The following is a 110,832-nucleotide window of genomic DNA, read 5'->3' as shown; positions in this document are numbered from 1 at the left end:
CCCAGCACTCTTCACTGATGCAAGACAGTGTTTGGTCTGCACATCAGGAGCATCCCACACCTCCTCTAGGGTCTGAATTTCAAGGGTGGTCTGGTCACCTCCCCACCTATTCCCTTCCCACCTCAGCGGTCATTCTGGCACCCACAGGCAGCTTATACACAGTTCTGCTCCAGGGCCGCCCAGAGAATTCCGGGGGCCCGGGGTCTTTGGCGGCGGGGGGCTCTTCCGTTCCGGGACCCGCCGCCGAAGTGGCCCGAAGACCCGCGGCGGGAGTCCCACGCCGCCGAATTACCGAAGCGGGACCCGCCGCCGAAGCGCAGCCCGGTCTTCGGTGGTAATTCGGTGGCGGGGGGGGTCCCCTCCGCGGGCCTTCGGGGCACTTCGGCGGCGGGTCCCAGGAAGGGCAGGCCCCGCCGCTGAAGACCGGGCTGCGCTTCAGCGGCGGGTCCCGCTTGCCGCCCCGCCCCCTTACCCGAGCGCGTCTCCGGCGGGGCCTGAGCTCCGTCCCGCTCAGAGCTGCGTGGTGAGGGGGCTGGGCTGGGAACTCAGCCTGGAGCTCGCAGCCCCGCCCCCTCCCTACGCCGCTCTGAGCGGGGCGGGGCTCAGGCCCCGGCCCCGTTGGAGCTCCCAGCCCCGCCCCCTCACCACGCGGCTCTGAGCGGGGCGGGGCTCAGGGGCTCGGCCGGAGACTCGGCGCTTGATGCGCTGAGGCTCCAGGAGCGGGGCGGAGGCGGGAGCTTCCGCTCTTCTCTTGGGGGCCCCTGCGGAGCCCGGGGCAAATTGCCCCCTTTGCCCCCCCCTCTGGGCGGCCCTGTTCTGCTCTAACACCAGAACTGGCACCATGGAGGTACACAGGTGCACAGGTACACAGGTACACATCTCCACCAAAATGCACAGTGCCACCAGATTCCCCTGCCAAACAGAATTCTGAGGAGGCAGAAGAAATCTTAGATCAGGAGGCAGCTCCTGCTACCTGTAACTCCTCGCCAGAGAAGAATGTTATGCCCCCTCTACCCACTGCTGGGGAAGATCTCAGGAACTTCCAGGATCTCTTCAAACAAATTGCTGACATGCTCCAGATCACCTGGGAGGAAGTCTCTCTCTTGGACAAACCCCACATGTCCACCTGCTCCGAGATTGTCCTTCCGATTAACTCAGCACTCACGGAACCTGCCAAGAACATATGGCTGACCCGAGCTACCATTCCGCCCACATCTAAAGCGGCGGACAAAAAATGCTACATCCCTCCAAAAGGGATGGAATTTCTATTCACACACCCTCAGCCAAATTCACTGGTAGTTGATGCAGTTAACAAAAAGGGCAAACAACACGTATCCAGAACCAGCTCTTCTGATAAGGAATGGAAAAGACTAGACTTACTTGGCCGCAAGGCCTGCTCATCAGCAACACTTCACTGCTGCATCGCCAGTTATGAAGCCCCCATGGCGAAGTACGACTACATAAACTATTCCAAATTTTCTGACGTTTTCGACTGAATACCAGAGGACAAAAGAGAACAGTTTACATCGCTCATCTCTGAGGGTCACCTCTTGGCTAGGACAGCCCTCCAGACATCTTTGGACTCTGCTGACACAGCGGCAAGGACCATCACTACCGCCATAGTAATGCGCCAGGCCTCCTGGCTTCACCTCTCAGGATTCCCCAAGGAAGTCCAAGCCACGGTAGAGGACCTTCCATTTGAGAGTCTAAAATTAAATTAATTATAGTAATATTGGTACCCATAATATTATAAATGATCACCCATATTCCACAGAATCATAGAACTGGAAGGGACCTTGAGAGGTCATTCAGTCCAGTGCCCTGCACTCATGGCAGGACTAAGTATTATCTAGACCATCCCTGACAGGTGTTTGTCCAACCTGCTCTTAAAGTCGCCAATGATGGAGATTCCACAACCTCCCAAGGGAATTTATTCCAGAATTTAACCACTCTGACAGTTAGGAATTTTTTTCCTAATGTCCAACCTAAACTGCCCTTGCTGTAATTTAAGCCCATTGCTTCTTGTTCTATCCTCAGAGGTTAAGAAGAACAATTTTTCTCTCTCCTCCTTGTAACAACCTTTTATGTATTTGAGAACTGTTCTCATGTCCCCTCTCAGTTTTCTCTTCTCCAGACTAAACAAACCCAATTTTTTCAACCTTCCTTCATAGGTCATGTTTTCTAGACCTTTAATCATTTTTGTTGCTTTTCTCTGGACTTTCTCCTATTTGTCCACATCTTTCCTGAAATGTGGCTCCCAGAACTGAACACAATTTTCCAGCTGAGGCCTAATCAGCATGGAGTAGAGTGAAGAATTACTTCTCCTGTCTTGCTTACAATAATCCTCCTAATACATCCCAGAACGATGTTTGCTTTTTTTGCAACAGAGTTACACTGTTGGCTCAAATTTAGCTTGTGATCCCCTCATAGCCGTCCTTAGGTATATGTAGCTGCGTAGGGCACCTGAAAATTTGGGGCACCACTGGGTCTCAGTGTCCGCCCCTCCTCTTCCTATCCCTGTTCTTACTCTTCCTGCAGGCTCCCAGGGCTAGCTGCTGCAGCCAGGTGACTCTCACTCTGGAGGGGATTTAGTAACTTAAAAGTGAAAAAGTCTCCAGCCTGCCAGACATATTAGCACAACACTGAAACCCTTAAAGAGCCATTCAAGTGGTAATGAAGCCATTGAACAGGCATTTGCCAACCCCTAGGTTAGGTATATGCTATCAGGTTCTGAATTTACTGACAAAACCAGTTGTGTATTACTGTAATATTTACTCAGAACATGTCAGTCTACAGGACTGTAGTTTAAAATTTGCTTTAAAAATATTTCCTTAGCAGATTGCTGAAGATTATAAAATCACATCTCTAAAAAATCCTTGCATAGGTTTTTTGATCCACAATCTGAGTATTCATCTTTACCTTTAAATGCTTGGATCTACAGACATAGAGTTTAAATAAATCCTTCAAAAGACCACTCTTATCTACAATACACATTTTAATTTTAATTACTATAATACAAAAAACTTGCTTCCAAAGTCTTCCTGTCCTTTCTGTCCATCCCTTTCTTCCTTCACCTCCTCCCCCACTGAAGAGAGGCTAGCCCTTAAAGGGATAACACCCCTTTCCTTCCAGATAGCTGGACAAATGAGTTTTACTTTCTTTACTTCTTACGATTTGATGAACTAGTTTTAAGGGAACCCTCCAGCAAAATCAGTACCTTAGTAAGATATAAAATCCTTTGTTATGCCTAAAATCTTTGGAAACATATTTTTTAAAGTTGATGAAATTTCACAAATATGTCTGTTGTTATGGAGATCACACAAAGTAAATTAGTGTTCCCTTTTTCTAAAAGCAATGAACATTGTTATGAACACACTAAACCTCTGTGACTGATTCATTTAAAATAATGTCTTTGTTTCAGTAAGTTAAATATGTAGTAATCTGGAAGGGTTACTTTATGAAGGCTTAAGAGTACATTTAAAATATAAAATCAGCTTAGAAATACTGATTAAGAAAATGTAAAACAAAGAAGAGCTGCATCATGTATTCCATAATATTTAATGTTGTATTCAGCAGGACAGCTGATGCCCTTACTATAAAGTTTTTGCAAATAAATCTCTGACAAACTTCAGGTATATCAAAATACCTGTGACTGACATTTTTTATTCCTAAATTTAGTGCTTTTAATTAGGTACCTTCTGCATGTCTTCACCTTCTGGCATGCAGTGGAAAACATGCTCCATTTTCTTTTGAAGCCCCCCCTACTCTTCTGCAATTTCTTTCTAATGTCATTTGCTTCATTTGGGTTCAGGGATTTGGCTGGAAGGAGGTGAGCAGGGATGGGGAGGGGAGGGAAGAGAGGAGGAAGAGAGTGGGGAGGGGTGGTGCCTGGCCAGAGTGGGGGCGGGGCCTGGGGCAGAGCAGGGGTGGAGTACGGGCGGGGCCACAGGCAGAAGAGGTGGGCTGGGGAGCTGGCCACCCCAAGCAGCAGCTTCATCCAACGCCCAAGACAGCAGGTAGGCTCCCACATACTCTGCACATACTGCAGTGTCCTTAGGTAGGGGCCATATTTACAGAGCTGAATGCGCTGGTGCCATGCTGTGGCAGGTTCGGTCACAGAGACCCCCTTGGGATTGTCATCTGAATTGCTGAGATTACCTCTGAGACCATTTTCCCTGCCAGCTTGGGACTGCAGAACCCTGCCTTGTTGAGTCAGACATGTTAACCAGCTGCAACACAGACTCAGGGTCTGAACCACACCCCCAAAGCTGCAGGCTTTAACTGAAAACCACTCAGCAGGTCCCCTATTTCCAGCATCCAGTTCCCAATGGGATCCAAATCCCAAATAAATCCGTTTTACTCTGTATAAAGCTTATACAGGGTAAACTCATAAATTGTCCGCCCTCTATAACACTGATAGAGAGGTATGCACAGCTGTTCGCTCCCCCAGGTATTAATCACTTACTGTGAGTTTAGCAATAAACAAAAGTGATTTTATTAAGTATAAAAAGTAGGATTGAAGTGGTTCCAAGTCATAACAGACAGAACAAAGTAAATTACCAAGCAAATTAAAACAAAACACGTAAATCTAAGCCTAGTACAATAAGAAACTGTTTACAGGTAAAATCTCACCCTCAGAGATGTTCCAATAAGCTTCTTTCACAAGACTAGACTCCTTCCTAGTCTGGGGCCAGTCCTTTCCCCTGGTTAGTTCCAGCAGGCATCTTAGGTGAAAAGCTGACTGAGACCCCCCCTTGTTCTGCTCCACCTCCCTTAGCTTTGGCACAAGGCGGGAATCCTTTATCTCTCTGGGTCCCCACCCCTTCTTCTAAATGAGAAAGTACCAGATTTAAGATGGATTCCAGTATCACATGTCCTGTGTAGACTAGCCCTGACTAAAGTCAATATATACCACATCTACTGCTTCTCTCCACATCCACAAGGCTTGTTACCCTGTCAAAGAAACCTATTAGGCTGGCTTGGCACGATTTGTTCTTGACAAATTCATGCTGACTGTTATTTATCACCTATTATCTTGTAGGTGTTTGTAAATTGGTTGCTTAATTATGTGCTCTATTATCTTTCCCGGGACAGAAGTTAAGATGACTGGTCTGTAATTCCCCAGGGTGTCCTTACTTCCCTTTATTTACTATATAGCATCACAGGGCTTACTGGCGAGTCTCCCTTTGCTGTGTTATAGGAGAGTTACACACTGACCATCGTCACCCACGTGGGACTGACCCTCTCCCTGCTGTGCCTCCTGCTCGCCATCCTCACCTTCCTCCTGTGCCGCTCCATCTGGAACGTCAGCACCTCCCTCCACCTGCAGCTCTGCCTCTGCCTCTTCCTGGCCCACCTGCTCTTCCTCACCGCGGTGACCCGCACTGGCATTCGGGTCTGTTATCCACTTTTATTCTTGGTTGAAAATTGAGCCGTGTCCAGATCCTCTGTCAGCATTTCTACAGCTCCCCTCACCCCAGCACCTTTTTATACCCTCGGCTGGATGGTAACATTTATTCCATGCTCTTTAGTCCTGCAGAAATAACTATTTACTCCCCTCCAAAAGAAATCTATATGGGCGAAACCAGTCCTTCCCTTTTCCTTGTGGGCTCCTCCCTTTATCATTCAGACAAAGGAACCCCAATTTCCAGGGTCACAGTCCCCTGCCTGTCCTCTCTGCCCCCACACTGATGGGCAGATGCAAGACACCTATACCATGAAGCAGATATAGAGAAGAGAACCTACACCCTCCAGGTCTTTCCCTATTATGAGGACTGGGAACTTTTTTATATCCCTGCTTCCTTTCCTATGATTCCTCACAGTATCCAACTCTTTTCTGAGTGGAGATCAGGACCGGGCTGAATTCTGAATGATTGAAAGGGCCAGCCAACTTGCCCTTAGACAAGCCCCCCATAGACTGAAGAATGTATTGTCTCTGGGAAAGCGTCATAACTAGAGAGATGTGTTAATAAAAAGTCCTATGTAATCCTCACAAAAGTCGCCCCACCTCCAAATTCAGTAATTCCCTTCCCGGAAGCAGTGTCCCAGAGCTCTGTCTCATCCTGTCCTCAGGTGGTCTGTGCTGTTACTGCTGGCTTCCTACACTACCTCTTCCTGGCCTGCTTCAGCTGGATGTTCCTGGAGGGGCTGCACCTCTTCCTCACTGTCAGGAACCTGAAGGTCGTGAATTACACCAGCGCCAGCCAGTTCAAGAAGAGATTCATGTACCTGTTCGGCTACGGATTCCCAGCCCTGGTGGTGGCTATTTCTGCAGCCATGAATCCTGAAGGCTATGGAACTTCCAAACAGTATGTGCAGCGCCCATCCCGAAGGGGAGCTGGGATGTGGCTTCCATGTGCTTGTCCGGCTCACCCCAGGTCTGACTTGAACCTAGATTTCCCGGCTTGCCCTGTCTGGGAGCTGAATGTCCACCTGGAATCTTTCCCATCCCCAATGACACTAAGCTGCCCCGAGCGCTGCAGTTGAGTTGCCCCCATCAGACATCTACACTCCTCACCCCACTGATGATGTGGAAGAACAAGCCAGAAAGATCCCAGCTTGACTCCCAGCTCCCAGGCTGGGTTTGTGGGGCTGGTGGGTAGGAAACAAATGCACCTTTGTACTGTGTGCAAATCCCTGAGGATCCCCTCTCTAAAGTGAGCGACTCCACTAAAACAGGGCGTGGCGTGTTCTAGACACCCCAGGTGAGATCCTCAGCTGGTGTAAATCAGGGCAGCTCCACTTCCTTCAGTGCAGCTAGGCCAATGTCCCTCCGCTGCATGTCTGGCCCTCCATCAATACTGCGCCCACCCACCAGAAAGGGTCATGTGAGGATGTGGAAGAGGAAGTGGTGGCTGGAAGCAGGAGATGCTGAGGTACATGGGAAGGGCTGTTTGCTGCCCACAAGAGAGTCAGCCATGTCACAGGCAGGCTGAGATCCATCTCATCTTGAGAGCGAGCTGCCCTGTGACACCCCCTCTCTGCCCCTGGGGCTGAAAAAGGGCAGTAATCCCATTAAAGTCACCTTCTTCTTCCTCCCTGCCTGTAGCTGCTGGCTCACCCTGGAGAGAGGCTTTCGTTGGAGCTTCCTGGGACCAGTCTGTGTCATAATCCTGGTGGGTACCTTACAGAACCACAGCGCCCCATTCTCCTCGCACCTCTGGAACCCTGTGGACTCCAGTGGAGCCAAGAGAAGAATATCTCCCAGAGAATTTAAGATGAAATACTCCTATAAAATCCCATTTCATCCACCCTTCTTTGGCTAGTGCAGGATTTCCCCCTCACACAACAGCCTACATTCTATGGAGTCAGTCAGGGTGAATGGGTCAGGCACTGGGTTGTGAGTCAGGAGACCTGACTCTGCCATTGGCCTGCTGTGTTAACTTGGGAAGTAGCTGTGACGGAGCGATTCTGGCGGGACCCAACTGAGAGTGCCAAATCAGGACCAATTGCTTAAACAGGGCAGTTACAGCCCTAGGCTGGGGTTTTTCCACCTCTAAGGCAAACCAAACCAGCCAGACAAAAGGGACTTTGGTCTCACCCCACTGGCTAACCACAAGTCACACAAGCAATTTCCTTAGACACTCCAGTCTCCCAGTATCACCACCAGTGCACTCGTCCTGGGGATAAATGGTTATGAAAACCAACACCCCAATAAAAGAAAAAGGTTCCCTCGATCCCAAAGGACCAAGCCCCAGACCCAGGTCAATATACACATCAGATCTTACCCACAAATCACGCTGTTGCCAATCCTTTAGAATCTAAAATCTAAAGGTTTATTTACAAAGGGAAAAAGGTAGAGAAGAGAGGTAGAATTGGTTAAATGGAATCAATTACATACAGTAATGGCAAAGTTCTTAGTTCAGGCTTGCAGCAGTGATGGCATAAACTGCAGGTTCAAATTGAGTCTCTGGAAAACATCCCCCACTGGGATGGGTCCTTCAGTCCTTTGTGCAGAGCTTCAGTTTGTAGCAAAGTCCCTCCAGAGGTCAGAAGCAGGATTGAAGACAAGATGGAGATGAGGCCTTAGCCTTATATAGACTTTTCCAGGTGTAAGAATCCCTTTGTCTTCACTGTGGAAATTTACAGCAAAAATATGGAGTCTGGAGTCACATGGGCCAGTCCCTGCATACTTTGCTGAGTCACAAGGCGTGTCTGCCTTCTCTCCATGGGTCAATTGTGTAGCTGATGGCTCTTTAATGGGCCATCAACCCAGCTATGCAGGGCTGACATCAGCTTGTCTGGGACACTTCCCAGAGGCAGAGCATAAAACAAAGTATAGACATTACAGAGCCAATACTTATAACTTCAACTACAAAATTATACACAGACATACAGACAGCATAATCATAACCAGCAACCCAGAACCTGGTCTTAGACACCTTATATGACCCCCTTTACTTAGGATTTGGTGCCACTACAGGACCTTGGTTGCAACCCATGTTCTATATGGTCCCCATTTATATCAATAACGTCACACCCCCAACGCAAAATTGATGCAGGAAGGGATGACAAAACATCGCTGACTGCATCCCAATAGCCCCCTTTCCTTGGGTCTGTCTCACTACAGCTAGTGTTGGGCTAGAGGCCGTACCAGCGTATAACCGAAATGGTTTATCAAAGTCATGTTCAATAACATGAATGGATCTCTTTGCAAACTTAAGGTATAACTTGGTTAGCTTTTGCAGCATGGTTCCTGTATGTTTCATGTGATCTTGCCAAGAGCTAAAGAAAATAGCTACTTTATCCATACCAGTTCTGGCCAATATTTTGAACCCAAATAACATTAAACCAATGTAGATATAGAGGTTGTTCATAGTACAGGAATCTTGGCATTTAGCCATGAAAGCAATATGGTAGTGTGCCTCAGTTTCCCCTTTCATACAGCACATCAGGTTTGGAATGTATTTTCCCTGTGAAAAGTTCCAACACTGTTTACATGCATTAACTGTGAAACATCAGTATAGCAAGGCCCTTTAACATAAAGTGTGTTTTCATGTATTCCTTTCAACATGTTTAAGGGATTTTCCAAAAGATTAGGCACATTGTACATTGTTACAGTTCTTGGCCATAGCAACACATTAGTTACAAAAATTAGCATTAGCAATAACAACAAATTCATTGCAAGTGTCCATTTACAATCATGTTTGTCATGCCACCCTTGGCTCAATACCATTGGAATTTGGGCATTTTAGGGTTAACCTGTGGGGTCCCTTTGCAAAATTCAGTCTTCTCTTTCCTTCTTGTTCTTCCGGACTAAACCTGATTTCTCTTGCTTAACAGAGATCACGGGCTGATGGTGGCCCTCTGTGCTAACAGCTATTAGCAAGTCTTTCTTCTCCTGCCAGCCAAGTAATTCGCATCAACACAGACACTCGCTTTTAACTTCTTAGCTGCTATGGGATTCCATGGCTGGACTTTGTCTTACAGAGATACCACACAAATCCAAAGAAGAGTCTGAGGTGAGAGCTGGCTTGCTCTCTCTGCCTCCTCAAGCATTTAGCCATACAACTGTTCTGCCCTGAAACACCAGTAACTGAATCTGTCCTCAGATCCTGAAGCACAGACTGCTCACTTACAGATTCAGCATGGAGACATTCCTGTCCCAACAGCATTGTCTCCCACCAAGCTGGCCACACACAGCCAGGTGGTTATAGGGCTGCTCAACTTCCTTAACAGCTTTTACTCCATCTGAGATCTTTTCTAAAGCTGCCCACACTGAATCTTTCAAAGGGAAAGTCAGTGGATCCATTCACAACAGAAAATTTCTGGCTGTTAGGAACTGAAACTTCCTTGATTAAATCACTTTCACACCTTTCAGTTGCAGTAAACTGCTTCCACAGGTTACCATGAGGATTCCTTTCCCTAGGAGCTTCTCTAAGCAGCAATTCACCCCTCTCAGAAATTCTGCCCTTCCCTGCTTCACCTAGGGCTTGCTCTAAGTGAACACTTTCCTGAGCCCCCACAGACTCTTTCTGGGTCTCACTTATATCCAGAATCACCTCTGGCCCATCAGGCAGATTCATACACAATCCCCTTTCAAGCAAACTTACATACTTTCTAGATAACCGGTTAGAAGCATTCTCCTTCCCTTGGCCATGCACAAGTTCAGGAATCTTTTCCTTCTTGCTACAAGTTGTCAAACTGTCAGTAGGTAACACAATTAAATCACCTTTTTGCTCCCCTTGTGCCCTGGCTAGGGTATCACCCTGATTAGACAGAGTTGCTACACCCTTTTCCAACCACACATTAGCAACTGGCAAACTACAAGCACCAGAATTGTCTGGTCTCTGGGACTTTGCTAGGACACTAACTGGATGCAACCTAGTTATAGCGCCATTCTCCCCAGCAGACACAAACTTAGGACCATTCCCTTCCTGGGCTTTAGCTGTATTTACAACCAACTCTGAGACAACTGAATCACCCTCTACCATCACAGGCTGAAAGGCACCTTCTGTCTGCTCCACAGACACAGAAGAGCTGGAGACACATAATCATTCAGCAGACACACAGCTTGGGATCTCATTTCCCTTGTCCCAGCACACAGGGCTGTTCACAGACAACTGCTTGGAGACTGGGGTAGCTCCTCTCCATAGGCAAGTCAATACCCTGACAGACACAGGCACATTCCCTTCACTGTCACATTTCTCCACACAGGAAACAGGTAAGGGATAGGGACACTCATCTTCCACTATCCTTGTCTTCCCAAACTGCTGACTAGACAAAGCCACCAGCTCACAAGGCTGCCTAGGCTTCTCCAAACTTTCCCTACCAGGCACATTGCCACTCCCAATGAAGAAGCTGCTGCTTTTTTTACTACACTGAGCTACTTTCAGCAAATCACAGTTACCCATTTCAGGTTCACTTTTACAAGCTGCACTAGCCACCAATCCATCACCCATCACAAATCTACCCTCTCCTTCCTCAGTTAGGGCTTCCACCTGACCTTTTCTTTAATTTGCTCCTGAGAAACATTTTCTCACCAATGAGATCTTTCTGCTCTTGATCTAACTCCATTCACAGACACACTGCTTTCTGGCACAGACAAACCTTTGGAGCAACCCTCCTCAGGCAAACCATTGCCCACAATAGACATAGGTGTAAGATCTTTCCTGTCCTGTGACTGGCTACCTGAACTGAACAAAGCTTTAACATTTTCCCCAATTAAAAGATCTTTAGGCAATAACTTCCTTACCCCAGCGATAAGTTCATGCTTAGCCCCATTCCATTCGAGGTGGATTCTGGCTAAAGGCACACGGACAGTAAACTCATAGAGGATCACAACATTCACACTCTGATTTGGTAAATAATCTTCCTCTTTGACTAGATCTGCTTTAACAAGAGTGATGTTAGATGCCATAATTTGCCCTAAACAGCCTTTACCATTGATTTTTACACTCTCTATGAATTTTCCATTACCACTCCCATACATAGCACTGGCACAAATTATGGAGCCACCTTCTACTGAACACACAGTAACAGCAGCTACATAAAAGGTGGCAGTGTTGGGGTACATTTGCAGTGATGAGCTGCTAAAATCTTAACAACAGGTTCTGTATAAAAAGTTCTGATTTAAGGGATGTGCCAGAGCATGCATTTTTTGTACCAATAGGGTTACCATACGGCCGTATTTTCCCAGGAGGAATTTTTAAATTTTAAAAATTCCGCCCAGACAGCGATTTAAGAACCGAAAAGCCTGACATGTCCAGGAAAATACAGATGTATGTTAACCCTATCTAAAGTTCTTTTTTAAAAAGATGGGCCTGAACTAGAAATGAGCTCCTTTTCACGTGTGGGTCCCCAGATATCCCTATTTTATAGGGACAGTCTCAATTTTGGGGTCTTTTTCTTATATAGCCTCCTATTACCCCTCACCCTCTGTCCCGATTTTTTCACACTTGCTGTCTGGTCACCTTAGGGTGTGCACATGTGTGGGTCCCAGCTGCTCCCTGCCCCCCCTCATTGAAGCAGGTGTGCAGGGTTACTGCCCTGAGAACTGCAGGGCACCAGTGGACATGGGGCTGGCTGCAGACAGGGGCGTAGGGCAGGGCTAGCTGGAGGCAGGGGGTGTGACACGGGCTGGCTGCAGGCGGCTGCGGGCAGAGGGTGGCTGTGGGCAGAGGGTGGCTGCGGGCGGCTGTGGCAGGGGGCAGGGAAGGCGGGGGGGAGCGGGGGAGGGGCACCGATACTCACACGGGGGCGGGGCTGGGAGCAGCCCGAGCAGCAGGACGCAGCCGGGGACTCACCAAGCAGCAGCAGGAGCCCCAGGGCCGGAGCTCCGAGGAGCAGCAGCAACAGGGCCAGGAGGCAGCTCACATGGCTCCCGCAGCGCAGCGCCCCCCGGTGGCCGGGAGGAGGAATTACAGCCTTCCCAGCCAGAGCCCATCAACGCTTCCCTCACAGGGAAGCCAGTTAACAACGGTTCTAAAACCGCTTCTAAATTTAACAACCGGGTCCTGCCAACCGGCTCAAGCTCACCCCTGTACATTTGGTTACACCCAGACACCTGCTCAGAGTTATACAACATACCAACATTGTTATAAACTGGACTTTCAAGAGGATACAGTTTCTGCTGTTCTTCCCTTGCGTTTTTGACTTGGAGCTGGAGTCTAGCCGTCTCCTGTTGCATCTGTGGAGTTTTCTCCTCAGCAGCCAGCAGCTCCAGACGCCCCCTACGAGCTTTCTCTTCTCTCTTAGCAGCTACTTTCTTTCTTTTATCAGCCTCTTTCTCCAGCTGGGCCAAGGCTTGCCCCTCTTCCATTTGAATTTTTGCCAGTTTTTGCTCATGTTCAGACTGCAGGCTGTCTCCCAAGGCTTGAAGTTTCATTGCTTTTGCTGATGCTTTCTGTCTCATGGTCACTGATCTTTAACCAACCAAACTCTCAGTACCAAAATTTGAATTTGGATAGCGTGGGGTTCTGACCCAAAGCTTAATTAACCTGGTTCTGTGGATCCAAGCATGACTATGCCACTGTAAGAATGCAGTTCTGGCAGGACCCAACTGATAGAGCCAATTCAGGACCAATTGCTCAAACAGGGCAGTCACAGCCCAAGGCTGGGGTTTTTTCACCTCTAAGGCAAACCAAACCAGCCAGACAAAAAGGACTTCGGTTTCACCCCACTGGCTAACCACAAGTCACACAAGCAATTTCCTTAGACACTCCAGTCTCCCAGTATCCCCATCAGTGCCACTCGTCCTGGGGATGAATGGTTATGAAAACCAACACCCCAATAAAAGAAAAAGGTTCTCTCGATCCCAAAGAATCAAGCCCCAGACCCAGGTCAATATACACATCAGCTCTTACCCACAAATCACGCTGTTGCCAGTCCTTTAGAATCTAAAATCTAAAGGTTTATTCATAAAGGGAAAAAGGTAGAGATGAGAGCTAGAATTGGTTAAATTGAATCAATTACATACAGGAATGGCAAAGTTCTTAGTTCAGGCTTGTAGCAGTGATGGAATAAACTGCAGGTTCAAATCAAGTCTCTGGAGTACATCCCCAGCTGGGATGGGTCATCAGTCCCTTGTGTAGAGCTTCAGCTTGTAGCAAAGTCCCTCCAGAGGTAAGAAGCAGGATTGAAGACAAGATGGAGATGAGGCATTAGCCTTATATAGGCTTTTCCAGGTGTAAGAACCTCTTGGTTCTTACTGTGGAAAATTACAGCAAAATGGAGTCTGGAGTCACATGGGCAAGACCCTGCATACTTTGCTGAGTTACAAGGATTATCTGCCTTCTCTCCATGGGTCAATTGTGTAGCTGATGGTCCTTAATGGGCCATCAAGCAGGCTAGGCAAATCTAACACCAACTTGGGATTAAAACCAATAGCAAACGGTTTTTTAGCCATATAAATAGGAAGAAAACCAAGAAAGAAAAAGTGGGGCCGCTTAAAACTTTAAACGGAGTGGAGATTAGGGATAATCTTGGAATGGCACAATATCTGAACGAATATTTTGCCTCGGCCTTTAATGAGGCTAATGAAGGGCTAAGGAATAGTGATAGAGGGACCGATGGGAATGAAGATATGGGGGTAGACATTACGGTATCTGAGGTAGAAGCCAAACTTGAACAACTTAACGGAAGTAAATCGGGGGGCCCGGATAATCTTCATCCTAGAATATTAAGGGAATTGGCGAGTGATATTGCTAGCCCGTTAGCGATCATTTTTAATAAGTCTCTAAATTCGGGGGTTGTACCGTTTGACTGGAGATTAGCTAAGGTAGTTCCTATATTCAAGAAGGGGAAAAAAAGTGACCCGGGTAACTACAGGCCTGTTAGTTTAACATCTGTAGTATGCAAAGTCATGGAAAAAATCTTAAAAGAGAGAGTGGTTCCGGAGCATGAGGCCGATGGCAACTGGGATAGATTACAGCATGGATTTACGAAAGGTAGATCGTGCCAAACCAACCTGATCTCCTTCTTTGAGAAAGTAACAGATTTTTTTAGACAAGGGAAATGCGGTGGATCTAATATATCTGGATTTCAGTAAGGCGTTTGATACGGTACCGCATGAAGAATTACTGGTTAAATTGGAAAAGATGGGGATCGAAATGAAAATCCAGAGGTGGATAAGGAGCTGGTTAAAGGGGAGACTTCAGAGGGTAGTATTGAAGGGGGAACTGTCAGGTTGGAGGGGGGTTACCAGTGGAGTTCCTCAAGGTTCGGTTTTGGGTCCGATTTTATTTAATCTATTTATTGCTGACCTGGGAACCAAGAGTAGGAGTGGGCTGATAAAGTTTGCGGATGACACCAAGTTGGGAGGTATTGCCAATTCAGAAAAGGATCGGGATATCCTCCAGGGAGATTTGGATGACCTTGTAAACTGGAGTATTAGTAACAGGATGAAATTCAATAGTGAGAAGTGTAAGGTTATGCATTTAGGGATGACTAACAAGAATTTTAGTTATAAGCTGGGGACGCACCAGTTGGAAGTAACGGAGGAGGAGAAGGACCTAGGAGTCCTGGTTGATCGTAGGATGACTATGAGTAGGCAATGTGATGTGGCTTAAAAAGCTAATGCGGTCTTGGGATGCATTAGGCGAGGTATTTCTAGTAGGGATAAGGAGGTGCTAGTCCCGTTATATAAGGCGCTGGTGAGACCTCATTTGGAGTATTGTGTGCAGTTTTGGTCTCCCATGTTTAAGAAGGATGAATTCAAACTGGAACAGGTACAAAGAAGGGCCACTAGAATGATCCGAGGAATGGAAGGCCTGTCGTATGAAAGGAGACTTGAGGAGCGGTTTGTTTTCCTTAACCAAAAGAAGGATAAGAGGAGATATGATTGCACTCTTTAAATATATCAGAGGGATAAATACCAGGAAGGAGAGGAATTATTTCAGCTCAGTGCTAATGTGGACACGAGGACAAACGGATATAAATTGTCAGTCAGGAAATTCAGGCTTGAAATTAGACGGTTTCTAACCATCAGGGGAGTGCAATACTGGAACAGCCTACCGAGGGAAACAGTGGGGCGAAGGACCTCCATGACTTTAAGATTAAGCTAGATAAGTTTATGGAGGAGATGGTATGATAGGATAACGGGCTTAGTCAATAGGTCAATTAAGTGCCACACTGGTAAATAGTACAATGGGTCAATGATATGATATAACCTTTTTCCAGAGGGTATGGCTGGAGAGTCTTGCCCGCATGCTCGGGGTTCAGCTGACCGCCATATTTGGGGTCGGGAAGGAATTTTCCTCCAGGGAAGATTGGCAGTGGCCCTGGAGGTTTTTCGCCTTCCTCCGAAGCATGGGGCAGGGGTCGCTTGCTAAAGGAGTGGGTGGATCGGCTTATGTGGCCTGCATCTAGCAGGAGGTTAGACTAGATGATCATAATGGTCCCTTCTGATCTTGAATTCTATGATTCTATGATTGTCTGGGGTGTCACCCAGAAGCAGAGCACAAATACAAAATACAGACAGTATAGAGCCAATACTTATAACTTCAACTACAAAATGATACATCCATATAGGGCTTGGCTACACTGGAGAGTTGCAGCGTGGGTGGTGGGTTTACAGTGCTGCAACTTACTCACCGTCCACACTTGCAAGGCACATACATCACTGCATCTCCCTGGCTGCAGTGCTGGCTGTACTCCTGCTCTGCCTCGGGTATAACTCATGCAGCGCTGCTCCGCCAGTGTGGCCACCAAAAGCGCTGTTATTGGCCTCCAGAGGTATTCGGAGGTATCCCAGAATGCCTGTTCAGCCACTCTGTTCATCAGTTCGAACTCTACTGCCCTGGCCTCAGGTGACCCTCCCTTTAAATGCCCCGGGAATTTTAAAAATCCCCTTCCTGTTTGCTCACCCAGATGTGGAGTGCACTCAGTGAATCTTTCCAGGCGACCATGCCTCCACGGGCCAAACGAGCCACAGCATGGAGCAATGGCAAGTTGCTGGACCTCATCAGTGTTTGGGGGGAGGAAGCTGTGCAGTCCCAGCTGCGCTCCAGCCGTAGGAATTACGATACCTTTGGCCAGGTATCAAAGGCCATGCTGGAAAGGGGCCATGACGCGGTGCAGTGCGGGGTTAAAGTGAAGGAGCTGCGCAGTGCCTATTGCAAAGCCTGTGAGGGAAACTGCCACTCCGGCGCTGCCCCCATGACCTGCCGTTTTTACAAGGAGCTGGACGCGATACTTGGGGGTGACCCCACCTCCACTCCGAGGACCACCATGGACACTTCAGTCTTCACGGCTGAGGATGTTAGGAAGATTCCAAAACCTGAGCTGGCTTTTGTAGGTGACAAATCTGAGGAACTGTCACAGATTGAAGTGTCACTAGAGGAGGTTTGGGAATTAATTGATAAACTCAACATTAACAAGGCACCAGGACCAGATGGCATTCACCCAAGAGTTCTGAAAGAACTCAAATGTGAAGTTGCGGAACTATTAACTAAGGTTTGTAACCTGTCCTTTAAATCGACTTTGGTACCCAATGACTGGAAGTTAGCTAATGTAACGCCAATATTTAAAAAGGGCTCTAGAGGTGATCTCGGCAATTACAGACCAGTAAGTCTAACGTCGGTACCGGGCAAATTAGTTGAAACAATAGTTAAGAATAAAATTGTCAGACACATAGAAACATGGTTTCTGTAAAGGGAAATCGTGTCTTACTAATCTATTAGAGTTCTTTGAAGGGGTCAACAAACATGTGGACAAGGGGGATCCGGTGGACATAGTGTACTTAGATTTCCAGAAAGCCTTTGACAAGGTCCCTCACCAAAGGCTCTTACGTAAATTAAGCTGTCATGGGATAAAAGGGAAGGTCCTTTCATGGACTGAGAACTGGTTAAAAGACAGGAAACAAAGGGTAGGAATTAATGGTAAATTCTCAGAATGGAGAGGGGTAACTAGTGGTGTTCCCCAAGGGTCAGTCCTAGGACCAATCCTATTCAATTTATTCATAAATGATCTGGAGAAAGGGGTAAACAGTGAGGTGGCAAAGTTTGCAGATGATACTAAACTACTCAAGATAGTTAAGACCAAAGCAGATTGTGAAGAACTTCAAAAAGATCTCACAAAACTAAGTGATTGGGCAACAAAATGGCAAACGAAATTTAATGTGGATAAATGTAAAGTAATGCACATTGGAAAAAATAACCCCAACTATACATACAATATGATGGGGGCTAATTTAGTTACAACGAGTCAGGAAAAAGATCTTGGAGTCATCGTGGATAGTTCTTTGAAGATGTCCACACAGTGTGCAGAGGTGGTCAAAAAAGCAAACAGAATGTTAGGAATCATTAAAAAGGGGATAGAGAATAAGACTGAGAATATATTATTGCCCTTATATAAATCCATGGTACGCCCACATCTCGAATACTGTGTACAGATGTGGTCTCCTCACCTCAAAAAAGATATTCTAGCACTAGAAAAGGTTCAGAAAAGGGCAACTAAAATGATTTGGGGTTTGGAGAGGGTCCCATACGAGGAAAGATTAAAGAGGCTAGGACTCTTCAGCTTGGAAAAGAGAAGACTAAGGGGGGATATGATAGAGGTATATAAAATCATGAGTGACGTTAAGAAAGTGGATAAGGAAAAGTTATTAACTTATTCCCATAATACAAGAACTAGGGGTCACCAAATGAAATTAATAGGCAGCAGGTTTAAAACAAATAAAAGGAATTTCTTCTTCACGCAGCACACAGTCAACTTATGGAACTCCTTACCTGAGGAGGTTGTGAAGGCTAGGACTATAACAATGTTTAAAAGGGAACTGGATAAATTCATGGTGGCTAAGTCCATAAATGGCTATTAGCCAGGATGGGTAAGAATGGTGTCCCTAGCCTCTGTTTGTCAGAGGATGGAGATGGATGGCAGGAGAGAGATCACTTGATCATTGCCTGTTAAGTTCACTCCCTCTGGGGCACCTGGCATTGGCCACTGTTGGTAGACAGATACTGGGCTAGATGGACCTTTGGTCTGACCCAGTATGGCCGTTCTTATGTTCTTATGTCTGATTGAATGTTTCACCCTTCCCTTCACAAATATTATGGAGGGTACAGCATGCGGATATAACCGCAGGGACGCTGCTTTCCCCCAAGTCTAGCTTCCCATACAGAGATCACCAGCGCCCTTTTAAACGGCCAAAAGCATACTCCACAGTCATTCAACACCAGCTCAGCCTGTAGTTGAACCGGTCCTTGCTCCTCTCAAGCTTCCCTGTATACAGTTTCATGAGCCAAGGCATTAACGGGTAAGTGGGGTCTCCAAGGATCACAATGGGCATTTCAACGTCCCCTACTGTGAGCTTCCAGTCTGGGGAAAAAAGTCCCGGCCTGGATCTTCCTGAATAGGCCACTGTTCCGAAAGATGCGTGCATCATGCACCTTTCCAGGCCAACCTGTGTAAATGTCAATGAAACGCCCACGGTGATCCACAAGCGCCTGGAGAACCAGAGAGATATACCCCTTCCGATTAACGTACTTGGATGCTAGGTGGGGTGGTGCCAGAATAGGAATATGCGTCCCATCTATCACTCCTCCACAGTTAGGGAAACCCATTTGTGCAAAACCATCCACAATGTCCTGCATGTTCCCCAGAGTCACGGTTCTTCTTAGCAGGATGCGATTAACGGCCCTGCAAACTTGCATCAACACGATTCCAACGGTAGACTTTCCCACTCCAAACTGGTTCCCGACCGATTGGTAGCTGTCTGGAGTTGCCAGCTTCCAGATTGCAATAGCCACCTGCTTCTCCACTGGCAGGGCAGCTCTCAATCTCGTGTCCTTGCGCCGCAGGGTGGGGGTGAGCTCAGCACACAGTCCCATAAAAGTGGCTTTTCTCATCCGAAAGTTCTGCAGCCACAGCTCATCATCCCAGAGTTCCATGACGATGTGATCCCACCACTCAGTGCTTGTTTCCCGAGCCCAAAAGCAGCGTTCCACGGTGCTGAGCATTTCCGAAAATGCCACAATCAATTTAGTGTCATATGCGTCAGGCAACTCGATATCATCGTCGTCGAACTCCTCACTGTCACTTTGGAGCTGAAGGAATAGCTCAACTGCCAAATGTGATGTGCTGGCCAGACTCATCAGCATATGCCTCAGCAGCTCGGGCTCCATTTCCCACAGGAATCGTGCTGCACAGAAACCATTGGGAGAGTCACAATGGCGCCAAACGTGGACGGAAAAACAGTGACTGCTGGGATGTGAAGCGATGCATCATGGGGCGTTGGGACAGGAAGCGGAATGACCCGCACCCTTCCGTCCCCTTCCCACAACCCACGGCGCCAAAATGGGACGAGGTGCTCTGTGGGATAGCTGCCCATAATGCACCACTCCCAACAGCGCTGCAAATGCGGCCACACTGCAGCACTGGTAGCTGTCAGTGTGGCCACACTCCGGCGCTTTCCCTACACAGCTGTACAAAGACAGCTGTAACTCCCAGCGCTGCACATCTGCAAGTGTAGCCAATCCCATAGACAGCATAATCATAACCAGCAGCCCATAAACAGGTCTTAGACACCTTATATGACCCCCTTTACATAAGATTTGGTGCCACTACAGGACCTTGGTTGCAAACCCTGTTCTACATGGTCCCAGTTTATATCAATAATGTCACAGGATCACATTCAGAAATTAAGCGTTTCACTGCTTGGAACACTTCGGGAAATTTATGAAGATTCCAAGTTGCTGGCTCTTCCTGTTCATCATCTTCATCTTCTGTGGATGATTTTATCAGTTCCTCTAACTCTTTGTTAGTCAATGTTTCTCTATGGCCCTGAATTAATTCCTCAATTTCTTCCTCGAGGATGTCGATGAAGCCATCACCACCCACTTGCCTGGCCACCTGAAAAATGAGTTTCACTTCTTTGTCAATGGTCGGGAAACCCTTAAAATCATTCACACAGTCTTCCCATAGGTATCGCAAAGCTTTTGATACAGTCTCCCACAGTATTCTTGCCAGCAAGTTAAAGAAGTATGGGCTGGATGAATGGACGGTAAGGTGGATATAAAACTGGCTAGATGGTCGGGCTCAACGGGTAGTGATCAATGGTTCCATGTCTAGTTGGCAGCCAGTTTCAAGCGGCGTGCCCCAAGGGTCGGTGCTGGGGCCGGTTTTGTTCAATATTTTCATTAATGATCTGGAGGATGGTGTGGACTGCACCCTCAGCAAGTTTGCAGATGACACTAAACTGGGAGGAGTGGTTGATATGCTGGAGGGTAGGGATAGGATACAGAGGGACCTAGACAAATTAGAGGATTGGGCCAAAAGAAATATGATGAGGTTCAACAAGGACAAGTGCAGAGTCCTGCACTTAGGACGGCAGAATCCCATGCACTGCTATAGACTAGGGACCGAATGGCTGGGCAGCAGTTCTGCAGAAAAGGACCTAGGGGTTACGGTGGATGAAAAGCTGAATATGAGTCAACAGCGTGCCCTTGTTGCCAAGAAGGCTAATGGCATTTTGAGTTGTATAAATAGGGGCATTTCCAGCAGATCGAGGGATGTGATCATTCCTCTCTATTCAGCACTGGTGAGGCCTCATTTAGAGTACTGTGTCCAGTTTTGGGCCCCACACTACAAGAAGGATGTGGATAAATTGGAGGGAGTCCAGTGGAGGGCAACAAAAATGATTAGGGGGCTGGAGCACATGACTTATGAGGAGAGGCTGAGGGAACTGGGATTGTTTAGCCTGCAGAAGAGAAGAGTGAGGGGGGATTTGATAGCTGCTTTCAACTACCTGAAAGGGAGTTCCAAAGAGGATGGATCTAGACTGTTCTCAGTGGTAGAAGATGACAGAGTACGGAGTAATGGTCTCAAGTTGCAGAAGGGGAGGTTTAGGTTGGACATTAGGAAAACCTTTTTCACTAGTAGAGTGGTGAGGAACTGGAATGCGTTACCTAGGGAGGTGGTGGAATCTCCTTCCTTAGAGGTCTTTAAGGTCAGGCTTGACAAAGCCCTGGCTGGGATGATTTAGTTGGGTTTGGTCGTGCTTTGAGCAGGGGGTTGGACTAGATGACCTCCTGAGGTCCCTTCCAACCCTGAGATTCTATGATTCTATGATTCTATGATCACCAACATGCATTGATGCGACTGTTTCAGGCTTGATTGCATCCACTGCCTGCTTAATATAAGTGATGCAATCAGCAATGTTGAAGGACTTCCAATATTCTGTCACATTAACATTGGAATCAGTATCCATAGCGGTAAGAATCCATGAGAATGTAAGCCTCGTATACATGGCCTTGAAACAGCTAATGAGACCTTGGTTGAGAGGTTGGAGGATGGAGGTGGTATTGGTGGGGGGAGAAAGACGACTTCAACGTTGTTTTGCGCAAACCGGAGTGCCGCAGGGTAGCCAGGAGCATTGTCTATGATCAGCAACACTTTTTAAAGTTAAGTCCTTTCTCTTCAAGATGCTGCCTGACCTCCAGAATGAAACACTTGTGGAACCAATCCAGAAATAATGCTGCCATCACCCAAGCCTCTTTATTTAATTGCCAGAACAGAGGTAGGAGATTTTTGTTCTTGCCTTTTAGGGCACGGGGATTTGCAGCCCTGTAGTGCAAGCCCGGCTTTATTGAATGCCCAGCTGCATTGCCACAAAGCACCACTCACTGGCTCTTAGCTAAAGTTGTAGAGCAGACTCTTTTCACTCTCTCTAAGTGGTCTCGGTGCCATTAGATGGGACAGAACACCACACCCAGAAGGTGGGTGGGTTACATGTGCACAAGGGGACAGAGGTTAGGTGATGAGGGCAAAGTGGGTTAAGCTAAACAGAAACAGGGTAGCTTCATTCCACAATGAGCATCTCCATCCTGAGCTTTTCTGGGGCCTGGTCCCAGCCTGCAGAATGAGCTCTCCCAAACCACCTCACTGCTTGGCACAGGTCACTAACCTTCCTTTCTCTGGGATTAACTACCCTGAGATTTAAAGCAGCCAATAAATCTCTGCCAAGGATAGGAGTGCCTTTATGGACAATGGAGAACTCTGCAGTTACACAGCAATCACCAAAAGTAACTATTGCTGGCAGGGAACCATGTACTGTAATATGGTTTTTCAAATAGCACACCATTGCAGGAACTAGAAGCTAAGGCAAAAGTGGACAGACTGAAGCTCCAACTCATGAGAGTAAAGGAACAACAGAAACTGTATCATCCTGGACAGCCAACTCCTCTCAACAGCAAAGATGGGGATAAAATCTATCCAGTTTGTAACAACGTTGGTATTTTGTTTGACTCTAAGCAGTTCTCTGTGTGTATCCAAATTTACCCCAACATTTCCGCCTTTTATGTAAATGCTTTTACTGTGAGCTCAGGTGAAGGTAACCCTATAACTTGTGCAGAGACTGTAAAAGTCAATGGTAAAATCTGTTTAGGGTAAATTACAGCTTCTAACATCACTCTTGTTAAAGCAGATCTTGTCAAAGAGGAAGATTACTTACAAAATAAGAGTGTGAATATTGTGATCCTCTATGTGTTTACTGTACGTGTGCCTTTAGCCAGAATCACTCTTGAATGGAATGGTGTTAAACATGAACTTATAGCTGATGTAAGGAAGCTATTGCCTAAGGATCTTTTGATTGGGGATGATATTAAAACATTGTTCAGTCAAGTTGATGACATAAACCAGTCAAAGGAAAGACATAATCCTGAACCTGTGTCTACTAGGGGCAAGGATTTGCCTGTGGAGAGTTTCTCCAAATGTTTGTCTGAGGAAGATGGCTGCTTGTCTGTGCAAAAAAGCAGTGCGTATGTGGAAAAAATTTCTGAGTGTCTCTGATATCTCAGAAGTAAATCTGGCATTAGATAAGGCTCAGGAAGATGTTTCTCTGGAGCAAATTCAAATTGGTGGTCAGGTTAAAGCCCTAACTGAGGAAGGAAGGGGACAGTCTTGGTGAGTGATAAATTGTTGGCTAGTAAAGCTTGGGGAAGTAAGTCTGACCCAGGTAAAAGTTATGTGCTTAAAGTAACTCAATGTAACAAGACACTATTTGTGGAAAACAGCAATTTATCTGTTGAGGGAGGGAAAGGCAAAGAGAGTTTAGATGAGCCTAGGCTGCCTTCTGAGCTGATGGCTTTGTCTAATCAGCAGTTTGGGAAAGCAAGGTTAGTGGAACATGAATATCCCTACACCTTACCTGTTACCAGAGTGGAAAACTGTGATAGTGAAGGAAATGTGCCTGTGTCTGTTAAGGGTAATGACTTGCCTATGAAAGGAGCTACCCCGATCTCCAAGCAATTGTCCGTGAACAGCCATGTGTGCTGGGAGAAGGGAAATGATATCCCAAGCTGTGTGTCTGGTAAAGGGGAATGTTTCTCCAGCACTTTTCAGACAGAAGAAGCCTGTCAGCCTATGATGGTTACAAATGTATCAGTTGACCCAGATTCTGGATACAACTAAAGCCCAAGAAGGAAGTGGTCCTGAATTTGTGTCTGCTAGGGATGATGACATTGTAACTACGTTGCATACAGTTAATGTCATAAATAACTCCCAGAGACCAAGCGATTCTGGTGCTTCTATTTTGCCTGTTGCTAGTGTGTTGCTGGATAAAGATATGACAATCTTGTCTGATCAGGGCACAAGGAAAGCATGAAGGTAATTTAACTATGTTACCTACTGACAGTGTGAAAACTTGTAACAAGGAAAAGAATGCTTCTAATCTTGTGACTATGAAGTCTAGCAGTTTACCTGAAAGGGGGGTTTGTGAAAATCCTCCTGATGGGACAGAGGTGATTCTGGATTTAAATGAAACCCAGAAAGAGTCTGTTGTTGCTCAGGAAAATGTTCCTTTAGAGCAAACCTGAGATGAAAAGGGTAAGGGCAGAATTTCTGTGAAAAATGAGTTGTTGCTTAGAAAGATTCCTGAAGAGAAAAATCTGCAGGGTAGTTTTTGCAAGTAGTTTGCTGCAACTGATGGGTGTGGAAGGGATTTGATTGAGTTAATTTAGGGTTTATCACTGTGTAGAGACAGCAACAGTTTGTTTGGGAGACTTGTTCCAGTTCCTAACTGCCAGAGTCTTTCTGAGGGTATGTCTACACTACAGGAGTAGTTCAATTCAACTTAAGTCGAATTTGTGGAATCGACCTTACGAAGTCGAATTTGTGTATCCACACTAAGGACACTAATTCGACTTTGTGAGTCCACACTAACGGGGCAAGCGTCAACTTTGGAAGCAGTGCACTGTGGGCAGCTATCCCACAGTTCCCGCAGTCCCCGCTGCCCATTGGAATGCTGGGTAGAGCCCCCAATGCCTGCTGGGGGAAAAATGTGTCGAGGGTGGTTTTGGGTAACTGTCATCATTGAACCATCAATCACGCCCTCCCTCCCTGAAAGCGCCTGCGGGCAATCTGTTCGTGCACTTTTCTGGTCAGTGACAGCGCGGACGCCACAGCACTGCGAGCATGGAGCCCGCTGCAGTTATGGCCGTTTTCACTTCCTCGCACCTTACCGCCCACCTCTTCCACAGTCAGCTGCTGAGAAATCAGGCTACTTTTTTATGGTGCTGCAAGCACTGGTGGACCATAGGGGACGTTTTACCAACATCAACGTCGGGTGGCCGGGCAAGGTTCATGACGCGCATGTTTTCAGGAACTCTGCTCTGTTTAGATGCCTGCAGGAAGGTAGTTTCTTCCCGGACCACAAAATAACTGTTGGGGATGTCATTCATCATCATTCATGCCCGTCACCCCAACCAGGGTATGGGCCGCCAACAACAGATCTCCATAGTCTTCTATCCTGGGCCATTCGCTCTAGCTGGTTCCAGGTATAGCCCATTTTTTTGCTATCAATTCATGTGCCGATGGTAATCCTCTGGCTGCAGAGGGTGATCGCCCAACCCTCCTCCTTTACCTTTGACAGGGGACAGGCAGATGGCCTCCTCCTCTCTCTGGGGGTTTGGGAATGTGCAGATGCCTATAGTGATCCTGGATTCTGGTTTTGTTTTTTACAATTGTGATTTTAATGAGGCGATCACTATTGCTTCTCTTTCCGATTCTTCAGCCTGCTCTGCTCCCACTCAGCCCCTGACTACTACCTGCCATCTCTGCACAGTATTTCACTAGCTTCACAACTACACCAGCCGTCCCAACCCAAGCCCTTCTCACTGCCTCAGGCTCCCCAGTAGTTTTGCTGTATGTACATTTGACATTTTTAAACCCTCCAAATCCCATCCCAGGCTGCATTTGAGTCACTGTCGTGGTAACTACATTGGTGCAAGCCCCTAATGAGGACGTGCTACGCTCATGTAAAGAAGGCTCACACGAACACGGCTTAATCCAGTGCAAATTTCTCTAACGCAGACAGGGAGTAGGTGCCCCCGCCCCCCGCCGCCTGTGACCCTCCACCATCAGACCCTCTAGTCTGGCCCATTTCTCTCCCTCTTGCTGCACTGGGGAACCCATCTACCTACTCCTCATTCACCAGCACCATTCCCCCACCTTGGCCCAGATATCACTGCTCCCACCCCACAGAGATGGGTGCTCTATATGGACTTGAATAGCAGATATTAGAAAAGTGAGCCCCACTAGTACTCCCCCCACACCTGCCGTGAGCCCCAGCAGTACTCCCCTCACCTGCCGGATAGTGAGCCCAACCAGTACTCTCCTCACCTGCCAGATAGTGAGCCCCACCAGTACTCCCCCACCTGCCAGATAGTGAGCCCCACCTGTACTCCCCTCACCTGCCGTGAGCCCCACCAGTACTCCCCCACCTGCCAGATAGTGAGCCCCACCAGTACTCCCCCCACACCTGCCGTGAGCCCCACCAGTACTCCCCTCACCTGCCGGATAGTGAGCCCCACTAGTACTCCCCCCACACCTGCCGTGAGCCCCACCAGTACTCCCCTCACCTGCCAGATAGTGAGCCCCACCAGTACTCCCCTCACCTGCCAGATAGTGAGCCCCACCAGTACTTCCCCCCAGATGCCAGATAGTGAGCTAACAATGGCCCCTCCCCCGCAGCCTTGAATCTCTATGGTCATCTGAGGGAAGGAAGGGCCGCCGGCCAGAGCCAGCCGCTGGCTCCCAACCATAGAGTTGGAGCAGGGAGGAACCGCCCGTTTCCTGTTAGAACTCCTCCCCCACCCTCGGGAAGGTTCTGCGCGAACGCAGTGCATTGTGGGCCCTGCAACCGTCGCTGCTGGAGGAACCGTACGAGACGTTCCGTCAAGATGATGGTGAGTGGGATCGGCGCGGCCGGGTTCATCCGCCGCCATCCGCCCCGGGGATAGGCCTTCCCGGCCCCACGGCGGCTCCCCTGCCCCCGCCGGGCTCTGGCCGGCCGGGATCAGCCGTTATTTGTGGGGGATGGCGGGCTTCAGCCGGAGCGGCGGGATCCGCAGCCGCCGCCCCGCCTCTCAGCACAGCCCGGCGGCAGTAAGGGCGAGGGGCGCTGCGGCCTGGTCCTGGAGCAGCCCATTGAGGGGGGGGGGCTTGGGGGCTCCGGACAGCCTGGTTACGGTGGGCGAATGGTGGCCTCGCCGGGACTACCAGTCACAGCAGGCAACGCGCGCGACGGCGCTTCCGAGCTGGGGGCGCCCGTGGCGCATTGCATGCTGGGGATTGTAGTGTGCAGGTCGAAACGGCGGGGACGGTGAAGGCAGCCTCTGGGTATTACAGCTATTAACCCTGTCCCTCTGGCTGCCCAAACCAGTGCATGCTGGGATCTGTAGTCCTCGGGCTGCATCTCCCTCTTACAGCCGCGGGGCCCATGATTGCCCAGTTTGTCTGCTGTGGGCAAGGCGGAGCGTTGCATGTGGGGAGCTGTAGTCATTGTGGTCCCCACAGTTCTGTTGGTGATGGGCGTGGCTCACTTTGATTCTGACACCTGCTGTCCCCAAGGTGTTCAGACCGGGGGGGGCGCTGTAAAGCTCAAACCTGTCATCTTTGTGGAGGGCACTTCCCTCTGGCTAAGCTAAAGGCAGCCCTAGGAACGTGCAGGCAGAGACTGTTACAAAAGGATTTACATTGAACGTAAGAACAGCCCTATTGGGTCAGCTCAAAGGTCCATCTAGTTCAGTCCCCTGTCTTCAGACAGTGGCCAATTCCAGGTGTCCCAAAGGGAATGAACAGAACAGGTAATCGTCAAGTGATCCATCCCCTGTCACCCATTCTCAGCTTCTGGCAAAGTGAGGCTGGGGACACCATCCCTGCCCATCCTGGCTAATAGCCACTGATGGACCTATCCTTCATGAATTTATCTAGTTATTTTTCTAACCCTGTTATAGTCTTGGCCTTCACAACATCCTCTGGCAAAGAGTTCCACAGGTTGACTGTGCGCTGTTTGTTTTAAACCTGCTGCCTATTAATTTCATTTGGTGACTCCTAGTTATTGTGTTCTGAGAAGAGTAAATAACACTTCCTGATTTACTTTCTCCATACCGGTCATGATTTATAGACCTTTTCATATCCCCCCTTAGTCGTCTCTTTTCCAAGCTGAAAAGTCCCAATCTTATTCTCTCTTCTCACAGGGAAGCCATTCCCTGCCCCATACCATTTTTGTTGCCCTTTTCTGAACCTTTTCCAATTCCAATACATCTTTTTTGAGATAGAGCGACCACATCTGCACGCAGTATTATTACATTGCATATAACTTGATTTTCTTCAAAGGCAGAATAATTTGGTTTTCTATGTAAACTTCCATTTAGGGTTATTCTGACAGAGGTAGAAGATCCTTGTTTCTATTTCGCAACATATTCTTCAAACTTGAGTTGAGGGCATATATTTAATTTTCATGTCATCGTCCCCCCTGTTGTCCCACAGATCTTCAAAGGCAACATTGTAATTGTTTTGAATCATAGTGGTCTTGCCATAAAACGATTTATTGCCAATGGATCAATCTCTCACATTATGATCATGGTGTAAATATAATCATCACATTTGGTTAGGTGTTGGACTAGCTTCCTCTTTAAGTGATACCATTTTGCTCGGATTTTTCAAAGGTAGTGAGAGAGAAAAACTGGTTGCTGGCCAGCAGGGAGTAAAGGGTCAGTGGCATGGAACCAGCCTAGAGCATAGTGAGGAGCCATTGGCTGGATGTTACTGTGGCCTTTTAGAATCCCCCAGTCATTCTCTTAAGAGCATAAGAATGGCCACATTGGTTCAGATGAATGGTCCATCTAGCTCAGTGTCTTGTCCCTTGCAGTGGCCAGAGCCAGATGCTTCAGAGAGAATGAACAGAACAGAGCAATGTTGAGTGATCCAGCCCCTGTCATCCATTCCCAGTTTTCTGGGGGTTGCAAGGTTAGGGACATCTACAGCATGGGGTTGCATCCCTGACCATCGTCACTAATAGCTATTGATGGCCCTGTCCTCCATGAACTTGCCTAATTTTATTGTTGTTGCCCTTGGTTATATCTTACCTGTAATTTTGACACTGGCCAGCCGTTTTCCCTGTCAGCCAGGTATGGGGGACCCAAAATGTTCCTCAGGCTTTGTCTGCAGTACGGAATTCAGGGCTTGTCTGCATGTGATACGCTACAGCAACCCAGCTCCAGTGCTTCAATTAGATGTTACCTATGCCAATGTTAGGGGTTCTTCCATTGGCATAGGTAATCCACCTCCCCCAGAGGTGGTAGCTAGGTCCATGGAAGATTCTTCTAGTGCTTTCCACACAGGGACTTAGTTGGCTTAACTAAGCCCCTCCAGTGTAGATTTTTCACATCCCTGAGTGATGTTATGCCCCAATTTTCTTGTGTAGTCAGGCCTCATTATCTGCATTTCGGTTACCACCAACAATGGATACAGCTGTGCTGGTGGCAGCAGCAAAGCAAGAGTAGATGGGGCTCAGGTGTTCATACCATGGCGATGAAACATGTCTCTGCAAGTTTACATGACAAAGTGGTAGAAATGCCTTTGCCCCATCCACACTGCCTGCCTAGCATTTCAGCACTGTTGACAGCTGTTGCAGTAGTATGGATGCTGTGTGTCTAGTGCAAAGTTGAAGCTGGAGGGTATTCATTTCATTGTGCTTCATGCTGTGGAAAGGGGAGGGGCCAGGAATTCAGCCTCTGAGGAGGGTTACAGAACATATCCACGGCAGGTAACCAGATTTAATGTTAACAGGATCTGCTCATTAACCTGCATTTGTTGAATTATGGTTGTATTCTAGAAGGAAATGGATCCTCACTGAGTCTAGGTTCTCCTTCATGTTAGTTGTATTTTTCAGACAAATCTAAACTAAGGTTGAATCCAGCTTAGTAATATAAAGGTTAAAAAAAAACAAAAACAGCTTACAAGAGTAGTGAACTACATGCATTAGAAACTCAAGAAATTCAAGGTCAAGATTAAATTTAGAAGAAAAACCCTAAACAGCTGAAAAATATGGAAATCCTTAGTTCTGTGACATCCAATCTTCAGATTTATAGAGCTCAAGGCAGGGGCACACTGGTTTCAGCCTGAGATAGGAATTTCAAGCAGTGACACTCTAATACAATGAACTGATTTCCTAAATTGTTCCCATCAGGAAAAGTGATTTATTGAATAATACTAATTAGCTGAGCTAGAAAGGTTAAAATATTGATATGCAGAGTTATTTTTAGGGTGACTAGTTGGCCTATTAAAATCTGAGCAAGGCATTGGCTAACGTATGTTGTCTTTTCAGCCCACACCAGTTATCTTGTTGAAGGAAGGCACAGATACCTCCCAAGGGATTCCTCAGCTTCTCAGTAACATCAATGCTTGCCAGGTTATCGCAGAAGCTGTTCGCACCACCCTTGGCCCCCGGGGCATGGACAAACTTATTGTTGATGACAGAGGTAAGTATCATGACTTCCTAGTGCTGCCTCTTAACACTTCAGTGTTACCACATGTAAGGCAGTGGCTTTTGACTGACTAACAAATAACATCCCTGCATGATACAAGATAATGTTTTCACCTCTCTGAGCCAGAAGGCGGAGAAGCGATCTAAGATTGATAGTGCACCCTCTCGCCCCCGCCCCCCAATCAAACCCAGCATTCATAGACCTCATCATGCTTACCGTGCCCCCATTCTCATTCCGACTCTCAGTTACACAATAGCTTTCAGTTCTAACAGAGACACTCCTTCTAGTGTACACATCTAATTCCTTGTGATCATGCTCAAACTTAAAACCTTTACTCCAGCCTCAGCTAGTTTACGGTATTTTAGTGACAGAAATTCCAATAGCGTTAAAGGGATGTGTTGTTTATCCAGGAGACTGAGTTAAGGTAGCTTTTTTTTCTTTCTGTCTAAAAAGCACCCCAAACCTAGGTGCTCCTGACAGGGAGGTGCCATGGTACGGGCTAGAGCCTGTCATAGTGTAGCCCAAGTGTTGTGAAAGTTTTTGTCTCTCCAGTTCTGCCAGTGCTCCTCAAACCTGATCTACAAACATCTTTTCCTCATAGACTTTAAAGTCAGAAGGGACCATCATGATCATCCGGCACATCGCAGGCCACTGAAGCTCACCCACCCATTCCTGTAATAGACCCATAACCTCTGGCTGAGTTACTGAAGTCCTCACGTCATGGTCTAAGCCACGGGTGGGCAACCTTTTTGGCCCGAGAGCCACATCGGGGTTGTGAAAAGTATGGAGGGCCGGGTAGGGAAGACTGTGCCTCCCCAAACAGCCTGCCCTGCCCCCTCCCACTTTCTGCTCCCTGACTGCCCCCCTCAAAACCCCTGACCCATCCAACCCTCCTGCTCCTTGTCCCCTGACCCCCCCCGCCTGGAACCCCCCACCCCCGACTGCCCCCAGGACCCCTCCCATCCAACCCCGTCCCCCAACCGCACCCCTCCCCTCCCCTCCCGGGACGTCCCCCCAGCCCTTTTCGGAATGCAGCCCTGCGGAGAACTCAGGAGGAGCAGGGGCTGCCATGCAGATGGACAGAAGTGGCTGTTTCCCCTTCAAACCGCCGCTTGTCTCTGGCTGGCTGCCCGGTGCTCATCCTGAATCCTCCGGTTGCGTTCCCCGTGCTCCCGCCACCCACACTGCTCCCCTGCCCCCGCAGTGCAGCCTCCCACCTTCCCACCCCCCCGTGGGGGGTGCACCGATGCTGAGCTGCCCCCTGTTGTGGGGGGAGGGGACTTGCCAGGGCACCCTGTCTTCACCCCTGAGCCGCGCCACCTGGCTGGAGCCAGCCATGCCGTCGTGCTGCAGGCACGGTGAGCTGAAGCTGCAGGGGAGGGGCCGGGGGCTATGGGGCCAGGCAGGACAGTCTCGCGGGCCAGATGTGGCCTGCGGGCTGTGGTTTGCCCACCCCTGGTCTAAAAACTTCAAGTTACAGAGAATCCGCCATTTATACTAGTTTAAACCTGCAAGTGACCCATGCCCCATGCTGCAGAGGAAGGCACAAAACCTCCAGGTATCTGCCAGTTTAACCTGGGGTGAAATACCTTCCTGACCCCAAATATGGCGAGGAGTTAGACCCTGAGCATGTGGGCAAGACCCACCAGCCAGACACTTGGGAAATAATCCTCTGTAGTAACACAGAGCCCTCCCCATCTAGTGCCTCGTCACTGGCTGTTGGAGATATGTGCCTCTCTCGTTATGAACCTGGATTCAGCCAGAGATGGCCTGCAGTGCTGAGTTGTGTGGCTCTTTATGGACGTGCAGGGCCTGAGCAGGGAGTGAACTGACATTGCTGAATGTATTTTCTCTTGTTTCACAACTAAGCCCAAGTGCCTGTGGTAGAGAGAGAGAGAGCGTGCCTGATGTGAGATCTGAGGCCTGAACCAGAGGCTGTGAACCAAAGTCAGGCAATGTATTAAAGCGGATGCTAACAAGTTCACTGTCTAGTACATGAACTTGGCAAAGTTGCTGCTAGTGTACTAGGCACTGGATATTTACGTAAATATATTCCAGCTAATACAGCCACATTCCAAGCCATCTAGTACAAGATAAGATGGCTTGACAAAATAACGAATAAGAATGTTTTCTCCAAAATATCAGGAACAAGGGGAGGTAAAAAATAGATGTTCTGAAATACGTAAGGTGGTATGCAACTTGTTTATCTCAGTCTAGAAATGTTGGGGTACCTCACCGTAACCCGTCGTCCAACCGAGAGGGCCGCAGAAAATCCCACTGCTGACTGAGCTGAGTCCATTGTAATGAGCATGCATGTGTTTGTGTACCTGAGACATAGATCTAGGGAGCTAGTACTGTGCTTCGTTGACAATAAACTTGGCCGAGCACCTTCTCCACTGAACCAAGTCTGTGGTCTGACTTTGAGTAACATCTGAATGAGCAGACTGCATTATCTGCTGTTAGTAGTGATCACATTGGAGCTCCAAGGACAGAAGCGCTGGGCAGCCTGAACAGCGTTACTGAGGCAGCCTTCAACACTTAACAACAGTTTCCTTCTATGAAGAGTTATTGCATTAACCCACTGTGGCACTTAATAACCCTGCTTGCTCCATTGGTATAGAACCACATACAAAGAATAACCAAAGAATGGGAAGGAGAGTGAGGTGATGATATCAAGCAGGGTTGTTAGAGGCACTCTTACATCAAAATTCATGTTTTTTAAAAAAGGCTTTAGCTACAGTAAGATCAAGACTGGCCACCTTTCAAGTCCATTTTGCTTTTCACCATTTATACTGTTTCCTTTCTTCTTAGCTTGGACTATTTCCTGTCCTTTTCATCTGATTTGTAGGCAGTAGTCAGTCACTTTCAGCTTGTGGGAATGTGGAAATACAGCAGTGATCATGGTCCAAATGCAGCTGAGGGACAGTCACTTGGCTGAAGAAAAGTTGTCTTTAATGAAGATTTAGGGCTTCATCCTCTGCTGATTGAAGTCAATGGCAAAGCTCACGGTGCAGGAATCAGGCATTTAGAGACTTTATGGAAACCTTTCTATCCCAGCAAAAGCCAGGGGCCCAGCTTTTCCTGAAAAGGAAAATAGAGTGAAGCGTAGTGAGGCTTCCTGGTGTGTTAAACTAATCAAAATAATAATCTAACTGGCCTTGAGTTCTAAATAACGCCCTCAAATGCTGGAGTTTACACCTGCCTTTGGAGCGGGAAGGCAGGTGTCTTCAGTCAGGAACTTTGGACTGAACTCTTTTTCTAAAACCATAGGCAAAGCAACTATCTCGAATGATGGCGCCACAATCCTGAAACTTCTTGATGTCGTCCACCCTGCTGCCAAGACGTTAGTGGACATTGCCAAATCTCAGGATGCAGAGGTATGAATGTGAACAGCTGTGCTTCTGAAGCATAAACATAGGAGGACAGAGGAAGCATACTATGAAATGCCGGGATACCAAGTGAGGCCTTGTGTGTTGCTCAGGTCTCTGGAAGGCGCTGGCAGCATAAGTGTCTAAGTCACATGTCCATGTTTGCATTCACAGTATATACACCTCATGCTTAGGGTGGGATGTCTTTCTGAAACTGCTGTACTTTTTGGGTTTGCTGATCTTGTGCTAATGTAGAACCTTTAAGATGTGATAGTGATGTGAACAAACTGCGTTGTGGTGTTGCAGGTTGGCGATGGCACGACCTCTGTGACTATGCTGGCTGCAGAATTCCTGAAACAAGTGAAGCCCTACGTGGAGGAAGGTGTGCATCCTCAGATCATCATCCGAGCCTTCCGCACTGCAACCGAGCTGGTAGGGAAATGCATGGGCTAGTGGGGAGTCCATTTGGTACACAAAATTGCATAGTTGTCTAGAATATCTTGGACAGTGATTCTGGCAAAAATCATCTCTAACATGGATTGGGGCTGATGCTAAATAGGTTCATTAATGGCTATTAGCCAAGATGGTCAGGGACACAACCCCATGCTCTGGGTGTGTCTAAATCTCCAACTGCCACAAGCTGGGACTGGATGACAGGATGGATCACTCAGAATTGCCCTGTTCTGTTCATTCCCTCTGAAGCATCTGGCTCTGGCCTCTGCCGGGTATAGGATACTGGGCTAGATGGACCATTGATCTGTCCCACTATGGCCATTCTTGTGTACTTAAAATATCAACTGCATCAAAAGTAGCAATGAAGGTTGAAATACAAATACAAGAATCTGCTAGAGGGCTGATCACATTCTTAAATGTGAGTCACTAATTTCAGCTACTGGCTTTTGTTTTGACAGGCTGTAAATAAGATCAAAGAGATTGCAGTGACAGTGAAGAAGGAAGATAAGGCGTAAGTTCCCATTTGAGTTTGAGAAGCCTGTATTGTGACTAGGTGGTATATCTGCCCCAGGAAGTGCCTTGTTGATTCAGAGGCATTCGAAAGTTGTTTTTTTGCTGAACTTTATGTGGTCCTGGGTTGAAGATTCCAGGCCAAATTCAGATCTGGGATCAATAGCTGCTGCCACAGCTAGATTTTGCTCTGAATTTGGAATCTGTAGGTCTGACTAAGAAGATGCTGTGCTCTCTCTCCAAGGCTGCTACTTCAGAAAAGTATCTAGGCCATTGTTTGCCAGCTTGGGTGCATAATGCTAGGCGCCTAAATGAATGGCCTGATTTTTCACACTGGGTACTGAACCACCTGCAGCTCCCACTGAAATCAGCAAGCGTCTTAGATGCTCAGCATGTCTCTGAAAATCAGGCCACTTACTATGTGCCTCGCTTTATGTACCCCCGTGGGCAGCTGTTGTCCCTAATGAACTGAGCTGCTCTAATGAGGAGGGAATGTTGCACACTGAATGGTTTTTATCATTCCTACTGACTGTGGGGGAAGCCCTTGCACGTCCGTCAGTGGATGCAAAATACAGTAGCTCTGGAAACTGTTAGTAAACACAGCAGTGAGTTCAGGTCCCTCCTGAGTTCTGTTTCCTGCCCTCTTACAACCTCTAACAAGTAGCGTAAGCCAGAGGTTTCAAAATGGCCTCTAGTTTGGGTGTCCCATTTGAGATCCTTGGGGTCTGTGTTTCAGAACAGCTGAATGCTGGTGGCTTCCGTGGACTTTGGTTGGAGTTGTGGGTGCTGAGGTGAACCCATGGTGGCTGAGGCGGAGCTCTGTAAATTAGAGAGGCCCTTTCTGAAAATTTGGACCTTAAACGCTGTGTGCCTCCGTTTCCCTCTCTGTAAAAGGAGGCTAATGCTTCCTCATTTGGGTTGGAGGGGGGAGTGAGGCTTAAGAAATGCATATGAAATGCTTTGCGATCTGGCAGAAGGCACTAAGACATGTGCAAGCTGTGACTTTTTTCTTTTCTCTTGCAGTGAGCAAAGAAGGCTGCTGGAGAAATGTGCAGCCACAGCCCTCAACTCCAAGCTGATCTCCCAGCAGAAGGACTTCTTCTCCCGGATGGTGGTAGATGCCGTCATGATGCTTGATGAGTTGTTGCAGCTCAAAATGATTGGAATAAAGAAGGTGCAGGGAGGTGCCTTGGAAGTAAGTTCTGTCTGAGGCTCCTGTTAGCACAGAGGCGTTCTTAGGGATTGTCTACACAGCAAAGAAAACCCCATGGCTGGCCTGTGCACATCCCCTAGAGCCGTAATCATTTGCTCTACTCTTGAGCATGAAAGCCCTGGCACAGACACCCCGCACACTGGCCAATGGTTCCTTGTTTTGCCTTCTCTCTGTAATTCCCCACTTCAGTTTGCAAACAGGCAGGAGTGGGTAGGGTTGTGTTTCTGTGCACACCAACCGTCCAGATCCTCTGCAGCGCTGCCCTTTGTACAAAGCGGGGGTGTAGTGCTATCACTGGTGGTGGTGGCTTCTGTGTTTCTAGCTTTCACTACACCCGCTTCATGCGGGGATGAAGAACTCCACAAGGCAGTGGAGAAGTCGGGTCTTCAGCCCTTATCCAGGTGGTAGTTCTTAGTTACTTCTGGAAGCAAAGAAATGTAACACCCTTGCTTACATACTGCAAGGGGACTCATCCTGAATTGGCCGGAGGGAATGGACTGTATGAACTGCGAAGAGTTATCCATTTCCATTTGTTTGCCTAGGTTCTTATACGGTGCCCACCACCATAGTATCTGACCACCTGTGGTACATAGTATTAAACCTACGTACCTCAATAGAAAACAGTTCCTGGGGTAAGGGCCAGTTGGTGCTGTTTGTCTCTTTTATATCTTAATCCCATGTAGATGGTGGGTTAGGTGGCATATCTCCACTGAAAATTGGAGCCTGTACTAGTCTCTAGTGAGTGAATTGTTGTTCTGTGGTTGTTTCTGCCTGTAAATACTTCACACAAACATTTCCATGGAGGAAAGAGATGGTCACTACGCCATTATCTTACCCAGACAGGTAATGTAGTCAATCGGAATTGGTTCTGCATGCAGCCAGTCATAACTGAGGATCTGCTAGCATTTCAGAGAGTCACCGGCTGATTTCAGATGGGAGAGACCATCCTATTTCCTTACTTTCTAAGGAAAATCAGTTCAGCTGTTTCTGGCAGGAGCTACAGAGAATGGAAGCTAGTTTTGTCAGATGCTGTTTGCCCTTGAATGTGGTTTTGAACAGTTTTGAGGATAGTTTTCCCCCCCGATTGCCGTTTTGATGGGTTTAGCAGGGCAGGTCTTTGAGCCTGAGGATAGTGCAGCATCCTGCTTTCCAGGGTGTCGGTTGAACTCTTGAGCTTACTCCTCATCCAGGCTGTGTGGAGGTTTTGGGTCACCTTGGGGGCCATGCTCATGTACTCTAGGGAAGGCCTTTGTGGCTTTGGCAGCTCCTCCTGGTCACAATGGACGTGCTGCGTCTGGGTTCTGGATGCTCAGGATAGGAGCTGCCAGCATGTTTGCTGAGTTTGGGGTGAGACAGGAGGTGGTTGTAACTCAAGGGCTGGAGCTGTGCCCTGACTCCTCCCAGAGGGCCGGAGAAGGGAGTGCTGCGAAAGGAAACTGGCATTTTCTGAAGGCTTGGTGCAGAAGCCCCCTTCTAATAACCTTGAGACTGTACTTTCCTGGGGTAGCTGACCCTGCAGGGAAGCCTGCCTGGGAGAAGTCCACGTGGCACCTAGTGGGTTGTTAGAAAGATGTAGTATAGGGAAAGAATGTGACTTTGCCTTTTCTCCAACATGGAGTGTTAAAAAGATTCCACCCTAGGGGGCAGCGTTGGGCAAGCCAGTCTCATGTGCATAGCAGCTCCCATCCCGAGTTTGCTGTAATCTAGAATAAGGCAAGAGATCAAGTTTAGGGAGGTGGTTGAGCAGGGGTAGGCATCTTCAGAGGGTACAAATGGGAAAGGCATCAGAGAGAGACTGGAGAGCGCTGTCTGTTGAGCCTGAGTTTTGTATAGTGCCTTTTGCGATGGTATCATGTGTGCTGATGGGAGAGGGTGGTTTTCTGGGCAGAGGAGATAAATGTCTGCCACATGTGTTCTGTAAGGGTGGGTTAACCAGAAGAAACAGATGTCGTAGGGTAAATGGCACTTTGCTTTCACTGATTCTGAAGCAGGGAGTCCTCCCGCAGGAGCTCGTTAACCCTGTCTGGCTAACCCCAACATCAACCCGCCTTCTTTCAGGAGTCCCAGCTGGTGGCTGGAGTTGCCTTTAAGAAAACGTTCTCTTACGCCGGGTTTGAGATGCAGCCGAAAAAGTACGAGTCCCCCAAGATCGCTCTGCTGAACATCGAGCTAGAGCTCAAAGCCGAGAAAGACAATGCTGAAGTGAGAGTCAACAACGTGAAGGTAAGAGCTGAAAGGAAAGATCAGGACCAAAACGAACGTGCACTTCCAGTGCAGAATGAGGCTTCTCTGATTATTTCGGAGCCTCTTCTAAACCTTCTGGTGGAGGAGAGCTGCTGTTCCCTCTTGGATGGGGTTGGCCTGTTGCCCTTCCACATGTAACTATCGCTGCATTGTGTATCCTTGTCTAACCAGCTCGGATTGATATGCATCATTGGCCTTATTTAAGGTCCATGTACCCGGGCAGGCTGTTCCAATTGAAACCTAGTGTGCCATCCCCCAGCTGAGTTATCCCTGGCCAATATGAAAAGGACAGTACCACTATGCTTTTCTCTACCCTAGTAATTCCCAAACTTGTTCATGCCACGTCCCCTTTGGACTCACCTCTGGTAATGTGACCCCCAGGGGTCTGAGATAGAGCCGTGACCCAAACCCAACGGGACCTGACAACCTGTATAAGGTCAGGCCAGAAAACAACCGAACTCCTTGGGCTGGGCTCGGCTCTCCCCTGGCTGCTCCTGGGATTGGTGAAGCAGCAGCTGTGAGCCCCATTCCTGCTAGTTGATGCCACCTCGCTGCACTGCCCTGTGCGTGCTGCGGAGCGACTGTGCTGATGAGCCAGCCCTGTCCCTGCACAGTGGCCACGGTACAGCGAGGCCGCGGTAGCCAGGACACACAGCCGCCGCAGGCTGTGCAGCGTGCACATCTTGTGACACCCTAGCCCATGACTCCTGCTGCATCTATTCCAGTGACCGGCCCGCTCGATAAACCGGAACTGAGCAGTGTCCTAAGTGCTGGTTTTCATACATGTGTGGAAGTCACTGGAGCGTCTCACAGTGCATTGAAACAAGGTGAAGCTTTTAGCCACTGGCCATGTGTAGCTTCTGATAATACAGAAGCCGTACACCTTGGCCCCCTCATCACATGGGAGGAGGCTCCAGGCAAAACTACTGGCAGCCAGTGTTAGGGCTGAGAGTTTAATTTAGGGCTGAGTTCCTGATTTTTGGTTCCCACAGCAATCGTGGTCACTCAAGCTCGCCTTGCATTTTATGCAGGAATGGAGAGGTTAATCTTGGTGTCTTGGCCACGTTACAGTCTGAGTAATTACTCAGTTCCCCATAAATTCTCCAGGCCATCCCAGCAAATAATGGTTTTCTTTACTTTCTGTCCTGAATGGTTCTATAGCGTTGCTGCGCCCGGTTTAAATCCTTGCCACCCAGCAGTGGCTGCATTTTAGTGATGGCTGGAGTGACTCTTTTGTGTCTGGTTTGTGAAGTGTGAGCACTGTGGAAAAGCACAAGATAAATATCAGTCGCTATCTGCATTCTCTGTTGTAGTGTATTCTCTATTAGTTCCTTGTGCTAACTGCATTAGACAGTCTCCTCTCCTTCCTATAAATAACACTCCGATATTTGTACAACCCTTCCTGTCTCCTCCCCATTAATCACCGGTTATCAAGATACATTCAGCTGTCACTTGTCTTCCTGTTAGTTCCTCCAATCCCTTTATCTGTTAGTCATGCTGCTGCTTTGAGCTTTGTAACTTTCTCTGTGTCTCCTTATAAAAATGAGTGACCTAAAATTGCCTGTGAGCGTGTAAAAGCGAACACCTGTCCAAGGCTGTATCAAGTGGTATCATCGCTGCCTTTTGTCTCACAAGGGATCTCCCTGTGCAGGTCACCTCCAGTGGCATCTGCAGTTCTTTGTAATGAAACTGCATTGCAAGCTCGTCTCTGATTCTTTTCCGCCAGGATTACCAGGCCATTGTGGATGCAGAGTGGAGCATCTTGTATGACAAGTTAGACAAAATCCACAAGTCGGGAGCCAAAGTTGTCTTGTCCAAACTTCCGATTGGTGACGTAGCTACTCAGTACTTCGCAGACAGGGACATGTTTTGTGCTGGTCGAGTTCCGGAAGAAGATCTCAAAAGGACTATGATGGTAACTTTGATTTTTTTTTTTGTAATAAAAGGTTTAGATTTGCTATTAATCCTTGGCTTTTTTCACTCTCTCCCTGCCCTGTACTAAACTGTAAGCCAGTGGTTCTCAACCCAGGGTATGTGAGTACCCCATGGGGGTACTTCCAGGGGGTACTTCCAGGGAGTACTCAACTCATTTAGATCAGTGTTTCTCAACCTGGGGTTGCAGCCCCCAGAGGGGTCATGGAACAGGTTTGGGGAGGTTGCAAGCGGGGGGAATGCCTGGGGTTGCCTGTCTGCTGGCCAGATCACTCATAAAGCACTGCACTAACAACGCAGATGGCATGAAGGAAAGGGACATTCCGAGTGAAGATTTAAAAATATCTTGTAAACCATTTGATGCTTTGCTGATACCCGGAGGAGCATATTAAAAGCTGCACTGTACGGGGGATTGTGCCGTACTGGTTGGACTAGGACTCCTGCAGTCTTTTTGCTGACTTTACTGCAGTCATTTGGTGGCTTTGAGCAAGTCACTCAGGCTGGGATTTTCAAAGGCGCCTGAGGGAGTTAGGTGCCCACCTTCCAGTGGGAGAGTGGGAGTTCAGTGCCCTTCTTACACTTTCTTCACCTGTACCTCAGTTTATCCATCTGTAAATGGGTGGGATATTTATCCTATGTCACTTGACTGGTGTCTGCAAAGCACAGAGATCCTTTTGGCAGAGGAGCTTGTAAGCCCAGTGTGCTCTGTGTACTGCTTCAGCCTGCTCTGCACCCGGTGTTTGTACCAGTCGTTTGGGAGGAGGGGGGGGTTAACTGATTTGGTTACGCTGGTGGAACAGTCAGGTTTTCCGAGCCCTTCGTTTAGGGGCTGTGCTGCTTCTGGCTGGCATTTCTGGTCTTAAGCCTTCTCCTGGGGGTGGCTACAGCCCAGGCTGCTCCGTGCCTGAGAGTAGCAAATCACAGTCATGCCAACCAGTTACAAGGCTCTGTGACTGTGCTGCCAGTGCAGAACAGTAACCTGCTGTCTGGGCGTGTCCCTCTGCTGTTACACTAAAGCCACCTTGTCTCTTCTGAACGTTGCAGGCCTGTGGTGGGTCTATTCAGACAAGCGTTAATGCCCTGACAGATGATGTTCTGGGACGGTGTGAACTCTTCGAGGAGGCCCAGATTGGAGGAGAGAGGTAAATATACTGTAGCTTGAACTGTTCATTGTAACGTGGCACTTTAATTTGTGTTGGAATGTTACTGCTGTAATAGTAACATTTCTGGCAGGTAAAGTGCTAACCTGGTGAAATCTCAGCGTGTTTGAGTATCTCTCCATGTTTTGTCTTGATGTCTGGCCAAGGGTATCACACCTCCTCACGCTTCTCGAGGGCCAGTGCACTTAATGTAGTGTCTTGTACGTACATAGTGACTTTCATCCCAAAGGATCCTGCAGCGATGTGCAAAAGTATATAGGCATCCCTTCATCCGTCACCGAAATGCAGCCCCTTCTGGGGTTGAGAGGGGCAGCTGTGTTAACACCCCACAGCAACATTGTACATCAGCTAGTACAAATGAAGCTTAATATCATACCTCAGTGGATTTTCAGCTTTTTCATCCTGTGGCCCATCTCGAAGGGGAGGGCCCCTTGGGGACCAACTCCCAACATCCTAACCCTTCTGGCTGTTTGTTTCTCCCCACTTTGTCCTGTGGGGCCCCAGGAAAATCTCCCCAGATAACTGCTTCAGCACAGACTCGGGCTGGGGGGGAGTACTGGGTATCTGCGGGAGAATTTGCATCCCATTCATAGACTAATCTGGCCCTCCCCTGTTTCACTGGAGATTCAACAGGGTCACAGTACAAGTTAGAAGGGCTGCAGATACGTGTTCAGCTTTGGAAGGGAATATCTCTCTTGCCAGATCACCCACAAAGCACCTTTCGAAGCTGTCTAAGGACTTGTCTAGATAAACATTTAGTTTGCAGCAGGTTGGGAGGTAAGTCTGCCGCGCGCTAGCCTGCTGCACGTCATTTGGCCGTGCGTTAACAGTGCTCTGGTGTGTTTTGATGGCTGCCGTTTCCACGCACGCGATGTCAGAACGCATTACAGAACCGTTAGCATGTGACAGCGGGGTCTGCAGCCAGTCAGTGCGTGGCAGGCTAGCGCCAGGGAGACTTACACCCCGGCTTGCTGCAAACCACGTGTTCGTTAGATGAGCCCCAGGTGCTGGTTATCGTGGCAGTGCTAACCCTTGACATGCTCTGCTCTCGGCAGGTACAACTTCTTCACAGGCTGTCCAAAGGCCAAGACGTGCACGCTCCTGTTGCGAGGAGGTGCAGAGCAGTTTATGGAAGAGACGGAGCGGTCCCTGCATGATGCCATCATGATAGTCAGGAGAGCTATCAAGGTATGGAGGAGCTGGAGACGTTGCCCAGCTGTTTACATTTGCCATAGCCTAGGGTTTTTGTTTGAAAGGACCCGAAACTTACCTTCCTCAGCAAGGAGGTAAATCCCGTGCAGCACCTGGGGCGGAGGGATGTTTTGGGAAAGGTGTAGGGCAAAGAAAACGTGAACGTGTTTGTTCAGGGGCGGAAGGATCCTGCCATCTCAGGAGAAGCAGTACTGTGGGTTTCCACTCCCATAGTGCAGTGAACAGAAAGCTGGCCAGTGTCGAAGGGGCAGTTCCCAAAGTAACACAGGCCCCTAGAAGCCAGCCACCCTTGAACACTGTCTGGCGTTCTCCTCTAGCACAGCCCTGGAGGCTAGAACTGCCCTCTGACCAAATGGGCTGTGTATGCGCTAACCCCAGTCAGCTGAGTGATGAGGAATCCCCGGGGGTGCAGAATGGCTCTTCCATTTGGTTCGGATGGTGCTTTAGCAGAGTACCCCTGACACACTTGCCTGCTTCTCTCATCTTTCTTCAAGGATTTTTTCACTCCCGCCCTGCCCCGCACTGGACGTAAGCCATCGGCCCTCTCCTTGAAACGCATCCTGGTGGCTCTCCAAGCAGCTAGCCAACTGATATGAGTCAGGGCTAGGGGCACCGGGACAGTGATATTTATCTGTATCTGCGTGTCTGTCATCCCTCTCCCCCCCTTCATGTGCTTGTCATTGTTGATAGCTTGTGGGCATTTCTGGATAGCATCTAGCTACCCCTGTGTTAGTATACTTTGAGGTAAGGCGTTCTCAGAGCACAGGTGCCTTGTGGGACATAAGAGGAAACAGTTTAGGATTTTGAACCATTTGCTTCTAGCAAAGACGCCTCAATTTGCCATTTACTGAAGGAAATGTCAGGAGAAATAGCTGGTAGCGGCGCTCAGCAGCAACGCAATTGCTTAGCAGAAGCAGCACTTCAGGCTTGTGCCACCTCTTTGACCACGTGATGGAAGTGAAAGTAACTTCATTCACTACTAGTCATGTCTGTGTCTGGCCTGAGAGAAGGTGGAGCTGGAGAAAAGGCACCCATTTATGTCAGTAGCAGGGTAAGCTCCCCTTCCAGAGCCTCTCCTCCTACGCCTGGAGGAGCCTCTGGCCCTCTGCAGAAATTACCCGTAAAGCTGACTGGTTGTCCTGACGGTGGTGGTGGCTTGCGTGATGTCGACACTCCAGATCCAGAGATGTCATCAACCAGATCTGTGACAGGTTAATTGTGTGTCCTGGGCTTTCTCCTCTATTCGGTAACTAGTTTCAGTGTAATCGTTGTATTTGGAGAAAGGTAATGGAACGTTTTACTCTTGCTCCGTTTCAGAACGACTCCGTTGTTGCTGGCGGTGGTGCTATAGAGATGGAACTTTCGAAATACCTCCGGGACTACTCCAGGACCATTCCAGGCAAACAGCAGTTGCTGATAGGCGCTTATGCTAAAGCCCTTGAGATCATTCCACGCCAGCTCTGTGACAATGCCGGGTTTGATGCCACCAACATTCTGAACAAACTGAGAGCCAAACATGCCCAGGTGGGCTCGCCCCCTTGAACGAATGTGTTTTCGGGGAACCGATAACTCTGAATGTCTTGAAGCATGCAGAACAGAGCAATAATACAGCTGTAACTGTCTCAGTTGCTGCCTCTTTGATTAAGTTCTGTGGTTTGTTTTCACATGTGATGAGGAATCTGCTGCTGGTTATAAATAGAAACTTTTCCTTTTGATTGTAGCTGTGGGGTGACTTTTTTAGAGTTGCTCTTGGGGTTTTGATTTGCTTTTTGAAAAGGCGTCACTTGGCAGGAGAGAGTCTATTTTAAACCTTCCAGTGATGGAGTAGAAAAGTTGATAGTGCTTTTCCAATGAAATGCAAACCTGGCTAGGTTCCAGTTCAGACAATTATATGTTGCCTCCTTAAGTGCCCCTGGAACGTTCCCTCGACTGCAGTTTTGCTCTTCCCTTCCTAGCAAACAGTTGGGCAGTGTTTGTGATCTTTGCCGTGTCCCACCCCAGAGATGACTGCATCTAAGCAGTGTTAGCCAGGAGGTTGATAGTGAGGGAGAGTTTGTAAAATGCTATATAAAAGGTAAGCAATTGCACCTTTTCGTTAGGAAAGATGCAGTCTGAACCCAGGGCTAGGAGCTGGCAATTCCTGAGATCTGGGTTGGGTGTGGGGGGCACTTGGATCGCTCTCCGTTGGCTTCTCAGTACATTAAGTGGTGTGAATGCCAGAGACAGTGTGGGGCATAGTTAATGGTTTATAATGCAATTGGCAGATGGAAAGTGTTAAGAGCTAATACTTCCCTCAAGCAAGACTCTTTCTGATTGCAAGTGAGGTTAATGAGGAGGAGAATTGCTGTCCCCTGCTGCATGTTAGCACATAGGAGCTGTCTCTCTTCTCCCTGTCTTCTTGTCTACATTTTGCTGTGTAACTGACCCTTCCTCCTGCTGTCTTCCGCAGGGAGGTACGTGGTACGGCGTGGACGTGAACAACGAAGATATCGCTGATAATTTTGAAGCCTACGTGTGGGAGCCAGCCATTGTGCGCATCAACGCTCTGACGGCGGCGTCTGAGGCTGCTTGCCTTATCGTGTCCGTAGATGAAACCATCAAGAATCCCCGGTCTACAGTAGACGCCGCTCCTGGTGGGCGGGGCAGAGGAAGGGGGAGGCCACACAACCACTGAGAACGGTGCCTTTGTCAATGTCATATGACGTGGGGCCCAGGGACGACACCGGTGGCTACTGTCTACTAAAATATCCCAGTTTAAAAAAGAATTGATGCCGAGTGTCTCCTAGTTTACAAACCATTTACCACCTGGCTACTTGATGGGTTTACAGCCAACTGAGAAACCAAATCGGAGTCGATAGCAGCAGCCTCTTGTGGAACCCTGGTCTCCGTGTCTTCTAGGTCCCACTCTAGGCTCTTGTTGTCCTTCCATTATGGAACTCCGCGCAGTGTTGGCATGTGGCAGTTCGTGATTGTATTTATTGGTTTTTCTATTAGAGTTTTGAACCGAGACACAAACACAATAAATAGTTACAAGCACCTTGTGGCTAGCTGCGGATTCTCTTGTTTTTCTCTGATTAGAATCTGCTTCGATGGGGAAACACCCAGGGTGGTTGTAGGATTCTTAAAACATCCTTTGTTTCTGTGAAACACTGTCAGCTGTGTGCTTTAGCTGGCAGGATCTGGGGCAGACCTGCTTAGATGCTTTGCCTCAGAAGGCAAATCTCCTATTTTGTTTATTTGTCTCTCAGAGCACTCCCAGACTGCGTAATGAGCTTTATTTGCCTGAGTTTAGTAACCCATGAGATCCTCTGTTCAATGAAACCCCATTTAGGGTAAATGCTGTTGCTGATCCTGTCCTGGAAGCCTGTCTGATTGCCATTGGAAAGCTGTAAAGCGCAGCTGGCGCCTTCCCTCCCATCTCTGCTGCATGATAATTGTGGGTACTTGAGTTTCCATCAAGGAGTAATGGGGTTGGAGAGGCTGGTAACCAGGGCAGTTATGTACTAGATCACGATATAATGAGCATGGCCCTTCCTGTGCAGGCTAACAACTTTTCTTCATGCGCCTGGCAAACCTGGATGACTTGTCAAACTGATAAACAAGGTGGTGGTGGTGTGGGGGGGTTTCCAGGCTGCTGTTTAGCTGCTACTGCTGAGGTCATATGACGGTGGGGGGTGGGATGAACAGCTGTGGGAAGAGAGCTGAAAGAACTGTATTGATCTGGTATCAATCCATTGAGCTCTCATTTCAACAGGCAAGTTTAGACTTGGTTGCACCACAAATCACGTTATTACTTATTGCAGGCTATCTGCAAACAAGGAGCATGTGAAATCCTTGCTTGGAAGGCCCTAAGGACGTCTTAATTATTACAGACAGAAAAGCAAATGCTTCCTGGATGTAACCTTCACCTCAGCAGTGTCCAAGAATGGGGAAAATCATAGCTTTGATGCTGCAAAACGAGTTTGAAGAAGGGGGAAAGACCTGGCAACACTAATTGACTTGCATTTATTTCCTGCTAGAAAAGTGTTAAGTGACTTACAAGTTTAGAAGACATGTAGAGGGGAAGGATGGACTGGTGGCTTAGGGCCCTGACATAAGACCTGGGTTTGATTCCCTGCACTGCCACAGACACTGACATACCTTGGGCAAGTCACATAGTCTCTGGGCCTCAGTTGCCCATCTGTACAATGGACATAGCAGCACTGTCCCACCTCACAAGGGGTGTTGTGAGGATAAATCCATTAAAGATTGTGAGGTGCTCATGCTACAGGGATAGGGGAGCTTTACACGTCTAAAGATCGCAAAATTCATCCTGGTTTGGGTTTTCAAAGCAGTTCATGTCTTCCATTAACATCCGTTCCTTGCGCCTGACTTTGCTGCCGTTATCCATTGTTCGCTCCAGATTAGGTTGCTGCAATGACGCTACATGCGGCTACATCTTAAAGCCATTTGCAGAGGAAAGCTGGTGCAGAACGCAGCTGCTTATTGAGCAGGGCATCTTGCTGGGAGTATCATACACGCTGCTCGGGGGCCTGGACCAGTTACCAAGTTGTTTAAGGTGCTGGCTATCTCCTACAAAGCCTTATATGGCCTGGGAGTGGCCTACCTGAGGGATCATCTCTCCCCTGGCTGTACTACAGCTGAGGCCAGCATTACTGCTGGAGCTCGCTCCCCTGGTTATCAGGCAGCAGCCAGCAGGGTGTTCCCTAGGAGGGGTTTGACTCTTGACCTTTCCCCCAGCTCCAAAATAGCCTGAACTTGGTGACCTGGGTGCACAGCAGAGGACACCTGTTCCATAGGGACTTAGGACAGAGCTGGGGCCTGCTTCCCAGAGCCATGAAGGAATGAGTTTTTGTAGGTATCTTTCTGGCAAGAGCACCACTTGGGGATGATTTGAACGCTGCTGGGATTATGTTGTCACACTGATTGGTGTCTTTATCATTTACATTGAAATAGTTACAAATAACTTCCAGGGAAGATGTGTCCATCCCCTGGCTCCTCTGACAGTCTCTCCCAGTGCCCAGGCACATGTATTGACCATGGCCTAGCATGTCTTGTTGAGATAAAGGCTGCTGCACGTAGCATGTTTGCGCCTCTTTAGCCATCGAAAAGGGGTGACAAAGACCACGTCTGTGAAACCTCGGTCACACCTTTGTCACTGGGCGTCACAAACATTGGCCCTTCCCCATGTGCTTTGGCTTCAGCAGGAAGCGGAAGGAACAAGAAGTCGGCGAGCGGGAACTACCTACTCCTGCTTTTCTGCCCACCGTTACGACGTGACCCAAGAGCCCTAGTCATCCCCTGGGGCCTCATTGGGCAAGGCACTGTACAAAGAATACAGCAGTGGTCCCTGCCCCTCAGAGCTTACACTTGACAGAGGGGAGAACAAGGAGATGTTACTCAGCCGTGCTGGAAGTGGTGTTTTGCAGTAGCTGTCACGGCAAAGGAGAGTTTAAAGCATTCCCTCTCCTGTTAGCACGCTTCTGCAAAGCAGCTTACAGAGTCAGGCGTCCTTCCTTTGGACGTCAAGCTGCAGCTACTGGTGTAAAGCCATCCAAAATGGAAGGCTAATCCACACCCACCAACTGATGTAAATGTACCCAAATGGGTCTCAGGCGCTCCGTCATTACTGCTACAACCCAGAGCACTGGAACGCAGCTGTGGGTGTGGCTAAGACTGGTCTGCCTCAGGGAAGGAAGAAGTGGGGCCGAGCAAGACTGCGACTGGCTTCCTGCAGTGGGTTAGTGCAACTCAACACGAGAACAAGGGGACATCTGACAAAATGTAAAGGTGGCAAATCCGGAACTGATAAAGGGAAATACTGTTATGTACAATGCATAATTAGGCTGTGGAACTCCTTGCCACAGGATGTTGTTGGGGCCAAGAACTTCACAAGATTCAAAGAGAGACTGGTTATTTCTATGGATAATAAAACTATCCATTTTATAATAATTATTGCTAACAAGCATTTTGGAAGGGGTATTAAACCTCGTGCTTCAGGGTTCAAGCCAATCTCTAGCTTTTAGAGATCAGGATGAGATCTAATGTCGGGGTCAGATTATCCTCCAACTGCCTACTGAGAGGTTCTTACACCTTTCTCTGAAGCATCTGCTGCTAGTCCCTGCCAGAGATCCGTAGCTAGGCGAGGTGGGCCTCGGGTCTGACTCACATGGCATGTCCTATGTTCTTCACACGCTCAGAGAGGCCACTGGTCACGTGTGACTTTAAAAAAAACTAGGAGTCCTGGAATAGGGGAAAGACTTAAAAGGGCTAAATAGCCAGGTGGGGGCTCCTGATTCCAAAGTCAAAGCATCAAGTCAAATGGGTGTGGCAGCCCGGTCAGGTAGGTGAGATGTAGGGTTCTGCCCTTGACTGGTAAAGGCTGGCTATGTAACCATAGGCAGGTCCTGTAACAGCTCTCCCCCATTTTCTCCAGCTACAAGATGGTGATTGCGGCCAATGTTGCAACCACACGCTGTATCTTTGGGGACTATCTTGTATGAAGTTTGGCTTTTTGTGTGTCATTGTGGGCCAGGGATTGTATGCAACTCCATGCAGGAGGGGAGGGTTAACCACAATCCCCCAAGAGCCAAAACAAGGGGCAAGGTGATTACTAGAGTCCCTGAGATTGTTAACCGCCCCTAGGATGGTTTGCATACACTGGCTCTGGCTGGGTTTTGTGGAGACTGGGAAACAAAAAAAGGGCTTGTGGTATAACAAGGCAGAGTTTGGGGAGGGTTGAGGGGTCTTCTTTTGGACTCAACAAACAGGACCTTGGATCCTAGGGGAACCCCAACCCTTGCTGAAAAGTTGGAAATAATTTTGCTTGCATAAGCCCCACAAGACTGATGGGTGAGTCCTGGTGTAATTAGCAAGCGTGTGCAGATTCTTGGGTTTTCAGGTTTTCTGTGTAATGCTTTTGCCCTAATAAAAATGTATTTTGCTTTGTGAAGGCTGGCAGGTAACTGCTCTCCAATGGTGTAACACCTGGGAAAGGAGAACCACAGGTGCTGGACCCCAGGCAGAGCTTCTGGGGAAATTGCAGTGAGGCGCAGAAGGACTGCAAGCTTAAACGCCGGTCTGGAGTGAGAGACATGGGTCTCCGCCTCAGAAAGGACACCAGAAAGGAAGGAAGCCAGAAACCTCAAGTGGGTGTCCTCGAGGAAGACTTGGGGAGGGAAGGTGCAGTTACCCCTGAAACGGTGGCAGGGGTAACACTTGCCCACCTCGCAGGACTGTTGTGGATCCCTCAAGGTTGGTGAAGCAGCGGATGCTGTGCCAGGGCAGGTTGTTAATTTGCTGCTCTGGAAATCACTGGGGTGGGGGAGATGCCCTCTGCGGGCTGTTTGGTGATTGGGTCGAATTCAGCTCTTACGTGTGCCTCCCTCACACACCCGTCCCTGCAGCTGGTGCTGTCTGCCTGGCCTCGGGCAGGCTCACAGGGAGCAAGTGTTCACTCGGGCCTGGATGCCGAGTGCGCCTTTCTACGCACAATCCCTGCAGCTCAGGGCTGAGGCTAATCGCACAAACCTGAACATCCTTGCCCCGCCCCTTCCCTGAGGCCACACCCCTGCTCACTCCATCCCCCTTCCCTCTGTTGCTCGCTCTCCCCCACCCTTACTTTCACCGGGCTGGGGCAGGGGGTTGGGGTGTGGAAGGGGGGCAGGATTCTGGGGTGGGGCTGAGGGGTTTGTAGTGTGGGATGGGGCTCTGGGGTGGGGCTGAGGGGTTTGGGGTGTGGGCTCAGGGAGGGGGTTTGGGTGCAGGAGGGGGCTTAGGGCTGGGACAGGGGGTTGGGGTGTGGGATGGGTGAGGGGTGCAGGCTCCAGCCAGGCGGCGCTTACCTTGAAATGACTATTTACAGCAAACCATGATCGAGTCGTCCTTGTCCCGCCGGCCCTTGAAGAAGGAGCAGGCCCAGCCCTGTACAAGAAGCCGCATCATGTGATCAGTCTGTGTTCGCTCAGGAAGCTGAAGGAGACTCTCACCAGGGGTTAGCGTAACCAAGGAAACTGACCTCAGCTGGTGCGATACAGCTGTGCGGGTCACTGAATTCTCACACGGGGCCTGGCTGGAGTCTCATCAGCTGGTCTGCATTACGTGGCCCGGGGCTGTGAAAAATCCACACCCCTGAGCCATGGAGTCCAGCTGCCCTAACTGCAGAGCTACAGGGACCACCTCTCCGGCCGTGGCCTCTCTGCTGAGCAGGGGAGTGGCTGGGGGTGTGTGTAGTAGATCCCACGTTCTGGGCTGTACCTACCAGGGGAGAGCACAGCATCCCCACAAGGGGTGTTTCTGTCCTGTACTGGGCACCCCCATGCTAGCCAGTGCGGTTGAGTCAGCAGGGGTGGGGTGGGGGCAGGATTAGTAACTTAGACCTGGCAGAGGCCAACAGTAAGTTTCTGCACGCAGGAACAAAGAGAAAATGGGATGAAGTGAGTGAGGTGCCAGTGTCTCTGGGAGCATGGTTCCTTGCTCAGGCTGTACCTAAAGTCACTAACTAGCCCGTTATTTGCCCAGCAGCTTCAGGTCAGATGCAGCCGCTGTTTTTTCACTGCTGTGCTGGTTCCTCGCTAGGAGGAGGCTGGCCCTGTTACCCCTTTACTCAGTTTCTCAGGGAAGAGCGGCCTGCTTAGCTCCAGCTGGCATCTGAGCTCCTTCAGCGCAGTCAGGTGAATCGGCTCGTGGCTTGTGATTGGCAGGTCTTTATAGACCCGTCACGGCTCCACTGGTGCATGCAGACATGAGCTAGGCAGGCTGGCTGTTTATGACTATTTCTGCTGCTCTGACCCAAAGGGATGGGTGGGGTGAGACTGGTGGCTAGAACCAGGCTTCTGCTAACTGGAGGCTGATTGATGGATAACTGGCATTAGTCCTATCAGCTGGTCTGGCTCTGATAGCAGGAAGGAGCGAAGCATGGAACCCAAAAGGAACCAATCAGAGGTAACGATGGTTCACTGCCAGCCTCTGACACAGATTGAGCGGACGTGGAGTGTTTGCCTCTCAATCCTCCCCTGGCTGGCTTTGCTAGCAGAGTGGGCCTTGCATGGAGCCCCTGCTCTTGCTGCATCTGCCTGCTCTCAGGTGTAGCTGCAGTGTTGATGACCTGGTTCAAGCAAACTCTTGGAGAGACTCTCTAATCAGGCCTCAGGGTGATCATTCCCATTTAATTGCTTGCACCTGTCCTCATGCAGGATTCCCTAGGTGCTGGACACACTGAGACAGCAATCACTGTGTCCCCCCAAAATGCAGCCCCTTCTGGGGTGGAACATAACAGCCATTTACCAGCACACAGGGACACTACACAAGCACAAGGAGCAAAGAACAGTGGTGCAGCAGGGAGAATTCAGGCAGACAGCACGTTGCTACTCACGGAGGCATTTAGCTGCAACTCAAGGGTTAATGCAGTTCTGGTCTGGTGTGGCGGAATAAGCCCTGGGATCATTAATGAACAAGAAGGGGCAGGTGAGGTAAAGAGACCCTCCCAATGAAAGCTCTCGGTGCAGTGCTGTTAAGCTGAATGGTTGGGTGCCATGATCCGTTATGCTGATCACATGCTGTTACCAAGGCAGGGTGGCCTGAAGCTCCCTGGAGGAGGAGGGAAAGGCTGTCAGGCTGGGAGCATGAATGCGGAGAGCAGCCGCAGCGCCCCGAGCTCCCCGGGGAGTGCAGTGAGAAGCTGAGTGCCAAGCCTGGCCAGGCTCAGGCGTCCCTCCCAGCGAGTGAACAGCCGTGGGGCTGGGCTGGGTGAATTACCAAGGGGCAGCATCTGCCAAGCACCAGCCCAGGGTTAGGAAAGGTTCCTGGCTGGAGCATTATATTACTCCTGCACTCTGCCTTGGGCATCGTTTTATTTTTGCTGCCGCTTGTTTTTCGAGCCTGTCTCAATTTCCCTTTCTCTGTTTCTAAATCCCTGTAGGTAGTCCTGTAAAGCAGCTAAACACAGGGTGTGGGTGTGTGTATGTGACACTTACCTACCGAGGGGTTAGACTCATATGTAGGCTGCACAGAGGCGGGTCTGTTGAGTCTCACATAACATGGTCCCAACCTTTGGGGCATTGTCAGTACTGATCTCCCATGATTCCTTTGGGGCTGATCCAAGGCTCCCTGAGGTCAATGGAAGTTAGGAGCCTAAATGCCTTTGAGGATCTGGGCCTACGTCCCCAGGCCGTGTGCTCTGGCTCTGGCGTGCATCAAGGGCTCTAGGGTAAAACAAAAGCCGAGTCCAGGCCAAGTCAGTTTTAAGATATGACATGAGCAAAAAGTGCTTGTCAGCTCTTGGGGGCAGGGCCCAGCTTTTTCCTCCATGTTTGTACAGAGCCTGGCACAACAGGGCATGACCGGGGCTCGTAGATCTTACCACAATACAAATAGATACATAATAGTCACACTCCTCTCTTATCCCAGTTTCGTATCTCCAGAGCAGCCTGTCTGATTCCCCTTGACACTCCCCCCGAAATTCTCCTCTAGGCAAACACCCATTTTTGGATCACTTTTCTCTTGGTCATTGCAAGCAGTAACAGGCCGCCGGATCGATCCTACAGTACAATCATCTTCACGCAGCGGCCGTTTCACTGGCCAGCTGGCTCTTTGCCTTCCGGATGCCCAGCGGAGAGGCTGTCTCCCAAGGGTATTCACCTGGGCTTCAGCTGTTAAAGACGAGAGCATATGCTAATTTCCTAGCAACATACCATGGGCTGCCATTGCTGCACGGTGCTGCCGCTTTTTGACCCACCGGGTGGAAATCAATCCTCCCTGCCACAAAGCCCTGCCTGGCCTTGGACAAGCGTCTGCTCAGAGTTCTCTTTGTTTAAACCACTCATGGTCCTTTCTTAGAGGAAACTTGAGCACTCTGCTGGTGGGGGCTGCCCCAGCCCCCCCATTTCCTTTCCCTCCTTCATGCCCCTTCCCTGGGTGTTGTGTTAAGTGAGTCTAGTTCTCATGCCTGGTGACACATGGAGCGTTCAGGATGGCTGAAGTCCTCTGTAGATCCACACAGCAGGTTCATCATGGGCCGCAGCAAAATAAGCTTCTCCATCCCTTGGCAATCAGGAGACCAAGCGCAGCCTCTGTTCTATGCACGGAGCCGCCTTGGTATAATCGAGAACTTGCGCGGGCTTCCATCAGGCCAGGTGCTCATACACGTTGTTGTGAATTTAACCCCTTCACTAGCCAGGAGCTCGCTCGTGACTCAGTCCCGACTGTCTTCAAACGTTTGGTAGTTGCCCGGAGCGGCTGCACTGTTCGGATGAATCACTTTGGGATTATGGGGTGTTTGCCAACACTTTGGTTTGACTCTTCATTCTTCATGGCACATGACTGGTCACAAGGCACGTGGCCTGGCTCCTGCTCCCTGACTGGCCAGGAGCAGGGTGTGGCTTTGTGGCTGAATAATGACACGGATTCAAATTCATGAAGTGTAACGAGATTCATGAGCATTTTCCTGAGGTCACCCAAATACTCCCCTATAATGAAAAGTATCGCCCCCACCAATCAGGGACCCCAGGTGGTCCTTTGAGTCACTAAAATCTAGCTGGTTAGTATGTTACTATCTCAGGCCTCTCTCTCTCTATGGCCCTATCACCATAGAAACTGGGCATCTCCCTCCACCAGCCCCAGCTCCCTCCAGCATGTTGTTTTTTCCACCCCTAGCATCTTGGCACTTGCTTGTTACTGGTCATTTCAAACGATCCATATAATCTAGCCCACCTCCCCCATGTGTCATGTTTTGTTGTTTAACCAGGTTTCTTATTCTACGTTGTCCTTCTTGGGGTTGGACGATTCAAGGCCGTGTGGCTTCAAGGCTTTGGAATTTTCTTGGGTCCGGGTCCTGGTTGCTCTTGGAAACCATGCTTTATGCATATGCGACTGCTGACCTACATCCAGCCCTCACGTCTTTATCATAATTCTCAGTGACACGTAGTGGTGAGGGCAACTTGAGCTCAGCTCGCATCTCTTGCCGCTGGCCAACACTCCGTTGCTTACTCGGCTCATTCTGCTCGCCAGCTCCCCGCCTCGAATCCCGTGGCCTCGTTTCATGGCTCGTTTGCCTTTTGTGGTGTAACAATTCTGTTCTCTTCTACAAGCGTCTTCCATCCGCGGCTCTGCAAGCTCTGCTGAGTGATCCTGAGAGGTGAGTCCCAACACCCCCGCAATCTGCAGGTGCAGACGTGACCCACAGAGGAGTGAAGGCCCAGATCCTCAAAGGTATTTAGGTGCCGAACACCTCTTGATTGCAATGGGCAGTAGGTGCCTAAATACCTTTGAGGGTGCACGCTGCAGTGACTGGCCAAGATCACCCTGGCTGTAGAGGTAGCAAGACCGGCACACATCACCACAGTCCTGCGTCTTAACTGCAAGGCCCACCTTCCTCCCCAGGGCCAGCCAGGCCCTCTCCTCACTGCCACCATTTTAAGGCTCTTAATGCTACTTAAAGCCAGGTAGGCTGATTTGCCAGGCCCAAAAGCAGCAGGAGCCACGGTCACTTACTTCACAGCGGCCCATGCATTTGAGGCCACCCTCGATCGCCAGTCAGACACCTGATGTGCGGCAGGTCCCCAAAGCCAGGCCAAGCCTCCCATATTAATGCTGTGATCTGGGACTGCTTGGAACTCTCGGGCAGTCTTGTGTACGGGTGTGAAAGGGGAAGGAGAGGGGGATGTGTACTTTGGGGCAGTCTTGTGTACTTTGGGGAAGGAGAGGGGGATGTGACCGTAAGAGTACCCCCATGCCAGAGGCAAGGGGCTCACTGGTAACGAGGAGTGAATATCAGCTGGCCTGACCAATTCAGCATGCCCCAAGCCACCTATGTCATAATCTGTATCTGTGGGAAACCAGTAACACACGGAGCAGAAATAGTCTTGCAGGATGTGTGTACGGTAAATGCCCAAAGGGCTGTACAAATGGGAAGAAGTTATGGGCCTAAAACGTGTTTGCATCAGGCAAATCTGGGGTGTAGGTAACCAGACAACGGCAAGGTAATCACAGCAGCTGGCACTCACCAGGCCATGGCCAGTCACTGACACATCAGAGGCTGCAGGGCCAGCTCATGGGGCATTGTAGACAGCACCAGTGGGGGGAAGAACCCAGCATGGGAGCTTTTCCATCATCTTTCCATGGCCTCTTCCCCCACAGTGGGGGCACTGGACTTGCAGAAGGACTATGGTGACCATATTTTCCCAAAGAGAAAATGGGACACTCCCAGGCCCTCCCACCCCCTTCAGGGAGGCCGAAGTCCTCCCTGCCTCTCACCGGCACGGGACCGGTCTCAGGTCCCCCTCCCACCGGGGCTGGCATCAGTCCCCTCCCCCCATGGGTGGGACCACCCAAGCCCTTTCACTGCCCACCCACGCATGGGACCACCTGAGCCCTCCTGCCTGCTTGGGGCCAGCCTGCGGTCCCCCTCGCAACTGGCACCTGGGGTCGGCCCGAGCCCCTCCTCCCACCCACAACCCCCTTCCCACCTGCGTGCGGGGCTGGTCTGAGCCACCCTGCCCCCCCCGTGGTCCCTTTGCCCCCTATGAATGGGCTGTTTGAGGTTCGCCTTCTCCCCCATGCATGGGGCTGTTCCTCAGAGACACCCCCCCCCTGCACTGCCCACCCATGACCACCCTTTGCCCCCTGCCCACAGGGCTGGTGGTCCGAGCCCCCCGCCAAATGCCTGCACGTGGGGGTCACCCAAGGCCCCTCACTCACCCCTGCATGCGGGGAAGGCCGGTCGGCCCAAGCAACTCTCCCTAGCCCTTCCTCCAGTGCCGGGCTGGCATTGCCCCCCCCCCCGCCCCAATCAGGGGCCCACCCCACTTTTTTGACAAAACTGGGCATTTGCGCCGTTTTCTCTTGCCAACTGATCATTGGCTGGCAAGAGCAAATGGGACGAATGCCCAGTTTTGTCAAAAAAGTCAGGACGGCCTGGAGTGGACCTAAAAAAGGGACTGTCCTGGCCAAACCGGGCCATATGGTCACCCTAAGACGGACACATTTCAAAAGTTCCCTGGACTAGATAAGAGAGGGGCAAAGAACCCCAAATTACCCTTCACCTATGACAACAAAGGAACCGACCACTTTGGCCTTTGTGAGAGAGTCTGACCGGGGGGGTAGCCATCTTGCTGAACGGCCGTGCTGTAAGAGTCATACCATGAACCAAGGCTGTAGTCACTACATTTGTCACGTGTATTTGGTTGTAACCATTTCTGCCTTTATCTGTGACACGGAATGGACAGCAAATCTCGCCTCTTTGCCTTAAAAAGCTCTCCTCAGAGGAGAAAGGGACCTTATTACTCCTGTGCCTAGGCCAGGAGAAGGCTGGGCGGTTCAGGGCAGATGGCTTGGGGGAGATTCAGGACTGGGGTGTGTGTTGGGGTCCCCTGGCTAGTAGTCATCAAGGCTGGTGGAGCCCAGAGAGAGGCTGTGGTGTAACAAGCAGGCTGCTGGACTCAGAGCTATTGGCCCAGGGCTGCTTAACACAGAGACATGTTAGGCTGCTGGCTGGGAGCCAGGTGTCCTCGTCAAAGTCCTCTTTGGGTAATTACATTTTGCCTGCCGAAAATCCACCCCCTATGCCTTCCTTTTCCACTGCCTGCCCTAAACAGCTGGGACCCAGTGCTGAGGGTGTTCCAGGGTCAGCTCGGGACCTGAGCTACAGCGGAGATGAGTCTGTGACAGCCCCCAGCTGCAGCTTCTTGGCAGGTTAATCCAAGCTGTAGCCACTCATGGTTTTAACTCTGGAGGGCCCCCATTCAATCCCTGCTGCGTTAGCCAAGATGGTGGCCATCACACAGTGGCTTTTGCGCTCCACCCTAGAGGTGGCCGCACTCCCGTGGCAGGGAAAGCTCTCTTTGCAGTGTGTAGCATTTGTAAAGCTCTTTGAGGGCCGAAAGGTGCCCTGTCAAGTAGCCACACAGTAAGCTGCCTCACTGGCTCATCAATGGAAGTCTGTTAATGGTCTAGCGGGGAGATTGCTGGCAGGAAAAGAAAACGAGAGCTCCATTTGCAGAATCTTTATTCAACACTGAATGATAAAATAGCTCTTTTACACACATTGTCATTCTTGAAGACACATTGTTTACATTCGGCAAAGTTTAAAAGCAACAACATCAAAGTGCATCTACAGGTGACAGTACAGACCAAAGTGCTAAAAACGAAGGTCGCCGGCCATGCTGAGACAACGGCCGGGCTAACAGAAAGATGAGATGTTCTCAGTTCTCTCCCCACCTTTCACCTTTTCCACTTCACCCAGGCTTGCAGCTGTAGGTGGCATTCCCTTCTCACCCCCTTTGCAAGCCTGCCCTCTAGCCCGGTGGGTCTCAAACTTTCACCTGCTGGAGAATACTCCATAACACAGATCCTCCTGCGGACCTAACCCTGTACTCCGTGCTCTGTTGGTTCTCCAAAAGCTTTGACAGGAACGCAGGCATTCCCAGACTGGATCAGACCCAAGGTTCATCTTGCCCTGTCTCCAACATGACCAGCACCAGATGCTTCAGAGACTCTGCTATAAGCCAGCGTGGGGTGACCTGTCCTAGGGCAGTTTCTTCCTGACCCCCATTACTCAGAGGCTGGTTTAGACCCTGAAGCATTCTGCAGAGCATCAAAGGGAAGTCTCCCCCGACCACAGTGGGAGACCCGCCTGCCATTCATCTCTTAACCAGCTGACTGCCAGTTCATTTCATTCCCCTCTTCCCCTCCTCCCCAAACCATGTGCTTTCTTTCTTTAGTTTTTTTGGGATCAGTTTCAGGACACGAGGAAGGGACATTTGGTTTTCCGAACACTGGCACATCTCCGCTAATGACGAAAATATACATATATTTATATAGTTAAAAAAATAGCTTCAAAGTTGAACTTCTACAGTTTGGGGGCACATGGACACACAAGCTGTGTTTTAAATCATTTACAATGATCGGTATTTTTTTTTCCCACAGAAGCACTGTAAAGAATTAAGTGCTTTAGAGAACTGATTACACTATGTATAGTTTGGCGGGCGCGTGCCTTCTGATTATCTCAAAGCCAGTGCCCAGCAGGGCACCTCCCTTTCCTGGATGGGAGCATGGCTTCTACATAGGGCTGGGAGAACTGTTTGCTGAAAGAAATGCCAGCCTGTGTGGACATGGCTACACCATCCTCTCCTCTGTACTTGCCCAGCTGGACTTGGCTCCACCACCCCCCATACTGCCAATGGTTTCTGGATCAGAAGGTTCTGACCTATTGTTTTCAAGTGGGCTTTGAGTTTCTCTGACCCATTCTCCAGTTCCCAGAGGGGCAGGCAGCTGTGTCAACACCTGCCCGCACCGCGGCCGAAACCACGCTGCCCACTCCCATGGCCAGGGCCCCTCCTTACTCCCTCTGAGCACACGGAGTTGGCTTTATTTCAGAAGACTCTCCCTCCGCATTTCCACCCAAGGTTACACATGATTGTACAGCAGCAGCAGCAGCAGCAAGCCTGGGCCCCATCCTACCCCCTTGCATGGTTCTGCATTTGGCCCAGGAATCTTTACTCACAAGCTGAGCAGAACACCAGATGGGGTCAGAAGCCTGCCCCTTTCTAACACTCCACGCAACCCACCCCCACGACTTCACGCCGTTTAAACTGGAACAGAATTTGTCCCACTCTCTTTAAAGCTGCTCCCCCTCCCCTCCCCCTCTCTAGGTAACCCTCTGGGAATTCCCTTTCTAGAGGGTTGCCTGGTGCGTACCAACCCACACAAGACACGTGGCTGCCCGGGACCCACTGAGGGAAGAAGAGTGCTGTATTGAGAGGTGACCAGCTAGTGCCCTGCCCGGTTAGATGATCCCAGCATCGTCCAAGGCAGTTCCAATAAGGGAACCAAAGTGTAGATGCTTGGCCAACGCACGGCTGGGCCAGCACTGGGGGAAAAGCTGCTCAGGAAACCTCCAAAGCAGAGGGCACTTGCCTGCTTTGGGTTTTGTCACAAGTCTAGAATTCAGCCAGGTTAACTGAAGGGCTCACCCAGATTTCTTTTTTGATGGCTCAAGGGCTGGGGCTATCCAGGGTCCGGCCGGCTAGATCCAGCCACTGGCCTGCTTCCCTGCTAACTTCACGGCTGGGCAATTCACAGGCCTGGTTTATAAGCCCAGCAACAACAGCAGAGCCTGCTCCCGCCCCAGTCCTGTCCTGGATTCAGACTCTTGCCTCCAACCCGTCCTTGACTACCCCTCCTGACTGGGACTCTAGCTTATCCTTTGGCTTCTGACGCCTGGCTCAGCCTCAGGTCTCGCCCTGGCTGAGTTCAGCTCTAATCAGTGGGCCAGTCTCTTGCGCCAACCATTAGGCAAGACTGCCCACGACTCAGTGAATGAGAGGGGTTCTGATGCTCTGGGAGCCTGGGTTACAGTTTTGGGTGGAAACCGTCTGCAAGTAGATGCATTCATGAGGACCTGGCCACCTTGTCAATTTGCTCAAGCACTAACTTCAGGAGCTGTGACGCTAGAAAAGGCCCCACAATCAACTGCAAATCAAACCCACCACACAGCTTTCACCAGAGCCTCCCCTCCAGCTTGGAAACCAGCCCGACGTTCCTGCGAGATGATCCGTCAGCAGGGGCTTGATTCTTCAACACTGAGGTCAAGGAGAGTCTTACCATTGTCTTCAATGGCAGCTGCATCAGGCCCTAGATTCCTGGCCACAAATAACTTATCTGCTTCAGCCCAAAGAAACCAACTGCACATTTGTTTTGAACCTCAGAATCAGTCTGGGTTTTGGCTGATGGTTCAGGCTGATTATGCTCATCTCTAAAATGCCCTGCAAAGGGATAGGAGGGAACCTACAAGGAATGAATAAAGCTACGATTTAGTCATGGAGATCGCAGAAGTGACGGAATCCGTGACTTCCAGAGACCTCTGTGACTTCAGCCCGTGATGGTCGGGAGCTGCGGGGTGCCCCCGCTGACTCTGGCATTCCCCGGATCTCCAAGCTGCCACAGGTGGCAGAGTACCCTGCAGCTCCCAATTGCCGCAGGCAACTCTCACAGCTCCCAGGGCCCCTGGAGCTGCAGGAGCACCCCACAGCTCCCCCATGGACAGCAGGGGCATCCCTGGAGCTGCAGGTAGCAGGGTACCCACAGCTCCGAGCTGCTGCTGCAGGTGACTCCTAGCCCCTGCACATCTTCCCTGCTTCAGGCGGTGTGGGGACCCGCAGATCCCCATTTTGTCACGATATTTTTAGTAAAAGTAATGGACAGGTCACGGCTTCCGTGAATTTTTGCCCATGACCTTTTACTAAAAATATCGGTGACAAAATCTTAGCCTTAGCACTGAATAATAAACAAAATACACCCCCCCACACACACACACCCAGTTCTTCAAGTGAATGGCGAACACCTGCATGACATTGAGAAAAACAAGGAAATACAGCTACAAGTTCTTTGGGACAGAGGCCATCTTTTTGCTGTCTGTACAGCACCAAGCACCTTGTTCCAGGACTAGGGCTCAGGCTCTCCCAATTTCATGGGCAGGCAGGTTAGAAGTTTAAGATAAAAAATGGTTTTTATTAAACTTTTGATCAAATCTGACACCAATAAACCATTTTATGATTTTTTTTACCTAGTTAAATTGGGACATTAGTAGCATTAAAATAATCTATTAAAAACAAGTTCTTGCCTCTATTACTGACGCCAGCCACGATCGTTACAAGCGAGAACGCTTTCAGGTACATTTGCTTTTTACCTTTTGCCCTGTTTGTTTGCTCAGGTGAAAACCAGATGGGTCTGTTTCAATCAGTTCCACTCCCTGGTTCCCTCAGCCCCTGGCCCAGCGCTGCCAGCTTTGGGCTGCCAATGCAGTGGAAGAGGGGCAGGGATGCTCAAAGCCCAACAAAAGCCTGTTTTCAGCGGCATTTATAAAAATAATCAATATCACACAACCATGGCTATGGATGGGAAAGTCTGGACTCAAATCAACCTGATCTGGGGCCCTGGAAGCGGCTGGTTGGTTTCCGCGGCTGACTCACCCTATCAGCAGGTATTAGAACACCGCATACGGCTGCTGAACTTCTGCTGACTCTGCTCCGTAACATCAACCTAGAGTGGGCAATGGTTCTGTGGGCAGGGATGGTCTTTCCTCCCCCGAGGGTTTGTCCCGTGCCTACCGCAGTGGGGTCCTGGGTCGTGTAGGCACTACGTTAATACAAATCATCAATAAAACGACAGCAGCAGGGAACAGGAACAAGGAAACTAGGATGCGGTGGCCCAGCAGGGAAACCCGCCGGAGAACGTTAGGCTGAAGTTTCTCTCGCATTATTGTTTATGGGCTGCCACACAACTCAAGCAGGGGGCAAGCAGGGACACACTGCAGAGTCCATGGGGGTCTGCGGAGGAGAGAGCGAGGCTCACACCATTTATATGTCCCTTTAAATCCTCCCCTGCTGGAGTGGCAGCCCAGACCCAACAGGAGGGGATAGTGCAGGAGTGCAGGATATGAGCCTGACTGCAACAGGGGGCTTGCCCCTAAGAGCTGGAGGGCGTGGGCCAGCCAAGCCTGTCTACCCTGTGCTGCGCTAACACCACGATGGAGGATTCCCCCCATACGAAGGGCAGCCAAAAGCTGCAGAAGGGGGGAGATGACTAGTGAGCAGGCTCTAGCAGTGAGTCCTGGCGGCTAGGACTGAGACTCCGCCAGGTAGGGCCTGAGTGTGGCTGGCCAAAGCCAGAAAAGGCCCTTGGAAGGAGGGAAAGAAACCTTTGTTTTGTGTGGACTCGTGGCTGGACTTTGTTTGGGGATTTTTTCTATTTGGTGTTGGTATTTCGGACAACAAAAAGGTGAAATTTTATTTGAGCAGTGGGGAAACTGAGGCAGGCTGCCAGTAGCACGACCGTAAGACATTGGGGGTGCTCTGGAGGCGGCTGACTCTGTTATGCGCACTATAAATGCAAAGTGAAACAGACCGAGCCTGCTTCATTGTTCAAACTGAATGACATGCAAAAGGCAAACAGACAGTGACAAGCCCATGAGGTTTGTACGACTGCACTGTCGCAGGGGAAGGGGGTGTCAGTAACACGGGCAGGGAATGGGTTAAGTATCAAGTTTTTAACCTTAACTGCGCCCCTTGATGCTGCATTTCCATCCAACATGCCTCCTTTGTCGACCCTGGGGGACAGCGAGCAGCAGAATTCAGCATGTGATTAAATCTTTGCATGGACAATGTAGCCTATCCGGTTACAGCTTTATTTCCTTCTTCTTAGACATGCTGGACAAAAGGAGGAATCTGATTGGCCAAAAGTGCATAGATGATTGAACAGACAATGCCGTAATGCATCGCCAGAAGACAGGATCCCAACAGAGCAACACCTCGCCCATTAGCTTCTGGCCTGCAACCTCTGACCGCCATCCAATGAACACACCTGCCCGGCACTTCTCCACAACAGTGGCTTGGAAGTGCATAGAGTAACTGATCAAGCTGATCTCCAGTTCAGTGGCTGGGGTGGGAATAGAGTTTAAGGCCAGATGGAGCCATTAGCTCATCTGGTCTGGCCTCCTGTATAACACAGACCACAGGATTCCACCCAGTTACCCGTTTTAGCCAGGCACAAGTTATTGGGCTCAGCACCTCTCTTCCAAAAAGCCATCCAGGCTTGATTTGAAGACCTCAAGAGCTGGAGACTCCACTGCTTTCCTTGGCAGTCTGTTCCAATGGCTGATCCCCCTCATAGAATCACAGAGTATCAGGGTTGGAAGGGACCTCAGGAGGTATCTAGTCCAACCCCCTGCTCAAAGCAGGACCAACCCCAACTAAATCATCCCAGCCAGGGCTTTGTCAAGCCTGACCTTAAAAACCTCTCAGGAAGGAGATTCCACCACCTCCCTAGGGAACCCATTCCAGTGCTTCACCACCCTCCTAGTGAAATAGTGTTTCCTAATATCCTAGACCTCCCCCACTGCAACTTGAGACCATTGCTCCTTGTTCTGTTATCTGCCACCACTGAGAACAGTCTAGATCCATCCTCTTTGGAACCCCTCTTCAGGTAGCTGAAGGCTGCTATCAAATTCCCCCTCATTCTTCCCTTCTGCAGACTAAACAATCCCAGTTCCATCAGCCTCTCCTCCTAAGTCATGTTCTCCAGCCCCCCAGTTCCTGAGCCCCTCACTGTTCAGAACATGTGCCTTGCTGCTAATTTGATTTGTCTGGTTTTATTTCCAGCCACGGTTCGTGTTATGCCTTTCTTGGCTAGACTGAAGAGCCCTTTAGCATATGATGTGCTTTTCGCTTTCATTCCCGCCCCCCCTATTTGCAGGCTCTTGTACATTAAGACGTCTGTGCAATTGAAGATTATTTCCCAAACTCATTTACTCATCAAGGAAAAAAAATCTGATTGCTTTTCTATAGTCTAACACAATTAGGGAGCACTGCCGGTCTGACGCCGGCGTTTGAGCAATACAAAGCAGTGCCTGAGTTTGATGTTACAGAACGCTACACAAAACAGAAGACACAGGGCTAGCTACTGGCAGCAGAATTGGGAAATTCAAGAAGCTGTTTAACCCCTTTGCAGAACTGGTTGGCTGGGCGGGAGAGAGTTTTGAGGGAGCGCTATGGCAGAGGATGGGGAGGGTTTCTGGCAGTTAAGATAGGGGATAGCTCAAAGTTGTAACCTAATCATTGCAACGATAATTTGCAGCTATATAGCACTTTTCATCCATAGATCTCAAAGCGTCATTATCCCATTTACGAATGGGGAAACTGAGGCACAGTTTCTTGTATGGCAGTGAAATATGGGCACTGAGGAAAGCTGAAGATTGGCAGATTGGCAATTCTCATCAGCTGCTCCATGTCAAATTGACAAGATCAGCAACCCAGCAACTGCCTCCATCAGCACTGGGTCGGGTTCAGAGGCTTCCTTGGTACAGACATACTATTAGGAGGGAAGACCAATGAATTACGAAATGTGCATGCCAAGGAATGTTGCTACCTGACTGGTGGCCACGTGGAGGACCCCAAAAGCTTCAATGGCACGATACGATTGCCAGTGATGGACACAGACTGAATATCCACCCAGACCACCGTGAGGACCTAGCCAGAGATCAGTCCAGGTGATGCTTGGATCTGCACAGAGATGACCGTCCTTTGGGATCCGCCTTGATGATGAAACTGAAGCTCAGAACAGGTCCGTGACTTGTCCAAAGTCCACAGCAGAGCAGAGAACTAGAACCACTGCCCTGGGATTCCTGGTCCTCCGTGCCCATGGGGCCGCATTGCCTCTTTGAGCAAATCCCAACCCCCCTTCGCTACCTGTAGCTGGAACCCTTCCTGGATCCCCGCACTGCACAGCTTAGAGACACAAGGGTTAGCAGACAGCGTGCGTCTTGCTGAAGAAAAGGTCACTCCCTCTTAGGAGAATGTCCTGGCGGGTTTGCTTGCGGCATTAGCAGGACTCGGCCTCCCAGCTGTTGAGCTCTATAAACAGGCCCAGATCAAAATAGGAGACAAAAATCTCTGACAAAGCAGCTACACGTTTCGGCGTGATCCGTGGGGTGCTGACTGGTCTCTCTGCAGCCAGGCGCTGAGCCCGTATGAGCGAGCCACCTGCCTCAGCCTATTGTGCAGATCTCCTGGGGACATCCCCCCAAGGCAGGAGGAGGGGTGCAGAGCCCAGGAGGGGAGGAATGATAGGGCTGAGTTCAGATGCTCACTCAAGCACCCGCTCCATTCTGGAATAGACCAGACTGCATGGAGAGCAGCTGAATGGCCAATCCTTTCCATGAGAAATATGAAACAGACACAGAGCTGGGCCCAAGCCGCCCATTGAGCTCAGATAGTAACTCCTCAAAAGTGCAGGCGGTTTGGAGCGCGGGTCCTAGCTCAGGCTAGACGTGGGTGCTTGTGTTGGCCCGCGCCAGAGTTCGGGTGTGTTTGCATCTGGCATTTTGGTCAGGCCCAGCTCCACACACAAGCAACCAACAGGGTCCCTCGCACCACTTACACCTCATTAGGCACTGGCGGGCTCCCGACTCCCAGAGCCGTCCGTTCCCATGGCAGCCAGACTCTGAACACACCTGCGCTCACTGGGATGCTCAGTTTCTGTGGCCTCCTCACTTGCAGCAGGGATCTGAGAAGAGATTTACCTTCTCTCCCGTCTTACCACCTCTCATGAACTGCCCCGGAAGGAACTGACCAGCTTATCCTCTTAACGAAGGCGGAAACCTGACTGTTGCTCTAAACTCACAGCAGATCTGACAACATGCAATAGCTGATCTTCTTGCTGATGAGATCTCAAAAACTAGACGTTTCCATGAGAACATCCCGGGTCTCAGCATTGCTCCGAAAATCCAGCCTGCTTCCTCCAGAGAAAAGAGCGCATCTATAGCACCCGTTAGCAAAAGCTACCCGTTTCCCTCTGCCTTCCCCACAACAGCCCTCCTGTGGCTGGAGATTTACTGCTCAGTTTTTATTTAATCATCAGAGGGGTAGCCGTGTTGGTCTGTATCCACAAAAACAACGAGGAGTCTGGTGGCACCTTAAAGATTAACAGATAACAATCTGAGTTACTACAGAGAATTCTTTCCTGGGTGTCTGGCTGGTGAGTCTTGCCCACATGCTCAGGGTTTAGATGATCTTCATATTTGGGGTCAGGAAGGAATTTTCCTCTAGGGCAGATTGGCAGAGGCCCCGGGGTTTTTTCGCCTTCCTCTGCAGCGTGGGGCACAAGTCACTTGCTGGAAGATTCTCTGCAGCTTGAAGTCTTTAAACCATGACTTGAGTACTTCAATGGCTCAGACACAGGTTTGATACAGGAGTGGGTGGGTGAGATTCTGTGGCCTGCGTTGTGCAGGTCAGACTAGATGATCATAATGATCCCTTCTGACCTTAAAGTCTATGATTCTATGTTTTTATTTAATGTATAGCTTTGCCTGTGACATTGTTCTATTTAGTGGGTGTATCTGGGGGAAAAAGGCTCTGAAATTTGGCCCCAGGGAAGCAGCAAACAACAGAAAGGCAAAGAGATGGCTAGGAGATCAAAGGGGAAAGGAGTCAGATTTTGCAACAGAAGTTGTTCAGAATCTGTTATTAGCAAGGGACTCAGAGATGAGCGCGACATTTATGAGAGAAATTGCCAAGAGCTAAAGAGAAACGAGGGTGGGAATAAAAGAAATAGAAAATTTGCAGGCCTCTGAATCAATCAAATTCACCTAATTTGGAGTCTTTCAGGCACTGAAGTCATCTCGTGACTCAGGTCTGAGCTGGCCATAAACATCCATCGCTTGGATAAGAGAACAGCAACAGTGAGAGACACATACTCCTCCAGGGTACATGGGGAGGGAGCATGAATCCAGAAATGAGAGAAACCTGCTGGCTTCCCGGTGCTGCCTTCCATCCCCCATCCCTTGCAGTGTTTGTGGGGCAGGGAGAAGAGAGGAAGGCAGCTGCAAATCTGAGTTTTATTGTTACAGTTTAGGGCAATTGACAAGGGTCTGTGTACTGCATAAAACAAGTCTGCCTGCCCAGACCTTTAGCGGATTGGCCTGCTTGCTTCATTGTTCCTATTCCTCAGTTCCCTGTATTTCCCAGTCTCAAAGGGTGCTTTCTGCAGGGGCGTTTTTTAGGGCTGGGTTGCCAAAAAAGAAACAACAAAGAAAGTAAGTGAGAGGGGGAGAGAGAGAGAGAGAATGTGTGTGTGTGTGAGAGAGAGAGAGAGAGAGAGAGAGAGAGAGAGAGAACCCGGTTATTTAAATCTGAAATGTCCTGGTGTTGGAACTGTTGGGGTTCTGACCCAAAAGGGAGTAGTCATGGTGGTGGGGTTTGCAAAGTTATCGTAGGGGGGGCATGGTATTGCCACTCTTACTTCTGTGCTGCTGCTGGCGGCGGCGCAGCCCTCAGAACTCGGCGGCCGGAGAGCGGCGGCTGCTGGCCTGGAGTCCAGCTCTGAAGGCAGCGCCGCCGCCAGCAGCAGCGCAGAAGTAAGGGTGGCCTGGGTGGTATTGCGCCACTGGTGGTGCCAGCAGCCACCGCTCTCCGGCCACCCAGATCTGAAGGCAGTGCAGAAGTAAGGGTGGCAATACCACAACCCCTCTAAAACAACCTTGCAACCCCCCGCCGGCGACTTCCTTTTGGGTCAGGATCCCCAGTTTGAGAAACGCTGCTCTCCTCTGTGAAATCTGTATAGTACAGGGTAAAAGTACACAAAAGACCAGATTTCACGGGGGAGACCAGACTTCACAGTCTGTGATGCACACACACACACACACACACACACACACACACACACACACACACACACACACACACACACACACACACACACACACACACACACACACACACACACACACACACACACACACACACACCCATGTACTCTGACCCACCTGGCGGTCCAAACACTTTGCTACACAGGCTTGGCTAGGACTCAGACCCACAGAGTTAGGCCATGTCTACATTAGCGAGCTTCTAGTGGCAGGACTGTACCGATGCAGCTGTGCCACTGTAAGAACGGCCATACTGGGTCAGACCAAATGTCCATCTAGCCCAGTCTCCTGTCTTCCAACAGTGGCCAATGCCTGGTGACCCAGACTGAATGAGCAGAACAGGTAATAATCAAGTGATCCATCCCCTGTCGCCCATTTCCAGGTTCTGGCAAACAGAGGTTGGGACACCATCCCTGCCCATCCTGGCTAATAGCCATTGATGGACCTGTCCTCCATGAACTTATCTAGTTCTTTTTTGAACCCTGTAATAGTCTTGGCCTTCACAACATCCTCTGGCAAGGAGTTCCACAGGTTGACTGTGCGTTGTGTGAAGAAATACTTCCTTTTGTTTGTTTTAAACCTGCTGCCTATTAATTTCACTGGGTGACCCCTAGTTCTTGTGTTCTGAGGAGTAAATAACACTTCCTTATTTACTTTCTCCACACCAGTCATGATTTGATAGCCCTTTATCATACCCACCCCCCTTAGTTGTCTCTTTTCTAAGCTGAAAAGTCCCAGTCTTATTAATCTCTCTTCACATGGAAGCTGTTCGATACCCCTGATCATTTTTGTTGCCCTTCTCTCTACCTTTTCCAATTCCAATATATCTTTTTTGAGATGGGGCGACCACATCTGCAGGAACTGAAAACCACGTTCCTTGCAGGTTCCCCCTGCTTCCCACATTCCTCAGAGTCTGTGGCACCAGCTGGCAGGCTGGGGGCAAAGCGCCCCCTCATCCCCCACTCACAGGAAGGGAGGATTTTGCAGCTGGGGCCTGGTACAATGGCTGCTCTGGGAAATGACGGTGGGCGAAAAGCCCTGACTGACCATAAACAACTAGTAGTGGGACTTGAGAGCGTTCACACAAAGGGGTCTGGCTGGCCTGGAGCCCAATCCCATAACTAGATCCCTGTGCACTGCAGGTGGGGAGGGCAGTGCCCAGTTACTCTTCCCTCGTGGGGCGTCTCACCCTGAGCGCACGGAGGCAGTCCGGAGAGTCACAGCCCCCAACACACCTCTCCCGTTGTTGCTCAATCCAGCAACTATGTACCACTCTCCGCCCCCTCTGCTCCCACCTGTGGGCTTGTCTACACAGGGAAGCTGGGGTGTGAATTCAGTCGGTTTGCATCAGCCCACAAGATCTGGGGTGGACAGGGACAGTTCCACTGCACACAATCCAGGGTTCCCTGGCCCTTTTCACGCTACACATGTATCCTGTGGAGCAACGGGCCCGAGAGCTGGACTGTCCCAGAAAAGTCCCTTCAGCCACAAGGGAATTTACAGCGCCAGGCCCAATGCGGTGCCCACGTCTTTACAATCCAGCAGGCCTTAGCCCTTGTAGCCAATGGGGCTTTGGCCTGAGGAAGGACTGCAGGATTGGGGCTCAGACACCCAAATGCAAGTTGCTGGGGAATTATGCTTCTGGGACAAGAACTAGCCAACACATAGAGCTGATTTACCAGCTGCTTACCATGGCACCGTACAGAGGACAGTTCCACATTACCCAGCAATGTCTCGGGATGCAACAGTCCAAATCACTTCTGCATGGCGGGGGCACGGTAGCTGCCGCACTGGCGTGTCATTATGCCGGCTACGTGCCGGGAGGCACAACTGCCAAGGAAAGGCACAGGAGAGGAGCCCCTTTACTGTCTCGCTGTGGAGCCAGCAGATGGGTGAGCAACAGGATATTTGAAATGGAGGAAAAACTAATCAGTGACTGTGACCATTGACTTTACCAACCCTGCCAATGAAGACCAGGCACACCCCATGACTTCACCACACCCTATGTCGTTAGCATGCCATTAAACACACAGATTGCCAGGTCGGCACAGAACGCTGCTCTGCCTAGCCCAATACCCTGTTTCTGACATTAATAAACCTACACCTAACACTTCCGAGGAGGAGGGGACTTCCCAGCCCTTGGCCTCCCCCAAACACCCCGTTTGCTTGTGCAATGCTACCCTAGGGCAGGGGGGAAGTGGATTTCTTCCACACCCCAGCGGGGGAGCCGGCTTATTTCCCAAAGTACCCATTTGTTTGTGAAGATCCCCACGGTGGAGCCATCCAAAGCTCTCAGAGCTGCAGAGTGCACGGCGAAGGGCTTGCCATGGTGTGGTTAGCAAAGGATCCTGTAAACCATGGGAAAAAGAAAGAGGCGAAGAAAAATGCCTTCCCAGACGAGGAAGTGGCTACGCTTAAACCCGGCGTTGCTTCCCCTCGGAGTATCAGGCCACTGACACAGCTGCCTAAAGCCGTGAGTAAAACTAAGTTTGCGTGCAAGGCTTTGTGAGATCAGGGATTTAGTAGCCTAGACCTTAGGTACCCTATTTTTGGCCTCGATGTTCAGAGCCAAGGAACAGCTCGTCAGCGCTGAAGGGAATTTCTCTGGTTTTCCCTGCTCTTGCAAATTCAGTTCAGCAGTTCCCATCCAACCTGCGGTGGGATCTCTTCGCAGGTTTAGGGCACTCAGCTTCGGGGTTCCAAACTAGGCCCCCCCCTCTAACGATGGAATGGCAGAGTCGTCCTGCCACATCCCATTCTCTGACTCTCTCTCTGCCTCTGCAGCAGAGAGTCCCTCAGGCCAACTACACAAACCGTTAGAAAAAAAGGTGAGCTCTCTTTGAAGTATTTGTACCATGCAACTCAGCACATGATCAGTATGGTCCTTAGCTACGGGCTATAATGCTTTTCGACTTCAAAGCACTGCAGATATTACTGTAGCTGATCAGAAGTTGTATAAACGGTGTGGCTTATGTTTCATTTTCTATGCCCAAAAGACTGGCTCGTTTGGGGGGGGGGGTGCGTGCGCACATGTGGTTTTTTAATTAAAGGATTGCCACAGAACACGAAGGCACAAGTCCGATGAAGGACTCGAGCCCATGACCTGTTCGTTTTCTAGGTGGGGGAAGATGGCACAGCAAAGTAACAAATTCAAACCACATTACGCAGCCGTGATTCACAAAAGCCAAGTGAGCGGTGGAAGGGATGTGTGTCACACGGATGAACCACACGCCACTGCACTGTGATCCACAAGCAGAAAATACTATAAAAAAAGTCTGGCTTTTCAAAACCAGTAAATAACATTTTCAAAGAATTTTCGGCTCCCCCCTCTCCACCCAAACCAGGAAAGAAATTTGCCACAGAACATACCTAACTCTCCCGATCTCAGATGGGCAGGCTTCCCATGTGCTATTGGAAACAGCTTGAATAGTATTGGAGGCAGAAAAATAATTGTGCTAGCAGCAAGAATCTTCAGTCTTCAGACGTGACTCTCAAATACGATAGTCTTTTAGCATAGTGTATAAACATGCTGAGTATATAATTTTCCTTTAAAGTCTTTTTTGTTTTGTTTACAGAAATAAATACTTACTTTGCTTCTTTTCAGGTCATTCCATAGTCTCTGCACAACGTCAGAAGGTGACATCTCAGTTTACAGGGCTTGTAGCCACTAGTCTGACTTGTGTTAAAAGGTAGCAAAATGTGGCTTTTCGGAGGCTGCGTTGTTTTCCTTTCCCCTGTATTGTAGCTTCTCTCTTTTTGCTGGTTGTGGCATCTTTTCCCCGCCCTGCCTGTGGATTTGCTTAAAAGTCCTCGCTCATTTCCCCATATTCCTTCCCATGCGGAGAGGCAGTAAAACTACAGAGTTCAACAATATGGCCAATTGTTATTTTTCAAGAGGTCCAAGGTGACTACAAATCCCAGCATGCAATGGGGCCCACTTGATGCGGCTAAGGGGCAGGATAGCGCACTGCATGCTGGGACTGGTAATCTCCTCTTGTTGCCTCTGTGGCTCCATTTTATGCACATTGTGCGCAACTCCCATACTCCTGGAAAGCTACCATCAGCTTGCGAAGTTTGGGTGTCCCTGATCTAGAGTTGCATGTTACAAAAGCAAACCCTAACTAACTCACCCTGCTTTCAGAGGAGACAAGTTAAATCCAGCAGTGGGCTTGAGCCCCCTAATGACAAGATCTGGATTTCAAACACCTTTAGTTAATGGGCGCTTCGATTGGGGAGTTTGGTTCAGCCCGTTACGAAGGGAGAGCCTATTTGCAAAATTCAGAGCCAGATCTGGTTTTGGATTTTGAAAGCCTGCCCTGAAGTGCAGGGGGTTTGTGTCGGAGTTACTGGGGTGAGGTGGCTTGGGTTGGTCTTGGATTAACTCCTAGATTCCCTCCCTCCCCACACAATTTTCTTCAGACTTGGGAACGCCTGAGATTGGTGCTCTCATGACACATCAGTGTGTAGGAGGCCGTCCTGGATCCCACCCACTGCAAGAGGGCCAGCTTGTCCTGCTGGCTCAGAAGGCCTCCGACCATCTCTTCGCTCCTATGAAGGGGAACCAGAGAAGGTGCCACATCTATTGGTCGCCTGACAAAGGGCAGATGGAGGAGGAAGGTGCCTCTGATGTTTGGAACTGCCACTGCACCCCCGTCATCCTGAGAGAGACCCAACTTCAGGCGAGTCCCACGCTCGGTGGCTGATGGCTTCTTGATACTGGCAGCCCAGAGTGGATGACGAGTGCCACCTCCACCACCCAGGTCAGCTAGTTTCTCTGCCTCCGGAGGGCAGGACAGGGGAAGAGCACCGTGGGCACGGCACGGTGCTTTCACCACTGGCTAACACACCCTCTCTCGCTGGGGCAAGGAAGCAAGCTTCTCGATCACGGCTCAAGCATTGATTGCAGTTGAGGGGGGGTTGTTGCTTTTTAAAGATCAGAGCTGTTGCGTCACCCCGGTGACGGCAGTGCTCCTACAGGCATCACCCTGTGGCATGGAAACCTGTTGGCTGCTTCTCTCTGGAGGTGGAGTATAAAGAAACATAGACCCTCAAGAAGCTGTTTCCTTTGGAAGGAGCGAGTTCTCCTGTCCAGTAATAAGATCAACTTTTGCAAAAAGAACAGGTTTGGTACAAACTGGTGCCCATGTGTAACGAATACATCAAGGGCTGCCATCACTGATCAAGGCAGGGGGCTTTGTTACCTACAGAACTGTAGATCTTTGGAGATCGGAATTTCAGCTATTTAAAGCTGGTTGTGGAGAGACGTGCCATGGCAGACGTCTGTCTGTATTCCGAACAGAAACGATGACTCTTCTCCCAGGCACTAGTCCATCTCTGTGCCAACTGCAGGCAATCTACCCCAGAACGAGCTGCCTTGTGGAAGATGGATGCCTTCCCCTGGGACGAGCCAGGGAATGCTTGTGGTGCTTGTGACGGCACAGCTGATGCCACGTGATTCCCCTGATGAAATGGTTTATTGCCTTTGCAGGAAGGGAATTTGGCTTCCTCACTGGGTGAAGAGGAGACGAGGCTGGATTGGTGTCCTAGGCGGAGGAGTTAGCTCCGTGTCGCCAGCTAGCTTCCCAAAGCGCCCCAAGGGTCACGAGAAGGAGGAGCTTTGTATTTTGTGGCTGCAGTGGTTGTGCTGTCGCGGCTGCTGGCTTGAGGGAGGCACTTACCCACATTGGGTAAATTAAAAAAAGAGAGTAAAATATACAGTAATGCTGGGCCTTGGTTCACCTGGTGGCACTGCCCCTGCCCCCTTAAAATGGAGCTCGAATGGGAGCCGGGATTCAGTCGAGCCACACATCAAGAAAGGCCGTGCGGGGAGCGCCGACTTCCCCAGCGCTGTTTACCGATCCCGACGGCGAGACCATCAACGTATGGCCGGCTCGGGCCTGGCTTTACCTCAGTCTTAGACTCATCCACTCCGGTGGCAAGGAGGAGGAAGCTGTACTTGGTTGGGTCACGTGCCGAGTCACTGAGATCCCCAGCTCCTGCTAAACGAAAGCGGGGTTCAAAGAAAGAAATGTCCCCAACGCAAAGCTCCTTGGCAACAGGGTGTCCGGCCTAGTTCCTCAGGCAGAAAGAGAGTGGCTGGGCCCTCTCCGGCAGGCCGAGAAGCTACCTTTGTAGCACCGTCACGTCCGCGATATGTTACATACCCTGCCCCAGTGAGGAACCTTCCAGTCACTAAGGCCTGCACGAGTTGTGTGCATTGGCTGGCTCTTCTGTGGCTCCGGGTTTCAAACAAAGGGCGGACGGTGGGTTTGGTTTCACTGTCTCTGTTGCTCAGGTGGACGGAGGAGGACACGTGTTGTTCCCTGCAGGGCTAACAGCCTCCTTCCACCTTAATGTGTAAAATCTTTGAGAAGCCGGGTCTTTTCCTCAGGGCCTGGAAGAGAAGGGTGGGAGGGTTAACTGCATGGACAGCAGAGCGTAGGCATGCATTTGGCTAATACTAATGCAGAGCGAATTAATTGTATGGTGCTCTTCACCTGTCGCTCTCAAAGCACTACAAAGAAAGGGGCATATCAGGCCAAATTCAGAGCAGGGGTAACTCCACTCACACCAATGCAGCTGACACCAGCTCAGAATTTGGCCCCATGGATTTTCAATGGAAAGAGAATGAACTTAGACCCAATTTTCCCTCTGCAGCATGAAGGAACCTCATCCTACCCACAACCTCTTCCATTGTATTGGGCTCCGGGCCCTGGGTGGCACCTGATAAGGACTGGACCCAATTTGTAGCATCTCCGTTGACTTCCCCGGTGGAATGTTCAGTGTGACCGTTTGTTTGGAATTGTTACTCTTTGGTATTTGCCTCTGTAGCTCATTAGCACTAGAATGTAAATATTCAGACTCCCCAAGGAGAAAGAGAGAATGAAAAAAGAACCTAGAGAGAGAAAGACAAAGAGAAAACTCCCCCGAGAACCCAGTGCGGGAGCCCACCTCTTTCACCGCGGGGTATGAATATTTCCCCTTGATTTCCACAGATCAACTAGACCCCTGCGGTACCAGAGCTGAAAGGTGAAACACCTGCACCTCCAAATAAATCCTACCAGGGGAAGATCCTATCCAGCACTGGTGGCTTGCACAGGAGCGACCCTCAAGGCCTGCCCTGCAATCAAACAGTCTTCCCAAAGATCAGCCAGGGGCTGAAAGGTGGAAGGAAATCCTGGTTTGCCCTCCTCACCAGCCCTTGCACAGGATCTCAGCTCGGGGCAAGCACAAAGCCCGGGGAACAAGCCTGGCCCAGCAGAACATTACCTGCAATAAGCCAAGCCAAGAACGGGCCCAGAGTGACTCACTTCTCTGTTCTGCATGCTCAGATCCACAAGCAAGTGCAGAGGGAAGAATGGGGCCCGTCTATTACACATTTCTTAACCTTGTTGCTAATAAGGCCTTAGATCGCTGCCGCTGAAATCACTCAGGAAGTAAACAGCCTGGCTCTCAGTTATAGTCGCTTCCCTGTATGCTCCTAAGGCAGAGCAGAGGGGGTGGAAATGCCCCCTGAGTATCGCCCTGTGCAAGAGTCTCCCCAACTGGTGCACAGCTGTCAGACGGGCTCTCTGCTGGCCACGTGCCCAGGGAGTTGGGGCCATTCTGTGCTTCCCACTGCCGGGCGGGGGCCTTGGGAATCGGAGCAGCCCTGAGGCCTCTGTCAGTGTCCTCAGTCTATTGACTTTGACTGAGCACAGGAGTCCATGCTCAGAGCCGCCCAGGGACCAGCCTGGCTCCCTTTACCTGGAGTTTGTTCACCATCTCCTCAAACATCTTCCTGGCTTCGGGGCTGTTCGGCTCCTTGAAGTAGTCCACAATGCCCACCTGCACCACAATGGACTTGAGGTTCCGGCAGACACCTGGGGCAACAGAGAGACGGCCGGGGTGTGTGACGTGTGGGGAGCAGCGCCCGGGTACCGTGCTGATCGCAGGCTGCGACGGTCAGTACGGCCACAGGGACTTCCGGGGCACAGGCCCTATTCACAGTCAGTGGCACTCGTGCTGTGTCACAAGGGGGACTGAGCCTTGTAAGAAGGAATGGCCCAGCCCATCTGTGCCTCATTAACAGCCTCTGGATAGGGCCTGATAGAGGGCTGCTGGGCTCTATGAAGAGCCAGAGAGGAACGGGAAGAAGCTGTGGCAGGGTGAAGCCGCAGGTGAGTCGGGGACTTCCCAAGTCCAGGGAGGGCTGGGAGTGGCTTGGCAAAAGCAGGGAAGAACCAGGTTAAAGCAGGAAGGCTGGGATCCTCTCCTGAGAGCATCCCGGGGCAAAACACTCCAGGTGGGAAGGCTGGGGACGGGCTGAGGGGAGACGAGGCTCCCTTTCTGGGAGAAGCCCCCGCACTGAATATTGTTGTGAATTATATATAAAGATATTAGACCCAGGAAGGGAACGTTTTAAAGACTCTGCACTGGTGGAGTTTATTTAAGAAGCTCAGGAGAGGGTAAACTGAGGCAGGGCACCTGCTGAGCAACCGCTGGCCATGAGGGGGTGGTCACGGTGTTACCTGCCTCTAACTGAGTCAGGAGCATTTGAAAACCCCACCCTTGAGCTAGAAAAGGCCCTCTCTTGACCTGTCCTATCCCCCTAGGTATTTATCCCAGGCCTGATCCTGCCCCCTAGAAGGTTTTCGCCCGCTGTCCACTCCAGTTTGCAACGACTCCAAAAATGGTGGCTCCCACCACTTTTATGCCTCTCACTGTTGGGAAGCATTTCTGGATATTCCACTTACAATTTCATCCCAGGATGCCTGGCAAAACCGCCTCAACCATACTCCCCACCGCGCTGAGCCGGCCAAGGCTGGAAGTGACACACCCCGCCTGCGTAACACTGCTGGGGATCTGCAGCAGTGAAGATCTCCGGTCCTCATGCATGTGCTGAGGACCAGATTGTGACCTCCATTACAACAGGGTAAATCTGGTGTAACTCCACAAACAAATTAGTAGAATGACTCCAGATTTCTACCGGTGTAAACGGAAGCAGAATCTGGCCCGTAGCCTAGGACACCAGCACGGGGCTGCAACTCTCCAGTGACTATTTAAACAGGATGGGTTGTTTTGCCCGTTAGCTGCTCCGACGACAGTCCTGCAGCGGGGCTGCGGCTGGGCGTTAAAGCGAGGCTCTGCGGAGCCGGCAGTCGCTACTCACTGTTGAAGTGCAGCAGGGCTTTGGGGGTGACAGGCGTCGAGGTCAGCACCAGCATCTCCAGGCCTTTCAGGCCCTCCCGACACACCTCCGCCGCCACCTCCTGGTTAATTTCCGTCACGTGGTCGAGTTCCAGCACCTGCAGCCGCATGCAATTCCGAGCTGGCGGGACGAGGAATACAGGGTCGGCTCGGACAGTGCTCCTGGGAGTGGCAGCGCTTATCGGGGAGAAGCAGCCTGGGGGTGGGGTGCGGGGTCTGGCCTGAAGCTGCCTGAACATTTTGTGGTTGGGAACATGAAGGATATGATGGGAAGGGAGGCGGGGCCTGTGTGCTGGCAAATGGGGACAGGAGGCGGGACCTGTGTGGCGAGGAGGCGGGGCCTATGTATCACTCTCTTAAGACATAGTCCACACTATGAAATGTCTGAGACTTGCCCCGCCCCCGAGCTGAATGCAGCGAGTGGAAATTTTGTGGTGCCCAGGGGAATATCAGAGAACTCCCCCAATACGGACACATCACACGACATACATATCAACTTTCCCAGCACGGGGCCACATCCTGTGCCCGTATCACGTTCTACCTCTGCTTCGCAGCAAGAGAGCGTCGATTTGCATTTACCTAAAGAAGCCAGTCCCTGGATTCCGCAGCCAGCGCCGCCGACGCCCAGTGCTCTTAAATGCGGCCAGCATCGGCCGATCATCTGAAGGCAGCGGTTGCTGAAACGTGTCGGCTGCTGGCTGCAGAGGAAGGGGGAAAAAATGAGAAATTATTCCAGTTACTGTAATGTCACTGAAACGCAGTCCTCCAGCATCGGGAAGAGAACTCATGGCCTTCTGCTTCAAAATGCAGGCTTCTACCATTAGAGCTAAGGAAGTAACACTAGTCATAGCCTGTAGCAATAGGTCTTATACCCTGTGTGTGTTTGTCACACTAGAAGGCAATGCATGCTCACAGGGCCTGGTGTTCCTTCCAGCAGAGGTACTGGGTACTTCAGTGGCCCATTTCTAAAGTTCTTGTCCACCTACCCAACCACTGAAAAAAGTCATTTCCACACGTCTTGACCTGGGTGTGCCATAAGTCAGGTAGCATTAGTGTAAAAGTTACTGGCGATTCCCCCGCTTATTTTTACTAGCAGGCAGCCACTAAAAAAAAGCAAAAGCCTTACGTACACGGTAACCTAAACTTTTAAACTGTTTTTTTTCCTTTGCCTTAAAGCAAAAAAAAGCTAGCTCCAAACCGGTTTTCACTAACCAAATAGCAAAAGTACAGGGTCTGGCAACCACCAAGCAAGTGTTAACACGGCAGGGCTCTTTGTCTAAATGTGTATAAAAAATCTGTAAAATTTGTATAAAACAAAGTCTTTTGTACCAAGGTGCAGGCTCTCCTTTCTTCTGCAAAATAAAGCAACCTTTCCTTATCCCTGTCTGGCTGTCATTGGCTCTCAGCTAGGCAAACCCAATATTTCGGTAACAGTTTCTGGCGACCCCAGACGGGATGCTCCTAGCTCGGACACTGAACTCCATACTTTTAAGGCGGGTGCTTGTTTAGCTGGGAATGCTTTGATTTAACCAGTCAGTTGGCACACGATTACAAGAAGGTACTTGTAGCCTTGGCACTTAGGCATTTTTGAGTAGTTAATTTGGAGTTGTTTAAAGGGTGTGAATGCCCATAACCTGGCTTCGGGGGGGCCTTTAGGTTCCCCCCGTGGATTGAATTTTGCACAGATGTTACAGGTGGCAAGGACTTGTTTAGCTTTTTGGAATACTTTAGGGGCATACCAAAGTTTATTTACTGTAGCTGCCATGGCCTTTGCTTTACCGTGTGTTTTTTGGTGTAGTTTAAGTAGGGCAGGCCGCAGAGCAGCTTGGGGGAAGGCCCTTCTTTTATTTGGTAGTTGCCACTTTCCCCTTGGCGTTTTGGTGGCCCCCATGCTTTTTTAATGCTTAACTTTTAATGGCTTAGGGGTAAAAGGGACCAGGACTGGAGCTGGTGGGGGAGAGGACGTGAGTACCATTTGGTTGGCAACATAAGGCTGGAGGGAAGCTGCTTTTGAAGCTGTATTAGCCAGCCGGTTCCCACAGACGGTGGGATCGGGTTTTTTTTGGATGGGCCCGAACATGGATGATGGCAACCTTAGATGGCAAAGGTTTGGCTTTTAATAAGTTTAGGATTAAGGGCCCATGTGCTACCTTAGTGCCACTGGAGGTAATAAACCCGCGTTTTGCCCACAGTTGGCCTGTGGCATAGCAAACACCCAAGGCATATTTTGAGTCAGTATATATGTTTAGCGACTGACCTGCTGCCAACTCACATGCTTTTTTGTGACACTTAAACTGAGAATTAAACAGAGAGCAGAGGGAATTATAGTTTAAGTTCCTTTAGCATTTTTTTTAGCAAAGGGGCAAGTTATACCCAATTTTAAGGATATTAAAAAGAGGGACCCCCTTAGCCGCCCAGTAATAATGGCAAACTTTAGACACCCTCCCATACTTATTGTACTGATATTTCCCCACCCACACCCATTTAGTTTTTTGTACTACCTGTAAGGAGAGTACTTTAGAGAGATTAGCAGGTACAGCCCATTACCCTATTTTTTCAGAACGGGTTTGGTGACACAGCCAGCAATTAGATAGGTGCCCCAATGTGGCCAGTCGCTGCAAGGACTCGGCTGCTGGGTGGGGGTTGGCATGTATAAAGGGCAAACTTAAAGGAAGTAGCCATTGTAATATTGCCCGGAAATTTATAGTTATAAAAGTTTTAGGATTTATTTCGTTGGAACAGGATTTTTAGTTTTTTGAGAGGTTTAGCCTTTTAGGTATTGTCTGCCTTAAAGCAAAAAAAAAAAAGCTAGCTCCAAACTGGTTTTCACTAACCAAATAGCAAAAGTATGGGGTCTGGCAACCACCAATCAAGTATTAACATGGCAGGGGTCTTTGCCTAAATGTGTATAAAAAAATCTGTAAAATTTGTATAAAACAAAGTCTTTTGTACCAAGGTGCCAGGGCTCTCCTTTCTTCTGCAAAATAAAGCAACCTTTCCTTATCCCTGTCTGGCTGTCATTGGCTCTCAGCTAGGCAAACCCAATATTTCGGTAACATTAGGGTACGTAATGGTATTGCCTAACAACTACTAGGGCAAAAGAAAGGGAAGATTCTCAACTGTACGGAAGAGAGGAGGTGAATAGCCTGACCTGATTTCTACCTCCCCTGAACTGTGCTGTTATCTAAGTCATGCACCTATTAGCACTTAGAGATTTGTTCTGTACTTTGTAGAGTGGGGAGACCTCCAGAATCTTAATGCCGGAAGATCACAGGCTTTAAAAGTGAGAGAAATTACAGTCATCTATTAAACAGCGAGACTCAACACCCTTCTGTAAACACACAAGCCCTTCGGGGCTGCTATTACATAAGCAGCAAAGAGCTCTGGCAGCGGTTTGATGTTCAGGATTGCCAGGCCTTTCATCTCGGATGCATCAGGATCCTTTGCAACGTTTGCATCAGCGTTAGATGCAGCTGCAGGTGCCCAAGACTTTTTAGCCTTTATATCTAGAGACGGGGCTGAGCTTAGGGTGACCAGACATCCCGATAAAATCGGGAGTGTCCTGATTTTTAGGCATTTGTCTCGCGTCCCGATCGATGTTTGGTCGGGACGCAATTTGTCCCGATATTTTGCACTCCTGGGTTTTTTTGTTTTGTTTTGTTCTGCCAGCGGGACTCCAGTTTTTTTTTCCTTCTTTTTCCCCCTCTGCTGGCGGGACTCCGCGCCTTTTTTTTTGCTGTGCTGGCGGGACTCCGCTCCCCCCCACCGGCGGGACTCTGTGACTCCGTTTTTTTTTTCTCCGCTGGTGGGACTCCCCCCCCCACACCCTATGTGTCCCAATATTTTCTTCATCCCATCTGGCCTCCCTAGCTGAGCTCCCCATCCCAATGTCCTCTGAGTTTGGGTCCAGGATTTTGGTTCAGCCCAGAGGGCCTAGCTATGACATTTGGATCTGGAACCCAACTTCTTCCAAGTCCAGGGGTGGAGCGGGGATGGGAAAAGGTGGGGTGGGGGCAGGGCTTGGGGTTCAGCGGGGCTTGAGCACTCCTGGGGAAAATTAGAAGCCGGCTTGGGCGTCCATGGAAAAATTTAAATCAAAATGGGGGGTCCTCAGGTTGCTAACGTTTGAGAACCGCTGCTCTAGACTGTCCCTCCGCAGAGCGGGTGATTCGGTGTTACTCTTACCAAGGGTGCAGCGGGGCCACCTGTAGCGAGATGATGTCCCTGCAGCCTGCTCCCAATGCCCAGATGACTTCATGGCCCACAGGGTCTGTACAGCTCCTGGAACAAGACAAAGAACCTGCTTTAATATTCTCCAGCAGAGATGCAGCCCAAGAAGTTCTTTGAAATCTTACGGTGCCAAAGGGTGGAATTGCCTAATGTGGTGTCAGCTAATCTCCATAGCCCTTGCATCTGGGAGGGGGTTGTGTCTGGAAATCCAGGCCTGGAGAACAGCAGAGGGTTAATGCTCCATATTCTTTCTGGGGAAAAAAAACCAAACCACCACCACCACCTCTTATTCTTCAGGCCATTTGCAGGAACCAAGTTCTTATCTTTTAATGGGAGAAGATGAGGGGACCATCAGGGTGACCAAAGTAAGTTCCACCTTACATTTGGCCCGTGCACACGTGGCACCACCAGAAGGAAAGAAGAGGAATTTAGCCTGGCTTGAGTGTTTTATAGACTGAGATCCCACATCCAGGCACTGAGCTGGGACAGCGTGGGCAGCCATGTGCAAACTTCCTCTCCCCGTCCTAGCAACGTGCTTCAATCCTGAGTGCTCTTGTGAGCGAGAGGGGAACTGGAGGGTGGGGTTGCGGGGGAGACTATATCTGAAGGCCCATGGGGGTGCCCAGCTCTCATTGGGAGCCAATAGGAGGTGGGCATCTCACTCCCGTTTGTCTCGCCCTCCGAGTCGTACGAACTGTCACAGGTCTAGCCAAGTGTCCCTTCGTGGCTACTCACTCCCCACACTGCAGCTGCTGGATCTGTGTGTTTTAAGCCTCCAGGATCTGAACAGAGTCCAGTCAATGCCCCGGGCTTGGGGTCCCTAGGCATACACTGTGTGTGCAGTTCCTCTCTCCACCACCCGCTCCTGGAGTTAACACCTCATTGTCCCCTTGCCCAGCCCCTAGAATCAGTGTCAACTCCTCAGACGCCCACCCCCCCGCACCCGAGCTTAAACATCTCCTCAGCCAGAACTCCCGCCAAAGTCAAGGAGCATGTGCCATGCAATGTGCAGGCACAAGATCCCAAAATACTCTTGCTCTTTACTTAAGCTTGAGAAATATGGAGAGAATCCAGATCACGTAGAACATAACACACCTCCTGCAGTGCCCGCTGTCTAGATCACCTGCCCCTTGGGAGACTGTCTGTATCCAGGTAGGCAGAGTTCCTCTGACTCATCAGGCTGCTCAGAAACTCCCCTCAGCTTGAGCTGGTGAAATTGGCCAAAGACGAAGACCCTGAATAGATCAGTTCCTTTCCAACTGCCTGCGTCTCTCTCTCTGAGACAGTCTCCCCCCGTGACTCCTTTTACAATCTCCTGCTTTCCTCACCTTCACTTTGTCCCCCATAGGGAATTTCCACTGTCTAACCCCCAGCCTGCAGACCAACTTGCCTAAACTGGTCTCCCCACTCAGGCATCCTCTTTAGCATAACTACTGTGTGCTCATGACAACTCTCCATTGTCAGCCCTGTACCACTGCCCACTGGCATTTCAGTCCAATATGGAGGTAAAAAGGCAACAGAGAAGGTAACTAGCTCCCACATTCAAAATGAAGTTGGCAGGTGGGTAAAGATGTATAGAGAGTTCATAATCTCCCATGTATAATTTATGAATTCTGATTCCCCAAATCTCCATGCAATCCTTGGCTCTTTGAGCCTGCCAGCAAGGGTGTTAATTAGTCCTAATGGGTTGGGTCTCTCTAGAGCGTACTCTAGGGTGACCACTTCCATGTTCCTGGAATACTGGACATTCTGGCACTTGCGGGAACAGTGGGGACCTGCCGCTGCCTGCACGACCTCGTATGCAGCGTGTGTGTGAGGTCATGCCGGAGGGGGTGGAGCAGTGTGCTATTCAAACTGGCGCCCTCTGGTCCAATACTGGTCAAAACTACATCCGACAAGGGATAAACGTCTCTGAAAAAGGACTGTCCAGAGTGAAGCTGGACTAGCAACCCAGACCAAATTCAAACCAGCAGCCTCCCATGGTGTTACCAACCCCCTGTGCCACCCAGTCCCACAGAGCAATGGGAGCCCCTGAGGATCGAGCCCATCCTAATTTTAAATGACCCAGTTCTAAACTTCAAGCGAACCTAAAAATAAGCCAATGGTGTTATCTTGAGCGCTCGTACGTCTCCCACAAAGCCGCCTGCCAAGATTCCCTTACGAGTTCGGCTCGTCCTTAATTAAAACATATGAGTCATGGTGACAGGTGAACAAGCTGCCAAGTGCCGAGTGCACATGAATATCTGAGGCTGCTGGAGCCAGTAAAAGTGAGGAAGGACGCAGCAGCAGATAAGTTAAACGACAGACCGTCATCTCGCATCCCACTCTCATGCATCTGCGGGGCCGGGCTCTGAATCAGGGTCTAACGCGTTTTGCACAATGGGAGTGGTACTGGAAGAGGATCCGGGGGGAATGCAGCCAGCGCTGCCATCCCAGCGGGTTGGATGTAACATATCTCCCTTGACAGCTGCATTTTAACGCTGGAAATACTTGTAAGCTCTTAGAAGCGAGAGCCGCCGCTTGCAACATGTATGTGCAGCGCCGAGCACAATGGGGCACCCATTTCAGTGGGGCCCTCTAGATGCTACCATAATACACAGAGATTATAACGGTACTCGAGGGCAATGGGGAGACTAGATAGATCAGGGATCGGTTATGGGTGAAACAGCCTTTCGCTCCTAGCCATAGCAGTTTGTGTCTTGTGACCGAGAGGCAGCATGGTCTAGGGGTGAGTCTAGAGGGCTGAAAACCCAGAGATTTTTGGCTCTGCTTGCAGTGAGATAGCGCATGGTAAGGGAGGATTACCCCACAAAACACACGTGGCCATCTCCACCACAGGCCGGGTCTTCTCTTTCCTGATCCAGAGAGATGCTGTCACCTAGACCAGACGAGGAAGGAACGAGATGACATACCCCTCTCTATGGCTACATCCTGAGCTGGGAACTCACGGTTCCTGTGTCAATTTCCTTTCTCATTTTACTCCTCCTACTTTTTGTCCTCTCTTTGCCTTTGTCCTCTCTTTGCCTTCTGTCTAATCAGAGCCCAGCTAAGCCAGCCGGGGCAGATCTAACCTCACAATAATTTGCTGCGACCAGCGTGGCAGACCCCTGAGCAGCCAGGTCCTGGTAAAGAAAGCGCCCTACAGACTGGGCAGACAAAAGGAAAGGAACCTGCCAGATATATTCCAAAGCCAGTGTCCAGGACCGTGTGCTCTGTGGTGCACTTCGCCTGCCAGCAACTGAACTGCAAGCCAGAGAAAGAAGCTGCCTTTTCTCTCTTCCCTTTTCGTATACATTTGACTTAAGAAGGAGACAGCATCAGATGCCAGCATCAGAGCCCGAGAGCTGCTGCTCAGAACCAATTTCCTTTGCCCCCCAAACAGGGGAGCTGATGCCGTTCAAGCGATTGTCAAGTTACGAGGATTTTTCTCTTTCAAAGATTCTGCCCAAGTGCAGGGAGATGAAGGAAGGACAGGCCTGTGGTTTGGTTGTCAGCCTGATGCTCAGAACACTTGGGTTTGATTCCTGGCTCCGCCACAGAGTTCCTGTGTGACCTTGGGCAAATCACTTATTCTCTGTGTGGAACGTCACTACCTGACGCTGCAGGGGTGGGGTGAAGATAAATCCGTTAAAGGTTGTGCCATGGTCTGATACTGTGTTAATGGGGCCATGTAAGTACTGCAGATAGAAAGAAGCAAGTTTGTTACAATGGAGATTAACTGACAGTTGAACGCTTTGACTGTCTCTTAAAATTCTCCCCTTATTTTTCTGTGGGTTCAATGGGTGTTTAAACTAATTCCTCGTTTCTTGGGAACAAGCCAACCCCAAGCCCTGGCCACTGGACCCCGAACCCAATTCCTTTGAATGGTGGGGCAGAAAAAGGTAACACCAAAGGCCCTGGTTTTCCAGGGATGGTCCCTGATTTCAGTAAGAGCTGCAGATTCCTGATCATCAGGGCCATGTAGGGTCAATTTAGTAGCACCCTTAACTCGCCTCCAACTGATCCTCCCCACACGCCCTGTCATAAACATACAGCTAAGGGAAGCATCAAATCCCTCTTTACCCTGTAAAGGGTTAATTCCTCTTTTACCTGTAAAGGGTTAAGAAACTCAGATAACCTGGTTGGCACCTGATCAAAAAGACCAAGGGGAGAAGATACTTTCAGATCTGTGGGGGACGATTTTTGTTTGTGTCTTTGTTTTGGTTCTTTGAGTCAGTAAGGAACCAGGGCAGGAAAAATACATCTCCTTAAGCATATCTGGACTAAGCACCTAGTATTGCAAAAATAGTAAGTAATAGCAAAGAATTGTGTTAAATTATCTTTTGGTTTTGCTTGTGAGTTTTCCCTGTGCTAAGAGGGAGGTTTATCCCTGTTTTTGTAACTTTAAAGTTTTGCCTAGAGGGGAAATCCTCTGTGTTTGAAATCTTTTTGTTATCCTGTAAAGTTATCTTCTACCCTGATTTCACAGAGGTGATTCTTTTATGTTTTTTTTTAAATAAACTTATTTTAAGGACCTGATTATTTTTCAGTGTCCTAACGACAGGCGGCGGGGGGTGTTGATCTGTGCTCACTCTGTAACCAATTGGTTAGGATATTATTTTCAAGCCTCCCCGGGAAAGGGGGTGTAGGGGTTTGGGGGATATTTTGGGGGAGGTAGGGCTCCAAGTGGCCCTCCCTAAATGTTTGTTTAAATCACTTGGTGGTGGCAGCAATACTAAGGGCAAGAAAGGAATTTGTGCCTTGGAAAAGTTTTAACCTAAGCTGGTAGAAATAAGCTTAGGGGGTCTTTCATGCGGGTCCCCACATCTGTACCCTAAAGTTTAGAGTGGGGAAGGAACCCTGACACGCCCCATCCCCCAGCCGGGGTGGGAAGCAAAGAATGCAGCCTGCTTGTGAAGAGCATGAATAGCTCCTCTCAAAGGCAATCACCTGGACTGACTCCAACCTGCTTCAGGGACGTGTATCATGGCGGCCCCAACGCGGGGACAATCCCGCAGTGCCCTGTCTGGTAAATAGAGCCACACTCCCAACCGCTCCCCTGGTGACGCTGCCAAAGAGGAAGGCCCGTGCCAGCTTGCCCAGAAAGCTCCCTCTCAGCTTGTCACTTCTCCAGCCTTGCCCTTGGCGGGTAGAGCCAGGAACCAGCATTAATCCAGGCTGTGCTGGGCCTTGTGCTGCTGTGCCAGGAGGGGAGAGCAGCAGAGGGGCTGGCTGGTGACGGCACTGGGGGCTTCTCCCTCGGATCGTGACTGGGGCAGCAATGACGGCCCATCCACCCTGCGCGTGCTGCCCCATGTCCTGCCAGCCCAGTGCAGCCTGTCCCTCCCCTGGGCCTCCTCCCCCCACCCCATCCCCATGCAACCCCCTGCCCCAGCCGCGGGGTCTGGGGGAGGGCGTCGTGTCGGCTCTGTGCCATCGTATCAGAGCAGCTGTAAGAACCCTCCTTCCTGAGACTGGCCCGAGGAGCGGGTGGCTCCACCTTTCTCCATCTCCTGCTGCTAGAGCCTTGCCCTGCCCTTTCCAGCCTGATCTTCCCTGGCGAGGTTTGGGCCAGTTGAGCGGACAGGAGCCTGCTGTTGTTTTATCAATTTGTCTGCTAAGCGCTAAGCAATCTTATGGCACCGGGGAAACCAACAACCTACATCCTCCTCCTCTAGCCCTCTAGACCCCCTGGGGCTGGCCCTTAACAAATACTGGTGCTACACAGACAGACCCCACAGGCAGCCGCGGGTGCTAACCTCACCATACCCGCTGGTAGGAGTTGGAGCGCCTCTGCCCTCCTCTGCTCTCTGCATGCTGCCAGTGAACGCCCTGCACCCAGGAAGCGTGGGTCTCAGTAAACACGTGTCATAGGCGATGTCGGGCTGGAAGGGGCCTTGAGAAGTCACCTAGTCCAGCCCCCTGCGCTGCGGCAGGACAAGGTAAGCCCAGGCCATATCCCTGGCAGGGGGTTGTTCTTAAAAAACCTCCAGTGATGGGGATTCCACAACCTGTTCCAGACCGGAACGCCCTTTACAGTCAGGAAGATTTTCCCTGATATCCAACCTAAATCTTCTTTGCTGCATATTAAGCCCATTGCATCTTGTCCTGTCTTCGGTGGACATGGAGAACAGCTGATCCCCATCCACACCACCAGCGCTCCCAGCCGCAGCTGGCCCTGCTAGGTACCCTGTTAGCGCCCAGGGCCGGTGCAACCATTTAGGCGACCTAGGCAGTCGCTTAGGGTGCTAGGATTTGGGGGGCGGCTTTTTCTTCAGCAGCGACCGTGGCGGCCGGATCTTTGGCTGCCCCGGTCGCCACCGGCATTTAGGTGGAGGGAGTGGAGGGAGCTGGGGCAGGGGAGCGCGGGGAGGGCTGCCTGCAGCAAGTAAGGGAGGGGGGGGCGGCACGCAGGGGAACTTCCTGCCCCAGCTCAGCCCTGCCCCGCCTCCTTCCCGAGCACGCTGCGGCAGCTTCACTTCTCCCGCCTCCCAGGCTTGTGACACCTAAGCTGATTGGCGCCGCAACCGTGGGAGGCGAGAAAAGTGAAGCAGCGACAGCGTGCTTGGGGAGGAGGCGGGGCAGGGGTGAGCTGCGTCACTTCTCCCGCCTCCCAGGCCCCACACTACAAGAAGCATGTGGAAAAATTGGAGCAGAGGGCAACAAAAATGATTAGGGAGCTGGGGCACATGACTTACGAGGAGAGGCTGAGGGAACTGGGATTGTTTAGTCTGCAGAAGAGAAAAGTGATGGGGGATATGATAAGCTGCTTTCATCTACCTGAAGGGGGGTTCCAAAGAGGATGGAGCTCAGCTGTTCTCAGTGGTGGCAGATGACAGAACAAGGAGCAATGGTCTCAAGTTGCAGTGGGGGAGGTTTAGGTTGGATATTAGGAAACACTATTTCACTAGGAGGGTGGTGAAGCACTGGAATGGGTTCCCTAGGGAGGTGGTGGAATCTCCTTCCTTAGAGGTTTTTAAGGCCCGGCTTGACAAAGCCCCAACTGGGATGATTTAGTTGGATTTGGTCCTGCTTTGAGCAGGGGGTTGGACTAGATACCTCCTGAGGTCCCTTCCAGCGCTGATATTCTGTGATTCTATGAATCTCTAGATAGTCTAGATGCCACTAGAGGGGGAACAGAGTGCCACAGCAAGCAGGCCTGGGTGACACCGTGTCCACCCTCCCAGGGCTCTCTCCAGTCAGGGACAATGCTGCAAAGGGGGCGAGTGCCAGCTAATCCGGGGCACTGGAGCGTCCTGCCACTGACCAGCACGGGGTAGGGAAGTTTGCATCCCCAGATGTCTAGGGCTGGGTCTGTGTATCAGGGCAGGAGGCCCAGTCTGACCCAGTCCCCCAGGAGACGGTCCCACAGACTGGGCCTAGTGCTGGGGATTCTGGAAGCCTCAGAGACACCGATTGGATTCCACGTGGTCTGGGCAGGCTCAGCCTCTCCCAGCTCCTGGCTACCTCAACCCCCTTCTGCATAAGAGCAGCAGGACAGACACCAAGCAGGAGCCTGAGGACTAAGCCGCCAAGTCCCAAGCCACGGCTCTTCCCACGCAGAGCTCAGCGAGATGCTCTGAGTGGCAGGCAGGCAGCCCGCCTCCCTCCAGCGCAGGCCCCACGGCTAGGTCCGGCGGGCCCAGGACTCGTGCACGTACCGATAGGTGACGGCTTGAAGCGCCCGGCAGTAGCAGCTGGCCAGCCAGAGGGAGCGATCTGTCAGGATGTTGGGGCAGTGCGAAATCCGCAGGATGAGCAAGTTCCCGCCCGTGGCCTTCAGCAAGGACTCCAGCCCGGCTTCGAGGCAGCCCCTGAGGAGACGGAACCAGCGGGGAAGGGGGAGAGAGAGCTCAGCAGCGGCACTCACTGCTACCCCTGCTGTCAAAGGGCAAGGTGGGAAACGTAGCCCCGAAAGCCCAGTGGCAGCTGCTGGGAGGAAAGGTGGGGCCCCATTCCTTGGGACACTTCACCCGGGACTGAGAAAAAGCCACAAGGAGCAGCCCTGCCCCGGAGTCCAGAGCCTCAAAGGTATTTGGGTGCTGAACTCCCAGGGATTTCAATGGAAATTAGCTGCCGAAGGACCTTTGAGGATCCGGGCCTGGATGACATAGCTCGCTCCCACCTGTCAGTGCAGCCATGCTGCAATGAAGGCCACCTCCTCTTCCTCAGCCTTGCTCGTCACATTTGGTTCGGGTGGCGGGAGCCCAGGCCAGGCAACCGTACGCGGGTGTTCCCCCTCCCTCGCCCTGTCCACCTGACCCAGACTCGCGGAATACCAAGGGCAGATCCAGACCCCACAGGAAGGGTCTCAAGCACCCTGGATTAGTTTGGGTGACGGATTTGCTCCTTCTTCCTTCCCCTGCCTCATTGCAGGCTGTTTCTCCTCCATCCTCACCTTTCCCGCTCCTCTTCTCCCATCCCAAGACGTCCTGGAGGCAGGTCACTAGCACCCTCACCCCGGCTGGAGACAAACACCGCCAAGGTCTCATTGACCTCTGCTACATGGATCTAAGGCTGGCCTTTACTGACCCTCCATCAAACCTGTCCCCCAGTCCTGCCTCCACCATCCCAGCCCGTCCCCGGCCAGCTCTGTGCCCTTCAAGCCCAGCTTTGTTCAGACAAATACCACAGCAAACATCCCCAGCTCCTGCCAGCAGGAGTTTCAGTCCTGCCGGCAATGGAGTATTAACAGTGGGGGGACCCTAGTATTTTGGATGAGTAGGGACTGCATTTCTGATAGCGAACAAAGCACTAAAGGAGGGGTTCTCAACTGCGGGTAGGGGCCACCCTGCCTGTTCTGTACCAGTCGATGAGAGGGGATCCCGCAGAGGTACTGGGATGGGAACGGGGGCTCTGGTATGGAAGAGGCTGAGATGCATCAGCACTAAGCAATCCCAGGGACAGGAACCAAAGCACTGATAACCGGGTGTCTCTTCAGGGCAGGAGCCCTTGTAGCTTGGAAGCTGTTAATGTTCTCCCAGTGGAGCATTAAATGGACAAGCCAGAGCTACTGCAGCAGTGATGTCACTATGGGACAACAGAGACCCGGGTATTAAAAGGTCAGCGACGCTGCCCGTGTTGGCAAATGAGCTTCTTATGGATACAGATGGATTGGCTATGGAGGTGGAAAGGGGAGTGTCTCGTGGGGGCTCACCGGGTGCTTTTCATATACTCCTCCTTGCTCTCCTTCTTCCCTCTCAGCCGTGGCTTGAGGTTCTGCAGCGTGAGGGAGTGCGTCTGGGTGCACCATTGCGACAGCATGCCCAGGAACTGCAGGGGAAAGCCAGACCCCTGCCCAGTGAGAAGGAGACACGCGCCAGGACAGGAGAATCCGCAACCAGGAGAGACAGCGCCGGACTCTCCCCCTGCCCTTGGGTGGGGATGGTGGGGCCAGAGCACCACTCGCACACACGCGCTCATGCACAGGGTGTGTCTACACTGCAAACAAACCCCCGGTCCCTCCGTGGCACCAAGTCCCAGCGCTCCAGTTGCAAGGCTAAAAATAGCAGAGTAGACATTCCCGGTCGGGCCGGAACCTGGGCTCTGAAACCCGGCGAAGGGGGAGATTCAGTCCGAGCCGGAATATCTACACTGCAGCCCCAGGCTCGGAGACTCAGTGCCGTGGGGTTTTCTTTGCAGCGTGGCCGTATCCATAGAGGGAGAGGTGCGCATGCTCTCAGCTGTCACCGAAGACCTCGGAGACAGCAGCCCCAAACAACACGCACAAACACACACACACAGCTGCCATCACAGACCGGCCCAGAGGACAACACGCACAAACACACATGTACATCTACATCGCTGTGCACACACCAACCGAAGGGGTTTTTTTGGTAAATGAAAACGTTTCAGCTACTGGAAAAACCCGGTTTTCATGTATCAAAAAATATCCAGCCCAATTTCGACTGAAAACCGGGGCTCAGAAACGAAGGGTGGGGCTGCAACAGCCCCATAGAAATGGGCCCCACACTGCTGCCGTCTTTGATGTTTCCATGGGCCCGGCTCTGCCCCAGGGCGTTCCCTGGGGGGCCTGGCTGGAGCCCCACGGCTGGCCGGCCCTTTACCTTCGACGACACCCTGGCGTTCTCCAGCAGCACCCGGGTCCACACGGCAGGGTGGCGCGCCACGAATTTCCAGTCCTTGCAAACCTCGGCAGCCTTCAGCAGGGTCTTGGTGTCGAGGTAGGTGAAGATGCAGAAGAGAGCAGCTCGCATCTTGAGAATCTCTGGGCTGATCACCTCGTTGGAGCGGGACGGGCTGCCTCTCTCGGGCCGGACGACCTTCCCGCCGCCCCCCTCAGACCTGGCTGTGTGACAAACACTATCAGCGGGGGCATTGTGCAGGGAGGGGGGGACAATACAGGAGAGCGGCTGGGGGGTAGGGGTGGCGTTTGTGGATATAGTTTTCCCAGGCGTTTAACAGCTCCCTGTGCCTCAGCGTGCGTTCAAAACAATAACCCTTCACCCTCTTCTAGCACCTTCCCTCCAGGGATCCCGGAACATTTTATAAACAACAACAAATGTCCCAGGAGTTTGGTCTGTATCGTTATCGCCACTTGAACAAGGGGGAAACTGAGGCACAGAGTGGTGCAGTGACTTGCCGAAGGTCAAAGAGACCAATACCATGGGGGGAGGAATAGCTCAGTGGTTTGAGCATTGGCTTGCTAAACCCAGGGTTGTGAGTTCAATCCTTGAGGGGGCCATTTGGGGAACCGGAGCAAAAAATCTGGGAATTTGTCCTGCTTTGAGCAGGAGGTTGGACTAGATGACCTCCTGAGGTCCCTTCCAACCCTGATATTCTATGATTGCTGGCCTGGATCCAGCCCAGGGTCCATCTAGATCATCAGCTCCAGCTGCCTTAGAGGAAGGCATAAGAACCCAACGTAGCAGATGTGGGATAATCATTCTGGGCACCCTTCTCTGACCCCCTCCAACTGTGCACTATCTGGTGTGAGATGGGGTGCCCAGCCCTGAACCCAGTCTCCAGATGAGGCCACCCCATTGATTTGGAGAAAGGCATTAGAATATTTTCCATGTTACTCTCCACCCCACTCCTGCTTCATCCCATGGTCTTGGTTGTGATTTTTGGCTGCAGCGGCACGTCGAGCAGAGGTTTTCACTGAGCTGCCCAGGTCTGTTACAAGAGCAGACACCGTCTATTGAGTAGCTTAATGTGCATGACTTCGGAGCTCGGTTTTCCATCTCCCCCAGGCGCCAGTGCCTCCCCATCCTTCACCAGGCTGGAGGTGCAGGGCTCAGCGGGAAGAGCGCCACCTACTGAACTGTCACCACCACTGCGGGGGTTTCCCAGCCAACTGTGGGTCAGGGTTGCCCCTATGTCCAGGCAATGGGGTTCCCCTCACCACCGGGATGGAGACTCACCCATGAGCCTGCAGCTATTGAGGGGCCTCGCCAGGTTCGCCTCCGGTGGGATGCGGGGGTCCTGTTCCCACACCTCGGCCTCCGACTCGGTCGTCCTGGAGCCCACATCCGAGATGTCCCCCTCCTCCCCCTCGGTGCTGTTGCGGTACGGCCTGCGGTGCCAGTTCTGGATGGCCTGCCTCCGGAGCCCCGAGCTGCGGGCCGCCGCGGGCCGCTCGAAGCCGCCATCCACGCCCCGGCTCTGCCCGCCGTGGTAGTGGTGCCCGTCGGTGTTCTCCTCCGGCTGGTACAGCTCGGCGCCATCGCTCTCATAGCAGCCCGAGCTCTGGGAGACGGCCTTCACCCGGCTGGAGGCCCTGTGGGGATATGCAGCCATGAGGGGGGCGGCAGGGAACTGGATCCAGAGCTCCAGGGATGGTGGGGGGGCCGCACAGCCCACACCCAAAAGCCCTGCTTACAGAAGAGCCCCCTGTTTATTTCAGGCACATGGAGGGGTCTCTGTATCTCGATGGCGAAGACGTGGCTAGGGCATAGCTCATCTGGAGCAGGCAGGGCTAGCAGTGGCCCGTCAGATGGTCCCAGACTGCAACTTCCCTGAGTTTCTAGTTTGCCTAAAGCCGCCCGACATTCCCCCACCTGGCACTGGGGGGCCCCCCAGGCCTACGAGGCAGCCGGCCCTTTGCAGCAGGTGGCAAGGAGGCCAGCCGATTAGCTGTACAGAAGCCTGGGAGGCAGGAACCTGGTTTAACTGGAACTTCATTAAAACAGAGGTTGTGCTGCATTGGTTCCTCTAGTCCCCTGCCCCTGCCTCGTCTACACTGTGATCACAGGGCGTGAATGCGGCTCAGCTTTCATCTCCCTAGCCTGGAGCAGGGAAGCCGTGGCAACCTGCACTTCAGCATGGGCCACCTGGAACCCTGGGTAGTTACTGGTGGGACTCACCCGTGCTGAAGGCTGCGGCCAGTAGCTGGGCTAGCTGGGCTCCATCTACACAAAGGGCTGTCACGCCCTGCGGTCACAGTGCAGACAGACCCAGGGAGGGCGGGGATGGGGGCTAGGCGGCACTTCCCAGAAATCAGCCATTTGCAGGACAGGCAACGAGGAGAAAGCGGGCACCTGGCCAGTCCATACGGTAGCTCCAGGGAATGTGAGGGGGATACCTAGGAGGCGGAGTCTAGGATAAAGGGCTAAACTCCCCTTAACGCTCCCATGCTTACAATGGCCAAACGTAAAGAGCTAGTGGGCCAACCCCATCTCTGGGGTAACGCCACTAAATCAAGAGAGTTATGTTAGCGATGAATCTACCGCCATAGGGCAAAAAGCTGCACCGCCAGCTATTTGAATGTACAGTAGGTTCTGCTTAATAGCAACCCGGATATGGACAACTCCCGGTTAACAGCAACATCCCATCCCAGTGACTTTAAAGTTAATGGGATTCGGATATCGGCATACACTTACTAGCAGCACTTTGTGGAGGAAAGGTCCCAACTGCAGGCAGGCTTGCAAGGCTGCAGCCGGTGAAAGAAGTGCTGGGATGTGCCTTACTTGCCTGCGGCCGGTGCTCAGCATGTCCTGGAGCTTCCTCCGGGGCTGCAGCCCTGCAAACCTGCCTGCGCACAGGACCACACAGGAGTTAAGGGGCTGCGAGGGGAGGCTGTGGGCAAGGCAGTAGCGGGGAGAGAGGCTGCTGCAGCCTGGGTGCCAGAGCTGCATGGTATCTCTCCCTGCACTCTGCCAGGAGGCTGCACCCAGGGAAGGAAATGCTGGGACGTGCTGAGCTGTGACCCTCAGAGAGGGGGACCGGACAGCTCTGTGGGGTCCCTAACTCCCTTGCTTCCCCTAGAAAGCCCTGGCTTCTGGGATGCCGTCCCCGTTGCTGCCCTGCCTGGATGCAGGTTGGCAGGGCGGCAGCCAGGGATGGCACAGCCCAGCACTTCTTTCCCTGGCTGCAGCCTCGCAAACCTGCCTTCACTCACTGGCGGCCGTTGGATAACAGCAACTTTCTGCTGGCAACTGAGGGGGCGGTAATGAGCGGAATCCACTGCATTTAAAAAGATCTGACCGGACAGTCAGTCCTAGAGGGAGAGCCGGTGAACTGAGTGTCCTGTTCTCTCTCTCTCTCTCTCTCTCTCTCTCGTTCCCGACACCTGAGACAATGGGAACCACCTCTCCTGCTGGTACCTGGGGTCACCCACTTAATAGGGCTGAAAGCCCAGATCTCAGAGACCAGCCCCAGCCGGGGCGTGGGCGGAAAAGTCTGCTCTTCCAGCTACGCCGTTACATTAAACCTTTCAGAGACACCACCGTGATTCAGATGCAACTTCAGCCTCACGTCTGGGGCAAATGCACCGTAACGGCTTGGAAACACACTAGCAAAAGAGGCCGGATGTCAAAACGTCCCTGTCCTGTTCTAGTAAAGTTTTCTGACAGCCCAGTCTTACACCTTGGTGCTTCCCACAAGATCACAGGGAGAGAGGAGAAGAATCAACCCACCCACCTATCCTGGTTCCTTCAGATCTCTGACTTCAAAGCATTTATACAACTCAGCTTGGCAAACAGCTTGAGATCAGTTATACAGACACGTCCAGCTGTGACATTCCCTCCCACCCCCCAATGGACTGGGCAGACCCGCAGCCACCCAGGGCCAAGTTTGAAAGAAAAGGAAAGGCAGAGCAAAAGGAAAACAATGCCGTCCTTCATGCTACTCCGACTGGCTGTGAACCCGGGAAGGCTCAGCACATGCAAAGAAGCTAGGAAGCAGAATTTCAGGCTGTCGCAGAAGACAGTTTCTGGGTGGGTATTCGCCAGCCGCCGGCAGAGAATTCCACTGGAAAGGAACCACAGGCTTCTTCCATGCCCTAGGGACCACCAGCAAAACACACTCAGCCAGCCCCACCGCCTGCTGGAGAGGATATGAGCCAGGAGTTGCACATAGATGGACGACATAGGCACTGATCCGGGCCCAGCCCTGTTTCATGCTGGGAAAGGCTCCCCCGTGGGAAAAGGATGCTGGGCAAAAGGCAAGGCCGAGGCGTATGGAGATTGCTTACCCAGTGCTAGAGGACGATCTCTGATTGGACTCCGCGTAGGAGCTGTGGACAGCTGCCCCGGGGCCGGCGTGCCTGTCCCTCTGGAGCGAAAGGAAGGAAGAAAAGGAGACCAGACACTGAAACTCATTCAGTTAGAGAAAAGCCAGCTGGCTAAAGCCTCCCCTGGGGGATAACCTGACTGACTGCGCGTGGACATACCAGGCACTGAGAGGTGACACTGATGTAATGGCGCCAATATCAGTAGATCATCAGGATGCAATGCAGCATCTCCAGCAAAATAGCTCCTTGGCCAGCTGCGCCATATGAGCAAACAGGGTTGGATCCAGCCCCGGCACAACTCCCAGCACACCTTGGAGTCTGCTCCCCAGTCCAAAGATGCAGGATGAGACCAACAAAACCTCCCATTTATACAGCACCTTGCACTTTACAGGCTGGGCTTGACTTGCCCTTGAAATGTGGCCACTTCTGGGGTGGACTGTGCATGCTATTGTGCACCAAGAGCACTACACAGAAAGGGGGATTGAAGAGCACATTGGCCCCCCCCAAAAAAATCCACATTTTTTTTTCTTATTGAAGATTGTTCCCTAGGTTGGAAATTGTGGGCGGAGCCTGGGGCTAACAGCCCTGCTCCAGCAAGAGCACTAGGGGAGCTTTTAATAGTAGCTACGTCAGGATGGAAGGGACCTCAAGAGGTCAACGAGTCCACTGCACCAGCCTCCTCAAGTAGCGATGGGACAGTGGCCTCCCATGAACCACCACCACCACATCCCAGAACAACATTTTCCATGGTGGTCTCCCATCCAACCATTGATCTCACTCAATGTTGCTTAGCTTGCAATGCAAGCAGCCCTTACTACACAATAGCACAGGGGGGAGAGATAAGGCTGGCAAAGGCACCCAGGGAGGAGCGTGGCTTCCCATAGGGCATGGCAAGCAACAGACACAATTGGCCCGACCCTAAGAGGAGATACCGGTCTGCTGGCGCCCTTGGAGCCGGGCACGCTGCACCTTCCCAGGCTGCCGTTGGGGGTGGTGCTGCAGCTGCTGCTGATGATCTGGAGCTGCTTCTCTGCCCGGTCGGCCCGGTCCAGGAGCTCCTCGATGAACTGCTGCAGCCGCACCTTGGCGTTGGCCTCGCGGGCCGCCGTCTCCTTGAGGAACTGGTCTATCTGGACGACCTCCCTGGCGCAGGGGAGACAGCAAGAGGCAGAGGTGAAAACGCAATAAGGCCGCCCTTCCCCTGGCGGATCCCGCCGCCCTCTGCCACACGGCAGCTCGCAAAGCTCTGGGAGCCAGGGGAGTATCGCCAGCCCTGTTTGAACGACCAGGAAACTGAGGCACAAAGGTTAGTGGTCTGATTTCCAGAGGTGCCAAGCCCCCGCCACCTCCAACCCTCCACCCATAACCCCACCCCAACCCTTCCCTTGGCCTACCTCATCATATAACCCTGCCCATGATCCCACCCCACCCAGGCTCCTCCCACCCTGATCCCCTTCAAGCTTTGCCCCACATCCCTGCCCAGTTCTAGTTCCCTGGGGTCCAGCTGGGAGAGGAGAGGGGAAGGGAAGGGGATAGTATACTGAGGTACATTTCCAAGGGATTTAAGCTGTACATCTCCAGTGCAGGAGTCACCCAGCTCCCTGGATTCTTTGGGCCTGAGGCTAAAAGGTACAGAGAAGTCAGGGCTCCCACTGGCGTTGGCAGGAGTCGCAGATGCTCAGTGCTTGAGTCTAAACGAACCGGCCGATCTCATTGTCTATGTGTTGTGAGAATCCTCTCCCTCTGTGCTCAGCAGCAGTCGATCGTCCAGCCAGGGATGACAAGAGGCGCCCAAGAGAGATTGCGTTAAGTGGGGACAAGCTGCCCTGGCGGCGTCTCTCCTGAAATATATCCCTGTTCGCTCTCCGCTCACCCGTTTAACCTGACACCTTAATGGGGCTAATCCCACCGACTGCCGTTCATCCTCCCACAGGCCGCCTTGCCGGGCCCGGGGCACCAGGAAGATACTGGCCAGCTTTATCTTCTGTGCCAGGTTCAGACAGGCAGGGAACACAGGGTGCATGTGAACCCCAGAATCTTAACCTGGAGCCAACTCTGCCCTGCCAGTGACCTTAACCATCCCTCTGCAGGGTTTATCACTGAGGGAAGAGGTGCCATCATGCTATTTTCCTTCTGATGCATTTAGATGGACTATTACAACCCCTGCTTTTGGGAAGGGAAGACCAAGGTACAAAGTGGTGAAATTACTTGCCCACCAAGTCTCAGTTAGATGCAGGTATCCTGGTGCCTTGTCCTGTGTTGTAGCCACGAGCTCACCCAGGAGGTGGGATCCAGAGCTCCTGGCAGACTGGATTTCTCGGGCAAGGTCATCTTGGCCGGGGTGAAAGTAACTTAAAGGACTTACTGGTATGCAGAGCCGGGGTCCTGAGGTGGGCAGCGGGGGCTCAACAGGAAGGGGGCGGAGACAGGAGACTTCTCTGGCCAGATCGGCTGTGTTGGGAGGGGCTGACATGGAGGACATTCAGCATCAGATAGGTCACTTCTGTCAACCAGAGGCACTTGGCTGGAACAGAGGGCTTGGAAAACGAGACCTGCTACTTCCCACTGAAGCAGCTCTGGCTGCTGAGCCCTGGATCCTGCTCCGTTTAATAGCAGAGCAACAGGAATCATGGGGCAGATGGGGCAGGTGGACAATGGGGAACGCTGTGCACAGATTCTGCCTAATAGCCCCCTATGGGCCTGATCCTGCCCCCCGGCACTTCGGACTAGCGGTGTCCCTCACTCGCCAATAAACAGAGTCGGGGCTTGGATCGCCTGGGCCTCAGCTACTCCGGCAGCCTGGTGCCACCACTAATGTCACAACCCTGCGGGAGCCAAGCCCATCTCTGACGCCCACTGCACGAGCCCTGGCAGGAAATTCTGGCATCAGGTAGAGGGTGAAAACAGCAGCTGGAGCAGAGGAACTCTGGAGATGCCAGTTTATAAAAATGCTACAGTCGGAGTCACCTCCTGCATCCACACCCACCCAGCGCGATCTCCTGCAGCAACGGCGCCCGGCACACTACAGCCACCAGGGGAGTCACGACCAGGCTTTGGGGTTATGACTGGAAAAAGACCCCAGCGTTGTTTGCACATCAGGGCTGGACGGGTCAGAGGCTCCGTGAAAAGCGACAGGGCGTTTCCAGGCTAGGTCACTGGGTCAAATCCAGCCTAGCTCAGCAGTGCCCAACAATCGTGGGTGGACTCTGAATTGAGTCAGTCTCGGTCCGGTTCCTAGGGGAGCTGCTTCCCCCACCTGTGGAGGCAGAGCCATGCTCCCTACCCCAGAGTGGGGCCAGCCTGGCCGTGCTGTACCGCCAGCGCTATCCCGCGGTACGGCTGGGGCTCTGACTACCCCGGGTATTTATATTAAAGGAGGGCGGAGAGCCCATCTCTTTTAAATTACCTAAGCACAGACGGGAGCTGAGCAATGGGATATGTTCTCATAGCCCCACCAGCCTCCCCGTGCCCTTTAGTATCCACCTCACCTCCCTTTGGGGCTTGTTCCTTTTAGCTGCGCCGCAGCTGTGGGACAGCCTCCGACTCGTCCACGCCCAGCAGCAGCCCTGCTGCAAAGGGAGCGCAGAGGCTCGGTGCCAGCCTGACGGGGTCTCTCCGAGCCAGATGCCAGGTGGGGGTGTTTGGCTTATGGCGGGGTGTGCCTGGCAAAACGCGAGTACTGGGGCAGAAGCTGTCTCTTAGTTCTGCGCTTGGCCGGTGCCTAGCTCCTACGTGCTACGATCATGGACCGTTACAGGGTTTGGTGACTCAGTGTTGAGCGGCCACACAGCGACGCCTGCACCAGGACATCAGCCAGGAAAAAGCCTCCAATCGCGGAGGGCAGCTCTCTCTCTCTCTCTCTCTCTGCTAGCAGCAAAGTGCTCCCTGCCCCGACGTGCAGCTCGTCACGCAGCCCCACACAAGTGTATTGTGATGCACGCTGCAACCCAAGCAGCGGCACATCATTGCGTCACGCCGCTAATAGCTTCCCGCCACGACTGCGCCTCGTGGCCTCATGGACGTGCTCCAGTGGACGTCCCCCGGGAGGGAGACTGGGAATCAGCCTTGGCGTCTGAACGGAAATTTACAATAAAATCCCAAAGCCCAGAAACAGACCAGCTTCATCTCAGTATCCAACACAATTACCGCTGTGTGCGTAGATCACTGTAAAATACACACCTGCCACCCACACGCCGCACTGCAGAATCCTGGAAAAACTCGCCCGTGACAGGAGCTTTTTGTAATAGGAAATGCACCAGCAGAAACACAGCATGTAAAGACACTTGCACCCCCTTTGGCAAAACTGTTTTTTGGTCCCCTCCGAATAAACACTTTGCTGGAGTCGTCACGCTAGAACATCTGAGGGACTCTGGAGAGAAGCCTGCAGCTCAGACTCGAGCTAGATTGGATGCATTGGAGTGATGCTACACAGGTGAGCAACCCCCCTGGACTTAATGGGACTCCTTAGATGTGCATTTGCAGAACCAGGGCCATGGTGAGCAATGAGGGCTTGCCACACGCGCCAAGATTATTAGTGGTGTTATTTATCATTTACTCTGCAACACCACCTAGGAGCCCCAGTAATGGGGTCCTGGTGCACTGCTAGGCGCTGTACATTTAATTGCTATTAGGCAGGTGTATTACGGTAGTGCCTACGAGCCCCAGTAATGGGGTCCTGGTGCACTGCTAGGCGCTGTATATTTTAATTGCTATTAGGCAGGTGTATTACGATAGTGCCTACGAGCCCCAGTAATGGGGTCCTGGTGCACTGCTAGGCGCTGTACATTTAATTGCTATTAGGCAGGTGTATTACGGTAGTGCCTACGAGCCCCAGTAATGGACCGGGACCCAGTGGTGTGAGGTGCTGTACAAACACAGGCGAAAGAGATGGTCTCAGTCCATTACAGTCTAAGGACAAGGCCAGAGTCCCGCAGGTTTGTATTTGGGGGTTGATGGGGTGGAATAGGGGAGAGTCAAAGGGGATGGGAGGAAGAGGGAGCAGGGCTGTCATAATTTAGATGCATCAGGTGATTATTAATTAGTATTATTTTTCTTCCCACCAAATCAAAGAACAGGGCCCCTCTGTGCAAGGTGCGGTGCAAACATCAGAGAAAGAGGTTCCCTGCCCCAAGGAGCCTGCAGAGTCTCCGAAAAAGAACTAGGCAAAGAACCAATGAACTCTTCACGTGGGCGTGGACTGAAGATCTGAGGTTAAAAATGCATTCACAGTGCGCCCGCAGTGGAAGTGGGGAAAAAGTGTGTGTGTGTGTGGGTGGGGGGAGGCACGGCTGGCAAGCACATGCAGAGCAGCTGGCAGAGGAAATAGAGAAATAGCTTAAGTCTAGCCAAAGGGGTTAATGGGAGTCTCAAGGCCATTCACAACCATGTCAGGGAGAAACAAGGGCTGGGGAGAACCCAGAGCCACTCAGAAAGGAGGAGGAGGTTGAAATTAATGACCTGAAACTGGCGAAGGTTTCGAGCCCTTTTTGTAAATGCGTCGTCCCCAAAAAGAAGTAGGAGCAATTGGGAAGAATACTGGGAAGAATCAGGTCAGGAAATATTTGGAACATGGGCCCATACAGTAACTTCTGGCCCAGCTGCCATGCATCTCGGGGAAGTAGCTGAGGAGCTCACTGCACTGCTGACAATTACTGGGGGGAAATCCTGGGTGACTGGGACCAGAAGATGGGAAAATCAAACGTAGCGTTGATATTCAAACAGTGGAGGAAGAGGGACCTTGATGATTACTGCCTCATCTGTCCACGTTTATCCTTAGTGAAACGATTGAACAAATAACCACAGTAAAAACAGATCCCGAGTATGCAGGATAAACAGACCGGCGAGCCATAAGCAGCACTGAGAGGTTACAAGGAATAAATCAAGCCCAACAACCTTGATTGGCGCTTTTTTTTATAGGATTATAAATTTATCAGAGGTTGGGAATGCAGCCGATGTAACGTACTGGGATTTTAGTCAAACATTTTATATCTTGGCTTGGGAAATCTTCCTTGAAAAATTAATTTAAGCTGGCAGGGATCTGAACTCTGTTGCATGGATGGAAAATTGGCTGGAAGGCCATAAACAAAGGGTAATGATATATGGCAGTGTAGCAGATGAAGGGCGGGATGTGAGAGTAGGGTAGGAGTAGTGGCTGATGTCCCATCTTATTTGACATCTCCATTAATGATGTGGAAGGGAGAGTAGATGTCACATTAGTTAAATCCACAGAGGATCCTAAATAAGAGGCATTGTGACATCCGTAAGGACAAAGACCTAACACAAAAGGACCTACCAGGTTAAGTCCTCAGCTTGTGTAAATCAGTGTAGCTCCTCTGAAGTCAATGAAGTTACTTTGACTTACACCAGCTGAGATCTGGCCCCTGGGGAAGCTGGAGACATGGACAGAAAATACAAGGGAAGACATCTCTGGGGAAATAATCCAAAGGACAGATCTTTGTTAGGAGGGTGAAATCTGGAAAGCAGCTATGCTGAAGCAGCCTTCAGGTGGGAAGGGGAAAGCAGAACAGACCTGAGTTTGTGATGCAGTACAGCAATGGCAACATCAACACAAATGGTGGGCTCCCTTGGCTCTATGCACAGAGACATCTCATTTCAGCACAGGGATGTCATGACAGCTCGTTGGAAACCTTTTGCCAGCATTTGTATTTCAATGAAAACTGCCTTTCGGAAGAAATGGACATAGCGCAGGAAAATGTCTAGCATCAGCAATGTTTTTTCAGGTTTTCACGGCAAACGTTTCCGATTCGGACAACTGAAAAGCAAAAGCAAATCAGGTTTGGCTTTTTGAGCTGTCCGTTTTTCTCTGAAACGCCCACTGTTTTTCCACCGACGTTTCGGTGCCACCGAATATGTTTCAGAAAAATGTAGGACTGGAAGGGGTCTCCTGGGCCATTAAGTCCAGTCCATGTTTTCCCAGGCAACCCTGTCACATCATCCCGTTCAGAAACTTACCAAGCTCCATCTTAACCCTCATTAGGTTCCCCCCACTGCCTGCTCCTATTGGGAGTCTGTTCCAGAACTGCCTCCTCGGATGGCTAGAAACACTTTTCTAATTTCCAGCCTTAACCTACTCATGGCCAATTAATTCCCATTTGGTCCTGTGCCCACCACTCTCCTTTAGCTGAAATGACTCTTCTCTCTCCCTGGTATGTATCCCTCCGGATTTCATTTTCTTCTACATTATTCACAAGAAATAAAACACATTTCCCAACTAGCTCTGGAGCAGGGGTAGGTAACCTATGATGGCACGTGTGCCGAAGGCGACACACAAGCTGATTTTCAGTGGCACTCACACTGCCTGGGTCCTGGCCACCAGTCCGGGGGGCTCTGCATTTTAATTTAATTTTAAATGAAGCTTCTTATACATTTTACAAACCTTATTTACTTTACATACAAACAATAGTTTAGTTATATATTATAGACTTATAGAAAGAGACCTTCTAAAAGCGTTAAAATGTATGACTGGCACGCGAAACCTTAGAGTGAATATATGAAGACTGGGCACAGCACTTCTGAAAGGCTGCCGACTCCTGCTCTAGAGGGAATACTCTTTCACTGCAGGGGGCGCTGTGACCACCTCTGGAATATTGTATTGCATGGCGGGCATCATGGTGCCCAAACCGGGGGGGTGGGGAGAGGAGAAGAGTTCAGAGAAGCGTAACAAAAACCATCATGAGGCTGGAAGGACTGACTAAAGGGAAGAGAGGAAACAGATCTAATGTGGCTAATGATTCCGGGCAGGGGACCAGATAGCCCAGGACTTGCAAGACTCGAAACACCCAGAAGGGGAAGCAGATGCGAGGGCTAATGACTGGAGTTATGGGAGGAAAATAGGAAGGCTTCAATCACGGAAGTCCTGCTTGTCAGGGAGATGGATCAAGCTGTGAAATAGCCTCAAAAGAGTGGAAGCCACATTGCTTGGGACATTTTAAAACTCGAGTGGACTGAACACTAGAAAACCTCCCGTAATGGACCAACCCTGCACTGGCTGCGAGGTATGGGTTGGACAGTCTCTTCGGTCCTTTGCATCTCTAATGTCCGAGCATCGGCGCCTCAGTGGGTTTAAACGGGCATAAAACGAGGAATGGACATTTATATGGCTAACAAAGTAGCCCCATTTCTAACAGTTCGTGCTAACAGTCTGGAAGGGGTACGACAGCATTATGCTTGGTAAAGCCAATCTAGATCCAGAAGGTCTGGTACGGCACGTCCTACATTCCTCGAGGGCATGGCTTATTGTCAATAGGGCGGTGCTGATGGACAGCAGCTGAGGAGCTGGCCTGTATTTCTGTGACAATCACCTCCCCCCCCCCCGAGAGTGGAAACATACACACACAGAATCACACGTGAGTACAGAGACATGTGCACTGCTGCGGAAACACGAGAACACACGGAAGCACGTTAGTGTGTGCACGGGAGCACACACACACCTCCCCCTGCAAGGAAGATGGGGCAGAAACTCACTGTTGTTTGCGGGTCAGCTCCTGCTCCTTCTGCACCAGGTCCTGCTTGAGGGAAGCCAGCATCTCCACGCTGACGTCGACCTGGCGGGAGAGCTCTGTCGCCCGGTCCTCCAGCTCCTGCTTCTCCCGGCTCAGCCTCACGCTCTCCTGCTTGGCCTTCTCCAGCTCCGAGCTCTTCCGGTCCAGCTCCACCTGCAGCCGGCCCACCTGCGAGGCGATCTTCTGCTCCACCTCTTCCGTCAGCTTCTCCAGCCGCTTGTCCACCTCCAGCTTCTCGAAGGCCCGGATCTTCAAGCGGGTCAGGCCTTCCTCATAGGCGGCGTCCACCGCGGCGGCAGCGGCGGCGGCGGCAGCAGCAGGAGGGGTGGTGGCCGAGCTCATGGCCTTGCGGGTGAAGATCTCGGTCAGCGGGATCTCGATCTCGTGCACGTAGCGGGACGCAGAGGAGGAGACAGGCTCCAGCTCGTCGGCCGAGATGAGGTCGCAGGCAAAGCGCTGCTCCTTGCTCTGGAAGGAGGTGCTCTCGAAGATGTCCCTGCGGGCGGCCGGGGTCAGCAGGGTGGCATCGGATGCCAAGGGGAAGATGGTGGCATCGCAGATGCTGTTGGTCTTGGAGAGGATATAGAGGGTCTCATAGGTGTGGTTGTACTCCAGGTGGGCCCGCAGCGAGGAGAGGCTCCGGAAACGCTTGTGTTCCCCGCAGCGTGGACAGCGGTAAGGCAGGTCCAGAGAGGCCATCCCTCAGCCAGAGCCGCTCCGCCTGCCACGCACCCCTCCACAGGACGGAAGCAGGGCCCCTGTCATGGTGCAGGCCAGGGGGCGGCGGGGGCACAGGGAGGGGTGCCGGCGCTGGGGGGAAGAGGGCACCGTGGGGCGGGGTGCTGGCTCCTTAAGGGCATTTCCAGTTAAGGGCCGAGAGGCAGACGTGGCGAGCGGGCGGGTGGTGAGCCTGAGGGAGGCTGGTGCACCATCGGGCGACGCCGGCACTGAAAGAGAAAAACAACGTCAGCAGTTCATGGGCAGTGCTTTCCCCTTCCCTCCCCCCAATCACTCCCCCCACAACCCCTTTCCTTCACCCCCACAGCTACCACTTCTTGTTCCCTTCCCTTCCCCCAGGACCCCTTAGCTCTCCCCTCCCCCCCCCCCCGCAAACACCTGTCCTTCCTATTCCCCTGCCTCGGGATCTCTCTCCTTCCCCAGCTCCGATCCTGGGTGGCTTTGCCCATAGTGTGTAAAGGGGCAGCCCTCTCCACCCCAGGCTGGAGGTTTTTAAGCCCCACTCTGTCTGTGAACGTTCGCCTGAGATGGTTTTCCAGAAGATCTGCTCTAGTCAAACTGGGAATTGTTCTCTGGCATGCAGGAGGTCAGACTAGCTGACCGCAGTAGCCCCTTCTGCCCTCGAGTTCAGCCAGCCAAACGCTTGCTCCCCGCCCGGGGGCATCAAACCCCTCCCTTGCGCCTGCCCCATCAGGTGGCTGCGATGCCACTTATAGAAGGCAAAGACAGCAGGGTCAGATGTAGTTGCTAGAACCCATGAGGCCAACATCACGCTCCTATGCACATGAGACTCAGAGGAGGAACAAATGGTGGAGAAGAGAAAGATGGAAAGCCTGTGACAACAGTTCCCGGGGGTGGGGGGTGCTGTCTCAGGGTGGGCTCTGGCTCCACCAGATTCAACGCCAAGGGTGAATTTGACCCAAGGTGATCCAGGGACGACCACCAGGCACCAACAAATGGAAATCTCTGGCAATCTGCAATGGAGGGCCCAAGAGAAGGGCTTTCATACAGTAATCTCTGTCCCTCAGCACAACACCCGCACACAAGGTGGTACAGCTGTTGTGGGCCAAGATTGAGGTGTATTGATAGAGTAGGTTGTGTGGGGAACATAGGGGCTGGAATAGCAGAGAGTCTGGAGCGAGGGACATTGGAAGAGCTGCGTGGGGCAGATCAGGAGGAAGGGGCATTGGCAGAGTTTTGGGTGGGGAGCCCAGGGCTGGGATAACAAGGGGCTCTGGGTTTGGATTGAGGGGCATTGGCAGAGCTGTATGTGTGGGAAAAACACGATTTCCTGAGCATAATGAGGCAACTGTTACCACCCCTGCTGAGGATCTGTAAGGAAAACATTATTTACCAAACTAAATGCTTCTTCCCTTTCGGATGAGGCAGGAAAGGAAGGGAATTTAATCAAGTGTGAAATTGACATCTGCCTTGGGCAAACATACCAGACCCCCCCCACCCCGATCCTTGTTAACTAACGGTAGGGAAGCCTCGGTGTAGATAGCTATCCGGAACAGTCAGAACTGATCACGCGCCGGCACTGGAAAATGCATTCGTTATTCAGCTTGGCTTCTCCCGTGCCGCTTCTTATTCTGGGCACCGGAGGGATTTTCTTTGTGACGGCAGCCTTGAAATTAGTGATGGGAATGACCTCTTGGATCACCTAGTCCATCCCCTTCAGCAGGACCGTCCCCTGCAATTCTACTCTGTGGTACCGTCTCCTGTGCACCTTCACCCAGTCCAGCTGCAAGTATCCCAAACAAATGGGACTTTCATCACTCCCACCGGGGGACCATTCCACTACCTGATAGACATCAGAGCCACTGTATCCAGCTTCCTGCTCTCCAGCTGAAATTTCCCTGTGCTTGATTTCCCCACATGGCACTTTGCAATTGCCCGTCTCCCTTTCCCCTTCCATTGGGTGCACACAAGCCATATTTATTCTTCTGAGCCGTCTGATCCTTTAGCTAAGTGCAAGATGACAAAATACCCAACGCCCATGGTGAACACTGACCATTTATTCCTGCTGTTTGCTCATCTGTCTCAGCCCATCCTTGCATCAGCCGCAGGCCCCAACTGACAAGGTAAGTGAGGCAAACGCTGCCTAGCAGTAATTGTTACATTTACCTCTTTAGAAATGGGGGACCCTTGGTTACTTATTTAGCCTATGCTATTATGCTGCTTCTCCTGTACCTTCGTCTTCTCCTTCAGTGGCTAACACCCTGACACACAAAGAAGCTGTATTTGTGCACACGGGCATTATAGTATAATGGGGAAGAATGTCATATGCTGGAATGAATGGTAGCCCTCCTGAAAAGCCCTGGAGCGATAGCCCTGGAGACCAGAATCCTCCATTTCTGGTATAACATGGGCAGTGACAATGCCAACTCCCTGTGTGCACACACATAGCCCCTCACCCTGACGTGGTGGGAACACCTCTAGGAGTCTGGAGAACTTGGTCTCCATGGGTCTTCGAGTCCCCTGCTGCAAGGGTCAGCGCCACGCCCCAGTTTGACGTGAGCACAAGCCAGCCGTCTCATATGCTCCCACACCACCTTCAGCCCCAGAAAACAGCCAGAGACTGTACCGGCTGCGTCTGTGGGCAGGCTTGTTATTAGAGGTGAGGGCTGAAACGCACAGAAGAAGCAGAAGCAGCAAAGAATCCTGTGGCACCTTATAGACTAACAGAAGTTTTGCAGCATGAGCTTTCGTGGGTGAATACCCACTTCTTCGGATGCAAGCAGTGGAAATTTCCAGGGACAGGTGTGTATATAAGCAAAAGCAAGCAAGCTAGCTAAGCTAACGAGGTTAGATCAATCAGGAGAGGGGGGGATTGTTCCAGCAGCTGAGAAAGCCAAGGGAGGAGAAACTGAACTGTTCTTGCTGGCCATTCACAGTCTCTTTGTTTTTGTTTTAAGCTGGTGGTGAAAAATTTAATTTTGCATGAAAGCAGCAGCTCTCTTTCTTTCTGGTCCTAAAGTTTTTTTTTTTTTTTGTGTTATGGGCCACTAACATCTGCTATTGTGTGTGGAGGTTGGAGTAAGTGTTTTCCCACAGGTTTTTTGTATATTTGTTTTCCTAATGTCTGATTTGTGTCATTTTTCCCTTTCCTTAGAGACTGTTGTAGTTTGGATGTACATAGCAGCATAGCATTGCCATATTATGATGGTATATATTATGCCATCATTCCATATTATATTTGAATTTTTTGACAATTTGTTGGGAAAAAAAAAAATAAAAAAAAAAAAAATTTAAAAAAAAAAAAAAAAAATGGTCAATGGCAGAGCAGGAGCCGGGCTTGCTTTGGGGTGTGTGTTTGTGTGTTCAGAAGAAGCAGGTTGATTTGCCCAAGCAGCACTCATCCTGCAGGGCCCGGGAAAGCGTTAAACCATTCTGACTAGCAGAAAACAATGTGCATGGGCATGACGTGGAAATCTCAGGGGACAACGGATAGGCCCTGACAGGGAGCCAGCACAAACAGAGGGCCGCTCTCATTGTGCATCTAACACACAACTCGCGTCTCTCCTCTCTGTGCGCTTCATCGTCCACCCACTGGGCTGGAGGGAATCTGGGAGTCAGGGGCTGCATGAAGGCCCGAAAGGACCATTGTCATCATCTAGTCTGACCGTCTGCATCACGCAGGCCTCAAAACCTCCCCCAGAGATTCCTGTCTGAGCTATAATCACTGTCGTTTCTGCTGCTAGGGCTTTCCCCAGGACTCAAACCCAGGACCAAGCAAGAGCCAGACCCCTAGGCCAGGCATTAAAAGAAGCTCATAACTCATGCACAGTCAGGGGTATAGTGACGTACGCAGCAGATGTTCTCAGGAGCTTGCTGAGGACAGGACTCAAATTCCCAGGCTTTGGGTATTGTTCAGGTTCAAGGACTGGAGCACATTGCCCTGACCTACCTATCACCTGTAGCGAGTTATCCACTGAAGTCATTGGGGCCGCCTGCCATTGAGGGTTGCCCAATCTACGTTGGCATTTTGAGAAGTACCTTTCTAGTCATGCAACCCCACTGGAATCCAAGAAGTTTCCCTGTGATCTCATTCCAGGTTGAGCTCTTTAGAACTGACTCTTGCAGAGTAATCCCCACTCCAACTTGAGTCAGCGGCAAAACTCCCATTGACTAAAATGGAAGCAGGATCAGGCTGCAGATTAGGTTTCCATGCCAGAAAGAACAGTTCTCCTCATGACGGTTTTGCATTAGACCATGGTTCTTTTATGTCTTTTAGCCGGCCTCCAGCAGCGGCCAATATCTGATGCTTCAGAAGAAGGAGATTTTCTCCTTCTCCAGCTATAACACTTGCCTGTTGGAGCTCATCCCTGTGCAGAGGACCAACGCACAAGTCCATTCGCAGAACTGGGCAGGGCAGGGTTTACTCATCTCACAACATTTTTTTGAGATATTCCATAATATTGACAAATTTTCCCACCTTGAGTTGGGACAAAAAGTAAAAATCTCAAAATTTTTTGCAAGCCAACAAAAAATTGGATTCAGGGTCAATGGCAGAGGTGCCGGCTTTTGTTTTTGCCGGGGTGTGTGTGTGTGTGATCCTCTCCACCCCCTTCCCCTGTGTGAGTGGTGGGCAGGGTCTTAGGGGGCAAGAGGCCGAGCAGAGGCAGGGCCTCAGGGCAGGGCAGGGGGGGGGTCACGTCCAGGCGCCGGAGCCCACAAAACATTAATCCGGCCCTGCAGGTGCTGTGCACCATCTGTTTTTTTCAGGGAGCCCCGGAGCACCCACTGAGTCGGCTCCTATGGAAATGTTTCATTTTGATTTTGACCTCCAAATTCACTAACATCTCAAAACAAAAAGCCAGTTTGAGTCAAAACCCCCACAACTTTTTGTTTCAAAACCGTTAAAGCAGGGGCGTGTTTCACCGCTTCTGAAACTTCCCCCCCCCCTATATCTTCGTGAGTCGGGAGATTCGTTAACGAGACCCTGTGTCACGGAGAGTGTTGGTTTTGATGAATTGGCATTTTTGGCACAATACGGTTCATCGAAAAATTCCCAGTCTGCTCTCTCACATAGGCGCCAACTTTCTTCTTTCCAGGTGGGTGCTCCGCATGAGGCCCCCCCTTCCCCCAAGGCCCCACCCTCACTCCTCCTCTTCCTGCCCTCACTCCGCCCCCTCTCCTCAGCAGTTCCCACCTGCTGCCGAACAGGGGAGGGTGGCTGGTGGGTGCTGAGCGCCCACCATTTTTTTCTTGTGTTTGCTCCAGCCCCGGAGCAAGCCGAAGTCAGTCCTGGTCTGGGATTCTCTGGCCTGTCAGAGCTCAGAGTAGAGGATCACAATGGGTCCTTCTGGCCTTTGTGCATCCTTTGTTGCGAAGTGCGAGTTTCACATTCTCCCCCCTTGTACAATGCTGTATTTAGAGGGGGATTCCTTCTTGACCCCTCCCATGATCATCAGAGGCTTGACACAGGCTGATTACACTCAGCTTGCACAGCCACCAATGTTGCTGTTGACTCTGAGCCATCTGGAAGGTCTCACACCTTCAAGAAGCAGCCAGCCTCTTAAGACGAAGCAGTATCCATCAATGCATATTTCCAGAGCCCCTTGCTTCTCGAAAAGAAAAGCCAAAGCACTTTGCAAACTGACCAGAAATCACTCTGCCCTCCAAGGAAATGAAGCCTCATCTGGGGTGGAGCACAGCCTCTGTCATACATAAGAGTTTAGGACAGGGTGTGAAGGAGAAACGGCCAGATTCTCTGCTGCAGCGGAGGCGTGCTTAGCACTGCAGAGAGGGGCGTCGTCAGAGAGCTGGCTACAGATTCTCTAACCAGCCCCAGGCTGGAGAAACGTGGGTACAACAGGTGCAGGTACGCTACAAAAGGAAGCAAGGCAGAGCACTACTTTGTTTCTGTGTCCATATAACCTTGCTGGATTACATGCTACTCAGTTTGGCTGGCACAGGCTTAACTAGGGAAATCCATCTCATTGAGACACCTCTCGGGGAAGCAATGATATTCGATTGCTGCTTAGTAGGGACGGGGACTCTGCCTAATGGGGATGCCGTTACGTGATTTTCCGGTACTAAGATCCACGTGGGTCTCTCTTCTGTGCTTGCTCTTCCCTAACAGAAGATTTCAGACCCTACACAGTGGTGACACAACCTGGGAGTGGATGACCTACTGCCCCTCTGCCTAAGCTATTTCCTTCAATACGATTCTGCAGCAGGGAATTTCAGAGGTTAATCATAGAGG

At 50.9% G+C, this 110,832-nt stretch overlaps 2 protein-coding genes and 1 long non-coding RNA gene across 4 annotated transcripts; 2 read left to right on the top strand and 1 right to left on the bottom strand.

The window, feature by feature from the left end:
• The first annotated feature begins 26,428 nt into the window (after positions 1–26,428).
• On the top strand, positions 26,429–45,335 carry CCT7 (chaperonin containing TCP1 subunit 7). Of its 2 annotated transcripts, XM_039540852.1 has the most exons (12): positions 26,429–26,621; positions 30,047–30,200; positions 33,477–33,583; positions 33,881–34,006; positions 34,486–34,538; positions 35,561–35,732; positions 37,809–37,973; positions 39,721–39,909; positions 40,971–41,068; positions 42,142–42,274; positions 43,616–43,822; positions 44,748–45,335. In XM_039540852.1, the coding sequence occupies exons 1-12, from the start codon at positions 26,616–26,618 to the stop codon at positions 44,970–44,972; spliced, it is 1,635 nt and encodes a 544-aa protein (XP_039396786.1). In that variant the 5' UTR covers positions 26,429–26,615; the 3' UTR covers positions 44,973–45,335. The 2 variants fall into 2 exon arrangements, with proteins under 2 accessions (XP_039396786.1, XP_039396785.1); XM_039540851.1 differs by lacking the exon at positions 26,429–26,621 and having other exon boundaries at positions 30,032–30,200.
• A 3,728-nt stretch (positions 45,336–49,063) lies between these two features.
• On the top strand, positions 49,064–51,710 carry LOC120406283. Its single transcript, XR_005599200.1, has 3 exons — positions 49,064–49,150; positions 49,252–49,552; positions 50,163–51,710. It is a non-coding gene; the product is annotated as an uncharacterized LOC120406283 (long non-coding RNA).
• Positions 51,711–73,763: 22,053 nt separating this feature from the next.
• On the bottom strand, positions 73,764–104,792 carry FBXO41 (F-box protein 41). The gene is made up of 12 exons (XM_039541631.1): positions 103,846–104,792; positions 96,294–96,504; positions 95,323–95,402; positions 92,273–92,628; positions 90,956–91,197; positions 90,046–90,161; positions 88,550–88,702; positions 80,865–80,960; positions 77,259–77,377; positions 76,642–76,800; positions 75,237–75,352; positions 73,764–73,884 (listed from the first exon to the last, which is right to left on the bottom strand). Exons 1-12 carry the CDS (start codon positions 104,580–104,582, stop codon positions 73,822–73,824), a joined length of 2,448 nt encoding a protein of 815 aa, XP_039397565.1. The 5' UTR covers positions 104,583–104,792; the 3' UTR covers positions 73,764–73,821.
• Between the last annotated feature and the right edge of the window lie 6,040 nt (positions 104,793–110,832).

The sequence above is a fragment of the Mauremys reevesii genome, linkage group 5 (genome assembly GCF_016161935.1).
Source record: "Mauremys reevesii isolate NIE-2019 linkage group 5, ASM1616193v1, whole genome shotgun sequence".
NCBI lineage: Eukaryota > Metazoa > Chordata > Testudines > Geoemydidae > Mauremys > Mauremys reevesii.
The sequence above is the reverse complement of the archived record's forward strand: the minus strand, read 5'-3'. Positions and strand labels throughout refer to the sequence as shown.

Coding starts and splice junctions, on each gene's coding strand:
- CCT7 (XM_039540851.1), top strand. CDS start 30,032: ATGTTGTCTTTTCAGCCCACACCAGTTATCTTGTTGAAGGAAGGCACA. Junction 33,584..33,880: donor CCAAATCTCAGGATGCAGAG/GTATGAATGTGA, acceptor GTGGTGTTGCAG/GTTGGCGATGGCACGACCTC. Junction 34,539..35,560: donor GTGAAGAAGGAAGATAAGGC/GTAAGTTCCCAT, acceptor TTTCTCTTGCAG/TGAGCAAAGAAGGCTGCTGG.
- FBXO41 (XM_039541631.1), bottom strand. CDS start 104,582: ATGGCCTCTCTGGACCTGCCTTACCGCTGTCCACGCTGCGGGGAACAC. Junction 91,198..92,272: donor CAATAGCTGCAGGCTCATGG/GTGAGTCTCCAT, acceptor TTTGTCACACAG/CCAGGTCTGAGGGGGGCGGC. Junction 77,378..80,864: donor GTGGCCCCGCTGCACCCTTG/GTAAGAGTAACA, acceptor CTTCCTCTGCAG/CCAGCAGCCGACACGTTTCA.